This window comes from Eumetopias jubatus, unplaced genomic scaffold (assembly GCF_037043125.1).
Source record: "Eumetopias jubatus isolate StellerSeaLion01/CBP00866 unplaced genomic scaffold, mEumJub1_p1.0 scaffold_17, whole genome shotgun sequence".
Lineage (NCBI taxonomy): Eukaryota > Metazoa > Chordata > Mammalia > Carnivora > Otariidae > Eumetopias > Eumetopias jubatus.
Genome location: NW_028274823.1, coordinates 20,473,557 through 20,617,735, shown reverse-complemented (window position 1 = coordinate 20,617,735; position 144,179 = coordinate 20,473,557). Strand labels below are relative to the sequence as shown.

The 144,179-nt window shown below is 40.4% G+C and overlaps 2 protein-coding genes and 1 pseudogene across 5 annotated transcripts; 2 read left to right on the top strand and 1 right to left on the bottom strand.

The window, feature by feature from the left end:
- Nucleotides 1-24,538: 24,538 nt before the first annotated feature.
- MXI1 (MAX interactor 1, dimerization protein) lies at nt 24,539-107,939 on the top strand. Of its 2 annotated transcripts, none has more exons than XM_028095623.2 (6): nt 24,539-25,000; nt 42,694-42,826; nt 69,897-69,926; nt 100,088-100,202; nt 100,813-100,984; nt 105,382-107,939. In XM_028095623.2, the coding sequence occupies exons 1-6, from the start codon at nt 24,739-24,741 to the stop codon at nt 105,543-105,545; spliced, it is 876 nt and encodes a 291-aa protein (XP_027951424.1). In that variant the 5' UTR covers nt 24,539-24,738; the 3' UTR covers nt 105,546-107,939. The 2 variants fall into 2 exon arrangements, with proteins under 2 accessions (XP_027951424.1, XP_027951425.1); XM_028095624.2 differs by lacking the exon at nt 24,539-25,000 and adding an exon at nt 41,251-41,423.
- Nucleotides 107,940-113,324: 5,385 nt separating this feature from the next.
- Nucleotides 113,325-125,488, bottom strand: SMNDC1 (survival motor neuron domain containing 1). Of its 3 annotated transcripts, none has more exons than XM_028095626.2 (6): nt 125,297-125,488; nt 123,951-124,070; nt 118,727-118,869; nt 117,517-117,678; nt 115,099-115,252; nt 113,325-114,619 (listed from the first exon to the last, which is right to left on the bottom strand). In XM_028095626.2, the coding sequence occupies exons 2-6, from the start codon at nt 124,068-124,070 to the stop codon at nt 114,482-114,484; spliced, it is 717 nt and encodes a 238-aa protein (XP_027951427.1). In that variant the 5' UTR covers nt 125,297-125,488; the 3' UTR covers nt 113,325-114,481. The 3 variants fall into 3 exon arrangements, with proteins under 3 accessions (XP_027951427.1, XP_027951428.1, XP_087876216.1); XM_028095627.2 differs by lacking the exon at nt 125,297-125,488 and adding an exon at nt 124,220-124,303; XM_088020090.1 differs by lacking the exons at nt 123,951-124,070; nt 125,297-125,488 and adding an exon at nt 121,040-121,232.
- A 358-nt stretch (nt 125,489-125,846) lies between these two features.
- On the top strand, nt 125,847-133,710 carry LOC148162143 (TIM double twin CX3C motif protein pseudogene; annotated as a pseudogene).
- Nucleotides 133,711-144,179: the final 10,469 nt, after the last annotated feature.

The window sequence follows — 144,179 nt, the reverse complement described above, 5'->3', positions numbered from 1 at the left end:
GGGCTCTGGGCTCTGGGCTGGGGAGGAACTCTGCATCACACAGAGGGCCCGGCCCTACTTTCATAGATGGGGAACCTGAGGGGAAATGACTCACTGGGATTAGAGCCAAATGGATCCTAGGGGACAATCACCCCTCATACTTCAGAGTTGGACAGGGCTGTGTCCAAATCACGCTGTATGATGCTGGATATACGGCCAATCTTTCTGAGATACACGGTCATCCATATAAAAGAATACCTCCTTTTGCAAGGTTGTTGTGAGGATGAAATTACTATTTACCGTGGCTGGTCTGTGGTAAGTCATCAACTAATCATCCTGCGAGCCCCACCCTCCCCATACCCCCACACAGACTTATTAGTCATTCCCTTCTCTGCCCGGTTCCCACAATACTTGTGTTTCTCCCTCTTGGGGCAATTTTCATTATTTTATTATAATAATTTATTTAGGTCCGTCTCTTCGTCTCTAACTGTGAGCACCTTTAGAGTTAGATCAGAGAGGGTCAAACCCCCGTTCCATTTCTGTTCCCCTCCCAGCCTGAGTCCCCAGACTCACACACACGAGTGCCCACGTACGCATACCCCCAATCCATTCTTAACCAGATGGCAGATATCATACATCATTGGCCAATGATGACAGAGACAGCATCAGTAAAGTTGGGTACAAAGTCCTTGGCTTTCTGATCTTGGCCTCTCCCCTGGGGGAAGGGGCCCTGCCCCCTCTTCCTCAGCATTCTGTGCTCTTCTGTTCATCCCCCTGCCTCTTGTTTCCCCACTAAAATATGAAAATGACCCACAAAGCTTTAAGGAGGCAAACAGAGTGGTAAGGGCTGGGTTAGGATTTGAAGTTTTAAACAAATTGAAATGGTTTAGCCGAGTGCTTCTCAAAGTATAGTCCCAGGACCACATGCATTAGCGTCACCTGACAGGCTTGCTGGCAAATAGTTTGTGGTCTGAATCAGAATCAGGTGGTGGGGACCTGGAATCTGTACATTTATGCATCCAAACAAAGTACATCTCAGACTGAAATTTGAGAACGGATGGATTGAGTCTCAGGCTGCACATTTTGGGGGACTAACCACAGGCTAGAGAAAGAATTTAGAGGAGATAGAGGCACTGACCTCCCTTTAGCCCCCAGAAACAGCCTGCACCGAACATCCTGATAATAAAACTTGGCTTCTTTGAAGCAAATGGGATGCCCAGTTCACCTTTGTTCTTCCTCATCATTATGTCATGTTTGCTGTTTATATTTAAAAACAAAACAGAACAAAAACTTGAACGCAGATTGAGGACTAGCCTTCCACATGATGAGTGAGCAGCTGAGTTACTGATGTGATTTGAAAGGCACCAAGGAGACCTCCCTACACTCCAAAACTCTCCCCCAGCATGCTGGCCGTGTGTCTGAAACTCCATCATAGGAACTGCTAGTGTTCTTTGAGTATGGCTTTGTGTTTTGGGGTCCCCAGAAATGTCCATAGGCGTGCCATCTCAGCAGTGACCCATCATTAGGCTACTCATAATGACGTCCACAACTTTTCCTAACCCCCCCGCCCCCGTGGTGCTCATTTTCTTCTCATCTACACTTGGTGTTTTGCATAGTGTTCTGAAAGCCAGATGACGTGTCTCTCTCATGCCGCTTTCTGGATCTTTCACTGTATGTTAAGCTAACATGACCAAAAAATTGCCATCATGCCCATTTACCTTAAGACAACCATTTTTATTCCGTAATGTTTCTCTACAGTCATTATCACTGTGCACGTAAGACCTTACACAGATGTCACCAAGGCCTGGAAGCTCTTTCTGCATTCCTTGTTTACCTGATATTATTTCCTATGCATTTCTTCATGGATCCGCTTAAACTTCACTATTATCCTTCTTAATTGTGAAGTAATATCTCATCAATTTGATAAAGCAAAGTTTGCTTAACCAATCCTCCTTTGTTGGGCATTTGGGCAATTTCCAGATTTTGATCACTCTGAATCACACTGTTACAAATATCTTTATGCAGATGGCTTTTTAACTTTTGACCCATTTCCTGGAGATGGCTTCCCCAGAAGGGCATTTCCCAGGACCCATTTGGATTTTGAGCTCCTAGAAGTCAAGAACTGCATTTACTATTTCACTGACATTTTGTATCCCCTATGCCTACCTCTCAACCCCTCATCTCACCCAGACAGAAATTTGTCCATTGGGAGGACATGTGCTTGCTGTCTGACTTTGCAGGGAAGAAGAAAGTAGCCCTGTCTTTCCTATTGTCCTTCCTGAAAGGAGTTGAAGATCTTTTTTTTTTTTAAGATTCATTTATTTTAGAGAGAGAGAGTGTGCGCACACAAGTGGAGGGAGGGGCAGAGGGAGAGGGAGAGAGATCCTGAGGCCGACTCCCTGCTGAGCACAGAGCCCAATACTGGGCTTGATCCCAGGACCCTGAGATCATGACCTGAGCTGAAATCAAGAGCCGGACGCTTAACTGACTGAGCCACCCACGTACCCCAAGAAAGGAGTTGATGATCTTTATTCAAGAAATACATGAATCCTTGAAGGACTCAACTGCTGGGACACATTGTCCCATGGTGGTTGGGGAGGGCCCTCCCAGCAATTGCAGAAGGAAGGACCCTCAGCGCACTAGGCTGACTGCCTACATGTCAGCCTCAGAGTTTAACTTGGTCCTTTTCTTTCCTAGCAGTAAATGATGAGGACAAGGAAAGATTCTTCACCCCAGAAAAAAGACTCCTGGACTGAAAGATCCCAAGACCTCTGTGCCGAGCGAAGGTGAGGTCGGAGTTATTTCCAGGAGATCAGGAGTATTTCATTTTAAGCTATATGCATTCAATAAACAGATGATCAGAGATTAATTTCCCATTTAGTGGGACTCCACATAGGTTGTGAGTGATGTAACAACTGATATATTGGGTGCAGCATGAGCCCTTGGAGTCCCAGCCCCACCACTCACCAGTTGTGTATCAAAGGGCAAACCACTGACCTTAACAATTTCCTTAGAAGCTGTGCAATGGGAACAATGCTGGTCCTCAGGGGTTCCACAGAGTCAATGTGAGAGTCAACAATGTATGCATGAAAGGGCTTCACAAACACTAAGCAAATGGCATGGATTTCTACTGTTTATTGGTATTTGGATTACCATATCATTGGCTAATTGGAGAACATTTCCCTTGCACTTTTGAATGCGGCTATGACCTGTATCTTTGCTTTAGAGCACCAGGTAACTGAGCTTAACAGCTCAACCTAATCAAGAGAAGTATGATTTCAGTCATCATGTATTGAATGTTACTTTATGTGCAAGACACCGAGCTTCCTCTGGAAAGGGGAGAGTCTGGGTACCAGACTGTTCCCCATCCATTACCTTATTTAATCCATACTACAATCTTGTATAAAGTAGGTATTATTCCCATGTAATGGAACAGAAATGACTTGCAACAGGTCCTGTCTCTGTACATGCCAGGGTTGAGATTTGAACTTTGTCCGTCTCTCTCCAGGGCCTATCCTCTTGCCCTAATACCTTGCTCTCCACCTGTCCCTAGAGTCTTCCTTTGGTGTAGATAAGTAATAGATCAAGGCATATAGACACTGAGTACTAGAGGAAGGAGAAAGTACAATAAAAGCTTGCCATGTGCATCGGCTAGTTATTGCTGTATAACAAACCACCTCAAAATTTAGTGGCTTAAAATAATAAGCATGTATTAAGCTCTCGAGTCTGTGGGTTGGCTAAGTGGTTCTTCTGGTCTGCGATGGCCTCACTCATGCTCCTGTGGTTAGTTGTGGGTTGCCTGGGGGTTGACTCATTGATCGTGGCTGGGCTTTCTCACATGTCCAGGGCTTCAGCTGGGACAATAGGGCTAAGTCAGCTCTGCTTCGTTTAGCCTCTCATCCAAGAGGCTGGCCTGGGCCTGTTCTCATGATAGAGGCAGGGTTCCAACAGAACAGAAGTAACACTACTTGGGGCATGGGCTCAACACTGGCCCACTATCACTTCTGCTGGCCAGAGAAAGAAATAAACGGGCTCTCTTTCCGGAGTAGAAGAGCAGGCTCTTATCCCTGATGGGGGCTCCTACAAAGCCACATCGCAAAGGACTAGATGCAGAGAGGACATTAATTGAGGCCATCCATGCAATAAAACCTAGAGTCCCATACTTCTGCCCTACATTAAGGTATCTAATCCTCATAACCCCTCTAGGAAATGGAAACTTCTAGCAGCCTTCCTTTACAGATGGGGGCATCGAGGTACAAATGAATTAAGTATATTTGCCCAAAATGGTACAACGGCTAAGTGACAGAGGCAAGATGAGAACCCAGAGCCCACTCTCTTAGCCATCCATGCCTCATAGTGAGATGCGTTTATAGCACAGTCCTCCCCGGGGGAGGGACAGAAAGCAAGGCCATCAAGGGAGACTGGACAGATTACACAGCCCTGAATACCTCATTGTGCAACTCCAGCAAGTGGTCAGGTTGGCCAACTTATGCGAGCACCCTCTCCTGAGAAGGTACTGAGGGAAGAGAGGTAAGCAGTCCTGGAGGATGGCTCAGTTCAGCCTGGAGCATCGACCCCCATATCACTGACAAGGTTTGTTTTGTTGCATTTAATTTTTTAGAAAGGTCCCCTGGCTGGGACTTCCCGTGTCTGGCTCAGTCTGCGAGCTGTTTGTCTGGGAAGAGCCGGGAAGCCCTTGGACCTCTGAGACCCAGCCTGACACGTCAGCTCAGCATTGTCACAAAAATAGCCCTTCTCAGGGAAGGCAGGTACTTCCTCTGGCTGTGTTTCCCCCCCCACCTCCTGCCCCAGACCCCGCCTGGCCTTCAGAAAGAAAAGGGACAAGAAGCAACTGCACAAAGATTGGGACTGGCTGCGAGGGGGCTTTATGGGGACTCAGCAGTAACAAAGGGAGGAAATGAATATGCAGTATTAGTAATTACACTGTACACATCCCAATTTGTATTTCAATATGTCATTTCCATAATAAAACTGCCAAAGCAGTAACTAATGACACGGACTCATGTCAGGAGCTGGCAGAGGAAGGGGGGACAGGGGCTTTCTTTTCCCTAATAACAAAATTGCCTTCAGTGAGAGACTCTTTCATGGCAGCCTGGCTGTTTCTGAGGTAGGTGTATTCCCAGAAATGAAGCTGGAGCCCAAGCCTTCTCTGGAAAAGGAGTCAAGATCGACTGGCCTAACTGTTGGGAGCTCCCAGAGTTCTATAACTCCCCAGAGCTGTATCCCAGGGAAGGGAGGCAGCCTGCAGGGCCCCCAGACCAGATAAGAACACACTGAGATGGGCTTTGGGCCTTGGAAAGCCCGTAAGCTGAAAGTATGAGCTTGCAACAGCCTTGTGAATCTGACTGTTGGGTCCAAGCCTCCCCAACCTGTTCCGTTGCTGAAAACCCTATGTTGTTGCACATGCTGTCTCTTCCGCTAGAAGCACCCTTTTCCCTTTGCCCACCTGCTTGTTTACACTCAGCATGTGGTCGCCTCCCTAAAAAGCCAGCCCTGACCACCCGTCCTCAGCGTCAAATTCCTCTTCTGGAGAGATCTGCTCTCTACAGATTCCGATGACATCTGCAGCACTTACCACAATACATGGCAATTGTCACTGGTCTTCGCCTCTGCCCCATGGGACTGCGGCACGACCTTCTCCGCCTCCCCTGATGGCCAGGTGAGACTTACCTGGTTGGCCCAAAGCTCATTTCCCCACTTATAGATGGAATAGAGTGTGATATTCAGGAAAAAGAACAGAATAAGTGTCTGGGCATGAAAAAGTAATAGTGCCCATAATTGTATGGTGCTTTCCCAATTATAGGGCTCTTTGTGGACACTTGCAACTGATTCTCTCACAACAACACTGTGAAGTAAGCAGGCAGGTATTATAATTATTCTTGTTTCACAGACAGGAAGCCGCGACTACAAGAATAAGGGATCCATCCAAGGTCACAAATGTGTGTGTGTGTGTGTGTGTGTGTGTGTGTGTGTGTGTGTGTGTGTAGCTGAGACCTGAGCTTGGGTCTTCAGTTACGATTCCAGAGCCCTTCCCACCAATCTGAAGTGTGTCAGAGGTGGTTTCATAAAGTAACCTGGTCCTCAGGCCCTGATGGCCTGGAGCCATAGGCCTTCAGTTAGCTTTAGCTCGTATGTTTTTGAAGAAACCAAGACAAAAAGATTTGAAATAATATACGCAGGAAGAACTTGCCTTTTCTGGAACCTGACATTGGGAGAAAGTTCTTTAGAAATACCATCTACTGAATTTGTTATCTTAGAGCCAGAAGTTTCGGGCAGAATAAAAGAAAACAATGGAGGTTCTCTAGCTGAGAAACTCCTCAAACACAAGTTTTTTAAGTTAAAGACTTCATAATCTTAGTTCAATCTTTAATTCTCCAAGATCTCCCTGATGTTCATCCATTGTCTCGTCCCCTCAGCCAAAAATCACACTGAAGCCCTTTGTTTTATTATAAAAGATAAAATCAACCAATAAGCAAATAAGAAACATCTTCCCTCAGCTCCACCTTCCTTTTCTGTTCTGCACTAGACTTCTAGAAAGGTCTTTCTCTAGGTCTCCACATCTCTCAAGTCCACTTGTCTGCTCCATCTGCAAAACCACCTGCTTCATTTGAACGCCCTCTTCTCCATCCTGGACCACTGTATCAGCCTCCTTAGGCTCTCCTGACATAGGCCTGCCCTCCCTGATGCTCACAAGATGAGCGTCCCTTAGGCAGAATAAAGCTACATCCTAAAATGCCTGCTCCCTAATCCCTGGGAACTGTGAACAAATTACTTCTACATCTACTTTGCAGTTGTGATAAAGCTAAGGCTCCTGAGATAGGGAGATTAATCTGGATTATCCAAGGTGGGCCCAATATAACCTCAAGGGTCCTTATAAATGAAAAAGGGAGGCAAGAGAGAAAGAGGTGGATTTGAAGACAGTACTCTGCTCTCTTTGAAGATGGAGAAAAGGGGCTACAGATAGAAGGAGAGATGCAGGCAGCCTCTAGAAGCTGGAAGAAGCAAGGGAAAGGAGCTTGTCCTAAAGCCCCCAGAAAGAACACAGTCCTCTGGGCACCTCGATTTTAGCCTCGTAAGATCATTTCTCACTGCCAGATCTAGAAGATAATAAATTTGGGTTGTTTTAAGCCACTAAGTTTGTAGTAATTTGTTCTAACTGTGCTAGGAAACTGATACAAGGCCTTTCATCGTTTTCCCCTGACTTACCTGGCCAGCCGCCTCTCCTGGTGACTCCCCTTCCTGCACCACCAGCCTCTCAGCCCTCAGCCACTCAGACTCCCTTCAAGTACATTATTCTCTTTCACGGCTCTGTGCCTTTGCAAGGGCTGTTCCCTCGGACTCAGATGCTCTTCCCCATTTGGCTGCCTGTGAACTCCTCCTGGTCCTCCAAGACCGATCTCGATGTGTAGCTAATTTGGGCTGATCTAGCTGTCCCAGCCGCTAGGCATCTGTCTCCCTTTATTTGAGCCCTTAAGGTAGATTCTATGCATTTTTGTCCATTTGGTTTAGTGATGAATCCTTTACGCCTAGAGTAGGCACTCAATAAATATATGTTGAATGGCTGTGTCTTTCTCCCCTAATCGAATGGAGGATCCTGGCGCCTAAACTTTTCCTTCTTTGTATCTCAAGCCTCAAGCACAATGCCTAGCACCTGGTAACTCCTCAGCAATATTCTTGATTGATTAATAGCAGTAAACCATGGTTTGAGACTCGATCGCTCTAAAGTCTCATCTGGTTTCAGCAAAGTAGAACTGAGACTTCTGCCCTACTTTCTGGAAAAGTTGTCATCCTCCGCACCAGGGCAGGACACAGAGCTGCTTGCAGAGCATCCCATCACCTGTTCCAACTGACGGTGCCCTGACCACGTGTCCCTGGCTTTCCCCCACGCTACCTCACAGTTTCTGCAGAACAGCCCTGTGTGCCACTGCCATTGTCCCCTACTCTGTCTAGAAGGCAACGAGGAAGTCAGCCCTAGAGGCCGGCATGCAATCCACGTCTCCCTGTGCCAAAGCCATGATTCTTTCCACCCGATCTTACGGCTTGTGGGATGACCAGCACTCCCATGCACCTAGTTCTCTCTCTCCCTCAGAGCTTTGCCCCCTGCAAACTTACATGGAGATAGGAAAGGGAGGGAAGAAGATGGTGAGGAGCCGAATTCAAGCCACAGACTGCATTCACAGATACGCTTGTGCGTGCACAGAATATATCCAGAAGGATACACAGGAACTCCGGGGGCTGCGTGGTGGTTGTCCAGGAGTGAGAAAGAGATACCCTTTGTTTATTGGGTCGCTGTGTATTGAGCATTGTTTAAGGTACGGGGGGTACACCAGTGGACAGAACAGGCACAATATATACCCCTTTGTACTGTTTGGCATTTTCTAGGATATTTATTTTTTAAATTTTTTATTAGATTTTATTTATCCATTTGTCAGAGAGAGAGAGCACAAGCGGGGGGAGGAGGAGAGGGAGAGGGAGAAGCAGGCTCCCCGCTGAGCAAGGAGCCCGATGCCGGGCTCGATTCTAGGACCCCGGGATCATGACCTGAGCCGAAGGCAGATGCCCAAGTGAGTGAGCCACCCAGGCGCCCCTGTTTGAGATTTTCTGTGTATATATTCTCCTTCAAAATAAAAACAAAACCATTTTAGGGCAGCTGAGTGGCTCAGTCGGTTGAGCGTCCAAACTCTTGATTTCAGCTCAGGTCATGATCTCAGGGTTGTGAGATCAAGCCCAGGGTTGGGCATGGAGCCTGCTTAAGATTCCCTCTCTCCCTCTGCCCCTCCCCGCTCTAAACTTTTTTTTAAAAAACCATTTTAATAAATAGAGAAAGGGAGGGGCACCTGGTGGCTCAGGTTGTTTAGGCGTCTGACTCTTGATTTTGGTTCAGGTCAGATCTCGCTTGCGGTCCTGAGATCGAGCCCCCCGTCAGGCTCCTGCACTGGGCATGAGGCCTGCTTGGGATTCTCTCCCTCATTCTGCCCTTCCCCCACTCTTTCTTTCTCTCTCTCTCAAAAAATAATTAAAAAATAAATAAATGGGGGGAAATCACACTCATACTATTGACTACTATTAACTTATTCAAAAGAATACCAAGATATATTTTTGTGTGAAAAAAGGTCACAATTTATACTATATTATCTTTTGTGCATAAAAAAGTATACATCTACAAAATTCCATATGTTTGTGTTTGCGAAGATGAATGCAAGTATCTGAAGAAAAATCTGGAAGGATTGTGGTGAGTGATCTGAGGGGGCGTGATAGGGTGAATGAGAATTGTACTTTTTACACGACTTATTTCTGTATCATTTCCAAAGTGTTTATGTGTAAAAATATATAATTTTTGGCTTAAGAAAGGACCCCAAGCCCCTGAGGCCATAGCTGGTCTCAGAACACGGATCCTGGTGCAAGTCAGGTTCTAGCAGCCCGTGAAGCCTGCTGCAACTCCAGGTTTGAACTGGCCATCCCAAAGCAAGTCAGGGCTGAAAAGCGCTCCCTCCTCTTTTCTGGAAATAAAGAAAGGCTGCTGCTGGCTTTGCAAACCGATAATGCTGTACCTGAAGATAAGACCAGAGCCCTCCGGAAGCCTGGAGGGGGTGGGAGGACCCGGGGCTCTGCCACAAGCCACATTGTTGACACGTCACCCAGGCCCCTCCTCCAGGAAACAACAATGAAAAGATATTGGCAACTTTGACATGGAGGAAATTGCTTTCTTCTGTAGGAAAGAAGAGTTCTGTTTTGAGGACAAAAAGCCACTTGCCCTGACAAAATGCTTAATTAGGAGATAAGCCAGAGAGCAGTGGGAGGGGTGTCCTTTGCCAGGGGTCCTGGGGAGCGAGTACACAGCCGCTGTCCTGGCGTCCTCCCACTGTCTCTGCGGAGCAGGGCTTTGCAGGCCGCTGGAGAAGCCATGTGTGAGGATCACGGTCAAGGTTCTCCTGGCCCCGGGACAAGCCCTCCAATCTGTTTCAGGACCTCGGTTTACTCATCTGTAAAGTAGTGACTGACGTGCCCACTTAACCAGGAGCGTAGAGGATCCGGCGAGACCGCATTTCAAGTTCTCAGCGCGGCACCAGACACCTCGTGTATCTCCTCAAGTGGCCTGTGGTTCATGCCACTGTGATTATGATACAGGCAGTTCCACGCAATGGCTAGAATGTGGGCTCCAGGCTCATGAGGTTGTGAGGTCAGACCCCCTACGTCAGATTCCCATGTCCCTCACTTACCGGCTGCGAACTCGGGCGATCGCTTGACCTCTATGTGCCTTAGTTTACTTATCAGTAAAATGGGGGTAAGGCTAGTACTTACCTCATAGAATTGTTGCCAAGATGAAGTGAGCTAATACCTGTTCAGCAGTCTGTGCCTGGCCCAAGGTGGTCAGCACTTGGCACACAGTAGGGGCTATTAACAAGACAATGGTAATAAACACAAGGTAATGTGTCCTGAGAGCACAAGATCCTCTTTCTGACCAGACATTCTCTTGTCCAATCCTGTGAGGTTGGAAGAGACATGGAATGGGACATCCCTTCTTCCTGTCGCCCAGCTGGACGAAACAGAGAGAGAGAGGAGGTTTTACTCCACATCCCCAGCTGCCCTGCTGAAGAGCGAGACCCAGCTCCCCCACCCCCCACCCCCGTTTCCCTGGTTTCAGGATCAACACTTTCTCCATACGGGGCTCTGAGGTGGCCCAGCCAGAGAGGCCGTGACGGGGAATGTGAGTAGGCACCCCCGAGAGTGAGGACGGCAAGTTTGGGGCCTCCTGAAGGAACTTGACACTGGAGATGACCTAGAATCAGGAGCTGTCACTCTGAAGTTGGTGAAATTGGATGTCTGAGAAGGGACGATATACATGCATCTGTGCTGGTGGGTGGTCACTCAGGAGACTCGGGCTTGGATGTTTTTAATGGAATCACTCCTTCCCAGCAGAGGGGGGAGAGGGGTGCTCCTGGCAAACCACCTTCCAGAGTGGTGAGCAGTAGTTGGGCGCGCCCCCCGCAAGACACCTCCTCGGATCTTTGCCTGCTGCAGATGTTACAGAGGCGTGGTTCATTATAGAGGCCGCAGCACCCACACCACCCTCCTCAGACCCCCACATCCGAAGTGCAGGTGGCCACCACGGGAAGGGTCCAAACATGGGTCCTCAGCCTGAACTCCTTTTGCTTCAGTTAAGAGCTAGTGAGGAATTGGGTGGCAGCCCCTTGAGAATTCGAATGGCACCTGAATGATGGGGACGCAGCATGTGTGTCGGGGAGAGGGGGCAGGACATTTTCATAATTTGGAAGCAAATTAACTGCAGGACAATTTGACAAAAACTTTTTATAACCTTAAAAATGTGCAAACGTATACCCAGCTATTCCCTTCCAGGAACGTATCCTAAGGAAATAATTAAGAACTTGGCGCAAAGATTTTTGCTACAGGATGTTTATTGTAACATTGTTTACAGCAGCAAAAAATATTTGGAAACAATTTAAATGTCTACCATTGGGAGCCTGGTTAAATAAATTATGGTACAGTCATACAATAGAATATTGTGCAGCCATTAAAATATTGTAAGAGCATATTTATTGACCTGGAAAGATGTTCATGATTCATTATTGAGTGAAAAAAAAAGAGGTCACAAAACAGCCTTACAGAATGACCTCATTTTTGGTTAAAAAATACATATAAATATAAATATATAAAAATATATTCATGCATATAGTGCAGCTAGGGAGAACACTTTTTTAGGGAAGACTGCTGGAGGTACATGTAATACAGGGCCTTATACACAATGTTTCTTGATTATGGTAACAAAGCTTTTCATTTAACCCGTTTTGACTTTACCCTGGAGGGGAAGGTGGTACAAATTAAGGGCCCGAAGTGGGGAAAGTAGGTGTGTTTGTGCGTATTTATCAAGCAAAATGTCGTCAGTAGGAGCTGGGACCTGGGTCATTTTTACTACCTTATTTGTTTCTTCCCTGTATTTCTGTGATGATTATTCACTTATTTAAAAAAATTGTAAGTTACTAAAAAAAAAAGACTAAAGGAAATCCAAGCTAGATGGCTGAAAGACCAGGAGAGATAAGAGGGAGGGGTGGGGGGTAGAGAGAACAGCAAGGCAAACTCCAGTGGCTTCAGAATCAGCTCCACACTCTCAGGGACAATGGCTGTGATCTTAGCCGGGACACATGCCACCAATCACCAGGCCCTGGTTTCTGTAGTCATGTCTCCTTAGGCAATCCTGTGGACACATGCTAGATTTCACTTCTGTGCAGACACTGCTGTGTGCAGGCAAGCTCTCCTAGGACACACGAAACAGAACACCAACCCAAGGAACAGGATAAGGTTCAGAAAAGAGAGCTCCTGCCTGGTAACATCTTGCAAATACACATGTGTTTATGTATCCATAGAGTAAATCTTTTTTCTCCCCCGGCTTTATTGAGATATAATTGATATATAACATTGTATAAATTTAAGGCATACAATGTGATGGTTTGATATACATATCTCTTGTGAAATGATTACCAGAATAAGGTTAGTTAACACACCATCACCTTACAAAGTTACCTTTGTGTGTGTATTTTACTTCTAAGATCTACTCTTTCAGCAACTTTCAAGTACACAACAGAGTATGGTTAACTAAAGTCACTGTGCTCTATATTAGATCCCCAGAACTTATCCACCTTCTAACTGGAAACTTGTATAATTAGACCCCCTTCACCCATCTCCCCCACCACCCAACACCCACTCGGGCAACCACCAATCTACTCTTGGTTTCTAAGTGTTCAGTTTTTGTTGTTGTTTACATTCCACATATACGTGAGATAATAGGGTATTTGTCTTTCTCTGTCTCACTGATTTCACTTGGCATAATACCCTCACGTTAACTTTCATCCGTGTTGGCAGTTTCATCCACAGATGGCAAGAATTCCTTTTTTATGGCTAAATACTATTCCATATTATATGTGTGTGTGTGTGTGTGTGTGTGTGTGTGTGTGTATACCATGCTTTCTTGATCCATTCATCTGTGGATGAACACTTAGCGTGTTTCCATATCTTGGCTATTGTAAATAATGCTGCAATGAACATGGAGGTACAGATATCTCCTTGAGATAGTAATTTCATTTCCTTCAGTTATGTACCCAGAAGTGAGATTGCTGGATCATATGGTAGTTCTAGTTTTAATTACTTGAGGAAACTTCATACTGTTTTCTCTAGCGGCTGCATCAATTTCTATTCCCACCAACAGGGCACAACCTTTCCTCTCGGGCACTTCCCTTTTCTCCACATCCTCACCAGCACTTGTTTTCTTGTGTTGTTGATTTTAGGCTTCCTAGCAGGTGTGAGGTGATATCTCACTGTGGTTCGGGTTTGCATTTCCCTGATGGTGAGTGATGTTGAGCACCTTTTCATGTACCTGCTGGCCATTTGTATATCTTCTTTGGAAAAGAAAGATATGGAAATGGAAAGAAAGAAATGGAAAATCCTTTGTGCATTTTTAATTGGATCATTTGGGAGGGTTGCTATTAATTTGTATGAGTTCCTCATATATTTTGGATATTAACCCCCTAACAGATACATGATTTGCAAATATTTTCTCCCATTCCATGGGTTGCCTTCTCGTTTCATTGATATTTTCTTTTCCTTTGTGGTGCAGAAGCTTTTTAGTTTGACGAATTCTACTTGTTTACTGCTGCTTTTGTTGCTTGTACCTTTGGTGTTCCCGGCTCCATATTCTGCCTTCTCTGACATCACTCTGGCAGGGTATTGAGGGAGCCTTTTTACAGCCTGGCTGGGTTAACTGTCAATTCTCCCCATTTGGCCTTTCCTTGTGCTGGTGTTTTACTGTGGTGACCGGCCTCACCATAACCGAGTGGTTATTATCTAAAAGTTTTATATCATGCCAGGCTGCCCCTTTCCTGGTCCTTTTGTTTGGCCTTTTTCTGTATGCACTTGGTGCTTCCAGGTTGCTGGCTTCTTCAGCTCCAAGATAGAGGTAAATAAGGCAAAAATAAAATCCAGAGAGCTCACCAAGGTGTTGTTCCTTGAATCCTGAGATCGCTAGCCATTCTGCCTTTCTCTCTCCGCCTCTAAGAGTCTTTTTTTTTTAAATTTTATTTATTTATTTGAGAGAGAGTGAGAGAGGAAGAGAGAGCAGAGAGGGAGAGGGAGAAGCAGACTCCCCGCTGAGGAGAGAGCCCGATGCGGGACTCGACCCCAGGACCCTGAGATCATGACCCGAGCTGAAGGCAGATGCTTAACTGACTGAGTTATGCAAGACACTCTAAGAGTTTTCCTATGTTTGTCTTCTATATAATGTTCAAGGTTCTTTGTTGTGTTAGTAGAAAGAATAGAGAAAAGTGTGTCTACCCCATCTTCCTAGAAGTGGAAGTTCTTTCTCCCCTGTTTTTACTTATACCTCTTAACCAATGCAAAACCCTACTGAAATTTTGGTATCATGCTAACTTTTGGCATAACTCACCAACACTTTTAGGTGATCAAAGTTCTCTGCTTATTTTTTTCCATGAGATTTTTAAAAAAATATTTTATTTATTTATTTGACAGAGAGAGAGCACAAATGGGGGGAAGGTGGGTAGGGAAAGGAAGAAGCAGGCTCCCCGCTGAGCAAGGAGCCAGAAGTGGGGCTCCATCCCAGGGCCCTGGGATCATACCTTGAGCCAAAGGCAGACACTTAACCAACTGGGCTGCCCAGGCGCCCCTCCGTGAGGTATTTTGAGCCCATCTTTTCAGAAAGATAATCAGACCTAAAATTATATAAGGATCCTCTCTAGGTAAATCTGTTATCACAGTAAAATTAACCCCATCAAAGGATGTTAAATCTTGATAGTTCAAAGGGAGTGGGGAGTGGAGATAGTTTTACACCCAGGATGGCACCCCTAAAAACACCAACATGACTAGCTGTTGGGTCTTGCTTTACCGTGCAAAAGCTCTGGTGGCTGATGATGTCCCCCCAAATTAATTATCTGCAACCCCCTCCCCCAACCTTTTGGGTTTGATTTCCCAGAGGTATTGAGCAAATTCCCATTTTGCTTCCTTCTTCACAGCAAGTCACCAAAACCAAATTAGGAACGAATCTCTGAATATTATTAATAAAGGAGGAGTTTCCTTTGAACTAGAGTCTTTTTAACTGTGTTTCCCAGAGATTTCCTGTGTAGCTTCAAAAGGAGTTCATGACCACTTTGATTAGGACTTTATTTCAAGCCCTGATGGAAATAGGCATGCTCTCAGAATATCCAGCAACACGATGTTAGCCAGTTATGTTCCCTTGTAAAAAAGCAGTACAGCCCCTCCTTGGGATCCACACTAATAAAATGATTTTCTTCATTGGAGGTGAGAGTCAGCTCTTTCTCCAGCTCCCAGCCCTGTGGCAGGAAAACTTCTGAAAGCCAAGCAAGATTTTTCTGTTGTTACCTGGTTTGCTCTTTGCTCCATCCTGATACTGAACACGCATGGACAAAATGCTGTCTGTTGCAACTAGATTCTTTTATCGCACTATTATTTCAGTCATTTAGGGGTTCGGAGAAAGACGGGGGGCGGTATGGCTATTGGAGACAGATGGCCAATGCAATTATCACTTGAAAAACAGGTTTGTCCTTCAAAAATGACAACAGCAGTGGACTCTCAATGGCAGGTGAAATTTGGAAAAGGATTAGGAAAGGATTACCTTAGAGAAAAAGAACAGGTGTACCCAGGGTATTCCAGTTTGGGGGTGCGGGCCTTCAGCTTTTGAATGATGCCCTCAGAAGAGCCCCTTCACATTTCAATTCCATTTGCACCCAGGGACTATGGCAAAGGTCAGTGTTGGTTACCTGAAAGAAGGACCCAAGAGAGAGAGTGAAGGTAAAATTTCCCTCCATTCTTTGAAGGGAAAACATAACTTAAAGGGGAGGGTATGTTGTACTTTTTAGCAAAATAGAAGTATATCTGTACCTGAAGAGAAGCAGGAAACACACAAGTCTCAATCTCCACCCTACATGAACCCTGATGTTCTACTTTAGAACCCTGGGAATAGATAGAAAAGGAATCTTAATTCTCTGGGGAGACTGTCTATGGAACCAAGGCCAGAATTTGGACAGGGAGCTGATCACAGAGTATTATGACTAGAAGTGACGACCTGCCCTATATCCACTTTGTAGGTGAAGAAACTTAGCCTGGAGAAGTGCAATGACCTGCCAAAGATCATGACCAGTTAGTGACAAAGTCACAACTGGAATTTAGCCCTTTCCTTTATGCTATGAGTAATCCTATCTTACAAGGCTTGGTCAAGAGCTCAAAGACAGAAAGGTGAGAACAAGGGGTTCTGAGCCCATGTTCTGTCCGGGAAAGGGACTCCTCGGGGGAGCTCCGGGTTATACTGCTGCTGCCCCCTGCCCCATATTATCACTTTTTGCTGCAGAGGGCATCTGGGAAAGACAGCAGCAATGAAATCATAATGACAGCTACTTATTGAATGCTTCATCCATGCTAGGCACATCGCTAAGCTCTCTGGGGGCATCATCCCACAGGATTCTCGCAATCACCTTGTGAGCTAAGTAAAATCATCATTCCCATCTTGTAGATGAAAAACTGAGGTTCAGAGAGGTTATATAACTTGCCCAAGCTTATATACCTAAATAAATGTGAGAAAGAGAATTGGAACCCATTTCTGCCTGGCTCCAAACCCAAGCTTTTAACTCCTGTGTTGTATCGCTTCTCAAAGCAGACTGCACGCTGAGCTCTCCAAGTCACAGTAGAAATTTGGGTCCCTGATTAACTTAGATTCACAAAGGAAATGAAATCTGATTGGCACTAGCTTAGCTGTTTGGGGCTGCAGGGGGTAGAGGAAGATTGGTGCCTCTGGAGGGGGTCAAGCTCCCTGGAGATGGTGCTGAGCCCCTCCATGTGGCCATGAGGACGTGAAACTGACCGTACCATCCAGCTCTGCACTGACTGAGCCTGGCCTGGTTGCTGGGATGGAGCCCAGCAGAGCCTAGGAAGGCACAAACTTGGGTAGGTAAGGCTTGTTCCATGCTTGTTATATCTCCATCACTTCCTCCTGGAGGATAGCCCACCATGGGCCAAGGTCAATTTCCCCTCCATTGCCCTCCAAGATGTTAGGTGCCCTCTAGCAGTAATTCTCAAACATAGCTGCACATAAGCATCACCTAGAAGCTTTAAAAAATTTGTTTTAAAGATTTTATTTATTTATTTGTCAGAGAGAGAGAGAGAGCACAAGGAGGGGGAGCCAAAGGCAGAGAAGCAGGCTCCCTGCTGAACAAGGAGCCGGATGTGGGATTTGATCCCAGAACCCTGGGATCATGACCTAAGCCAAAGGCAGCCACTTAACTGACTGAGCCACCTAGGTGTCCCCACCTAGAAGCTTTTTAAAATTAGTGGTATCTGAACCCCATTTCCAGAGATTCTAATTTAATTGCACTTAATCTCCTCGATCAAAGTTGCCAGATAAAATACAGGATGATCTTTTAAATTTGAATTTCAGAAGAACAACAAATACTTTTTAGCCTAGGTATGTCCCAAATATCGCAAGGGTCATACTTACACTAAAACATCGCTCCTTGTTTATCTGAAATTCAAATTTAACTGGGCATCTTGTGTTTGTGTTTGATAAATCTGGCAGTCCTATCCCTAGGTTGTTCTAATGCACAGGCACAGGCTGAGAACCTCTGTCCTATGGGACCAACAATACTTCCAAATGGACTACATGTTGCTCCCAGCTTCACAACCTTTGACTCAGGCCGCAAATACATGTGGTTTCTCAGCACCTCCTGTCTGTTCTCTAACTCAGCAGCGGAGTTAATTGTGTAAAAGGGAGGACAGACCATGAGAGGTTAGCCTGTGGGAGATTGGTTATGTCTGATAAATTACACCGATGGTACTTCCTACTCCCTGAGTGGGTCCTGTGTGCTGAGCTCTTAGTTGTCAATGTCCATTGCACAGTTTTCTGTGCATGGCATTTGTTAAGCACTGCTGGAGATGCCATGGAAGCTCTGGAAGAACTCACAGCCTGGGAAGGGAGAATCCAAGCATCCTTTACTGGAGAAATTTTCCGTATGTAATCAAATAAGGATTTGAAACAAGCACGCTTGTTATGCACATAAACCCAATTAGCAAGACCACATAAACTATTACCTGACAAACGTGCAGCTGGACAGAACTGAATGAAGGTAAGTGGGATAGAAACAGGAAGAAGGAATGTTTTGCTGTACCAGGTTGGAGATGAGGGAGTGCCCACCTCTGCCACGTGGAAGCTGTGCCCTCTGGGGCAAGGCGCCTATTTTTTCCTCTGTCTGCATTTCTTCATCTGGCAAATGGCAGTGAGAATAATCGCTCACGGAATGATTACAAAGACGAAATAAAAATGTGGTTGGAAACTAGGGCCTGGAATATCATGAGCATTTTATGAATAGTGGCTCTCGTACCTCCAGTATCTCTAAGATAGTGTGGGACCACATCCCATGTTTGTGTAACAAACTCAAAAGCATTCATGGCCAAAGGTTGTAAAATTAAAACTAATGCGATGAGAAAACATTTTCCTTAACATCAATTCAGTCTACGATTTGGTAGCGCCCAGTTCTTCCAGGATTTTGAAAAGTGACCAGGAAATGAAGAAAAATTTCCCAATTCTAACCTCTGCGCTAGGGATGTTCTACTCAACTCAACTTTAACAGTGATGCAATTAAGTATCAAAAGTCTAAGACAGATTCTTGCAACTGTATATCAACATGTTATTCTCCTGTGCTGGCCTGTCTGGGATGGGTGTTTTTAGGGTGTAGTTACATGGAAATAGCCTCTGATTACATTTCTGACTTTTCCAGGTAGGTTATAATTTTAGACAGTTGTTTTGACGTGACTCTTTGGAAGGCCACACATATCTGCGAGGTCTTCAGGACTCTGTGAAATAAGATGACATGAATTTTTTTTTCTGATACATTATGTAATATTCCTTACTACTGTGGAAACACGCAAAGGGTCAGTTGTGTGCAAATAAAAATTAATTTCCAACTTAAGCAAGAAGAGAGAAAGGGAAACAAGAACGCAAACCTTCCTCACTCTTGTTTTTGCTATTTCTATGATGCGTAAGAGGATGTCATAGTTCCTCTGGAGGAATCCCATATTCTGGCTCCAACTTAAGGTTTCCATTTCATTTTCTGAAAGACACAGGAGTAAAGAGGCCTGCTCTGGGTGCATATATGGGACTATCTATCTATCTCTCTGTATGCTTACAACTGGTCCTATGTCTTCTACGTATATACCTGGGTGAGAGATAACCGTGAGGGTGGGGGTTTTGGCTTTTTGCTCACTTTTGTGTTCCTATACCCAGAGTGAGCCTGACACATGGAAGACTATGTCTTCTGATGATATGAATTAATCCATATGTTGAGTATGTGCTCATGTATCCATTATTCCTGATAAATGTACCGCTTCATTGCTCATCGACCTTTTCACCCTTGAGAACTGAGCTCTGGATCAGCAAAGAGAGAGGGCAACTTGCAGGTCTCACACAGAAGAGATGGAACGAGGAGAAAGAGAAAATAGGCTAGGTGAGGACATTGATGCTGCAGGGCCCGAAGTTATATATATTATCCAGAGTTACCCAGTAGTGCAGTGGAAGAACTGGCCCAAAACTCTGGGTTTCTAACTCCCCCCCCCCCATATTTTTGTCATTGTTTTTGTTTTCCCTGAAAAATCTTTCAGGACTCTTTTTGCCTAATACTATGCTGACATGTGTACAACACTTTACAGTTTCCAAAGTTCCTTTATATACACCCCATCATCCAGGTAAACTTTGTTCTTCCCATTTGGTAGGTGAGAATCCCAAGGCTCTGAGAGGTCAAGTGACTTACACGAGTTCAGCCAGCTAATAATCAAGAGGAGGATCTTTTGCTGCCTGAATACTACCTTCTCCTTCCATCTCCTGATGGCTAACATTTCACCACTGGAACTTTATTCCTTTAGCTTAAAGCGTTGGCCATCTTTTAATTCCAAAATCCTCCAGGAATGGTCATATCTAAGCTAGTGTCAGTCACTGGTACCTTAATATACATGAATTTAGAATCTTTGCTGAATGCATTTTTTAAAATATGGAGATGTTAAAGAAAATAGGGGCCGGAAGGCCCGCCCCCCTGCGCCCCCACCCCCGGCTAGAAGAAACCCTACCATGAGAATATGTGGAGGGGAAGCTCCATACGATTCCCACTTTGGTCTCAGGCCATTGCTTTCATCATCTGGTGATTTCTGAAAAATTTCCATCAGAGGCATCTTATTACCAGATATGTAGAGCAGTAAGGACCGGGGAAAGAGTGACAGAGCCTCTGCACTTTTGGGGAAGGGAACCTCAACCATGTGACTCAATGGGTTTCTGGCTTCTGGACAGACAGCATTTTGATATTTAAACTTTAATGTGAGTGACTCAGGAATAGTTTTGCAGACAGTGTCAAATGCCTCCTCTTGCCATGCAGGAGCCAGGAAGCCAGGAAGGACCAGCACCAAGGGTCCAGCCAGGCAGGAAAAGGCATTCATGACTTTGACTCTCAGGGCCTAAGCCCCTGTTTTGTGCCATGCATGTGCTGTGCTAGGGTGCTGGGGGAGCAAGGCATGCTCCCTGCCCTTGATGAGCTCATAATCTAACGAACCCTATAAGTCCTGAGCTTTGCATAGGAGAAGCCCAGGAGATGCCTGAGACAGGAAGAACTGGCAGCCTTGGAGGTCCAGGAGAAGGGAGGGCAGAGTCCAGAGGAGCAGAGATAATGCCCCAGGAGCAGGTGACACCCAGGTGAGCTCCAGTGTAGGGTGGAGGCTATTTATCCTCTGTCCATGTCTACACCCGCTGGTGAATGTGCGGGTGGGGGTGGGGGCATGGGGAGTGGTTGGAGGAGGTCTGCTCAGCACTTTTAAAAGCTGTTCCAGGAGCCAGTGGGAGAGGCAGAGCCACACAGTTCTCCTTGTTCGTGCCATTCTGCTCGTGTCTTACCAGTCCCTAAACCTCTATTCCTGGGCTTTCCTTGAAGCCACTTCTCCCTCCTAGTAGGTGAAACCAAGATGAGGGCTCCCAAGGAAAGAAGAAGCCAATTCTTCAGCTCATTGCCCAACGAAAGGTGCTCAGGAAAAACTTGGCTAGGAAAGCTCTGGGGAATTAGGACTCAAGTGACAATGCAGGGGACAGAAGATCTCTTGATGGTGTTTATCAAGCCTGAGTACAAAGACCACAGGTCAAAGAGCAGGGAAGAACCTGACCTGGCCATGCTGGCAAGGTCCAAGGAAAAGCTAGATGTTATAGCAGGAAGGGCTAGGGAAGGGAGAAGGGGTAAGGAGGAAGAGCAGGGCTGAGGAGCCTAGGAGAGCCCAAATGGTCCAGGACAGCAAAGGGCATCCCATCTAAGTGCAGAATGGGGGGGTCTGAGGGCCACTCTCCTTGAGCCTCAGTAATTAACCAGTCTCTGTGTACCTGAAGACAGAATTAACAGGCAAAACAAACTCCTTTGATGTAAGCATGTAGAATGTCTGGGGAGAAAGAGGGACAAACACATGAGAGAGCAATCTTGCATTAATATGCAAACAAGTCTGATGGAAAAATATTACCAAAGGCAGAGAGACCAAACAAAGAAATAGAAGTTTGGGAAAACAGGCCCCTGAGTGAATGGGCCTCCAAGATATCTTGGGCCCCTGGAAACATCTTGTCTGGCCTCGCTGGGCACTGCAAAAAAATCACTACTTTTCTTTGAAGGAGTTCACATATTTTTCTCAGGCCAGCTGCCTTCTCATCTACTACCTGTTCTCTGCAAAAACTGCCAGCAAGTCTCCAAAGAGGCTTGTTTATTTATGGAGTCAAAGCCCCGGAGAAAGTAAGGTGCAAAAGGCTTGAGTACCTCCTCCTGGGAAGCAAAGCTAACGGGGAATGGAGCTGAGCTTGTAACCCAGCATCCTGGATGCCTGTCCTGTGATATAACCCCTGAAATGCCACTCTTTCTGTGGGGGCCAACTTTATTAGAGGAACTGATAATTGAGGGATGGTGTGGAAAGGGGGAGAGAGCAATAAGATGCTGACATGATTTAACACTTGATGGGCTCTGGAAAAGAAAAATAAGGAATGGGGCTTGGAGATTTAGCTTGGTGGCTTCATCGTTCCACATACATGTTACCAAAATGAATATACGTGACTACTATCTGTGGGCTAGAGTCTGGGGCACAATGGCACAGACTTAGTGAAACAAAAAGGCATTTCTCCTGCCTCCACTGAGTCTCTTGTGGTACTATTGTCTGATGCTAAGAACTCACATAATAACAAAAAACAATGCCCCTATGAAGGGGGGGAAATTGATTTGGCACCAGCAGTGGTGTTTTCCATGGGAATGACGGTGGGGGCTGTGGCTGACTGTGGGAATAGTGCAAATCAGCACTTTTTTGTAGATTTTCTTCAAGCCATTGTTTATTTTGGCTTTGGTCAGATCCGTGGCCCAGCTTGAAGATTCCCACTGGGCTTTCTGAAGCTCACAGACCTATGAGAGATGAAACAGGGATAAATAAATAATTACAAGACACCCTAACCCCTGCCCCAGCACTCATGTGTGGGGTGTGCCTATCTCAGTGAGTGTGTGTAGACATGCATGTTGGGCACTGCACTGCATATATACACATTTGGTGTGCCCACCAGGGTGAAAACTCAGGTTTTCTTCGGGCTTAGCTGGTTCATTGTCTCACTATCATCTTTCACTTAGGGCAAGGGAGATCGGGGCTATGTTACACAAGTGCTGGTTTTTGCAAGATAGCATTAGATAAAACTTGTTTGAAACTATACATTCCTAAAGTCCTTATACTTATAAACACTTTTAAACATGAGTCACTCAGGTTGTGGTCCCAGCAGGAAAAAAAGTCAGTAGTTGTTCTGATAATGGAAGGTAAACTTTTATTTTACAGCTCTTGGGAGCTTCTACTCTATCCTAGCTAAAGGATGCGGAGATCAACCATGCAAAATTTGTCACAGGACAGAAAATGGACAGACAGTATATGTAGTATGATTATATTATGGTCCCAAATGTGAATACATTGGCTTTAAAATGCCAGTTACCGATTGCTCCTGTCATATCAGCAGCAGGTTATTTCATTCTGAAAGTACACAAGACTTTCTTGAAGGTTCTGTGAGGGTACGTGTATTCTAAGTTTTACATAATGAATGTTTTACAAAGAAATGTACTTTCTCTCCTTTTTAAAAAAGTTTCCATTTCCAATAAGGGTCTTCCAGACAAACGTGTATGAAGCTGCTTCTGAGCAGGGTGGTGGGGTTGCTCAACTGCAGGGGGCGGTATTTAATGTGCTTCTGTGTAAATGGTTCCCCTGGAGGAAAATTCCAGTTGGCCTTGCAAGGTGACAATATTTAGATGGGTTTGTTGCAGAGATGTTTTCCAACAAAATGCAGAAGAGTCTTGTTTGCTTCAGCTTGCCATCCCCGCCCCCAACAACTTAGAAGCAATTAGGGGACCTAGGCTCTTATCTGGGTCTGGATTGAAAGAAAAAGATCTTACCATGGGCCAGGTAGTGTGCTAAGTGCAGATATGATTTAATCAGCACAAGAACCTTATCAGAGTTTCATGGATGGGGAAACAGGCCAAGAGTGGTTAGGGAACTTGCCCAAACTCACACAGCCTGTGTGCTTCAGAGCTGGATTTGAACCCTTCTCTGTGACACTCCCTAATGGTCTTCAGCTAGCCCTCTGACTCCCGCCATACCTCCCAAGCCTGGAAAGCATCCCTGTTTCTCGCAGATCCTGACTGGGTGATAGCAGCACAGTAAAAACAACAGTGTCAACTGGGGGTAGGAGTCTTCAGAGCCAAAAGGTGGAATTCAGCTGGGGTGGGGGTGTGGGTGGGGGTCCTGGCCTGCCATTTCGGCTGCTCTGTCAAATAAAGGGTGCCAGGTGTGGAAGCACCCTAGTGTGAGCTTTACACAGCTGGACCAAGGCTGGGAAGAGGAGTGTGGAGAGAGAGGCTTACATCTCCTCCCCCTTCCTGGAAAATAACTTTGCATTTGAAGGAAGAAAGAAAGAGTGAGTAAATCTGTATCTGGGATTTGGTGGCCTGGGGATTTCATTTGACCCCGTGAAGGCACATGCCTGTGCCTGTCTATGTGTAGGGGTGTGTGAATTGGGGGGAGGAAACTTCAGGTTACATGCGATGGGGTTTTCGGATTGGGTTTTTATTTAAAAGAAAAAAAGTCATAGCAGCTACCATTTAATAGGGACCCACTCACTATGTGCGAGGAATTGTGCTGGACCGTTCACGAGGTCTTAATTTTATGTGAAGAAAAAAATAGCTTACTAGTTTGTTTATATGCAGGTCCACTCAGAGGCATCGAGTATTTTTTCCATTAGTGTTGAAATGCAGTGCTCTACTCCGAGGTAAGATTTGGGGAGAGGCGGGGAAGGGTGCGGGGACGGGCAGAGGGCGGTCCCTGCCTCGCTTGTCTCCACCTTTTATTTTGACCGGTCCGATGGCGACAGGCTCGCACTAGGACCCAGGCGCCAGAGCGCCTCCGTCTGTCCTGTAGGTTCATTCAATCTCCCATACACACAGACCCACTGCGAGACCGACACACTCACATACACTCACACACACAACTGCACGCAGCGAGGCTCGGGAAGTCAAGTCGCCTCCTCGCGTCGGCGCCTCCTCCGCTCCAGCCAGCCGGGTCTCCTCTGGGGACCGGAGCTCGGCCGGGCAGCGCAGCCCCAAAAAAGGACGAGCTCAGCGGATGGGCAAACGCGGGCGGCCGCGCAAGGAGGCGCGCTGTGAGGGCGCGGGGCTGGCCCCCGCCGCGCCCCCGGCGGTGGCCGCGCCCCAGCCCCCGGCCCAGCCCGAGGAGCCCGCGGGGACCAAGCTCAGGTGCCCGTTCTCGGACATTTTCAACACCAGCGAGAACTCGATGGAGAAGCACATCAACACTTTTCTGCAGAACGTGCAGATTCTGCTCGAGGCCGCCAGCTACCTGGAGCAGATCGAGAAAGAAAACAAAAGTAAGTTTAGGGGCCCCGCTGCTCCTCGGCGCCCGGCTCTTTCTTTCTCAACCACTTGGGCGACCCCTGTCGCCTGCTCGGCCCGCGCCCCCCCTCCCCCCAACATACACATCTAGCCCTCGGCAGTAAAGCCGATGACACTGGAGAAAGGACACGCACGCACAAAGCTGCTAAAGATGTAACAAAGACGAGCGGGGGGCGGCGAGGGGGGGCTGTCGGTACGTCCGTCAGTCGGTCTCCCGGAGGCTGGGAGGACCGCCGGGTGGACAAGCGGGGGAGTGTTGTTTGCTGACAACTGAGCCCAGAGCTCATCTCTTCGAGGTCGCCTTTCTTCCTTCTCCCGCCCCCCCCCCCCCCCCCGCCCCAGCCTTCTCGGGCAGACAAGTGTTGTTTTTCTGTCGCTCGTTCCTGGGTGGGGTGGGGATTAGAAGCCGAAAGTTGGAAATCGTAGGCAGAGCTCAGCGGTTCAAGAAAAAAAACACACAAGAGACACACACGACAACAATAACAACAACAACCAAACAGCCCTCCGCGGCGTGGGCTTGGTCTGGCTGGCTCGGCTGGGCTTCTCCCTCCTGTCTACTGTGCTTTTTCCTCCCCTCGCGCAGCAAGGCTCCGGCCATCGCGTCCACGGATACAGTCCCCCAGCACCTCTGTTGCTCTGGGGTGCCGCCACCCCCCTCCCCCAAACAGGCCGGCTGGGCCAGGCAGCACCAGCAGCTCGCCCCGGACCCGCCGTCCTGCGCCCGTGAAACTTGGCGAGGGGGACACAGTTAAAAGGAAACTTTGGGATCTCGCAGGAAACAATAGTTGGGGAAGAAGGTGTGGGCTGTTGTGTGCGGTTTCTTTATTTTCCGGGAGACGACTTACGAGCGAGCGCGCCTGGCAAACGCCTGCCTTGTCGATTTCTGCCGTCCTTCTGCCCCCCCACCGCGCCCTCGCGGATTCAGGTGGAGAGCAATGTTTGGTGGTGGTGGTGGTGGTGGGGGTGCTGGGAGCCCCACCCCGGCCTGGCCTCCTTTTGTATTTGTTTGTTTCATTTTTGCCCCTGTCTGCTGGGTCCCCCAGTCCTCCCAGGCAGTCGACTCAGCGTCCTAACGGGGGCACGCGTGTGCGGCGTCTCCAGCATGGTCCTCACAAATAAGAGCTGCGAGAAGGGGGAAGGGGTCGAGGCAGATAAACCGATGTACTGGAGAAAACCAGACTGTTTAATCTGTCCGAACAAGTAGGAAGATCAATGAGACGGGGGGGGGGGGGGGGATGGTCCGATTGCAACGTGTCAGATCTTGCAACCTCCTCCCCCTGAAACACAACAACAGTCCTCAAACACAAAAACACCTTAGCTGACCAACACCCAGGCCTTCAGGGTGAAAGTAACCGTGTGTTGCCAGCGCCAGTTGTGCAGTGGCTGAAGGCAAAAACAAGGATTTGTGTTGGGAGGACGGTTGTGTATGTTCTTTTCTTTCTCTTCTCTCCTGTTTTCTCGGAGTGCCAGGGCTGCGAGAAAGGCGCATCGCTGGCTGTGTAGCCGGCTCAGTTTGCGATTATTCATGGGGGGGGGGGAGTGCATTCGTCAGGAGGGTAGTTTCTGAAAAGCCAGAGCTGGTGGGGAGCTGGGTGAAGACGTGGTTTTGTTTGGTGTGTTTGCTTTTGTTGGAGGGGGGAGGGGCGCGATTTCTTTAGCTACCCCTCACCCCTGTCCGGGGTTCTCCGGAGTCTGTCCCGTGGTGCCGACTCTGGCGGGGGGGTGCACCCAAAGAGGGCACCTTGGCAGTGTGTGGCAAACCTGGTCCCCCACCCCCGCCAAGCATGGTGTACTAAGGAGGTGGCTGGAGCTTCCACCGCGTCCCGCCCCCCCTTCGCACCCGCAGACAATCAGAGACCTCCGCCCCCGCCCCTGCCGCCTCCCCCGCGGCGTCCCCGGCCGCCCTGGCCGCCGCCACCTCCTAGTTTACCCCGTGCCGGGGCTCCGGCGTGGCCACCAGTCACGTAAGCAGAGGGCCGGGCGCGCCGGGCCGGGCTACCCCGCACGGGGCGGGCCAGCGGCAGCGGAGCGGGGCTCCTGTGGCGGAGGAAGCCAGGGGGCTTCCTCCCGGTCCCTCTCCCGAGTGACCGCACTGCAAGCCCCGCAGCCCCCGAGAGGGGTTCGGGAACCTCAGCGCCCCAGTCAAAGTCAACTTCGTGTGCGTAATGAGCCCCTCGGCCCTACTGACCCCCCCTCCGGCCGGCTCCCCGCGGGAGTATTTTTAGCTCTCTTGCCTCTATTTGCCGCCGCTGTTTGGCTCTGCATGACGTGATGCCAACGGCCCCCAGATTTCCCCGAGAGCGTGGGGCGCTGCGCCTTGCCCGGCTTGGCTGCGGGGACCCAGCTCCAGGCCCTCGCCTCCTCCCCAATAGCTCTCGCAGGCGAGGGTGACCTCCAGCAAACTACGGGCGACCATCGCCGGGCCCCCTATTATGCCCCTAGCAAACTGAAGCGGCCCACGGGGGCTGCTTTATTTTCCCCACTTTCGGCCCCCCCCCCCGCCTCCCGCCAGGTCTGGGTTTCCTGGTTCGGAAAACGGCGGGCCCTACATCTGCCTCATTTTACTGGGGGCGCTTCTTCGCGCTGGTGGCGCTCGCCGTTGTTTTCTGCTCGCTGCACACAATGCCCGCGCGTCACGGCGGTCCGCGTGTGCACAGCAATAACGCGAGTTGGGGGGCGGGTCGTGCGTGCGCCGGGCTCGGGCACTGCGGGTCGCTCCGCGCGCGCGGGGCTTGTTTTGCTTCAGAGCCCCGCTTTCCGAAACGCTTACATCATTCAGTCGTTGGGGGAGGGAGGGGGATCTGGGCGTTCCGATAGGACTACAGCATTTCTCAGGTCCCTGGTTTTTGGAAGGAAGCAGGGATCCTAGTTGTTTAATTATTATTATGATGGGAGGGGGCTCAAGCTTTGTTTGTTGGGCAAGTTTTTTTTTTTTTCTTTTTAGGTCACTACTGCAAAGGGCATTGCTGGCCAGCTCAGGTGCACAACCTCCCCGCCTTCATTTCAGCCAGTTCCCCTGTAATCACTTGATCTCAGTTTCTCCGCCTCCTCCTCCTCCCCCTCCCAGCTAGAGACACATGGTTTCCACATGGAGACAAACTTCTTTCCTCTGACTGGACTTGACCTAGCTGCGTTGTTCAGCCTATCGCCAGCGTCAGCTTTCTCTGACGTCACGCGTTGCTGAGGCCAGAGACTGGTGGGTGGGGCTAGGAGGCAAGCCAGGAAATCTCTGGGAGCTGTAGTGTGGCCAGCTGGTACAATCCCTTCTTAAAGGGACGCTCTTCTCCCCTGAGATGGGTGTCAGCCTTGATTCTCCATTTCGGGTTCTGTGAGACCTTTCCGGAATGCACCAGTAGACCTTGGTCACGAGTTCACACGTTTCGTTTTTACTGTTGTTTGCAAAGTACTTACTTGGCAGGAGCTTGCCTTATTTTCCATTGTTGCCAGAACTGCTTTTCATTGCCTCTTTGAGGTTTCCGTAGTAGGAGTGCTCACCAAGCTGTGGCCCCAGTGTTGAATTATTCCCAGTAGATATGGTGAGTCTCTTCGGGGAGAGGGTGTTCAAATTAAGTCACCCAGTATTGCAAGACAAGGATTCCCAAGGATATGCGGGTACCTTTTCCTGACGTTCCAACTGATGTGAATCCTTAAGGATCTCAAATTAAAGGTCTCCAGAGATATTAATCACGGAGACTAGGACCGGTTATCACAAAATCAGAAGTTATATGTAAATCACCTCTGGCATCATCTCCTATATCCATTTGGGGTCCAGTGAAGGGGTGGCAACTTAGGACCGACTGATAATTAGACAAATACTTACTTCCTGTTTTGGAAAAGGTTAAAACTGAAAGGGAAAAAGAACCAGACTCACAGAAAAGCTGTAGCGGGGCAAGTAGAAGCTACTCTTAACAGGTAACGTCCAGAGGATAGAAATGGGTTTCTCAGTGTCTGCAGAAGGTCGCTTTGGGGGCAATGCTTTTAAGAAGAGAAGAATGATTACATGGGAGTAGATGGCATGGATTGCTCTCTGGAGTGGATTATGTGGGTTTGAGGGTGAGGTGCTTTCTTAGGGGCATGGACAGGCCAAGGAGCAGCCTCTTCCTCCTGATGGAGGAAGCTGCTGCTTTGTGGTGTCATTTGGCCCCACCCCGCCTTCCTCTCTTAATCTGCTCTGCTCCTGTCCAGCAGGTCCACCAGCAAGCACGCTTTGCAGTCATGACTCCGTGCTTGACTCAGACTCTTCCCTCTATCTAGAAGGGCTTCATTCTCTTATTCCTCTGAGGTTATTTGTATCTTACTCACCCTTCAAGACCTAGGTCAGCTCCCACGTCCTCTAGGAAGCCTCATCTGGCTATTTCTTAATTCACGGTAGTTGAGATACTGAAAGTTTTATGGTTACCCAAAACAGGGCCCAGATTCCTCCTTTGCTGCTTACTGGCTTTGTGACTTTGGGTACAAGTTACCTAACCTCTCTGGGGTTCCATTTCTTTTTTGTAAATTGAGGATAACAGTAGAACCAGTCTTATATCATTGCTGAACAACTAAATGAGGTACTCCATTTAAACATTTAAAGTCCCTGGAATATAGTAGGTGCTCAATAAATAGTCTCTTCTCTGAGCTTTGATAATCGGTAACCATGCAATCTTCTACTTGCTTCCTGTGTATCAGCTTTATCCTCCCAGGGAGGTGATTAACATCCTAAGGGAAAAGATCACTTATAGCATTTCAGTATAGGCCACCATTGCATATAGCACACCACTGGGCATACAGAGACACTTGATATACATTCTTTGATTGGTTGGATTTATCATTTATTGGCTATGGCACAGTGATCAGGTTTGAAGACCAGGAGACACAGTAAAGACTTTCTGGGGACTCGGAGAAGAGTTGGAAATACTGATCTCTTCCAAGGAAAGAGGGTCTCCCATAATCAACACAGACTGCCCTTGGCCTATAAAGCAGGGGCAGCACAGAGATGATAGGTTAGGCCTAGAGAGTTGAAAGTGCCCACTGTCATCTGCTGTGACCTGGAAAATGAATCAGTTACTAGCAGGGGACTAGGGCAGCCTTGCTAAAATTGAGGGCTTTGATGGCAACTAATGTTCAAGCAGGTCACATTTCTACATAGCAGGCATCTTATGATTCATTCATTCATTCTGCAAACATGTACTGAACATCTACTATGTGCACTTGCTTTTCCCTGAAAACTCTGTGGGCTGATTTACGGTGGAGGTGGAGTGGGATATTTGGTTTTGGGGGCTTTGTGTAAAGAACATTCTTAAATCAGGTCTTTATTTTTTGCTGCATCCTAAATTATGTTTCTCAGATTCAGTTTTTTTTTTCCAGTTTTAAATATGATTTCTGCCCACTGGTAAATGCCAGAAGTAGACTTTGAGGATATTGTTGTGGCTTTCAGAATCCCAGAGCTCCCAGGGACCGGGCACCCTGCAGAGGGGACCCAAGGGACCCTTAGAATATTGGAGAAGTTGAATTGAGCCATTCCTGGTTTGGGGGGAAAAAGGAGGTCCCATCAGTTCCAAGGCAAAACAATAATAGTTGCTCATTGACCCTCCCCAGCTGATGGAAACACTCTCCCATTGACGTACCCAGAAATGGGGATTTTTATCCGAGGATGGCTGGGCAAGAGTTTGGAGGGAACACTGAGGGAAATGAAGAGGGTTGCATGTTGCATCAGCAACTAACTGCATTACATAATATCAGTACTGACTACCATTTTTGAGCACAGACTACATACCAAGTATGGGGCTAAGTGTGCATTATCTCCTCCAGTCTTCACAACAACCCCATGATGTGTGCAATTTTATTACCCCATTTTATGGAGGGGGTAACCAAGATGCAGGGATGTTGAGTAACTTGCCCAAAGGTCATATGGTTTAGTGAGCTGAGTTTCGAACCTAGGCCTCTGATTCCAGAATGAGCCTGCAGTCTTAACCATATATGCATGTACACATTTTCCAGCCAAGGAATGAAGTCCAGAGAGGTAAAATGACTTGCTCAAGGTCACCCAGCAACCCAAAGCAAAGCTGGTATTTGAAACACTCTGTTGATTGTTCAAGGTCTTCCTGTACACACCCTGCTTAGAAAAGGCTGAGAAGCAAGGCCGAGGACAGAAGAGCCAACTAGAGAGGTTTTTTTTCAGACTTGTTCAACTCTCCTGGCCCTAACTCAAGTTTAGGCTCCTAGGAAACACCACCCCCTCCTGCTGCCTTTCCCAAGTCTGTCCTCTGGGCATATCAGAGGACTTGGGCTGTTGCTATGGTACTGGGGCCAATAGCAGGTTCATCAAAAGCCGGGTCTTTTGCCTTTAAAAAAAAGCCCGGCCCTGCAGAAACGAATTGGCCACAAAGATTTGCATCAGTCATTGTGGCTTGTTCTGTTTTAGATCCCCCCTGCCTCCTTACCCCATCCCCTCCTCCCTACCACCACCCCTTTCTATAAATACAGTTGGATAAATATTGATTTAAACTGGGTTTCTGGAGGAGAAGCTCATGGCTGCCCTGGCCTGGTCTTCACTTAGATACCACCAGGATGCCAGGCCTGACACACCTAACCCCTGACAGCTCTGGCTTCCAAATGACCCGTTTGGGGAAGGTGAGTAGTGGTTTTGTGGCTTTTGAGTTAAAAGAGGGAGAGAGAGAGAAGGAGGAGAAAAAGGAGTAAAAAAGCAACAACCCAGCAAGAAATGGGAATCTTCTTGCAGAACGAAGAAAGCAATATTCAGCAGGCAGAAATCAGCGGGGGGCGGGGGGGGGGGCACGTATTAGAGTCTCGCCTTCTGAACCATTCTCTTGACTTTCCCATTCTTCCACTCCATTTTAGGTTTTGTTTTTAAAGGAGGCAGGTGGCAAGACAGAGTGTCAGGGCTAGAAGGAGCCGCAGAGGTCACAGAGCATCCATCACCTTCACTGTATAGATGGGGAGGCTGAGGCCCAGAAAGGGACAGTGGCTTGCCCAAGATGACACAGCAGAGGCAGAACCAGACTCTTCTGGGCCTCTCGCCTGGTGTGAGACTGGATTACAAGCAGAGCCCCAAATTGGGCTTTTGTTTTACAGGTCAGGTGCTTATAAAGTCAGCAATTCTCAAACCTGGTTTACTGATCCTAGGGTGTGTCCAGTTATTGCAAAGGTCATTGCAACATTCTCAATAGTCTTTCAAAATGAAGCTAATGTGAATTTCCCACTTAGAAAAAAAAAATATTTTCTTTTACACTGGGGCTGGGGGAGGTAGGAGGAACCCAAAGGCAGTGACAGTGACAGGATGGCTACCCAAGCCTTATCTGAGGAGGAGAAATACAAGTCTTCCCAGAGGGGCCTCCTCTGGGAGTGGTGGGGGGAGCTCTGGGCTCGCACTGGAGAGAGGCTTCAATTCCACAGGGACAGACACCTGCTCTCTGGCTCTTCTGCTACTAAGGGGAAGTAATTGTCTCTGATATCATTGTCCCTGAGTGGCCTGGCTGGAGGTGTCAAAGCTGTCAACAGCTGACTTGATCTCTCTGGCCAAAAATAATGGGAATTTGCCGCCATCCTCCAGAGCTTGAGACTTCTTTACTTCCTCATCTTGGCTGAGTTGTGTTAGGCCCCTTGCTTGTGAAACATTTTGAAAGTTCAGGTGACCCTTGCTTTGAGCAATAAATCTCCAGGAAATATATGTAAATAGGATCCTTTTCAAAAAAAATTTAGATTGGAGATTCTCTCTTTAAGAGGCCCTCGTGGCATATCCTTTTATAATCTGTGGAACTATGTTGCTTGTCAGGAATTCTCCCTAAATTTGTTCTGTGAATTTCTTCATTCATTCATTGGTTCATTCAAACCGATATGTAAGGAGCACATACTGCTGCTTTATGTCAGGCACTTTGCTAGTCCTGGAGCTACAGTCCCTGCCCTCATGCCCGGAGTGTTTATTCTAGTGCCAGGTTTTAGAAGTTCACTTGTCTTAACGTGAACCCCAACGATGTAGAATTGCATCTGACTTGGACTTGGTGTCTTTGGTTCTAGCCATCATTACAGATGGGACAAAAATTTATCTTAGGCTTCCTAAAGGAATAGTCCCTCTCCTCCCTGCACCTTCTGGGCTGGGTGAGCTACCCCCACCCTGTGTTTAAAATCTTTTATGTTTTGTGTTTGTCTTTGTAATTTTTACAGATCTGACTTTTTTTTTTTTCCTGCCTGAGCTTAGGAAACTAAGTACCCTTATAAGCAGCCTTGTAAATATACACATTCCACTCTCAGCTCTTTATAGATTGGGGCATTCTGTACTTGGAGGATTGTCCATACCAGTATTCCTACCAAGCCCACTCTCCCATACAACATGCCCTTGGCCACATACCTCTTATATCCAACTCCAGCATCTGCTAAGGAAATTTAAACACAGCAAAATTAGAAAGATAAACATAGTGTCCTGGGGGAGATTGGGAAATTCAAACTAAAGCCAATAAAAAGGGATTTGGATTGCCTACTATTTGAGATACTTTACTCTTGTGTCTTTATGGCCATTAGCAATAATACTTGAATAAAGATGATTTGGGACAATTTTAATACTGTTGTATTAAATACAGCAGTTGCATTTAATACTGTTGTATTAAAATGGAGGGCATGCCCAGGGCTGCTGTGCTTGTGGCCATAGGTGGCAGGTGGGAGCTTGGGCGTCCTCTGTTTTTCTTTCTGCAGGGGCCCAGAACTGCCTTATGGCATCCCTGTGTTAATCTCCCTCTTCCTCTACCACACCTGACCTCCCATGCCATCTTTCTTGACTCCTAAGACTCTGAATGCCTTGCATACAACTTTCTTTAATTCTTTTCACCAGCTGTAAAATTTAGCTCAATTCAACAGATAATGTCTAAAACCTGCCAGGAGCCAAGCCCTGTGCTTGGTGCTTTCAAAGTGCAGGCGGTATGGTCTCCAGTTCCAGCTCATATTCCAGTACAAATGATAGACAAATAGAGACCAATAAATAATTCTTGCCTGTCTCCTAGGAGTCTGATAAGCTGTCCCCAAGGGGACTGCTGACAAGTGCAATGTTGTCTCTGTTTTCCAAAGGCATAGCAATAATGGCCCCCTTTACTGAGCAGTTACTATGTACCAGCACAATGCTAAGTGCTCTGTATTAAATCCTCACAACCACACAATCGGAGGGTGCTAGAATTATCCTCATTCGTAAATGAGGAAAGCCTTAGCCTTAGCAAGGCTAAGTTCCCCAAGGCCACATGCTAACATAGAGTGGAGCTGAAACTCAAACCTAGGTTTTTCTTTCTTCTTATGAGAAGTTAGGCCTCAGGGGCAAGAGGAAAGGGCTGGAATCTGGAATGTTTGAAGTCCAAGCTGAGGGTCCCCTGGGGGATGCCTCCCTGGAGTGACTTCCTTCACTTCCCACTCATCCTAGGGCAGAGAGAAGGCAGCCCAAAGCTTCCAGGGCTCTTTGGCTATTGACACTAACGTCAGATGAGGGCCCTTTTTCTGAAGGACACTGGTCTAGGGTGTTGCTCCCTGCATGTGCAGTCAGTCCTACGTTGCCCAGCAGCCCCTGGGGAACTCACCCAACCAGTAGGGCTCCTGTGGCTCTGCACACTAGGATGTCAGGGCTGTGAATCCACACCCTACCAGGCTGTGCTAGGTTTCCTGAAGGCGTTCGAGATTGTGGGGCAGCTGGTCTGGCCCTGCTTGGAGCCAATGGCTTCTGCCAGAGAAGCCAGAGGGGAGAAGCACGTGTGAGCTGCAGAGATGAGCTGTAGACCCTGGCTGCCACCGTGATGGTGTGGGCCAGCTGGTTCCGGTCAAGCGGCGTAGGTCCATCCTCTTCTCCTCCTCAGTGGAGATCGAGGAAACGAGAGTGATCTTAAATATAACTGGGTTCATGTCACGTACTTGTTTCAAACCTTTCGATCCTTTCTTTCCTATCTCAGCCTTACTGTTGAGAGTGAGTGTGGTCCTAAGATGGGCAGCCTTGGCATCTGCTGGGAGCTTGTCAGAAAGGGGACTCTCAGGCCCCGCCCCAGACCTGCTGAATCTGAATCTGTATTTTATCACAATTTCCAGGTGGATTTGTGTGCTCATTAAAGTTTGAGAGGCCGGCCTGGACAGCCCCTGTGATTGCCCTGGTCCTCCTATCCACCCGAAGCCACCCCGCATTTATTATTTATCCTTTATGCCACCTATCACAATTTACTCTGATTTTGCTTGCTCGTCCTCAGTGTGTCAGGCTAGACTACAAGCACCCTGAGCCCCAGGTTCATTAAGTAGTTTCATTCATTTTTCTATCTTCAGCATCTAGCTTAGTGCTCAAGATGCTTAAGGAATATCTGTTGAATGAATGATGAGTTTTCTCTCTTTAACATTCTGACCTATTGTTTCTCAACAAGGGAGCTACCGGTGAGACAGTTCTTCTTGTGCAGATTAGTCCAGAATACTGCAGGATGTAACATTCTTGGTTCCTACTCACTAAATGACAGCAGAACCCCCCAGTCATTGTGACACTCAAGAAAGACACTCCTACTTATTTCCAAAGCCTCTCAGGGGTTGGCATTACCCCTGGTTGAGACCATTGCTCTAACCAGTTTTGTTTGGCTGATCTGATTAAACATACCTTGATGTATGCTGTGGGGTCCCAGAATTAGAAAATCTAAGTTTGAATCTGGTCATTTACCTATGTGACACTGGGCAAATCTCTTAACCTTTCTGGGCCTCATGTGTGAACCAGGGAATCTCAGAGGTGTGCTGAGGAGTCCATGAATTGACTGTATGATGAGCACCGTGTACATAGTTGGCTCTCATTATGTGGAACCTAGTACACAAATGGAGGCATATTGTTCTAAGCTCTCTGGGGAATCCCAGAATCCTAGAATCAGAATGCCGGGGCTGGAAGAGATGGAGAGATCAGGCTTGTCCTTGAGGAGCCAAGGAAGGGCCTGGTGTCTTTATTCTAAATGGTGCACCTGAGGCGGAGAACTCAGCCCCAAGGCAGCAGGCTGGGTGTGTGGCTTAATAGTGTACAGGGCCTGGCTGAGCCTAAGAGTGACCTCCACAAGTTTCTGCTGTCTGGAAGGGAGGGTTGATGCCAGTTGGTGGGGGCAGGGCAGCTCTAGCCAGGCTCCTGGCAGGGGAGGGAGGGTTACCCAGGGCTGTGGCAAGAATGTGGGGCATCCTCTTAGCAGCAGGGAAGGCCTCTGGCAATCTTTTTTTTTTTTTTTAAGGTTTTAAAATCAAGTTGCATCTACCTTTGAAAGAACAGATCATTGCATCCAAAACCTGATACATGCAACAAAAGATATACAGAGTATATTCTTGCTTTTGAATATAGATGCAAACATTCTGAGGAAAATATTAATTCATGAAATGAGCGATGTTTCAAAAGAATAACATACCATGGCTGAGTGGGCTATATGCCAAGGATGGCTGAAAGTCAAGAAATCTACCAGTATAAATGATTATAACCACAAATTAAAGGAGAATAATAAGGGACTAGAGCAACAAATGATGAAATGTCATTTGAAAAAAGTATTCAGGAGGCATTCCTGATGAAGGAAACCATTTCCATACAATAAAGATTATTTACCTGTGGTAGTCTTTTCATTAAACTGGTGTAATGAGGTTAGGCCCCCGGCTTGTCATCACCAGCAAGGGAGTTGATTCCAAGGCCACCCTTTCCTTAGAGAAGAATGAACCTTAAACAGAAAACAAAAGCAGTCTTTGGATCCCTTTGGAATGTAACCTGATATTTAAAGGATTGGGACTCCACGAATTTAAAAAATCAGTTTTTCTAATTTATTTATTTGTTTGTTTGTTTATTTATTTATAAGAACACCAATCAACCAGAAGAAGAATTATGGAAATGGGTAGAGAGCACAGGATGAGAGTCTGTGGGCCTGAATTCTAATCCTTGCTTCGGGGGTTTGATAGATAGCAGCTGTGTGGCCTTTCGGTCAGTTACCATACCTCTCTGGCTCTCAGTTTTCTCATCTGAAAAATGGAAAATGGGAGACTGGATTGAGGAATAAGCTTAATGATATAAACTTCTATGAGATTAACCATGAAATGTTATTTGGTGGGGGGCCGGGGGGGGGGCATTAACTTGGCATGTCCCTAGCAAAGTCCTTTTCCAAAATCCAGAACACCTTCTCAGTTGTACCCCCAAGTGGAATGGATGCTCCATGGGCAGCAAATGTCTTAGATGTGCATGTTAACTGAGTCCTGCAATGCAGATTTCTTCTTGGATCCAAGTTAATGCAAAAAAGAAGCGACAGGACATTCGAGAAATTAACACATCCATTATAATCCCCGGAATAGGCTGCTGTAATAAGGGCCATTTAATAAAATTGTAAGAAGCCCTTTTCTAAGGGAGAAGAGATAGGCCAGGATGGAAGTCAAGTGCAGCTGTTTGAGCCTCTGCCAGTGGCCTGATCTCACCAGAAAACTGAAGTTAAAAAACAACAAACTTCAGATTCAGCGATCTCAGACGAACACTGCCTCCCCCTGCCGTTTCCTCCCGCCTCCTCGCCCTTTCTCTCTCTGTCTCCCCCAGCTCGGGCACCTGGGTGCTCGGTGCTTTTCCGTGTGTTGGGGATGTCAGCCCGCAGCCCTGGCGACTGGAGCCTGGGGAGGCGGCAGCTACCTCTCGGGTTTAGCATTACGTCATCCTTTCTAGACCCAAATTTATCTCGGCTGCACGCAGACCCGCAGCTCTGAGCTGCCGCTGACTTGAGGAGAGCTTACGCATGAAGTTAGGCAAGGCTGACTCACTGGGCAGGAGGAAAGGTTTTCTGCTGCTCTTCACGTTTTGGGGGCCCTGAGGGCAGAGGTGGGAAGGAAGCTGCCCTTGTCATTTTGGGGTGGAGGATGGAAAGACGTATAACTGTGAAGGTTCTCATTTAGGAGCTCAGGACTCACCCTTCCTTCATCTTCAGCCTTCATTACTTGAAAACCCCCATCCTTAAAGATAATGGCAGAAAACAGTGCCCCTGTACAGCAAGCGTTTTGCACTTTCAGGGAAGTTCTCTTAAGCACCAGGTATTACCAATACAGTGACTTTGGCCTTGTAACTTAACCTCAGGGTCCCTTCCCCTCTCTCCATCTCTCCTGTCTGCAGAAAAGATGTAATACAAACCAGTCTCCTCCATTGTTCATGAATCTGCAATAAGTCGTTTGGAAATTTGCATCGAGTAAACTGTGACAGAAAGGACCCCTAAGAATGGAGAGCTTTGCCTGCTTGCTCCAGAGGGCAGCTCGTCCCCTTCTGGGCTGTCTTAGTTAGAGGCCTGGGGCATTCAGGAGGACTTTTTACCATCTTCAAATGAGGCTCCCCTGAGAGAGATACTTTAGGGAGAGGACAGAACCGGAGACTGCGGGTAAGATTCCAGTTTCTTTGGTCGGAAGACTTTGGAAGCCTTGCTTCTTCTCAGTTTCCCCATCTGCATTTATAGGGCAAACTTGATTCATTTGAGCAAAAGAAAGGCCACAGCTGCTTCTAGGTTCCTCCAGCCTGGGACTGGTGCTGAGGGATGGTTTGTGAAGCACATTCCTTTCCTGAGGCTAGAGCCCCAAGCTTTGTGCTACGAGAGGCCTTTGTGACCAATGTCAAAGCAAGAACTCTAGGAGTCGGCCAGAGCAGGGAAAAGGAAATGGCACCTTCAGTTGCTATTAGAAAAGACTGACTATTGCTGTACATAAATCTGCCCTTAACACTGCCTACTGCCCTCCATCACCATCAACTCTGCTATTCTTCAACATATGCAGGTGGCCTTTTTGGTGACTCTTGCCCTACTTTCCATTTCCTCCTCTCCCTCTTGGCCATGACTGTAAAAGAAGGGCTGGTTAATTCATCTGGAGGTCAACTGTGAAAGGTCAGGCACATGCACCGAGCATCCTGCTTTCTCTTAATAACTGCTAGGACTTATGATCTATGGATCTAAACCCCTGTGTATTTTCAGTTGGTACATTTTTTTTATTGCATGTCACATGGTTTATCTCCCATTGGGGAGACTTTTATTTGTCATGAATTTACCTCTTTTAAATTCCTGCAGTAACCCTTTAGCAATTTGGGATCTAAAGCAAGGCGTCTACAAGTGGTAGAAACTAACTTTGAACCTAATAATTTCTGCACTTAACTAACAGATCTTAGTGAATAGCTATTTTCTTTTAAATAATTCCATTCTTCCCTTTACCCAACATGTCCCTTGTCGAGAGTGGTTGTTACCAATACCTAATGGGAAAGCCCAGATCTGAAGTGACAACAGAAAAAATCAAGTCCCTATTTCAAAGTCTTTACAAGAGAAATAAACTCTCCTGTGAACAGCGTGGGAACACCTCTCATTTTGGGTCTCCCTGCATTTGATGGAACATCTATTTGGTTCTTAAATGTGGTGCCAAGTGTAATATTTAAAAGGGCTGGCATAATTTTGCAGCTTTTGACCTCATTGGAAATCTTGTTCACTTTGAAAAAAAAAAAAGAAGAGGAAGAGAGAGAGAGAGAGCATTAAAATGCAGCATGAATCTCATGACATTTTTGAGAGTAAGATTTTCATTCTGAGATGATATTTTCTGCAGTAGCCACTGGAATGACCACAGGGAAGGGGAAATTCTCCCCTCACCAAGAGCTTCCTGTTATTTTGGATGTCCACCAGCAGGTTAAAATAATCAGGGTGGGAAAAAGTTATGGCTGTTTATACAATTCCCAGCTTGCTCCTAGAGCATTCAACAGTTATGACCCTCTTGCCCTTCCTCTCCCTAGACCAATGGTTCTCAACTGGGAGTGATTTTTGTGCCCCAGCAGACATTTGGCAATGTTTGGAGACCTTTTTGGTTGGTAGTGTGCTACTGGCATCTAGTGGGTAGAGGCCAGGAATGCTGCTGAACATCCCACAAAGCACAAGTCTGCCCCCCCCACACACACACCAAAGCACAAGTCTGCCCCCTCCCCTCCTGAATTATTTGCCCGAAATGTCAGTAATGCAGAGGTTGAGAAACTCTGGTCTAGACTTTGAGGGCTTGTTAGATGGAGGACTTGGAATGAGAACGGAAGAGAGGGCAGCCATTGGCAATTCTTTAATGTGGTCCCTGCTCTCTTTAGCCCCTGCTTTCAGTTCCCTCTCTATGGAGGAGAACAAGAGAGGAAACAATCATCATAGCTTCCATTAACTGAGTGGCATGTACTAAGTGCTGGAATTTTTTCGTTTAATCTTCACAATAAGCCCTACTGACTATAGACTCCTTGAGAGTAGAGTCCATGTCTGTTTCTCTCATTACTGTACACATTATGTCTAGTACAGTGCCTGGCACATGGCAGGCCCTCAATGTTTGGATAAATGGAGTAACTGTATCTATTTTATACATGAGGAAAATGAGGTCTGAAGAGTCCAGACAGGTAGTGTAACTAGCAGAGTCAGGATTTAAAGTGAACCCTTTGGGACTTCAGCCCCAAATCACTTATCCACTGAATTATGTCCTTCACTGGCAACACCAGAGAGGATTTCTAGCCTCTAAAGTCACTAGCGAGGGGCTGGAGCAAAATAAGTTTTAAAAAAAAAAAACGCACGAAATACAGAACTACCTCTATGTGGAAACCAAGGTGGAAGAAGGGCCTCATGGAAACTTTCTGTGGTACGGATGGGATCATCCCCTGTTTCTGAACAGTGATCTTGGCTTTTCAAATGCTTGTGTGTGCGCCAGCCGAACAGTACGTTTTGCGATGGGGAAACTGAGGCATGGAAGTTACATGAAAAAGTGGTAGTAGATAGAGGACTAGAACATGGCACTTCAGATAATGAATGCTCCAGGTCCTGGGCACCCGCCGGAAGTCGCTGAGAAAAGAGCTTCCCGATAACTGGCTCAAATTCTTCCTTCCCAGAAGTAAAGCCCAGATAACTTCTTAGTCTTTATACCCTAAAGACCGAAGTCGAACGGGACTACATTTCCCAGCTGCCATTGCGGAATTCGGTAAAGCGCAGGCGCACTGAGGTGGTATGTGTACTACCACTCCCGGTGTACAGTGGGAGGGGGCGGGACTACATTTCCCAGGAGGCAGAGGAAGGGGCGGGACGGGGCGGGTCTCGGTGCTGCGCCCGCCCCTCCCCCGTGCTTGCGCGGAGAGGTAAACAAACCGCGCGCGGGCTTGCCGGCGGCGGCGGGCGCGGCGGGCGCGGCGGGCGCGGCGGGGGCGGCAAGGGGCGGCGGAGAGCGCGCCGAGCCGCGGCCGGGCTGGCCCGCCCGCCCGCCGCACATGTCCCGGGGCGGCGCCGGCCTGTAGCCGCCTGCGGCGCCTCCTGTCGGCCGGGGAAGGGAGCGCGGAGCGGCCCCGGTCGCCACCAGCGGTGCCCATGGAGAGGGTGCGGATGATCAACGTGCAGCGCCTGCTTGAGGCGGCCGAGTTTTTGGAGCGCCGAGACCGAGGTAACGGCTGGGCGCCCCCGCCTCCGCCACCACCCAAGCCCGCGCACTCCTCCGCGCGGGGAATGCGGTGCGATGTGTGAGGGGAGGGAGGGTGCGGGTGTGAGGAGCGGGGTACGTGCGTGAGCAGGGGAGGCAGGGCTCGTGCGTGAGGAGTGCGTGTGTAAAGAGGTGCGTGCATGAGGAGTGTGAGTGAGGAGCGCGTGTGTGAGGGAAGGGGTGTGTGAGGGGAGGGAGGGTGCGTGTGTGAGGAGCGGTGCGCTGGCGACAGGTGCGTGGGTGAGGAGGGATGCGGGGAGGCGGGGGTGCGTGTGAGGAGAGGTGCGTGGTAAGGGGGGGTGTGAGGAGGGGTGCGCGTGGGGAGGGGAGAGCGGGTGGGGAGGGGTGCGGGTGATGGTGGGCACCCGGAGCCTGCGAGGGGAGGGGTGCGGGAGGGGCCGCGCGGGCCTGTGTGTGCGGGGAGGACGAGGATCTGGGGGCAGAGGGGAGGTGGGCCAGAGCAGAGGGAGGGAGTGTGTTGCGGGTGGGCGCCAGCCCGAGGACTTGGGAGGGAAGAGGGAAGAAAGAACTGAAGGAAGGGGGTAGGCGGCGGCGCAGGTAGGGGTGGAGGAGGCGAGGCTGGCGGCCGAGGAAGGGAATGCCTGCCGAGGAGCCCGTGGGGAGGAGGGTGCACACCTGTGGGGAAGGGACCTCTGAGAAACTGAGGTGGGAGGAGACGGGACCCCATTTAGGGACCGAGACTAGAAGAGAGGTAAAGAGACTGGGGAGTGAAGAGTAGGAACTCTGGAAATTAAGGTGTCGGGGGGAACATGTCCTCCGAGATGAGGCGATTGAATGGTTTGAAATACGTGAAAATGGAACGCTTAGGGAGAGACCTAGAATGGAGAGAGTTAAAGGGGGATTTCGAGGCGGGTGAAATAATTAAGGTGGATGGGGGCTAGTCTTAGAAATCAGCGTGTTTCAGTCAAGAATTCTTGGAGAAAAGGATTTTGGAGAGGATGGAGAAATTACTTGGTTTAGAAGAAGTATCTGTACCCCTCTCAGGTGATGGGTTGGGTCTGTATATAATGTTACAGAATCGATGTCCTGGTAAGGAGAATTTTATCTTCCCAAGCAAAAAGTGGGAAAATATTACCTCCTTTTCTTCTGCTGTTTTCAGCAACATTTTACTGCAGGGACTTTAGATCTGTGGATCCATGGATTTGGGTACATTCCTGTTATCATGTTTCTCTCTCTCTCTCTCTTTTTTTTTTTTTTTTTGCTGTCTCTTTAGAGTGTGAACATGGCTATGCCTCCACGTTCCCCTCCATGCCGAGCCCCGGGCTGCAGCATTCAAAGCCCCCAAGGAGATTGAGCCGAGCACAGAAACACAGCAACGGGAGCAGCAACACCAGCACTGCCAACAGGTAGTAAGCTGGGAGGTTTAGAAAGGGCAGCTGGAGGGAGGGAGCACACACTCAGGCAAAAGTGCAAGCCCTACTCACCTCAGTTCTCTAATACCAAGTCTGGAGCAACACTGACTAGCCAAATGAGTTCCCTTACCACCATCCCCGGAGCTTTGGCCCTTTTAAAGTAATAAAGTCTAGATATCATAACCCGACTTTGTGTGGAAGGGAAGGAGTAGAATCCAAAAGACAACCAAAGAGTTCTTGCTGGGTTTATTAAGTGGGGAGATCTGTGACTGAGAGGGACAGTAAATTGAGACTTGACAGCATGTGTCCATGCATGCAGCCACATGCTAAAAGTAATCTTGGGCCAGCTTTAAACTTGGACAATCCAAGAAGAATTTTTAAAAACCAGAAATAGCTCAGGCAGTATATAAGGCAGAATCAAGGGTTCTGTTAAAGGAATAAAAGTATTTGATTAGAGTAGGAAGTTAGTGGGCAAGGTCTATTTGTTGTTTAAGGGTGAAAGGGAAGACCATGCTATGAAAGTTGTATCTCTTACTTGATAAGATTGAGTTGGTAAGGGAGCTTTTAAAGGAAAAACAACAACAACAACAACAGAGAAAGAAGATGCTTATTTTTCAGTCCAAAGAGATCCCTAGAAAATGCTTGTCTGGATGTACTCAGACACAGTTGACTTCCATTTTTTGAAAACTTTTGGTAGTGCCTGGCTGGGTCAGTGAATTCTAAGGATTCAGCTCATAGGAACTTTTCAAAAGGCCATCTTTAAATCAACAGATGCTGTTTTTTCCATTGACAAGAGGAATTAAGTGAGACCTTTTTTTCTGATCCCCAAAGCTTTGTCTAGAGAATGTAAGCATTTATTTTGGAGAAGCACAGAGCAATCTCTGGGTAACTAAGGTTGCCTGAAGAGTTTGGGGAACTCCAGACAGGTAGTTGGGTAGTCACTTGGGGAAGTAGACTGGGGAGAGAGCAGGAATAGGGGCTCTTACTAATAGATGCAGGAAATTTGAGGCTCCTACAGATAGTAATTAGAGCTCAAAAGTATGGATCTTCCCACTCTGCATTTTTGACATTGCTGAGGCAAAACTAGGATTCACCCTTCCCCCTTTGACTAATCTTTAAAGCTGTATGTTTCCTTTTTTGGCTTCTTCATTAGGACTATTCTGTGTTTGGTTTTTTTTTTTTAAAGATTTTATTTATTTATTTGACAGAGAGATCACAAGTAGGCAGACAGGCAGGCAGAGGGAGAGGGAGAAGCAGGTTCCCTGCTGAGCATGGAGCCCAATGCGGGGCTCGATCCCAGGACCCTGGGATCATGACCTGAGCTGAAGGCAGACACTTAACGACTGAGCCACCCAGGCACCCCTATTCTGTGTTTTTTAAACTTAACTTTTAAAATTATAAAAATAGTTAGCTATAAGCTTAATATGCTGTATTTATGTTTGTGTGTCAGTTGGTCTAGAGGGTTTTTTATGGTATGAGAGTTTTGGGATGAAAATATGTAATATGATATGCAGCATTATGAATTTTTTTGTTCTTCACAGTTTCTCTGGTTCAGTGTCAGCAACTAGGATCTATATTTCAAGAATTCAAATTCATGGGTTTTTCAATCCATGTGTAGATTAAAAAAGGTTTTTTTTGTTTTTGTTTTTTAATTTAGAGACATGCAAAGAGTATCACATAAGAAACCAGACCTGGGTTTTGTCATGCTACAAGTATTTACTGAGTCTTTCTTATTTTGTAGACATCACGTAAATGATCTTATTACATTTTTTCTTCGTCCCTCTTCTCATCTGTAAAATGAAGGGAAGGACTACATATTTACCAAGGTCCCTTTTTCCTCTGAAGTTCTATGACATTGATTTATTGACAGTTCTAGAGATCAGTTACAATATTAGTTATTCAGTATACCACTCCATCATTGCAGATGTGACATTGTTACTGACAATTCAAGGATTATGGATGCATAAATAAGATACACATTTCTAGATTTTACCAGTTATGTTACAGGTCTTTAGTAAATCTTTGTCATCTATTGACTTATACTTTGTTCAGCTTGGGGTTTTGACTAAGTGGTGTTTCTGTTTCATGGTAGTGTTCCTGTTAGGATTCTACTATTGTGTGTGGGACCACAGTGCTAATTACTGTATGTTTTAGCACAGCACATCAGAAAATCTGTAAAACTACAGGCATGCCATGTTCTTATAGTATCCATGGGAAAATAATTATGTATACATTGGACCACCCAAGACTAAGGAAGATAATTTTTCAGAGGAATATAAGTAGTAAGAAGGAAAGAAAAAGAGAGAGCAAGAAATAGATTTTAGAATATATTAAGGTCCACCCATGTGTGGGGTTTAGACTGGGGCCTATAGATGAGAACTAGTATGTTAAAGTCAAACACTAGAAATTATTTTTCCTTACCATTTGTTTAAAACTTCTGCTTCATGGAATAGAGGAGCCAAGGATCAATTTCCGATGCTGGGGTATGTGGGAAATGGGGTTGTTAGTACATTTGAAGGAGACCTTATGGACATCTGTTAACTTTAGGCCTATTACTGGATTTAGTAGAAATTTTATTATATTGGTTACATAAAGCAGAAAGAAGACTTGTAAAAATTTTCCATTTATTAGTCATCTGAAACAAGGAAAGGAATAGAGTTATGAGGATATCTGTCTTATTTTCCTGATCAAAAAGCTACTTGTGTGGAAGTTGCTGTTACTATTATGCATCTTGGATGTTGATATCTTGTTTGTCATAAGGTGATATTTGTTTCCCTGACATTGTAGCATCTTTCAAATATAATGTTGGTTGGCTTTTTCCCCCTGATATTATCAGGTATAATATGATCTCCCTGATATAACTCTTGAAATCTTATTTTCATATAAGTACAAAGGAGAGAAAAAAAATAAGTGATATAATGTGATATTACAAACATGTACCTTGAAAATCCCAGTAATTTTATCATTTGATGTCCTTCTAACTGACAATTCAGAAGTGGGACCTATAATATGTAATTATTTTTTAAATACATGGTTGACTTTACTGTAGTCTTGGTCATGACCTTCTGGCACATTTCCTAAAATCACCCTTCCTAAGATGCTACTGCTATTAGAAAACCTGGCTGCAATTGCTATCTGGCTCATTGAAGAGCATCACATAAGCTCAGATTCCCAGCTTTTTACTGTTTGGTCTCACAACTGAAAAATTTAAAGATCTGTCATCTTTAAAACTCTACTAATGCTACTCTACCTGGCTTCATTGTAACACTGATTTTTTCCTAAGTATCTCTTGAATCTGCCTTCTTTTCCCTTATCTTCATTACTTCCCTCCTAATGAGATACCATCTATCTCTCACCTGGAGAACGATTGTAACCTAACTGGTATCCATGTAACCACTCGTGCTCCATATACAATTCTGATGAATTATATTGGCTAGCTTTCTTTGAATTCCTTCAATACCCCATGTTTCCTCCTACTTCAAGGTCTTTGCACATATTCTGTTCTTTCCCCTTTTGCCAAGTTGTCTCTATCTAATAACACTCTTATTTCAACTCAATCATAACTTCTTCAGGGAAGCCGTTTCTCATGAGCCAAAGTAGATCAGGTGTTCACATGATGGCACTCCTACTTTTCCTCATGGTGGTGATTATAGTTTGTAGAAATACAGTTCTCTGATTGATAAATTCATGTCTCATTCATTGGACTAAAAACTCCATGAAGGCAGAAATTGAATCTCTTCTGCTTATGGATTTACCCCAGTATCTATCACAATGCCTTGTACATAGTAGGTGTTTCTTAAAAAATGGAAGGTTTTCAAACTCCAGGTAGACTGCCCTCTGTGAAACTGAATTTCTCTTTTGTGCTGAGTACCATATTAAAGTCTGGAAGGAGAAATGATACAACTCCTGCTTTGGCAAACTCTGATTACATTGTATTCTGGAGGATGTTAACGATAATATATTTGGAAAGGAAGATAATATGTAGTATTTGAAGAATAAAAATCTCCAACTTCTCTTAAATGTATATTATAGTATACTATAGTATAATATATAAGTGTATTATAGTAGACTATAGAATGTTGCAATTAATTTTAAAGAACACTCATTGTCATCCTGTCGTGAAAATAAAATCATAAATGTACCCGCAAGAACCATATGTCTGTCAAATATTGGCAATAAATGTTGGTATGAGCCTATGACACATAGTAATTGCATTGTTTTAAGCTGATGTAGAAAGTCATGGTAAGTACCAATTTATGTTTGATTTTTAAGTTGATGAAAAATTTATTCTATTTGGTATCCTTTGGATATTAAAGAATCTCACAAGACCAGCCACATTTCAATTCCACTTGTTAGGATTGAGGACATTAGAAAACAGAACAGCTTTCCTTTTGCTTATAAGGCTTTATTTTAATTTTTCTTTTTTTTTTTTAAGATTTTATTTATTCATTTGACAGAGAGAGACACAGCGAGAGAGGGAACACAAGCAGGGGGAGTGGGAGAGGGAGAAGCAGGCTTCCCGCCGAGCAGGGAGCCCGATGTGGGGCTTGATCCCAGGACCCTGGGATCACGACCTGAGCTGAAGGCAGATGCTCAACGACTGAGCCACCCAGGCGCCCTGTTTTAACTTTTCTTAAACTACAGAATTATGAAATGTTTTAGTCTTAAAGGGAATGATTGTATTGTTATATTTTCAGCTTTAAAGACTTTTTGGTTGTCTTCTTCATGGATTATTAGGTTTTTGGGGGAAGTAGTGGTGAATTTTTTTTTTTTTTTTACAGATTTTATTTATTTATTTGACAGAGAGAGAGAACAAGTAGGCAGAGAGGCAGGCAGAGGGAGAGGGAGAAGCAGGCTCCCTGCTCAGCAGGGAGCCTGATGGCAGGACTCAATCCCAGGACCCTGGGATCATGACCTGAGCCGAAGGCAGCCGCTTAACTGGCTGAGCCACCCAGGCGCCCCGGTGAATTCTTTTTTTAAGAAACTATCCTTTTACCAGTAGAAGTAATTTCAAATTTGTTATATTTTCTATTTTTATTCTTAAATATGTACCTCGTTGTTCACTGAATAGTTGAATGAAACCTTATTTTTATTGTGAAATTTCTTTTTACTATTCTATGCTTTTCAAATTTTCTATATCAAGAAATTGTTCCTGAGTCTCTATCGAATAGATAACTCAGAGTATCAGGACAAAAGTAGAGATTAGTAGCAGTTAAACTCTTTGTGATGTTAGTATTGTTCTTCAGTATTTTCCAAATGTTGAGTGATTAACACCTCCTGTGTGATATTTTCTGTGATATTCTGTCTTCCCCTAAAACTGAGTTTAAATGAAAAATTATCAAGAATTATTTATGTACCTCACTGTAAACAAACTCAGACTTTCCATTAAATGCTTCATTGAAGCATACGTTTGCTGTTGGAGTTTCTAAAGGACACATTCCCTTATGGAAGTATTGTTTCAAGGAGACTTGATGATCATGCCTTGTAAGTCAGTAGGATAGCTGCTTCTGTTCCTATTTGATTAGCGGCCTTTTTCCAGATATTGAATACATGGTGTGGAAGATCACAAATTATAAAAAGGGAATTCAAGATTTCATTCGGTATAGTTCTCTGCTTTATGAAGGTAAGATATTATCACTCATTTTATGATTAAAACTCATGTGGCTTAGAGATGGTAAGAGATAACTAACTATAGGTGGTGGTTGATTTAATATCAAGCTGGATTTTCAGCAGAATGTGCATCATTCTAACCAGATGAGACTGTTGACCCGAAGAAAGCTTTTTCTTCTAGATTTCTCCTTGCAAAGGAAACAGCATTGCATTCTTTTGGACATAGCATGATTCTTGTCACTTCTTAAGTGAAGACAGTTTTGAAGATACTAATCTAATCAAAGAGCTTTGATGGTATCGTTTGACAAAATGTATTTCCAGATCCCATTTTTGGTCAATAGTGCTGATGTAATATAAGCATGCATATTTTTTTGTTAGATTGTTTTTATTTTTCTTTTTGGCTTCCTACATTTTAAAATACTGGCAGCTTTCTCTCCCCTCTGCGTATGTATGTAGGTGTGTGTATGTGTGAGAGAGAGAGTGTATGTGTGTACAGCATCTTCATTACCATTTGATGAAGGAAACACATGTTGTCAAGTAAACATATAAATATATTATTTCAAACTATGATGAGTTTAATATAGGAAAAATAGATGATCCTGTGAGGAGTGTAATGGGGAGGACCTGATTAATTTTGATAGATAAAGGAAGGCATCTCAAAAGTTGAACCTCTTGCTTTATCTTATCTTGAACATTTTTTTCATGTTCATACACATCTGTTAAATCATATTAAATTATAGCATGATATTCTGTTTCATGTTTTACCATAATTTGTTAAGCCAGTCATCCATTGATGACATTTAAGTTATTTTTAGATTTTTTTTCATTCAAAACAGGGCTACTCTGAACATCTTTTTGCAGATAACCTTTGTACGTTTGTCCACCTAGATTCTTAGGATAAACATCAAGAATTAAAATTGTTGGGTCAAAGGGTAGGATCCGTCTTCAACAACAACAACAATAATAATAATAATAATAATAATAATAATAGTAACCCTCTGCGTTTAACATACTACTTGTCTGTAAAGCCCTTTAATGTATATTATTACCTCATTTGAATTTCAGAACAGTTCTGTGAGGTAAAATGAAAATATTTTCCTTATTTTTTTTTGATGAGGAAACTGGACTGGCATGCAAGGTAACTTGCACAGGTAGAACCAGGAGATAAGACAAATCCCTGGGATTTGTTTCTCTGGGATCAGCAAACAGCCCTTCGTAATAATTTACTTAAAAAGTAAGACTTAGTGACTGTAACCTGAAATTTATGTGTTAGCACTCTCCTTTTCTGCTCTGCCAAATGTCTGAAACGTGTGGTTTGCATCTACTGCTTTAATACTTTCCCACCATTGCTTTTCAACTTTTGCAATTTGCTTCCTCAATTTGCTTCCTTTTTCACTAGTTATTGATACTGCTTTCTTAAAGGTAATTAGTAACCAAATTTACCGAACTTATACTATGTACATAGAACATGCTTCTCTACCATAGAGGAGCTTATGGTGTATTTGGAAAAATATGTGTGTAATGAAATGGTAAATTAAACAAGTCAGTAAGATGTTATAAACGTGGCTATATTTGTCAGATGACAGTATACAGATTAAATTATTTAAATTCACAGAAGAGATTACAATAGGTTATTGTAGAAATGTTATAGATTCACAGTATATACTTATTCATTAACTTTGACATACATTGAAGGAGATATAGGGATTCCATAACTTAGTATAAGTGAAATTCCTTATGTTTTATTTAAGTAATTTCTTATAAGAGAATATATTTGGTTTGGTAGATAATTTTGTTATTAATGTTACTACATACATTTCAGGGGAAAAGTGTTGTGGGTTTTCTTTTTATTTAGTTTTATGACATTGGATAAAAAGGTTTCGGTGTGGTATTTATTTCATTACATTTCTTTATTATGGGAAATATTTTTGATAGTCTTTTGAAAACACTATGTAAACACCATTTGTGGAGGCCACATGATGAGAGCTTTGAAGCCATTTGAAATGGGCATTTTTAAATTATAGAAGAATATAATTTTATTTTATTTATTTTTAAAGATTTTATTTATTTATTTATTTATTTATTTATTTATTTATTTATTTATTTATTCATGAGAGACAGAGGCAGAGGAAGAAGCGGGCTCCCCACGGAGCAGGGAGCCCGGTGCAGGACTCAATCCTAGGACCCTGGGATCATGACCTGAGTGGAAGGCAGACGCTTAACGACTGAGTCACCCAGACGCCCAAAGAACGTAATTTTAGTATCAGTCAATGTATTTTGATAAAGCAACTGATTTTCCTTTATTCTTATTTTGATTAATTAGGGACAATTCGGATTCTCTTTGAGGAACTGTAAAGAACCTTTGTTTTTATGTAATAAGAGACTAGAGGGTAAGATGTAGTAAGTTTGTCTTGGTATTAGAGGAAATGTAAATTTTGAGGTTTTTAATTTTGATTACCATAATTTTGTGTGGGAGTATATATCTTCAATATGAATAACAGGAAAAAAAGTGATCTTCAGATTTCACAAAAACTCTGGATGAGATATTATTGTTAATCCTGAATCTGCTAGGATTGGTTTCTGTAGTCTTTTTTGGTAACAGTCAATGCACAGAAGTTATAATTTAAAATTTAGACTTCTAGCCTGGCTCTAAAACCATTTGGTGTTCTTAATATTATCATTTTAACATGTTATTCAGTCATTTGTCCTCTGGAAGGCTTGTTACTTTCTTGGAAATAGTACTATAAGCCAAAAAGAAGTATTTGAATCTCATTTTTCTATAGAACCATTGTTTATTAGGGAGGTTCCTAAAAGCTCAAATTCTAATATTTTTATGGAATTTAGCACAAATATCATACTTAATCCATTTAAAGAAACAAAACAATATATAAAATTTATATGGTATATGTATGTATACAAGGTATATATATACACAATGTATACAATTTATTATATATTATATATAATATAGGTATTATATATACATAAAAATATATATTTAAGTATATAATATATACTTATAAAATATATATTATTATTAAAATTTACTATTGTATATATATACAATGTATATATATACAATGTATAAAATTTAAACATTTTTAAGTATGTATAAATAATTAAATAGAATTACATGGTGGTAATCTAACAATGTAGGGTTAAAATGCCATAGTGTATGTTATATAGTTGTAATAAGTCATGCCTTATTTCTTTATTTCTTTATTCATTGGCAAAAAGTGGATGATGGAATGTGAACTATAAGAAGACAGGAACTTTGTAATTTTAGAGTATTTGTGTTCCTAGTGTAGGTACTCATTAAATACTGAATGAATGGCTGAATACTTTGAGCATGATCATGTACATCTGAAGGTACTTTTTAATGAAATGTTGACCATATTTTTTAGAAGACATTTATTTATTTAAGATTTTATTTATTTGACAGAGAGAGACACAGCGAGAGGGAACACAAGCAGGGGGCATGGGAGAGGGAGAAGCAGGCTTCCCGCGGAGCAGGGAGCCTGATGCGGGGCTCGATTCCAGGACCCTGGGATCCTGACCTGAACCGAAGGCAGACGCTTAATGACTGAGCCACCCAGGCGCCCCTTGAGAAGACTTTTAGAGAGACTTAGGCACAATTGATTGCTTTGTATGAAGTTGATCTAGGGGTGTTTAATATCATTATTCTCATTGTCAGTTTATTTGTGGCAGGTATACTTATTGGAGACAAAGTTATGTTTGTGTTTTTAAAATTGAAGTTGAAGCCCCTGTTATTAGAATAGCCGAGTAACGTGTTTCTTTTATTCTTTAAACAAACATTTAAGTATTGGTAGGAATTTAATATTCACTTATTAAGTACCAGGATGTGTTTCATTTTGGTAAATAGCTTGGGTGTTAATGGTAGAGTGTGGCAAGCATGAGGTCCTGTCCTGTGGGATGAAGGCCCCCTATTCCACATGTTCACAGGAACACTTGAATGTGGATGGTCATAGCATTATTCATGACCACCAAAAGCTGGAAACAAAATATCCGTAAGCTGCTGAATGAGTGGACAAGCAAAATGTAGTATGTTCATGCAGTGGAATACTCTCCAGCAATAAAAATAAACAAACCACTCATACATATAACAAAGTGGATGAACAACAAACACATTAAATAAGGTCAGATACATAACAGTACATATTGTATAATTCCATTATGTGAAATTTATTTTAAAAAAGGCAAAACTGGGGCGCCTGGGTGGCTCAGTCGGTTAAGCGGCTGCCTTCGGCTCAGGTCATAATCCCAGGGTCCTGGGATCGAGCCCCGCATTGGGCTCCCTGCTCAGCGGGGAGCCTGCTTCTCCCTCTCCCTCTGCCTGCCTCTCTGCCTACTTGTTCTCTCTGTATCTCTCTGCCAAATAATTAAATAAATAAATAAGTAAGTAAATAAATAAAATATTTAAAAAATAAATAAATAAGTAAGGCAAAACTATAGAAATTAGCAGATCAATGGTAAGTGAGGGATGGGAATGGAGATTAACTACGAATGGGCATGCAGGAACGTTTGGGGTGATAGAAGTGTCCCCAAATTGGATTGTGGTAAAGGTTATGCAACTGTGTAAATTTACTGAAGCTCATTAAACTATACCCTTAAAATGGGTGAATTTTTTAGTATGTAAATTATTCTTTTTTAAAGATTTTATTTATTTGACAGACACACAATGAGAGCAGGAACACAAGCAGGGGGAGTGGGAGAGGGAGAAGCAGGCTTCCCGTGGAACAGGGAGCCTGATGTGGGGCTCACATCCCAGGACCCTGGGATCATGACCTGAGCTGAAGGCAGACGCTTAACCGACTGAGCCACCTAGGCGCCCCTTTAGTATGTAAATTTTACCTCAGTAAAACTGTTAAAAAAATTGTCTTTTGCTGTTTATTGCAGTAAAATAAGAAGAGTCTGAACATGTGACAGGTGCTAAAAAGAACTAAAGGTGGAATGAATGAATATTAAACAATTAGGCCTTCAAAACTTGAAATAAACCAGTAAGGGGTTAGGAGTAGGGAGTGTAGCTGGTTGGAAAAAGGTACCTCCTCCATTCTCCTGCAGCTGCCACAACAAGGAGATTCAGCTATCCTCCCAGCCTCTCGTCCCTTACTTCCTTTGAGAATCACTTTTCTGTGTGATGTACTTGCCTTACACAGTAAGATTCTTTGAAATAGATCTTCTGCTTCTAGTACTATAGGGAAGAATGGAATATATTAACAATAAAACTTGGGATCAACTTCAGAAAAATGGGATTTATATTTATTATAATTAATGCTGTTAATTATGGTACTGTTCTTTTCCCTCCAAAGTATCTATTGAATGTTTATTTTATGCCTGACTCTATCCTAAAATATTAGATTACAATTTGGAAGTCAAGAGATTTAGGAAATCACTGATATTTTCTGCATTTTCAAAGGTTTTTAGAATATTGCTCTGTGTTATCATATATTATGTGTTATCACACAGTGAATGTCCTGTTTTAACTTTTGGAAGTATGCTGAAGAACAATAATTTTAATTTTCAAAATTCTCTGTAGTTTTTAATATTGCTCTCTCATCTAAAAAGTGATGATTTCATGAATAATGTGTAACTTTAGTATGTGTTAGATGCTTCTTAATTTCTGGCACTACTAAGAATAGAAAGTGAAGTAGTTATCTTTTATTTTAAATTCATAACATTTAAAAAAGAAGTAATAGATGTATATAGTTGTAAGAGTCCGCTAATACTAAATGGCTTATAAAGAATAACATTCATCTACCTCGTCTCTCCTCTTCCAGTTTCTACTTCCTAGAGGCTACCACTTTCAGTAATTTAACAGTTCATCAGCTGTTTGCTTTCTTCTTTTTTTTTTTTTTAATTTTTACTTATTTAAGTAATCTCTACACCCAACATGGGGCTTGACCTCATGACCTTAAGATCAAGAGTCACATGCTTTTCTGACTGAGCCAGCCAGGCACCCATGCTTTCATATTTCCAAATAAGAAGCTTATTCTGGGGGACACTGGGTGGCTCAGTCGATAAGCATCTGCCTCTGGCTCAGGTCGATCCCTGCATCGGGCTCCTTGCTCTGTGGGAGGCCTGCTTCCCCCCCCCACGCCCCCTGCTTGTGTTCCCTCTCTTGCTGTGTCTCTCTCTGTCAAATAAATAAATAAAATCTTAAAAAATAAAAAAAAGCTTATTCTGGGAGCCCTTGGGTGGCTCAGTTGGTTAAGCGTCTGACTCTTAATTTCCACTCAGGTCACGATCTCAGGGTCATGAGATCAAGCCCTGTGTCAGGCTCTGTGCTCAGCATGGAGTCTGCCTGAGATTCTCCCTCTGCCCTTCCCCCGTTCTCTCTCTCTCTCCAAATAAATAAAATCTTTAAAAAATTTTTTAAAAATAAGAAGCTTATGCTATTTATTGTCTGTTGATTTCCTGTTATGGAAGATGAAGACTTGAATGTGTATACTCTTGACTAACAGCAGATTAATCATATGCTGGAAATGAAAAAATTTTTAAGGTACACATAAATACAGGTATTTCCCAAAGGAATGAGGTTTTTAAATAATGTATTTTCTAGTACTTTGTATTATTAGTCTCCCACAATAAGGAATTAATATTTTATTCTCATTTTTGAGTATTTTGTGGTACATTAGATTATTGCCTCGATTTCTGGATGAGTCTTATTACTTTTTAAAAAAATAAGCTTTATTTGGATATAATTTCCATACAATAAAATTCCCCAATTTTTAGTGTATGAGTCAATGACTTGACATACATATACAGTCATGCAACCTCCGGCAAAATTATGATATAGAACATGTTTATCACCTCAAAACATTGCTTCATGCCTCTTTACAGTCAGTTTCCTATCTCCGCCTCTTGGCCCTCGCAACTTCTCGTCTGTTTTGTATCACTGCAGTTTTGCCATTTCTAGAGTTTCATATAAGTAGAATCATGTATATACTCTTTTTGCATCAAACTCCTTTCACTTAGCGTAGTGTGTTTTTGAGATTCATGTTTTTCTACATTTCAGTAGTTCAGTTTTTTATATTGCTGAGTAATCCATTGTATGGATCCATCACAATTTGTTTATCCATTCACCAGTTGATAGACATTTAGGTTGCATATAGTTTTTAGCTATTACAAGTAAAGATGCCATTACTTTCATGGGCAGGTCTTTTGTGTTTTCATATGTTTTAGATAAATACCTAGGAGTGGAATTGCTAAGCAATATAGCAAATATATTTATAAAGAAATTGTCAAACCATTCCCCAAAGTGTCTGTACCATTTTACATTCTGACTAGCAGTGTAGGAGACTTCCATAGCTCCACAACCTGGATAGCAGTTGGTATTGTCAGTCTTTTAAATTTTAGCCATTCTAGTGGGTATGTCATGATACCTTGTGGTTTAGATTGCATTTTCCTTATAACTAATGATCTTGAACATCTTTTTATGGGCTTGTTTGCTATTGATATATCTTCCTTGGTGAAGTATCTAATTACGTTTTTTGACTTTTTTCTTTTGAGTTTTTTTTTTGTTGTTGAGCTGTAAAGAGTTCTTTGTAGAGTCTAGGAGCACCTGGATGGCTTAGTCACTAAGCATCGGATTCTTGGTTTCATTTCAGGTCATGTCAAGGTCTTGGTTTCAGCTGAGGTCATCTCAAGGGGCTCGATCTGCACAGAGTCTGCTAGGAGTCTGCTTGAGATTCCCTCTCCCTTTGCTCCCCCCCCCCCATAAATAAATAAATAAAATCTAAAAAAAGAGACTGTTATCCAAAATATACAAAGACTTTAAAAAAGAGTTCTTTGTAAATTCTGGTTACAAGTTCTTTATTACATATTTATTTTGCAAATGTTTTCTCCTACTTAGTGGTTTGCCCTTATCATTTTCCTAACAGTGTCTTTTGAAGAACCAAAGTTGCATATTTTGATGAAGTTCAGTTTATAATGTTTGTGTTTTATTATTCATGCTTCTAATGTCCTAAAAAAATCTTTGCATAATCCAAAATCATGAAAAATTTTCTCTTTTCTCCTAGCAGTCTTACAGTTTTAGGTTTCATATTTAGATCTAAGTTTCATTTAGAGTTAATTTTTGTAGAAGGTATGAGGCAAAGGCTAAAGTTCATTTTTTGGAAAATATACTTTTTTTTTTTGGAAAGATTCTACTTTCTCCATTGAACTACCTTAGGATCTTTGTAAAAAATCAGTTGACCACATATGTGTGAATCTGTGATTGGTCCATTGATCAGAATATTTATTTTTGTTCCAAAACCACAGTGTCTTCATTACTGTAGGTTTTTGGGGTTTTTTTAAAAGATTTTATTTTTTATTTATTTATTTGACAGAGACACAGCGAGAGAGGGAACAGAAGCAGGGGGTGTGGGAGAGGGAGAAGCAGGCTTCCCGCCAAGCAGGGAGCTTGATGTGGGGCTCAGTCCCAGGATCCTGGGATCATGACCTGAGCCAAAGGCAGACGCTTAACGACTGAGCCACCCAGGTGCTCCCATTACTGTAGGTATTTAAGATTTTATTTATTTATTTAAGAAAGAATGAGAGAGAGCATGCACGAGTTGGGGGGAGGGGCAGAGAGAGAGGAAGAAGCAGACTCCCTGCTGAGTAGGGAGCCTGATGCCAGCTCAATCCTAGGACCCGGAGACCATGACCTGAGCTCAAGATAGACACCTAACCAACTGAGCCACCCAGGCACCCTACTGTAGTTTTTTTTTTTTTTTTTTAGTAAGTCATGAAATCAGGTGTGTAAGTCTTCCAGTGTTGTTCTTCTTTTTCAGAAGTTCCTTTGACTATTCTAGGTCTTCTGCAATTTAATATACATTATAGAATCTGCTCGTCAATTCCTACAATAAAACCTATTAGAATTTTGATTGGGATTGCATTGAATCTCTAGATCAATTTAGAGAGGCCTCACACATCTGAACAATACTGAATTTTCTGATTTATGAACATGGTATGTCTCTTCATTTACTCAATTATTTATTTATTTGAGAGAGAGAGAGAGAGAGCATGAGAGGGGGGAGGGTCAGAGGGAGAAGCAGACTCCCTGCTCAGCTGGGACCCTGATGCGGGACTCGATCCTGGGACTCCAGGGTCATGACCTGAGCTGAACGCAGTTGCTTAACCAACTGAGCCACCCAGGTGCCCTACTCAGTTATTTAGATGTTTTCATAGTTCAGCAATATTTTATAGTTTTTCAGAATGTGAGTGATGTACATACTTTGTTAAATTTACCCTTAGGTATTTATTAATCTTTGATGCTATTGTAAATAGCAATTGAATTTGGTATATTAGTTCTAATAATTTGTATATTCCTTAGGATTTTCTAAATAGATAATAAATGATATTGTTTGCAGTACAGAGATTTTTACTTCTTCCTTTCCATTCTGTATGATGTTTCTTTTTTCTGCTTAGGAACAAGGCTCCCCCTTGTTCCTAATCTTGAGAAAACTTGCATTCTTTCACTGTTGAGTATGATAGCTGTACTTTTTGTAGATGCCTTTTCACAGTTTCAGGAAATTCCTTTCTTTCCTAATTTACTGAGTTGGGTTTTTTTTTTATCATGAATAGATGTTGAATTTTGTTAAATGCTTTTCCTGCATTTATTGAGATTATATTTTATTTTTCAAATTATTCTGTTAATGTGGTGAGCTACATTGATTGGTATTTTTGTTGAATCTTAAATCAATCTTGCATTTCTGGAATAAACGTTTGGTCGTGGTGTATTTTGTGATACTGACACCAACCACCCATAGTTAGCACAGTGTCCACAAGTTTAAGGGTGCAGTTCTCAACTACAAATGCTGGCTGTACTAACTGGCTACAAATTTGTGGGTCCTTAAAATCCCCGCAGGTTTGGTAATTCACTAGAACTACGCACAGAACTCAGGAAAGCACTATACTTATGACTACAAATTTTATTATAAATAATATAAATCAGGACCAGCCGGGCACCTGGGTGGCTCAGTTGGTTAAGCGACTGCCTTCGGCTCAGGTCGTGATCCTGGAGTCCCTGGATCGAGTCCCGCATTGGGCTCCCTGCTCAGTAGGGGGTCTGCTTCTCCCTCTGACCCTCCCCCCTCTCATGTGCTCTCTCTCTCTCTCTCACTCTCAAATAAATAAATAAAATCTTTAAAAAAAATAATAAATCAGGACCAGCCAAATGAAGAGAAATATAGGGCAAGGTCTGGGAGAGTTGGGAACATGGACCTTCTGTGTCCTTTCCCTGTGGAATCAAGATGCTTTACCTTCCCGACACATTGATGTATTTACCAACTAGGAAGCTCACCTGAGCCTCAGATTCCAGAGTTTTCATTTCAAAATCATTGTCATGATTGAATGAATCACTGACCACATGATTGAACTCAATCTCTAGTGACCGTTCTCTCCCTGGAGGTTAGGAAGTCAGGTGATACCAGTGGCTCGAAGCCCCAACCCTCTAAACACACAGTTCGTCTTTCTGTTGTGATCAGCCCTCAGTTTGAATCATCTCTTTAGCATAAACTCAGGTGTGGTCCAGGGCCCACCTTGAATAATGTAGACACTCCTATAACTTTGGAAATAACAAAGGTTTCACGAAGTTGGGATAAAGACCAGACAAATTTTAGTTATAAAACTCATTCTTTCTTTCTATTTGCTGTTGGCTTCAATTTGCTAATAATTCGTTAAGAATTCTTGTGTCATGAAGGATAGTAATCTGTTTTTTTATTTTGTTTTGTTTTTTCCCAATGTAATTTCTTTGGTTTCACTACCAGGATAATACTGGCCTCAAAATGAGTTGGGAAATGTTCCCTCTTCCTTTATTTTTTGAAAGATTTTATGTAGGATTGGTATTATTTATTCCTTAAATGCTTAATAACACTTGCCAATGAAAATTCTGGGCCTGGAGTTTTCTTGTGGGAAGGTTTTTGATTATGGATTCAATTTCTTTAATAGATGCACGAGTATTCAGGGTTTCTAATTCTTGAGTCAGTTTTGATAATTTGTATTCTTTCAAGAAATTTGTCCATTTCATCTAAGTTGTTTGAATTTGACATAAAGTTGTTCATAATATTCTCTTATCGTCCTTGTAATATCTGTAGGATCTAGGGACGCCTGGGTGGCTCAGTTGGTTAAGCGACTGCCTTCGGCTCAGGTCATGATCCTGGAGTCCCGGGATCGAGTCCCACATCGGGCTCACTGCTTGGCAGGGAGTCTGCTTCTCCCTCTGACCCTCTTCCGTCTCGTGCTCTCTGTCTCTCATTCTCTCTCTCTCAAATAAATAAATACAGTCTTAAAAAAATATATCTGTAAGATCTATAGGGATGTGCACTTTTTCATCCTGATAGGATTTTTTTGTATTAGTAATTTCTTTTTTTCTTCGTCAGTCTTAGAAATGTATCAATTTTACTGACTTTTAGAGTTAACTTTTGGTTTTATTGATAGTCTCTATTGTTTCCTATTTCTTATTTTGTTCATTCCTCTTCTTGGCTTTATTATTTCTTTCCTCTACTTCAGAGTTTCTCAGCCTCTGCACTATTGACAATTTTGGCCAGATAATTCTGTTTTGAGCATCATAGGATGTTTAGCAGCATCCTTTACCTCTCCTCACAAAATGCCAGTAGATTCCTAGTTGTAATAGCAGAAAATGTCTCCAGACATTGCCAAATATCTGCTGATGAGCAAAATAGCCCACAGTTGAGAACCATTGCTTAACTTCTTTCAGTTTAGTTAACTTCTTTTTCTGACTTCTAAAAGTGATCTCAGATCGTTGATTTTAGACTCTACCCCCAACATAAGGATTTAAAGCTAAACATTTCTCTTGAAGCACTGCTTTAGCTGCATTGAACAAATTTTGATATGTTGCATTTTCTTTATCATCCTTCTGAAGATATTTTCTGATTTCTTTGTGAAATTGTTCTTTAACCTGTGACTTCTTATTTCCTTCCTCTATTTCTTTGGGTCTAATTTGCTCTTCTTTTTGTTCTTTTTTCACCTTAAGAATTAAGGTGAAAGTTAGACCATTGATTTTGAACCTTTCTTTTTTTTTTCTAATAGGAGAATTTAAAGCTAAATATTACTGTATGAGCATTGCTTTAGCTACATCCAACAAATTTTGATGTGTTGTGTTTTTATTATCATTCAGAATATTTTCTAATTTCTCTGCATTTTGTTTTTTGATTTGTGGCTTATCTTCCAAATATTGCTGTTTTTCTAGATATCTTAATTATTTTTGATTTCTAATTTAATTCCATTGTGCTTAGAGAACTTACTCTATAATTTTAGTAGTTATAAACTTATTGAAAATTATGCTTTACAAAGTGTATAACTTGCATGTTTATGTAGTGAGCCAAAAGATTTATCAGAGGCTTAAATTAGATTGGTATATTTGAAATAAGAATGTTTTTTTAGGGCACCTGGGTGGCTCAGTTGGTTAAGCAACTGCCTTCGGCTCAGATCATGATCCTGGAGTCCTGGGATCGAGTCCCGCATCGGGCTCCCTGCTCAGCGGGGAGTCTGCTTCTCCCTCTGACCCTCTTCCCTCTCATGCTCTCTCTCATTCTCTCTCTCTCAAATAAATAAATAAAATCTTTAAAAAAAAAGAATTGTTTTTTTACTGAATTCAGTTCATATGTAATTAAAATTTTTTCCCCTGTTTATTGAAAATGTACATACAGGGGCACCTGGGTGGCTCAGTTGTTAAGCATCTGCCTTCGGCTTGGCTCAGGTCATGATCCCAGGGTTCCGGGATGGAGCTCCACATTAGGCTCCCTGCTCCACGGGAAGCCTGCTTCTCCCTCTCCCACTCCCCCTGCTTGTGTTCCCTCTCTTGCTGTGTCTCTCTCTGTCGAATAAATAAAATCTTTTATAAAAAAGGAAATGTACATACAGAAAAATACAAATTCTAAGTGTACAGCTTGATGAATTTTCACAAAGGTGAAGAAATAAAATATTACAGACTCTTTTTTTTTAAAGATTTTATTTATTTATTCGTTTGAGAGAGCAAGAATGAGAGAGAGAGCACATGAGAGGGGGGAGGGTCAGAGGGAGAAACAGACCCCCCGCTGAGCAGGGAGCCTGATGCGGGACTCGATTCCGGGGCTCCAGGATCATGACCTGAGCCGAAGGCAGTCGCTTAACCAACTGAGCCACCCAGGTGCCCCAAAATATTACGGACTCTTAGAAACCCTTCCCTTTGACTCTTTCCAGTCACTGTCACCCCCTCCCTGAGGTAACCACTATTCCAACTTTTGATACTGTAAATTAATTTTGCCAGTTTTGAACTTTGTATGAATGGAGTTATGCTGTGTGTATTTTTGTGTATCTGCCTTTTTTCATTCAGTATTATGTTAAAATTATGAAGATTCATCCATGTTATTGAATAATAGTTCATTTTCAGTGCTCTGTAGTATTACATTGTATGAGTATTTCACAGTTTATTCATTCATTCCATTATCAATGGACATTTGTTTCCAGTTTTTGGCTAGTATGAAAAGAAAGATTATTCTTTTGTATGTCCTTTGATGAACATACATTAGTTTGATACATACCTACGAGTGGAGATGCTGAGTCCTAAGGATTGTATATATTCAGCTTCGATATATAAGTTTTAAGGGAAATTTTATTGATTGTAGTTATTATGCATCCTTTTTAGACACTTGCTTTTTCTGTGGCTTTAGTTATTGTGGTGGTTATGTTTTTGTCATTGTTAAGGAAGAAGCAATATGTTTCTTTTAAGGCAGTTTTCCTAAAAGCCTGCAATATTCAAGGTTTACTATTTTTAATGGTTTTTAAAATGTACTTTTGATAGAAACAAATATACAAAATTACTGTTTTGAGGTAATTACTTTAATAAGGTATGAAGCTGAGCCTGGGTGGCTCAGTTGGTTAAGTGCCTGTCTTCAGCTCGGGTTATGATCTCGGGGTCCTGGGATCAAGCCTCCTATTGGGCTCCCTCCTCAGCAGTGAGTCTGCTTCTCCCTCTCTCTCTGCCCCTACCCCCCACATATGCTTGTACATGCACTCTCTCTTTCTCTCTCTCAAATAAATAAATAAAATCTTTAGAAAAAAATAAGTCATGAAGATGAAAAGTATGACAGGGAATATAGTCAGTAAAATTGTAATAATATTGTTTGGTGACTACACTTATTGAGTGAGCACTGAGTAAGGTATAGAATTGTTGAATTATTATGTTGTATATCTGAAACTAATATAACACTATGTTAATTATACTTCAATAAAAATTAATTTAAAAAAGAATTACTTTATTGTCAGCATGATCTTCTATTAACAGTGTTTTTCAAACTTTATTGAACACTGTATTATACCACTAGCAGCAAAAAATTCTCTATTCTTTTTTTTAAAGATTTTATTTATTTATTTCAGAGAGAGAATGAGAGATAGAAAGCATGAGAGGGAAGAGGGCCAGAGGGAGAAGCAGACTCCCTGCTGAGCAGGAAGCCCGATGTGGGACTCGATCCCAGGACTCCAGGATCATGACCTGAGCCGAAGGCAGTCGCTTAACCAACTGAGCCATCCAGGCGCCCAAAAAATTCTCTATTCTTGTCAGCCCCCTTCAGCAATATACTTCAGAGGTCCCTGCTCTAATGTGGCTGAAGTTTTCTGTTTTTCTTGCCCTTTGAGTATATATAGAGGAAATACAAACTTTAGGATACAATTGGAAGATACTTGTTTAGCTTCAGAGAATGTGTTATTTTCATTGTGTGGAGGGCAACATTTATTTTACAAAGCAAGTGAAACAAAAATGTTAACAGATTTGGGTTTTGCTCATTAATTCAACAAAGAGAGAGAGGTCTTTTCTTTTGCTGGAAGAGAATATTAATTCTGGGAATGGGGGCTTTTATTTTTCTTCCACGGTGGCACTACTCTTGAGCCAAACTGTACTATTTTGTTCAGTTTCAATTCTATGCTTCATTTCATTGACTGCCACCAAACTACACCCTAAAGAATTAGAAGTTTATGTATTAGAGCTGTGTTGTGGTCCGTGAAAAGTCACAGATCTGGTTGAGATAATGATTTCCATTCAAATAGTGAACTCATCAGCGTGTCTCTCTTAAAGGAATATTATTTGTAGAGAAAGATTACCTATGATTCAGTGATAAAATGATAGAAATGTCTTTTTTCTGTCCTTAGAAGTTGTTAAGCATTCAGAGTAAGGGTGTCTGAAAGGCGTACAATTCATTAGTGTTTGCTTTCAGAGGGGCATTTTATTTGGAGAAGAAAAGTGGGCTAACCCAGTGGATTATTAGAACTTCTCAACCTTACAGAGAACCAACTTACCATAATTGAATACAGCAATGGTATATTACTGGAAGGGTTTGGTTGGACACATAGTCTCAGAGAAGCAAAGAGGTTGTTTCCGAGTGTGCTAGTACGTGATACTCATTTATTGCCAGCACTATTTGGATCATTATTTTCTTTGTGTCTCTATAATTAGTCATCTTTCTCTCTGTCATACCCTAAACCTTGTACTGTTTTCACAGCTGACTAAATGACCAAAACACTTAAGTTTTCTTTCAGTTTCTTTTTTCATCATTATGGTGGTTTGTTTATTTCCAGGCTAATTTCAACTATTATTGAGAATTTATCAATTTATTGACCCATGTAGTATACTTGATTGTTTTAGGTAGTGTATTTTTAGTTTTGTTAAAAATAATAAGAGTAGGGGTGCCTGGGTGGCTCAGTCGTTAAGCATCTGCCTTCGCCTCAGGTCATGATCCCAGGATCCTGGGATCGAACCCTGCATCGGGCTCCTTGCTCCACGGGAAGCCTGCTTCTCCCTCTCCCACTCCCCCTGCTTGTGTTCCTGCTCTTGCTCTCTCTCTCTGTCAAATAAATAAATATCTTTAAAAAAAGAATAAAAAAAATAATGAGTAGTTGCAGTAGCTAACATTTACTGAATATTTTATGTGTTAGATGCTTTTACATATTTTTCTCTAATTCTTACAGTAATCCAGCCAAGCCACATGTTATTATTCCAGTTTTACAAATGAGGAAACTGTTAATCAGAGAGGTTAAATAATTTGTTTAAAGTTACACAGCTAGGAGCGCCTGGGTGTCTCAGTCGTTGGGTGTCTGCCTTTGGCTCGGGTCATGATCCCAGGGTCCTGGGATCAAGCCCCGCATCGGCTCCTTGCTCCTTGGGAAGCCTGTTTCTCCCTCTCCCACTCCCCCTGCTAGTTTCCCCTCTCTCGCTGTGTCTCTCTCTGTCAATAAGTAAAAAAAATCTTTAAAAAAAATAAATAAAGTTACACAGCTAATGTGAGGGATAGAGTTAATAGACTTAGGACTTTTTTCCTTTAACACCACAAATCTTTATGACCTATATATTGTTGTTCTCTGGTTTTGCTTTGGACTTCACAGCTCTGCTTATTTTATTTTATTTCTTTTTCTTCCAAGTTTTTATCTAAATTTCAGTTAGTTAACATACAGTGTAAGTTTCAGGTGTAGGATTTAATGATTCATTACTTACATCTAACACCCCAAGTGCTCATCACAAGTACCCTTCTTAATACCCATCACCCATTTAACTCATCACCCTGCCCACCTACCCTCCAGCAACCCTCAGTTTGTTCTCTATAGTTAAGAGTCTGTTTTATGGTTTGTCTCTCTCTCTCTCCCCTCCCCCATGTTCATCTGTTTTCTTTTTTTTTTTTAATATTTTATTTATTTATTTGACAGAGAGAGAAAGACATCGAGAGAGGGAACACAAGCAGGGGCAGAGAGAGAGGGAGAAGCAGGCTTCCTGCCGAGCAGGGAGCCCGATGCGGGGCTCGATCCCAGGACCCTGGGATCATGACCTGAGCCGAAGGCAGATGCTTAACGACTGAGCCACCCAGGCGCCCCAATCTGTTTTGTTTCTTAAATTCCACATCTAAGAGTGAAATTATGTGGTATCTGCTTTTCTTTGACGGACTTATTTTTTTTAGCATAATACTCTCTATGTCCATTCACGTCATTGCAAATGGAAAGATTTCAATCTTTTTTTTATTGCTGAGTAACATTCCATTGTATACATATACCACAACTTCTTTATCCATTCATCAGTCGATGGACATTTGGGCTCTTTCCATAATTTGGCTATTGTTGATAATGCTGCTATAAACATCAGGGTGCATGTGCCCCTTGGAATCAGTATTTTGGTTTTTTTTTTTTTTAAAGATTTTATTTATTTATTTGAGAGAGAATGAGAGAGAGCATGAGAGGGAAGAGGGTCAGAGGGAGAAGCAGACTCCCCGCTGAGCAGGGAGCCCGATGCGGGACTCGATCCCGGGACTCCAGGATCATGACCTGAGCCGAAGGCAGTCGCTTAACCAACTGAGCCACCCAGGCGCCCAGGAATCAGTATTTTTGTATCCTTTGGGTAAATACCCAATAGTGCAATTGCTGGATCATAGGATAGTTCTGTTTTGAACTTTTTGAGGAACCTCCATACTGTTTTCCAGAGTGGCTGCACCAGCTTGCATTCCCACCAACAATGTAAGAGGGTTCCCCTTTCTCTGTATCCTTGCCAAGATCTTTTGTTTCATGTGCTATTAATTTTAGCCATTCTGACTGGTGTGAGGTGATATCTCATTGTAGTTTTGATTTGTATTTCCCTGATGATGAGTGATGTTGCATGTCTTTTCATGTGTCTGCTGGCCATCTATATGTCTTCTTTAAAAAATGTTCATGTCTTCTGCCCATTTTTTTAACTAGATTGTTTTTTGGGTATTGAATTTTAGAAGTTCTTTATATATTTTGGATACTAACCTTTATCAGGTATGTCATTTGCAAGTATCGTTTCTCATTCCAAAGGTTAACTTTTAGTTTTGTTGATTGTTTCCTTTGCTGTGCAGAAGCTTTTATCTTGATGAAGTCCCAGTAGTTTATTTTTGCTTTTGTTTCCCTTGCTTTGGGAGACATAAGTTGTTACGGCTGATGTCAAAGAGGTTACTGCCTGTGTTCTCTTGTAGGATTTTGATGGTTTCTTGTCTCATATTTAGGTCTTTCCTCCATTTTGAATTTATTTTTGTGCATGGTGTAAGAAAATGATCCAGTTTCATTCTTTTGCATGTTGCTGTCCAGTTTTCCCAACACAATTTGTGGTAAGGTCTGTCTTTTTTCCATTGGATATTCTTTCCTGCTTTGTTGGAAAATTAGTTGACCATAGAGTTTTGGGCCAGCTATGCTTTTTTACTTATGCTCCCTTCCACTTGGTATGTCCTCCCCCAGGTCCAGCCTCTACTAGTAGCAAATTGTCATCATTTAAGATCCATACCAAATGCTACCTTTTCTAAAATTTACCCCGAAAACCACATTTGGAAGTAAATTCTGCCTACTTTAAACTCCCACAATGCTTTGTACCTTTCTAAATATATTTATTTTGCCTTGAATTATAATTATTTCTATACATGTCTTAAATTTACCAACTAGAGACCGTCTTTGATTCCTTGTAGCCTAAGACAGTCTTAAAGAAACAAAGTATATGTTAACTTAAGATTACAGGCAAAAAAGCCATCAAAATAGAAATACTACTGATGAACTTTTTAAAAATTAGAAGATTGGGGCGCCTGGGTGGCTCGATCGTTAAGCGTCTGCCTTCAGCTTAGGTCATGATCCCAGGGTCCTGGGATCGAGCCCCGTATCAGGCTCCCTGCTCCTGTGGGAGGCCTGCTTCTCCCTCTCCCACTCCCCCTGCTTGTGTTCCCTCTCTCACTCTGTCTCTGTCAAATAAATAAATAAAATCTTAAAAAAAAAATTGGAAGATCATGGCAATATGGTAAAGATTAGTACATACATGATCATTTTTGTTTGTGGTATTTGGAAATGTTAAATGTTACTAGTGGTATAACTAGATATGACATGTATTTCTTGGTTTGGTGGAGAAAAGTTTATAATCTTGGCTATCATTTTATATTTTTTTAGAAAGAAGATAAAAGTCAGAGAGGTGGGAAGAACTGCTGTTTTAATTTTGTTCACAGCAGTGGGTCAGATTATGTTCTTTTGGTGCTAGCTTTGACAGTAGGCTTAATACAATATTGGAATTCAACAGTCCCTTATCTTTGAGTATATATATTCTTTTGCAGTTATGGCCATATGTGGGATTTCCAAACTGTTTAGGATAAGTTTATGGTAAATAGTCTACCTCCCTCTAAATATAGATTATTTCCCTTTATTACTTACTTTATATTCCATTGTTTTTGTTTTACTCGTTCTAAGTTTTCTTCAGATAAAGGCAGTTAAACCAAAACTTACTACGAGGGGGTGGGGAATTTCATTATTGAATGCCCAAATTTTGAACAATGTTTTTTGTTTTAAATCTCTTTAAGATATGTCCTTTTCCTCTTCTGATTTGCTGATTTACTTTGACAAACAAGAACTTAAAACTTTGGTTTTATTTGGTTGTAATTTATTTATTGGGTTTTGAGCTCTTGAGTCTCTGTTAAACTAAAAGTTCTATGTTTCTGTGATTTCTTTCACCTGAATTATACATATCCTTCCTGTTAATTTGGCTGAACTCTTGAAGCATCTTAAGATTTTTTTTTTTTTTTTACCTCTTGAGGGAGAAATCCTTTTGTTAAGATAATCTCTTGAAAATGAACGTTAGACTTTTTCATCCTGTGTCACTTGGACCTTATAAAACTGTTAAGAAAGCAAAAAGTGCACAAGATACAGTAACTCAAAGAAGACTTTTGGCTTTTGAACTAAAAAACAGTGGGTAGGGGCGCCTGGGTGGCTCAGATGGTTGGGCGTTGCCTTCGGCTCAGGTCATGATCCCAGGGTCCTGGGATCAAGTCCCGCATCGGGCTCCCTGCTCCTTTTCCTGCTCCCCCTGCTTGTGCTCTCTCACTCTCTCTGTCAAATAAATAAATAAAATCTTAAAAAAAAAGTGAGTAAAATTTTTACAAATTATGAGACTGACAAAAACACTCCTATTGTTAAAGTTTAGAAATGTGATTGTTAAATATCCACTAGAATAATAAATCAGATTAATCAGTAATGTGATATTCTGAAAACATTTGATATTAACCAGCATATATTAAATGATTAAAGTTTTAGATCTGGTGACAGGAACTTAAATTCTTTTATAAAATTCCTGTTATTGTTAATGCTAAATTTTTATAAAAGTAATACATGTTCATTTAAGAGAACTCATATAACATAATTCTAATAATAGCTAACTTTAGAGTTTGTTATATTTTGCTGTTCAGTATAAACCTGTTTATTCCTCATAACAATCACATGAGGCACGTACTATTACTTTTCCTATTTTATAAATGAGGAAACTGAGCAGAGAGAAATGAAGGCACTTTAGGCCACACACTCTTTGAACCCAGCACTCTGGCCTTATCGTCTGTGCCCTTAACTACCAGGTAGTTAAGAATTTGGGTTTTGGGGGTGCTTGGGTGGCTCAGTTGGTTAAGTGTCTGACTTTGGCTCGGGTCATGGTCCCAGGGTCCTGGGATTAAGCCCCACATCAGGCTCCCTGCTCCGTGGTGAATCTGCTTATTTACTCTCTCTCTTCTTCTGCCCCTTCCCCTGCTCATGCTTTCTCTGTCTCTCAGATAAATAAATAAAACTTAAAAAAAAAAAAAAAGAATTTGGGTTTTGGAGTAAGAAAGACCTGGGCTTAAATCATAGTTGCTACTTCTACTCTGGGGACAAGAGCCTATTTCCACCTCTCTGAGGTTCAGTATTCTTACTTATAAAACAAGGGTCATTTGGGGGATAAAATGAAATAATATATGTTAACTGCTTAGCACACTGTTTAGCAGACACTACACTTGTTCAGTAGATGATAAGTATTATAACAAATACTGATAAGCAAAATGAAAAAAAGTCACAAAAAGAAAATAACCATTGTTAGCATTTTGAGGTATATCCCCCCAGTCTTTTAAAGGTGTGTTTCTTGATTTTATTAATGTATCTTCTTTTATTTATATTATTTTCTTCTTTGTATAACTTTGTTTATGTTTTACACAAAGGTTAGGAAAGCTTGAATTTGTATCACTTAGCAGTAAGGCAAGCCTGTCAGCTTCTGTGCTAGCCAAAACTTTTTTCTCCCTATGTTTAGGAGTTACTAAATGGAGGTAGAAGAAGACATAGAAGTACATTTTTCTTTTTAAACAAAAATGGGGTAATGTTTGAATTAAAAATCTACAAATAAACAAAATGTAGGAAACTAAAAGTAGGCAAGAGAACATGTGCTAGTATTAATTTTATTAAGATAACAGTGAAACACCAGTGTCAGAAGTTAGTTCTTAACTGAAGACACCATATCCAGATGAATAGTTCTAATGAATGTAGACTATTTCTTCTTGATGAGTGAGGTTATACAAGTCTGACTATATATTGTGTTGTTAAAGAAATTCACTGGGTGTGGTAGAGCAGTAACTAATCCCCCTTTCCATAGCCTTAGCAACAAGTGGCTAAATGGTCTTTTTTGTTTTCCTTTTAGGTCTACACACAATGAGCTGGAAAAGAATCGGTGAGTCAGTGATGAGTGCAGCTTTCATTTATGTTAAAAAGCAAACTCAGTGTTTTACCTGTGAAAATAATGTAATAGTACTTGTGTAGTTATAATTTTATTTTAAATGTATAGGATATCATGATTCTGATACATATGTATTCCAAAAAATGACCTAAGTAGTAGGTTTATACTGTCTAAACTGGAGGACATCAATAAATTTTTAAATTCATTTGAATTTTGAGTTTATGGTATAGCTGCCTTTATGTTTCTGAAAACAGGTTAATTGTGATAGGCTCATGACTTAAATATGGTCATGCTATAGGTAGACAGAATAAAGGTTTCTGTGTAGTGTAACTAATAAGTATTATGACAAATTGTAGGTCATTGAATTTCTCTTTCTTTGCAGTTTATTCATTCATTTGTTCATTTATCCATGCATTCAACAAATCTTTATCAAGCATGAAGTATATGTCAATGCCAGGCAAGCATACTGCTTTAGATAAGAAATACAAGAATGTGTGAGATAATTTTTGTCCTTAAGGAGCTTACAGCTTCCTGGGGGAGACAGACAGGTAATTAAAATCCTATATAGTGTGGTAAGTATGGTAATGGAGAAGCAGAAGGTGCTGAAAGATCGCTTTGGAAAGTCATCTGCTTTTCTTTTGAGGGAGTCTTGGAAGGCTCTGCAGAGGATGGTGAGTGAGTACTGTGTATTGAGGAAACTGCAAGAGGTTCTATACGAGTACTATAAAAGATTGTAGCAAGATGCAAGCCAGGCCAGATATTGACAACTATGCTGAAGAGTTTGGGCTTCTTCTGAGAACAGTAGGAAGCAGTTGAATGATTTTTAAGATGGGTTGTCATGTGATCAGACTTGTGCTTTGGAAAATCATTTTGGCCCTAATATGGAGAATTTGTTGATTGGGAGAAGGGATTTCAGAGACAAGAACACTCTCGGAAGCTATCGGAAGCTTCTAACATAAGGGGTGGTGGTAGCCATTGGAGGTCGAAGCAGGCAGAGTAAAGAGACTAGGGAATAGAATCAGTAGAAGCTGGTGTTTAGTTGGCTGTGAAAGGTTAAGTTTTTAGATGGTATTACCATTTACCAAGAAAAGGAACGCAAGAAGAGGACAAGTTTGGGAGAGAAGATGAGGATTGTATGAGTAAAATATTCTCTTTTTGATACAGAGATTAGATTAATAAACAAACTGGAATAATCTGCACCAGCCATTTTTGACAAATAAGATTTCCATGACCTTCAATTTTTTGTCCTTTTTTTAATAGAAGGGACTTTACAGATTGACTAACCTAACTACCTCATTGCAGATGAATTTAAATGTCAAATCCTCTTCAGTAGGCTTAGCATAGTCCTCCAGGCTGACATAGTGGCTTTTACTACTTTGTTTGAACAATGTTCTCTTCATATCTCTTGTAGAACTTAATCAGGTAGTATTGTAATTATCTGTTCATATGTCTCTTTCTGCTGAATGACTATGACTGCCTCAAAGGCAGAGATTCTGTTTTTTTTGTTTTGTAACCTCAGTACCTAGCATTTGATGCATTTATAGTTGATAGTGGCTTTTAATATTGAGTGAAGCCAATATTAAAACTGGAGCAAAGTTCAGTGGTCTAGTAAAAAACTGCTTTGCGGCAAAGCAGTTTGGCAAACCTTCCATTTTAAAGAATCTCTTCTCTGCCTTGTATTTCTGGTATATTAAAGGAAGTATCTGGCTAGTTTAAACATGGCAAAAACACCAAGAAATGACAGCTCTGAGGATTCTAAAATTAAAGCCTTATATTGTATTTTAAATTAGAGCATAGAGTATATTTTGGGCCACATGTTTTAAATACTGGCAAACATGTGGCTTTCATAATTATTTCACCCACCTAAATGTAGTCCTTGGGAGACCCTCACTGGAAACCTGGCAAAAACCTTTAACACTGAAGTGACTCTTTAGTCAACTATTTGGAATGGAGCTTTTTAAATCTTTGAGTAAATTTTGTTTATATGCATTCCATATACCAATTCTGATAACTTTATCACCCATATTATTACTTTGATAAGTCCTAAAGTTGTTTAATTTAGTATCTGTGGCACAGGTGTAACGTGTAGCTTTTGATTGCCTGGACGTTATATGAATTCCAGTGTCTCCAGTGAAGGCTTTTTGTTTCCATTTTATTTACTTAGGTCTAAGACTCTCTCTCTCTCTTTTTTTCTAAAGATTTTATTTATTTATTTAATTTTTTTTAAAGATTTTTTTTGAGATTTTATTTATTTATTTGACAGAGAGAGAATGAGAGAGAGAGAGCATGAGAGGGAAGAGGGTCAGAGGGAGAAGCAGACTCCCTGCCGAGCAGGGAGCCCGATGTGGGACTCGATCCTGGGACTCCAGGATCATGACCCGAGCCGAAGGCAGTCGCTTAACCAGCTGAGCCACCCAGGCGCCCCAAGATTTTATTTATTTGAGAGAGAGACAGAGACAAAAAGAGTGAGCAGGGAGAGAGGGAGAAGCAGACCCCTGCTTCCCATGTGGGGCTCGATCTCAGGACCCTGGGATCAGTACCTGAGCCAAAGGCAAACACTTAACCGACTAAGCCACACAGGTGCCCCAGGTCTAAGACACTCTGGCTGATTTCATACCCTACTTCACTTAAGACATGATTCCCTCATCCTCTTCTGTCTTCTTCCTCCCTCCTTTTCTTTCTCCCTTCCTCTCTTTCTTGAGTCTTAATTGAAAGGTAATATAGAATTAACCTTTCCAGGATGCATTTTTTTTTTTAATTTTTATTTATTTATTTATTTATTTATTCGACACACAGAGAGAGATAGCGAGAGAGAGAGAGAGCACAAGCAGGGGGAGCGGCAGGCAGAGGGAGAAACAGGCTTCCTGCATGAGCAGGGAGCCCAATGTGGGGCTCGATCCCAGCACCCTGGGATCATGACCTGAGCTGAAGGCAGCGGTTTAACCAACTGAGCCACCCAGGCGCCGCAGGATGCATTTGTTTTTAAAAGGGGTAGTTATCAATATAAATAAATCTCAAATTTAGTGGAATGTGTCAAAGGGTGAGTGCCAAAGGAAGAATCCAGCTTAATAACCTGCACTCCACTTCTGAAAAGTTAGAGGCTGTGATCTAGCAAAAAACAAAAATACTGGTAAACACAGGATGATTTATTTATTTATTTTATTAAAGATTTTATTTATTTATTTTGACAGAGACAGCAAGAGGGAGCACAAGCAGGGGGAGCGGGAGAGGGAGAAGCAGGCTTCCCGCCGAGCAGGGAGCCCGAGGCGGGGCTCCATCCCAGGACCCTGGGATCATGACCTGAGCTGAAGACAGATGCTTAATGACTGAGCCACCCAGGCGCCCCAACACAGGATAATTTAAAGGGAGGGAGGTGTTTTAGCCAAATAGCAAGAAGGCAGCACAGGAATATTTTTTAAATTTAAGTTTACATTAAGTTTACATTTTTAAGCCCCTTACCTGTTCTATTTAATGGTTCTTCCCCTCCAAAGGCAACATTTTTATTTGATGTCTTATTAAAGAAAAAAGATAACCTATGTTTGCCTTTTATTTGCTTTTGAGTGTGAATTTACATGAGGAAAGTAATTCACTATCAAAAGGGTAATTTGATTTTGTCTTCATTCTGAGAAGATATTCCTGAAGTAATTCATATTTTTGAGATTTTGCACTTTACATATGACATATTTATGTCAGGAGTTATTTTTTTTAACTTGGTTTAATATCTTGCATACAAAGCTGCTCTGAGTTAGTGTTTTTTATGGGGCAAAGCAGTGAGAATTAATGTAGATGGTTTTAAATTGTTAGTGAATAACAGAGGAATTCCAAATTAAGGCTATCCCAAAGCCCTGTGATTGTTGAAGCTCTCGGTCTGGCCTTGAGGAGATAGTAGCCAGCAAATGTTGAGGTTCATACTCCCAGATCTCAAAGGAAAGCTTCATGGTGGAGATTTGGAGTCTGGCAGGCCAACTGTAGTTTGGCTTACAATTACCCCAGTGTGGCAGATAGGCTAGTAGGGAGCTTAGGGTAGTTTCAGGACTGATAAAGGAATTCAGGTTTTCTTGGATAAGTCCTAGGGGCTTATTTCTGCCTAAAACCTTGATGGTTACACTGAGTCTACTCTAGATGGTTCAGGGCATTTATTTGTTACTTGTATATTCACCTTGTCCCCCTAGACCCATAATAGCTTATAACTGGCTCTGGAGGTGGAAGTAAAAGAGAAGCAGAGTACCTTTAGATGTTCTGCATTCCTCAGGAATCTGTATGTATCATTTCATGGTGAAATTAATGAGCCTTTGAGATTTAAGATTTAAGAATTTCATGTTATCCATTGGCTTATCTTATCCCTTGCGTCCTTACCGGAGGAAAAAACCATTCAGTACAGATATTAGATCACTTCATTGCTTTTTCATTTTCTTAATTGAAATTACTGATGATGTTTTTGAAAGAGTCAACAACTTTAACAGGACTTTAATGGTCAAGAACCTTAGTGCTGATGGCAAGAGAGGCCATTCAGCCCTAATAGCTGTCATTCCTTTGAAACAAAAGGCTTACCCTTATTGCAATTTTGGCAAAGCTAGCTGGGCCAAATGAGGATACTGGCGGAGCAGAAGTGCCTGAGTATTTGGGATAAAAGAGAAGCAGTTCCAGTGAATGGTAATAGGTGTCCTCCATATAGAGACTTTCTCATATTTCTGAGGGAAAGATGAAAATGACATTTATACAGTACTTACTGTATTCCCCCACTATGCAAGACTATTGTGTAATCCTATAAGGTAGGAAGGAGAAAATCTAGGCCAAAGTGTTATTGAAAACTAGCCATTTTGACCATCATTAGCTACAATTTGAAACAAGGTGATGGGAACACAAAAACAGTCCTAACCATGGTTCTGTCTAATCATAAATATGATAGCTCTATGTAATATCAGTCTTTCTCTCCAGTAATAATAAATACTTTGTTTGGCATTGTGGTAGATAAAATGATGTATGAGATACTGACTTTATCCTATCCTTGAGGTTAAGGTCGTTATAGTTTGGTAATTATGGGTTTCATCTTTTAGTACCAGGATCTAGTTAAGTTACCAGTGAATGTCTAGAAAGGTGTACTAATAGTGTTTTTCAAGTTGAAGGTTGAAACCCACTAGTAGTCTATGCAATCATTTTAGTGAGTCATTTTGAAAAAGAAATTGAAAAAACTAGAAAATACCAAAGTGTATTGGTTGAAGTAAAGTTAAATGTATAATTATGAAATTTGTACATACTGGGTTATGATATAAAATACTATGGTCATAGTCAAAAAGCCACTGCTCTGAATAGTGAAGGAGAATGAATGTATGCTGAGATATGAAGAAGAGATAGAATTTGAATCTATGGAAAAAATAAGGGAAGAGGTCAGTGTGATTAGAGCCATGGAAGCCATGGAAGTGATATCACTGTGTTCAGGAAAGAGTGAGTAGACCATATTGAGTGGAAGAGTAGAGTCTATCAAATTAACAATGGGAAATGAGGCCAGAAAAGTGTTTTGGGATTAGATTGTGCAATGTTATTGAATGTTAAGGAATTTGGATTTTCTTTTGTTGGTAGTAGTAAGTTTTTGAGGCTTTTGAAGCAAAGAGATAGGTATGACCGAAGCATTTATAAAGAAAAAAAAATACAGTCTAGGTATAGAAGCAGGGAGACTAGTGTGGATGCTTTTGAAGTAGCTCATGTAGTAGTAGGCTGTAGGAACCAGCACTCAGGTGATGGACTTGGGAACAGAAAGGAGGAAAGAGAGGTTAAGAAACACCATAAAGAAAGAACATTATTTTTAGTTAACTGCCAGCATTCATTTTTCCCTCAATTTCATTCTTCACATAGCAGCAAGAGTGATCCTCTTAAAGGACATACCAGATCATGGCATTTCTACCTACAGTCCTCCACAGCTTCCCATTGCAATTAGGTAAAATCTATGACGTACAAAGTTCTACCACTCTATCCCTTGTCTCTTATGATCCAGCTGACACTGCTTGCTTTTCCTCAAACACACCATGTTAATTTTCATCCTTAAGGCTTTTGTGTTTCTTCCTTCTGCTTGGAAAACCCTTGCTCTACTAGCTCTTCATTATTATTTAGTTGTCAGGTCATCTCTTTAGAGAACAGTAATCATTCCCCAGTCACTCTCTATCCCATTGTCACCTTAACATTTATCTGTGTGTGAATTATTTATGTTTGATTTACTGGACTACTTTCATAGAATGTAAGTTTCAGGAAGGCAGGGACTTTATTTACCCTTCACACATAGCAGTCATTCAGTAAATATTTATTGAATGAAAAAATGATTATATGTGCTATTGAGTATATCCGTAATCAACAGTATATGTGCTTGAATTTTAATGGCTTAAGTGAAAAATGACAACTATATAAAATACTCTAGAGTTCATGACAGGTATATTATTATTTAAAATAATTTCATGGGATGTATATGGAAAACTTAATGAATTCTTTTTTTTTAGTTTTTTTAAATTTTTTTATTGTTATGTTAATCACCATATATTACATCATTAGTTTTTGGTGCAGTGTTCCATGATTTATTGTTTGAAACTTAATAAATTCTTAAAACATAAATTATATGAAAAAAACGGGTGTCTACCATGAGGGACTTTATCTTGCTTGTAAGAAGAGAATCAATAACTAATTGATTCTTTCAGTTCATTAGGATATTATATAGTGCACTAAGACAAAGACAGGTAGTTTTGTAAAGAGGAATAGTTTACCTGGTGGAGTTCATGCTCCACTTGTGAGGTTGTTCTTTCTTTCTCATTCTGTGTGTTGAAAATGGCAAACATTTTTACAAGGTAAAGATTTATATTTACTTGGAGACTAAAATATCATAAATAATTTCAACTTTTTTGTGTTAGAATTTTTGATTTATTAGTTACATTTATCCCAATGGTTTGGACATGATAAAGAATACAGAATTCTTCCTGGACTATTTATATATCCAATCCCCATTTGACATGGCTAGTTTGACAGAGTGATTGTTTTGATCTACCTTATCCTAGAACAAAACAGAATACTAAATCTTTGTGACCATGGGTTAGGGAGTGGTTTCTTAGTATATTACTTGATTATTTAGGATTCCTTGGAAGGAGGAGCATATAATAACTGGTTTTGGGTACTTGTATGACATTTGTTTAAAAAGAACATGCACTTTTATATATAGTGTGTACATTTTAGAAAAAATTTACATTTGTTAGGAGGAAAAGAAATTATAAGATTGGTTTGGCAGAACTTTCACTGACACTTTTACATCAACTAATAGTACCTAAGGATATTTGCTTGCATTAAAGACAAGTTATGGGGTTAGGGAAACTAAACTTTTATTGTAGGTTAGAAATATATGACTGTAGGGCGCCTGGGTGGCTCAGTTGGTTAAGCAACTGCCTTCGGCTCAGGTCATGATCCTGGAGTCCCGGGATCGAGTCCCGCATCAGGCTCCCTGCTCAGCAGGGAGTCTGCTTCTCCCTCTGACCCTCTTCCCTCTCGTGCTCTCTCTCTCTCAAATAAATAAATAAAATCTTTAAAAATATATATATATATGACTGTAGCTGGATCAGAAGTCCACAGTTGGGATTGGGTGCAGTAATTTTGGGAATTTTAGTCAAAAATTCTTCTTAGCCTTGGTTTATTACTAAGGTATAAATCTCAGTATGAAAATACCTTATAGTAAATCTCAATATGAAAATACCTTATAGTAACTTCCTTAGCCTTGTAAAGGACATTTATGAAAACCCACAGCTAACATCATACTTAGTGGTAAAAGACTAAATGCTCTCCCCTAAGATCAGGAATAAGACAAGGATGTCTGCTCTTTTGGCTTCTACTCAACATTGTTCTGGAGGTTCTAGCCAGAGCAGTTAGGCAAGAGAAAGAAATAAAAAGCATCAATAAATAAAAATAAATAAAAAGCATCAAGATTGGAAAGCAAGTAATAAAACGATTTTTATTTGTGGATATCATAATTGAATGTATAGAAAATTCTTAGGAATCCACATATACAAAAAAAAAACTATTAGAACTCATAACCAAATTTAACAGAGTTGCAGGGTTCAGGATTGACACACAAAAAACAATTGTGTCTCTATATACCTGTCTGAAAATGAATTTATGAAAACAGTTCCATTTACAATGACATCCAAAAGAATAAAATACCTAGGAATAAATTTAACCAAGGAGGAAAAAGATTTGTATACTGAAAACTATTACTTAACATTGTTAAAGTGGCAATACTGCCTGTAATAATAGATCTACAGATTCAGTGCAAACCCTGTCAAAATCCCAGCTTCCTTTGTAGCAGGAATTGACAACTGATTTTAAAGTTCATATGGAAATGCAAGGTACCCAGAATAATCAAAACAATCTTGAAAAGAATAAAATTGGAAGACTCATACTCCCTAATTTCAAAACTTACTACCAAGCTTCATAATCAAGACAGTGTGGTATTGGCCAAAGAATAGACTTACAGATCAATGGAATGAAGTCCAGAGGTAATAACTCACATTTGTGGTGTGCCAAAGACAATTTTTTGACAAGGATGCCAAGACAGTTGAGTGTCTTTTCAGCAAATGGTAGCTGATACACTGGATATCTACATGCAAAATAATGAAGTTGGATTCCTACCTCACACCATATGTAAAAATTAACTTAAATGAATCATAAACCTGAATTTAAGCGCTAAAACTATAAAATTCCTAGAACATGAGAGTAAATCTTTGTGACTGTGCTCTAGGCAGTGATTTCTTGCATGTGACACAAAGTACAAGCAACAAAAGAAAAAACAGATACATTGAACTTAATCAAAATTAAAAACATTTGTGCTTCCAAGGTTACCATCAAGAAAGTGAAGACAAATCACAGGATTGGAGAAAATACTTGTAAAGCATATATCCAGTAAGAAACCTGTATCCAGAATATAGAAAAAAACTCTTAAAACTAAGCAATAAAAAGACAACCCAATGTAAAAATGGGCAAAGGATTTGTTTGTTTTTTTTTTAAAGTTTTTTGTTTATTTATTCATGAGAGTCAGAGAGAGAGGCAGAGGCAGAGGGAGAAGCAGGCTCCCCGCCTAGCAGGGAGCCAGATGTGGAACTCGATCCCAGGACCCTGGGATCATGACCTGAGCCGAAGGCAGATGCTTAACCATCTGAGCCACCCAGGCACCCCATGGGCAAAGGATTTGAATACCTATTTCTCCAAAGAAAATATACAAATGGCCAATAAGCACATGATAAGATGTTCAACATTGGTGGTCTTTAGGGAAATGCAAATCAAATCAGATCAGTCACCACTGATTGGTAGAAAGGTCCAAAAGAGTTGACTGACATCATAGTTTGGAACTTAAAAGTAGTGATGTCATTATCTTCTGATGGCACTACACAAATGACTCAACACTTTGTAATTACTTAAGACATGTAATTAATCACAGATAAGTTTCCAATATATTATATGGTGCTACTACCTAATATGGTTTGGGTACTTGATAATAAGTTAAGTTTGAGCTCTGTCACATATAGGAAGGGTATATTTAAAGGTCTTTAAGAACCTCTAACAATGAAATCCAACAAAATTAAGACCATATATTGAAAGGATGTACTAATTGTATAAGTTTCATTTGGGGTGTAATAAAATACAACTCAATTATGTTTTGGGGGCCTTAAACAACAAATTTTAAAAGTACAGTTGTAGAGGGAAGGAGAAATAGCATTGTCCAGAGACCAGGAAATAGCTGCTGATCTAGTTTTCTGATGAGGCAAATAAAATGATGGCTACTTTCCTTTTTAGTCTAAAGATGGAAAACTGACACCCTTAGTTTTGATTTATGTAAAAGTCCTGAAGAAGATAATTTTATTCTTTGTACTTTTTTAGATAGTAGGAGTCCAGTTACAGTACTGAGTTATTGAGAGTAACTGTAGGACACTAAAAAAGTAGTTATGCATTGGAAAGTAAGGGATACTTATTTAATAGAGTTTTTCTATTTATGAAGCTGTAGAACCAGATAAATGTGGATGCTAACATTATCAAACAGTATGCAGAGTACCCATCATTATTTGCCATGGAGACATGTAATTGATGCATTTATTTTTGTATGCAAGAAAATGAATATTTTAACCATACTTTTATAGGGATAGGAATGCTGAAAACTGCAGATAAACTAAAAATAGCTGTCAGAGTGCAGAGATAGGCACCTGTTAGAGTTAGAATTAAATGTTATATGAGATAGAAATGAAGTAATTGGTGGGTTTTGGAGATAAAATTTATGGTTAATAAAGGAAGCATGGCCAAGATAAAATTACACATCTAAAATGCAGCCTGTGCAATGAAGTCATTGCATTAGTATCTAGATAGATTCATGGTTCCTATATTGACCTTTGTCAGAAATAGCTCATTAAGGTTAAGCTTTCTACTCCCTGACCCAGGCTGCAAGGTGATAGAGGCTGACTCAGACAAGGATTACATGCTAGAAACCAATGTTCTTAGAACTTAAGCTGTACAGTTCCTAAACGTTGAAATCACTTCTACAACTGATAACGTGGGAAGAGATGAGATCATTAGGTCTTAAAAATAACCCAGAAAAATTATAACTTGAAACTCTAAAATTATGTCTAGAAATAAACAGACTTTAAATAATTGACATAGTGAATATTATTTACCATGGTGAAGGTGTAGTACCTTTTTATCCAAGTGCAGCTGTAACTTAAGAGAACACTTCCTCTCAAACCATGAATTTGTATTTTTACAAAAGGGAATAGTTTGATTGATAGGCTTTCCTGATATATTTTAGATGATAAAGTATACAAAAATTTATTTTATATGCATCTTTGAGGAATACGTGTGATCCATAAAACTGGCTGTACCTTTTATACTGATGCTCGTAATAATTAGCAGCAGAATTCTACTAGACTTTAAGGCCATATGCTCTTTTGCTAAATTCCTTTGCTGCATATAGTAATTAGTACAATATAAGTGCTCTGATAAATATTGGTTTAATAATAATAACTGCAATTCAAGTACTTTTTCTTAAAGCATCTTCTTCATTTAAAGAAATTTCTATTTTGGTAGAAATTTTGGCAATTAGAGCATCCCAAGAAGTACATCAGTAAGAAATCTTTTTATTATGTGAGAGATTTCTTATCTTGCATTTCTTTATCTTTTAAAATTTAGATTCATTTGATACATTTTAGCTGTTGCAGAGAAGAGAATATTTTGTATTTGCTTATATTTTTCTATTTATTCTAGTGAATAATGCCAATTGCAAGTCCCATAGGTGTTACTAGCAGAAAAACTACAAGTCTAAAGAAAAATTCAGTAATGAGAATAAAATTTTCTAATATGGTTACTTGCTAACCAGTTCTTGAAGGACAGATTTGCTTAGAAAATAATTAACAGCCCTGGGATAAACACATGACATGTTTCTTATATTTTCTAGCTCAAGAAAAGTTGAAACTTAATGAACTCATATGACTTCCTTGTTTTGTTGTTATCTTAGGTAAAGCTAATAGAGAAAGGTAGATTTTAATACCAAACATGGTTTAAGAGCTAAGTTGTTGAAAAGGATACCTGGAATCCAACACAGATGACTTCTTTGTGGATTTGTAATCTGTTGATGTGAGAGTTGTACCAGAAGTCAGAAAATAACGATTTTCCTTTCATCTCTACTACTGGTAGGCTGTGGTTGTTATATAAATTATTTGATTTCTCTGGGTCTTGCTTTCCTTGACAGTAAAAAGGAAGAGACCTAGATTTCTGAATTCCCTTCTTATGAAAAGTTTTAGAGTTTTGTAAATTTTAAGTTCAGCAATCATAGGCATATTAGAGATTTTATTATTCTGTTGTCTGCAAAGCATTTTCCCGATATAATGTATGTATGTATGCATGCAACAGACCCCACCCCCACACACGTGCGTGTGCACATGCACACATACACACACAACGAAAGAACAGCTGGAAAAATGAGCTTAGAACTGACCTCGTTCAAACTTTGGGGTTTTGTAAAATATCTAAAGATTATTGTAACATATGGTGCTATAGCTGCAGTGATAAAAGCCCGTTTTGTAAGTACTTATTTTGTAATGATAAATAGTAAATAGCCCTATAAAACTAGTAGAATTTACCCTGGGAAGCATATGTGTCTGTGTGTATATAAATAATATAAATACATTCCTCAGAGCTGTATACATATACACACCCAGAAAGATAGGTATGAATTCTGAAATGTAAATACTATTGAATATTTAGGACCTTGTTCCTTTTGGAAAATTGCTTACCATTGACTTCTAAGGAAATGTAAAAAGTTAATCTTTAAACATTATTGTGCTAAGTCTTGGTCACGTTTTTGTTTTTGTTTTTGTATTCTCTTAGTAGTTTATATGTGCTCAGGCTCCAGAAATCCTGTTTTATGATTATGACTGTATCGTATTGCTGTATCAAATCAGTCATTTTAACAGGCCCCTGTGATCACTAAATGAGGGCTGCCACACCAAGGAGGAAAAAGCACATAGCCGTTAAACAGAACTTTAAGGAAGGATGGCTTAGCTTATTTAAAACATTTTGTCTATAAGCAATCTGTAGAGAAAGTAGCTGTAGGTCAATTTATTGGTATCTTTTTTCCTTACCATTTGAAGAATCAAAGTAGCTTTTCAGTAATGTTCTCACTGCTTTGATGGTCTGCCAAACCCTTATTTGGAGACATCTTAACTGTCCGTCTCCCTCTCCTCACCCTGCTTAGAGTTGCTAAGCCTTGCTGGAAGTCAGAGTTGTGCTCAGTCCACTAGAAATTTATGCTTTCTTTAACTGTAACCTCCTTATGTATCAGCCATTCTCACTTCTTATTATCTCCTTCCAGCATTTATCAACAGTGACTATTCAACCATTTTTTTTTTTTTTTTAATGGCCCCAGCAGAATCTGAGGCAAAAGCACAAGCTAGGAGTCATCAAAATCACATTCTAGTTTATGGGTAAGGCTTCAGTTTCTATAAAATTAGGTGTAGAATTAAATGATCCTTAAGATCTGTTCTAGTCCAAAAAAATTCTGAGATTTCAGGTGCCCAATCCCACTTTTTACTCTCAGTTCTAGTTTTTGAACCAGGAGTTAGGACCCATATCTCCTCACTCCTAGTCCAAAGACATTTCCAGTATATTATTGTGACTCCTCCTTTGCTGAAACTATGGACACCTGGTTCAAACTTCATCTCTGTTTTGTACCATTATTACTTTTGGCTCAAATTCCTTGACTCTCCCCACCCCCACTTCCCTTTTGAACACCTAATGCACACACGAACAAGATGCATGAACAAGAGTAACAAAGTTTTTACAATAACCAAAAATAAGTAACCTGAGTTTCTAGCAATAGGGGAGTGGCTAAATAAATAATATATTCATAACTTGCAGCAGGTAAAAAGAATGATATAGACCTCTATGTGTGTATATGGAGAGATTTCCAGGCATATTAAGCTAAAAAAGCAAATTGAAAAATAGTATTTCCAGTATGATCTCATTATGTTAAAAAAGTAACATGGTCCTATATGTAAATACATTGGAAAATTTCTGGAAAGATACATGTCAACTTGATATACTTGTTACCTCTGGAGAAGAGAGTGAGAGTCAAGGAGAAACTATTGTGTTGATTTTATTGTTAGAGTTTTTGTAGTAAAAATGTGTATTGTGAACTTAAAGATTATTAAAAAGGCAATACGTATAATTGTCTAATATATTTCCATAGATAACAAAGCTGGAAGGGGCCTTAGAAAATCATTTAGTCTGATATCCATATTTTATGGATAAGGAAACCGGAGTCCATCTCTACCAAGTTGATTAATGACAAAGTCAATATGAGAACCTGGATTTTCTGATTCCCAAACTGGAACTTTTTCACAATGCCTTCTAAGTACAGCTAAAATACACATTTTTCATGAAATCTTTCCTGATGATCTGAAGTGATATCCTCTCTAAATTCCTATCTGTATCACTTATATGAATTTTAACCTACATGACCTTATACTATAATGTCCTCCCTTTCTAGATCATTTATATCCCTCCCGTGAGGGGAGGAACTTTAACTTGCTCATTTTTGTATTTGACACAGCATCTTGTGTATAACAGGTGCTCAGTGAATTAATAGTTAATATTTTTGTTTGATTTTTATGGCAGACTATGCACCTTGTGTTAGATTAAGAGAAAAAAGTTAAATGTCAAACCAAATAAATGGCTGTGGGGGGGGGTTTTGTTTTTGCTGTTTTGTTTTGTGAAGCCTGCCACTTCAAGATAGAAAGTATTTTAGGAAGGCACATAGTGAGATATTTGCTACCCTGCAAATATCTTCCCTTTCCAAAGAAAATAGTTTGTTCTCCACTAGTGCTTCAGAGAGAACAGTTTGTCCCCATAGGATATTCTAGGTAATATGACCCACTTAGGAAATATGCGGTGATTGTGCTTCATAATGGGACCTCTGCTAAAGTTGTACCATGGGAGGAATGCCTCTTGAGTGTGATGGTTTTACAGATGAAAGTACATTTTTCTCTGTATTTCAATTGGTACAGCAGACCAAGAAACTCAATTGCGACTTAAAGTTTTACTATAAATAGCATATAAGCTGTGACAGATCTTTTTTTGTTGTTGTGAAAATATTTCCTCAAAATGTTTGGAGTTGATACAAGTGTCTTGCCCTTGATGTATTGTCACCCTGTTCTGTCTAAATAGCTCTATAAATTGATATTAGCATCTCACTAAATTTCAGCTTGTTTTTTGAGATATAGAGTCTTCTCTATGATTTTTATATGTAGTTGTGTTAATTCTGTTTTGCTTTCGGTTTTTTGGTAACTTGGTTTATTCTGATAGCTATTTAATTTGACATTAAAATCGTGCAGAATTTTTAAAGCAGGTTCTTTCATGGAAGTTCCCATTGTCAGCTAGGACATTGTGCTTGGGCAGAGCCTTAGGAAGACTTCCTCTTTTTTGGAATGCTAATATCTCTCTTAGTTTAGAATTAATAGCTCTAGGAAAACCTCATAGAATGCTGACAATTTCCATAAATGCTTCTAGCCAGAGATTGTTATTGAAATGACCAATTGATGCTCATAGGTTTTCATCTAGAGTCATTCTTACTGTGTCAGAATTTAAAAATCTGTGTGTGGGGGCGCCTGGGTGGCTCAGTTGTTAAGCGTCTGCCTTTGGCTCAGGTCATGATCCCAGGGTCCTCTGATCGAGCCCCGCGTCGGGCTCCCTGCTCCGCGGGAAGCCTGCTTCTCCCTCTCCCACTCCCCCTGCTTGTGTTCCCTCTCTCACTGTCTGTATCTCTATCAAATAAATAAATAAAATCTTTAAAAAAAAATCTGTGTGTGTGTGTGAAAGCAATTATGAGTTTGGCTCACTTGAAAACTATGAAGTAATTACAATAGAAAAGAATTTATTAAATAGGAAGTGATCTGTAACTAGTAAATTTCAAATGTGGTGTATTGAAACTTGTTCTTGCTTTGTTGAGCATTTTATTAGAAATTTTAAAAATAAAAAAATAAAAATTTTTAAATTATGTTTAGCACATTTTGATCTACTGTGCTTGGAAGGAAAGATTTTAGTGCTTAGTTTTTCACTGTTCTTGAGATCATAGAATTTTTTTAACTTTCATACAGATAAAGATTTGTAGATTACTCATAGTAAAGTTAATAGGCCTTGACTGTCATTTTCTAAATTTTTAATTGGCCTTAGAATTTGCTATAAGAAAATTCCTTTTATTTTAAAATTGTAGTCAGCAGTGCTTAGTTTAGTAATATTTGAATGGAATAGGAAAAAATGGGGTTTTGTTTTTAATTCCTAGTATAATTAACAGTGTTATATTAGTTTCAGGTGTACAATATAATGATTCAACGATTCTATCCATTACTCAGTGCTCATCATGACAAGTGTACTCTTAACCCTTCACCTATTTCACTCATTCCCCCCCACCACCAGTTTCTCGTGTATATTTAAACATCTGTTTTGAAAAAATGGATTTTTTTTTTAAGATTTTATTTATTTATTTGACAGAGAGAGACACAGCGAGAGAGGGAACACAAGCAGGGGGAGTGGGAGACGGGAGAAGCAGGCTTCCCGCCCAAGCAGGGAGCCTGATGCGGGGCTCGATCCCAGGACCCTGGGATCACGACCTGAGCTGAAGGCAGACGCTTAACGACTGAGCCACCCAGGCGCCCCGAAAAAATGGATTTTTAAATGTAAGCTTGAGGGCATTTTCTGGTTGGTGCTTTAATTTAAAGTTAATTTTTTTCAGGTGGTAGTTCTTTATGGAGAAACATTTTTGGAAATGATATACTTCTATCTGTGATTTCTTATTTTAGGCGTAGCAAAGCTAGAGCTCAAACATATGTTTGAAATTGGCAGCTTTAATTTGAAAAATGCCCCTACCTTTCTTGGCAAACGAAGGTTAATTAGAGGTGTTCCAACCTTTTTGATAGAGCTTTGAGTACTTTAGTAGAGAGGGGTTGGATGCTAGTATAATAGGTCCAACAGGCAGAGGTTAGGAATAAATAATTGTTAAGAATTATCCATCTTTTAGATTCAGTTTTACTGTTTCCACTAAAGTACAATTTGACCTCCCTCTCCCACCTCCTCCACCCTTTGCACATTTACTAGAGATAACTAAGAAATATGTTGAAAGTTAAAGTTTGGTTTAGGATTTGTTTCAAACTTCCTTGATCTTGAAAAATTTAGGATTTGTTTTGAACATCAATCTAAGATGACGAGTATCAGTCTAAGATGACTTATAAATTATAGTCAGATATCCATGCTAATTTCTCCTAACAGTCTTATATACCATTAATCCCAAGATCATGTTTTCTAATTCAGAATCTTTGGTGGAAATGGGAGTTCATTTGAAGTTACTTGGTCCTACCACTGACAAAGGACTTCTAAAGATAATTACAAACAACTGACATGCACTTACTAGGTATTGACAGTGTGCTGGGTACTAGGGATAGGATGAAAGGAGAAGTCCTAGACTCTGCTTTTGAGGATTTATAGTCTAGGTAGAAGACAAAATATATGATTACAAAGCCCCTATAGGCAGTATATAATTAAGTGTTAAGTTGTGTATGTCCCAGATGGGAGTTGAATTAAACTCTTAGCAGCAGGTTATCATAGGCCAAAGCTAGCATAAACAGCTTAGTTATGAGTGATTATTCCTGTGACTTGCATGCTGCTCTCTAGGAGTTTGCCAAAATTGGTTTTATCACATTTTCAATGTTTGAAAGGGCTTTCAGAAGAAATGCTGCATCTGAGGCTTTTTTGCTCTTTTAATCATTAAAATATAGTTTGTCACTTATTCTGAAGTGAAATTGAACTTCCAGCTATTAAGCATGGATAAGATAGATATGGGCCTGGGACTATATTTAAAGACTGTGATAAAGCCTTCTTTTTTTTTAATTTTATTTTATTATGTTATGTTAATCACCATACATTACATCATTAGTTTTTGATGTAGTGTTCCATGATTCATTGTTTGTGCATAACACCCAGTGCTCCATTCAATATGTGCCCTCTTTAATACCCATCACCAGGCTAACCCATCCCCCCACCCCCCTCCCCTCTAGAATCCTCAGTTTGTTTCTCAGAGTCCATAGTCTCTCATGGTTTGTCTCCCCCTCCGATTTCCCTCCCTTCATTTTACCCTTCCTACTTTTTTTTTTTTTAACATATAATGTATTATTTGTTTCAGGGGTACAGGTCTGTGATTCAACAGTCTTACACAATTCACAGCGCTCACCATAGCACATACCCTCCCCAGTGTCTGTCACCCAGCCACCCCATCCCTCCCACCCCCACCTCCTTCTTCATCTGTAGTTGCTTTCTTGGTATGTCTCTAATGGCAGCTAAAACACAGTGTTGTTTTTAGTGGTTGTTTTTCTTACGGAGGGGTATCTACTATGGTTCTCTCTCTTTTGTAGTGGCAATGTTGGTGAATACCCAAGTGTCTTGTGAAAAGACTCTTTCATAAAGTCTTTTCACAAGAAAACTTAACTGGGACAGTTCAATCTGCTATAGCTTTGAGTAAATAAGGAAAACAAAAGCCCATTTCCTTAGCTCTCCATAATCTCTTATATGTCATTTTGTTTTGAAATACTGTTGAAGATGTTAATTTTATTATAGTAAGCCTTGTATAAAGTCTTAGTAACTTTTGTGATCATGTTTTCCCCTTGTAACTTATATTTCTTCTGAGTACTTCTCAATTTATCCTTTAATAGAGAACCCCAAATAGGATGTTTCTGTAGGAAAATTGTGCTTTTGTAAACTTTTCTCTAGTATATCAACCTTAGATTACTGAGTTTTAAAAATTTCAACATACAGGGTGCCTGGGTGGCTCAGTCGTTAAGTGTCTGCCTTCGGCTCAGGTCATGGTCCCAGGGTCCTGGGATCGAGTCCCACATCGGGCTCCCTGCTCAGCGGGAGGCCTGCTTCTCCCTCCCCCACTCCCCCTGCTTGTGTTCCCTCTCTCGCTGTGTCTCTCTCTGTCAAATAAATGAATAAAATCTTTAAAAAAAATAAAAATTTCAACATACTGCCTATCTCTTAAGTTTGCCTAAAAACTGATATAGGAGGTTGACATGGATTTTGTGCCAGTACAAAAAGTCTGTTTTTCATAGCATGCTTTATTTTCTAATACTTTTATCCCAAAGTAATTAGAGCAGTGTTAACCCTTTAAACTAATATAAAATTAAATGAGAAAATTTGGGTTTTCTAATTTGGAAATGCAATAGCTAAATTAGAATAAGGAAGAAATCTAGAAATTAAGAAAGCGTACACTAAGATTTATTTCACCAAAAACATGATGACTAGAATTAGGAAGTATAGTCCCTTGAAGCTTAAGAGAGGGATTTTTGGATTTAAAAAATAAAATGGACAGTCCTGTTTTACACAGGGAAATCCTCATAGGGATTTATTACCCTAATAAAAAATGGAAATGAAATCGAACCACTTTAGATCAGTTCTTTATTTTTTTTTCAAAGATTTTATTTATTCATTTGAGATGCAGAGAAAGAGAGAGAGAGCGAGCATGAGCAGGGGGAGAAGGAGAAGCAGGCTCCCCACTGAGCCAGGAGCATGATGTGGGGCTCCATCCCAGGACCCTGGGATCATGACCCCAGCCGAAGGCAGACGCTTAACCATCTGAACCACCCAGGCGCCTCTATAAAACATTGCTCCTGGGCTTTAGTAAGAAGATGTTGGGGGTATGTTTGTATTATGTTATATATTATATATATATATATTTTTTTTTTTATTTGAGGGCATTTTTCTGGTCATATGTATATATGACTATATATATGTAGGCATGGAGGACAACCATCATAGTTTTCCTGAGCCATCTGTTGGTATTACTGACAAAAATGTACTCTTTGGTATTTGGATCATTGGTATGACCAATTACGACATTTTTCTCTAGGGTTGTAATGTCTGTATGGTTTTTCTATCTTGATTCACTTTATTCCAGTCTGATTCACAATTATTCCTTTACAGAACAGCTTGTATTTGGCATAGCTGTAAAAAAAAAAAAAAAAAAAAAAAAATCCAGTCTTTTCTAAATAAGGTTCTTTTTCAATTGGAAATTTTGTCTTTGTAGTTAAAACATTTGTAAACATAACACAATTTAGATAGAGCTGAATGACTTTGCAAGACTGCTATTTTTGTATTGCAGGAGGCTTTTCCTAAAGAGCAATTTGGTGATACTGGGCTCCTAGAACTCCCTTGAAAGCAGTTCGAATTTACTGCTGTATGTATTGGGTCAGATGGAGGAGGAAACATGCATCTACTGGCTTGCAATGTTCAGGAAATATTGGTGTGTTTAGAAGAAAATACTGAATATGTTTTGGGTGTTATTTTTCATCACTTCAAAGGCTCTTTCATATATCTTTTGTCTCCTGAGATTAGAGACGTTGGTGATCCTAGAGATATTTCAGGACTTTCATCCTGTTACATCGCTAATATCTGAAAGGAAATACAGCCAAGTTGGGCAAACTTATCCTCCAAATTCTACCACCTTCTTTAGCTGGAGCAACAGTTTTTGTGTTCTCATTGGAATATACTTAAGTGAGCCATACAATCTGCTCTGCAGAAAAGCCTAGATTTTGATTGGCAGTGGTAAGAAACTGGAGCCTCAACCTGGCTTTTTCTCCTTCTCAGATTCATAGAACAGTATAGATTTGTTCTGGAGTCAAGGTGTAATGGTACTCATGCAGCAGTCCTTGGACAGAAAGCTGTATTGGTATTGAGTTAAGGCTGGAATCATATAAAATAAATATTAGATCTCTGATTCTTCTCTCATTTAATTTTTTCCTGGGTTTATCCAGAGGAGAGTCAAACTAAGATTTAGACAGAGATAGAAACAAGTCATAAGTTTGAACCCAGTTTTTTTTTTTACTGATAAAAGTTTATCTTTTAGAAGACTCTTATAATTGTTTTTACTCTGTTGAATACCTTTTCCTTTTCAGAAGGGTCTTAAAAAGTAAAGTTCATATTCTACCTGCCTAAAAATGCTCAATGCCTTAATACAACACTGAAAAAAATTTCTCTTTTATCAGAAGAGAACATGCCCAGGATTGGAGCCAGGTGTTATGCAAAGCTGCCTCCAAAAGTAACTTTCAAAAAACTACACTTCATTTGGACTCTTTGTGGTCAGAAAAAAATGTGATACAGTATAATGAAAGAGAAAGATCAGAAGGGTTATGTAACTTTGAAAAATAAAGATAAACCAAAACATTAATTCTCTGTCATTGTCAGGACTGTGGCATGTTTAAAATTATATGAGTCTTATTTTTTTAGAGATTCTCAATTCCCAGTAAATACCTCAGGATTATTAGTTTTTAAAAATTACACATTGGTCAATAATTGCTCTTTGTTACCCTTTTCCTGCCCCAAATTTTACTCCCCCAAAACAAAAAGCAAACAACCCTGCATTTCAGTTTCAGGGAAATTTTTCTAAAATGGGACTCTAAAAATAATCCCTGGCTAACTTGACTGAATTGGCAGTTGTCCAGCAATGCCAAACCATTTGCCCTCTGCCAGTAGTAAGCATGGTCCCCACTTTTAATCATTTAGCTCCCTATTTCAGGTTACTCATATTCAGTACAAACTGTGGATATTCATCTTCCAGAGATGTGTTAATTCTTAGGCCAGAGTGTTTTTTTTCCATTTAATAAAATGTGTCTTTCCTCCTAAGTGAGTATACCCCCTTAAAATGAACTATTATACGAATCACATCTTATTAGTGGGGCCATGTTTAAAAGCATTATGCTATTTTCATTTTATACTTCTAAATGAACATTTACGTTCCAAAGTGTTCTTCAAGTGTGTTGTTTGTGCTGTTGTAGGATCATCATTTTATTAAAGATGAGTAACAATATTTCTTCATTTCCCTCTACGATCCTGGACTGTAATTTGATGTAATAAAAGAGTTGCACTGGGCTGTGGGTAAGAGTGGGGCTGTGAGTATTAGACTCACACTTTTATGGAAGAATAGACTAATGCATTTGTGCATTTTGTGTATAAAACTAGGGCAGTGTCTTACAGAACGTTATCACTGTGTCTCAGATCTGACTTGCCAGCACGTAGGAAGTTTGTTTTGGTTTCAGAATGTACTTTACCCCATGGTGGCTGGCAGGGTACAATACTATTGACATCACTGTGTTTCAAATAGAAAATTAACAAGTAGCTACTGTTGTGATTGCGGATTGCCTTCCCAGTCCCTCTGGGAGAATGCTTTTTCTTTGGACAGCAACACTTCTCAGCCCCTTGGTACCATTAAATCAGCCCATGGGGGCTGCCAGAATAGAGATGAACACCAACAAAAAGATGAAGAATAGGAAAACTCTTACTAATGCAAAAATCTTTAATCAGTTTCCAAATTGATGTGAAAGATAAATAATTGTTAAAAATTCCTCTCCCACCCACAGCTAAGTTTTGACAGTAGGCCAGGTTCAGAGCCTGATCTCTCCAGAGAGGAGTATCCTTTCCCTCCACCCAAACCCCTGGAGAGTTGCCAAAGGAAAATAAGCTATTTTGTATTTAGAACAAATTGCCACTGTTTTCTCCAGTGATGTAGCCCTATTTCCCAGACTTTGAAACTTGGAATACAGAAAGTTCTTGTGTGACCAAAGAAGAAATATGGTGAATGAATGATCAAGTTTTTTTTTTTTTTTTTAAACCAAGTACTCATAAACAGATGAGAGGGGATGAGATATATGCAGGGAAGCTAAATTTAGCATAGAATGGACATCAAGTGAACAATTTCTGTTAAATCACTTTGGAAGTTGGGTTCCTTGTGGGGGTTTTCAGTGAAGAACATATGCCTCTGGAACCATATTTTAATTTTTTTTTTCAAATGTCAAGTTTTCCTTAGAGATGAATGCAGGACAGTTCAAAGAATTGTTCATGTGTTCTGCGCTACAGTCTTCAACTGATCAGCCATCGTGTGATCTTTAAAACTGGGCAGATACTAAAAACTGTTGATTTAATTTTTTCTCTCTCGTGTTGTAGAGTATTTCTTTTTAGACTTTCCTCTCTCATACCTGGGTTTTCTTAGATGTGTCTTTTCTATTTTTTTCTTAGTAATTGTCTTCCTGCCATTATACTTGTTATTATTATTATTTCTTGAACAACAGCTGGAACAGAGGCCAAAGTTAATTCGGTGAAATTTTCTACTTGCTAGGATGCTTATTCATAAGGTTAGAAAGTTGAAATTGGTGACCAAAAAATTATCTGTGAATTTCATTTGACATTATTGTCTTAGTCCTCCATCACCGTAAACACTTTGATAAATCAGTCTAATGGCTGTAATTCTCAGTCCTCTGCTTCACTGTTAAAAGAGATGTAGATCCTAATCAAGAGTGAGGTTGGAGATTGTCAGTTACTCTACATGGTGCCAGTCATCTTTGGTGGTAACCGCAGCTGCACACACAAATTCCCAGTGTATAGTTCTGGCATCCATAAGCAGTTCTTTCATGAATGTCGGCCTGCCATCTGAATATACTGCTTGGAGGCCCCAGTACTGTTACCTCAACTCCTCTCTCCAGAGAGGAGTATCCTTTAGAGTTAGAGAGTCCCAGAAATATCCAGTAGAAATTGTTACATCCCTCCTCCCCACTGTGTGTCAGTTATTCTGTTTGTTATTGGAAAAACCGAGATGGCTAAAAATATGGATTCAGTCTTATCTAGAAAGTAACTAAAATACAGAGTGATTAGTGTGAAAATCAAGTATTAATTTTCTGAGGAAGGGATATAGCAATGAAGGCATCATAGAAGAAATAGTAGTTTGGCTGTGGGCTGATAAATGAGTTAGATGCTCACTCAGTAGACAGTGGAAAGGAGGACATTCCAGCTAGAGAAATGGGTAAATATAAAAGCATATTTGGTTTGTGGAAGAGGTTTGCAAGGGTATGGGTAATGGGAAGTGAGGCAAGAAAGGTAGGCAGAAGGCCAAATTACAGCATCTTGAAACATAAAAATCACTACTGGCATCTTTTAAAATTTTTACCACATCTAGTTCAGTGACCTGGAGCAGCTCATTGTTTACTGGTGATCATTGCTGTTGACTGAATGGCACTTCATCCTCTTCATATCTCTGAGATGTAAAGACTAAATAAAATTTCAGCCTACATGGAATCTGTGGAGTTTGAGACAGAATATTATCATTTTTTGTCATTAATTTATTGACTACTCACTTCTCTCACCGTCTCTTCTCCCCGACTCCACTTTCTGTCCCTCTCTAAACCTTTGAAAATCATAATCCCAGTTATGATTCAGAAGTGATGTTCTGAATTCTAAAGCTCTATAGTGATCTGTAGTAATTTGCTCTAGTAGTTTGAACATAGATTCCTGGGGGTCTTGGGATGTGGTGTAAAATAATGCAAGATTTATTTGAAGGTTTTTTTTTGGCCTTAAAAGTACACTTTGCGGGGCGCCTGAGTGGCTCAGTCATTAAGCAACTGCCTTTGGCTCAGGTCATGATCCCAGGGTCCTGGGATCAAGCCCTGCATGGGGCTCCCTGCTCCGTGGGAAGCCTGCTTCTCCCTCTCCCCCTCCCCCTGCTTGTGTTCCCTCTCTCGCTGTGTCTCTCTCTGTCAAATAAATAAAATCTTTTTTAAAAAAAGTACACTTTGTATTATTTGTGCTTATTCTCATATAAAATATTGTTTTCTTTCAAATCTTTGAGGAAAAGTATGACTTCTGGACGGCATACTACTGTATATTTAACCATCTGGCTGTAAATACTCTCTGGCTTTCCACCCTAAGAACTACTTAGATTTTATTGAGAGAGTGATTTTAAAAAGTCTTCCAAGAGTGAGTAATGTTTATCTCAACTTTAACTGATTTTGTTTAATTGTATATCGATAAGCCTTTCAGTGCTAAGGTGGACAATGTGACTATAGAATAATTCATATTATTATAATATTACATGGTGTATATAATTTATATAATTCACCGCTTCATTATAACACTTGCTGATATTTCTCTCTGGTTATTTTACAAGATATCAATTGAATTAAAAGGAATATAATGAAAGCAACTTTTTTTTTTTTTTAAATGAGAAGGGAGTCCTAGCTATTCTCCTGTGTTTTTGTTTTGTTGTCCTCAAGCCCCGTGACACCACAGTCAGCTCTGATGCTAGGGAAATGCCATTTACCACCATTTACCAAGTTACTGCCTGACAGTTAATAGCTTACTTATTTTTTGTGAAGCAGATAATATGTAAGTTGTAAGTGAAACATGTATTTAGCACATGCTATTTTACGGGAATAAATAATAAGTTTTCTTATTTCACAAACAGAATAAGCTGAACAGAATATCATCATATTTGTTTTCATAAATAAGACAGATCCACGAATAGCATGATGTACTTGATATCTGGATTCATTTTGAATGTCCTTTTTCATAAAAAAAAAAGAGATAGGCATTTTTTTTTGTGTATCTTTAGAGATTTTCAGAAGATTCTCAACACAGTATATATTAGAGAAACATTGAAATAAGAATGTGTCAGATAAGCAGCTAATTGCTGATTGCTGTCATGTGCAGAAGTGTTGTGTAGGGAGTTGGGAAACCTGGCCACAAGCCACTGCAGCTTTGAAGAGTGTGCCTCAAGGGAGGACTCTCAGCCCATCGCGTAACATTCAGCCGAGAGGAAAGTAAAGTACTGTCCCTATCCCTTGACTTGTTTTCCATTTTGATTTAGTTACTTGGCAAAGTCTTGGTATCCCGTAGTGGAGGAATGAAAGACAAGCGAGTTCCAATGAAGGACCGTGCCTCCAAGGGCATCAGCCAATGGATGGTTTGTGAGGCCAGGCAGGTGTTAAATTTCATATTGTTGTTGGGCAGAGGGATTCGAGTTTCAAGAGACGACTTGAAAAACATCATCCTATGGTACTTGCAATTTTTTTCTGAAAGGGAATTCTTTCCTCTCTCCTCCCTCAACACGGTATGCTGTTGTGGTTAATATACCTACGCTTTAAAATATCACAGCTACTAGGAGGGGCCATTTTATAGCAAAATCATTTCCCCTCATGTTCTGTGATATTTCAGTTTGGCAGTAGAGTTTACAAGGTTTGAAATCAAAGCAGCGTTGGTTCCTTCAGGGAAAAAGGATCCCAATCTACCAAAATAAAAGCCAAACAGACTCTTAATTGTTCCTTTTTCCACAAGGGGCTTGCCCTTTTTGAAGGTGTGGGTTAGTTTGATAGAACTTTCTCTCCAACAAGGTTAGTCACTGGAAATTGCCTCTTCCCCTGGGTAAAACCCACTTTTAAATCTATTTTAAAACAGACCTCAAAGTGTCTTTGAAAATAAAAGTGCTTTGGCATTCTCCATTCTCTTGCCCCCTCCTTCTCAGCCAGGAGATTCCAGTTTTCTCACAGGGCACCCCTACTGCAGTGTCTAATCCTCATGCTAAATTAGGAAAGATTTACATTTTACAGTTTTTACTGAGCTCTCCATGTGTTGTGAAAAGTTAAATAAATGCTAACAAGGGGGCTGAATTTTTTTCTCGTTTTCCATCAAGGCTAGTTGCATAAATTTTATAATCTCAGGTTTTTCTATTGGTTGTTAGTCTGGTGTTCATCGAAACATTCAGAACATCAGCCTTAACTTTCCCCAACCTTTTTTTTTTTAATTTTAAAGATTTACTTATTTATTTTAGAGAGCACCGGTGAGCACGAGCAGGGGGAGGGGCAGAGGGAGAGAGAGAATCTCCAGCAGAGCCTGACACGGGGCTCGATCTCACAACCCTGAGATTATGACCTGAGCGAAATCAAGAGTTGGATGCTCAACTGAGCCCCCAGGCACCCTTCTCACCCCCAACCTTCTTAACCTGCTTTGACTAAAGGTTCAGGACTATGCCATTCATGAATCCTTGTTCTCTATGTCAACTCTTCTACTCCTTGGAGATTTGAAAAATATCACCTTATGCTACTTGCAAATTTTTTCTCAGTGCGTAAGGATTTTCAAATCAAACCAAGGTTGGCTTTTTTTTTTTTTTCCCTCTTGTCCTCTTTTCTTCCTCCAGTGTCTTATGGTCCATGATTTGGCAACGCCATACTGGAGGCTCCTGAGCCACCAGTCACATGAGAATGAAGGCAAGAAAAGAAAGGACCAGATGGCATCAAAAGATATGTCTTTCTAGGTCGTTGGTGGTTAAGCTTGCAATCTGGTTTACCAGCAGGGAGACTATGGGGGAAAGGATGGAGGGCAGCACAGCACATTGTAAGGGAAGAAGAATTCTGCCATACAGTGTGTTTCAGTAATCTGCTGGGGAGAAAAGTTACACATCAAGGTGAGTGAGTTTTCTGATTAGACTTCCCAGTTTACAGTCACAGGGTATCACATTGCTCTTGGAAGGGTGAATTTACCTAAAACTGGCATAATAAGCACGTGTGGAAAACTGTGTGCAGTATTTGGATGGCAGCTTTGAAAAGTGTGGCTCCCACTTGGTCAGTTTCTGTCCTTCAACTGCCATTAACCTTTTGTTACTCTATTCTCCAAATGTCTGATTGTCTTACAAGTATAAAAACTGGAGGAAATGACATTTGGCTCTCACAGAGAGACCTTTCCCCACAGGAGAGCAGAGGACATCATTTACCATTCATTCTTCATACTCCTACCTATTTTAGAGGATTGTATGTATAAAACATGCAAAATGGCATCCCTGGTCTTTGTGAGACATGATAACTCAGGGTATGTTTTCTTAAGCTGTAACTTGGAGCACATTTATAATTACTTGACTTGAAGAAATGTTCAATAGTGGCTAATAAAAAATATTTTAGAGGGTAGTCTGCCTTTGCCGTTCATCTGGCCATCTTACATGGTGACTCCCTTGGCCCGGGCAGATTCTGATTTGTCAGTGCTTTTGCAGACCACCAGACTGCTGAACTTGGCTGATATTTCCATACAAAATTCCAGCTTCGTTGTTTTCCCCTGAAAGAAAAAAGTAACTTGATTTCAATATATGAACTTGAGTCCTATACTCTTTTAATTACCTTGAAAAGCCTTGCTTTTTCATAGACAAATTCAGTATCCCTCAAGTCCAAAGTCAAGTTTCAGCTTCTCTTATAAGTCTGCTTTCTCCAGTTACAATCTCCCCTTTTATTCAGATTCTGTTGCCCTGGATTTCTGTATGACTCATTTCATTATGAACAAAATGAAACCAAACAATATGTTTCATTCTGTAGTCTAGATTATAAACTCTTAAAGTTCACGTTTCTTTTTTGACTTCTACCACTCAAGCAAGTGTGTGGAATATTGCTGAATACACAAAGTCATGTAGTAAATATATATCTCAATAAGAAGAAGAAAGAGAAAAAAACATAGACATTTTAATATTATGTTAGTTGATTGCTACCTAGATTTTAATGTGACTTAGATCTCACAAAACAAAAAGTGACCCAGCCATTTTTTCCTTGATGTAAAACTCCCGTAAGGAGTCATTCTGAAGTTCCTTAAACTCAATGTAAAAGATATTTCCTGTATATGCACTGAATTTCTGGGGTTAAGAAAATAAAATTGACAAATTATTCTTGTGGCAACATGTTAACTTTGTTAGTTGCTCTATTAACTTTTTTAGATGACTGAATTCAGAGCCCCCTTGGGAGCCTCTAGTTATTAGCAAAACCACCACCAATCTTTCTCTCCATCCTCCAGTCGTATATGAGTGCAGTTGTGAGGCATATCCTATAATTCTAATGAAGAGTTTAAAGGTACTTTTTACTATGGATTTTTTTGTTTTGTTTTTTGTTGTTTTAGTCTGCTCAGCAAAAGCACTCAGTGATCATGTGAGTCCTCACTTAAGAGGTTTTCCAGTTAAAAATGAGAATTTTACTAAAGGTTCTATGATTTGGGGTAGCATAGCAGGAGAGCAGAATGACTTTAAAATTGTTAAATCTCATTAAGGGGAATTCATTGATATACCTTTAATTTAGGGGAAAATTTAAAATTCCCTTATCTACAGCAGATATGTCAGATTTCAGCCTGGAGCCAACTATTAGATTTGAGTTACTGAATTCAGTAAAGAGATTTGGAATGGAAATACTAATGGACCCCTAACTATAGCTGGGGTAGTGGGTATTGGAAGAATCTTGACAGTTCATTACCACACCTCTGACCTCACTACCCTTAATCATCCTTGCTTGTCAGTGACATAATTGGTTGCTTATTGTCTTCTCCTGCCCCGCTTTCAAATTGCTAGCATTTGAGAATTTCACTTATTATTTCTTGTGTATTAAGACCAAGAAAGCACAGTTTGGTGGGTGAACTATAAGCCATTTTGGCCCTCTTTGAGAGGATGATGTGTTTTGTTCCTGGTGCAATTGAGACAGTTGCTAAATGGTCAAATTATAACTCTTTAGGGAATAAGGATAACCTGTGAACACGTTTGTGGATTTTCTTTTCAGATATACTGTTTATTAATTGCTGAATTATGTTATGCTTATGAAGCACAGAACCAAAGATGTGGACCAGCATTGTTTTAGTGTACAATTATGTACCCAGAACTCTCATCATGGTGATCATAGTACCTTTAGGATACAGGGAAGGTAAATCCATGAGACTCTGTGCTGAAGTTGCCCATAGGATGGGTGGATTAAAGAATGCAATAATTTTTGTAAAGAATTTTGTCAGGGTGCCTGAGTGGCTCAGTTGGTTAAGCACCTGCCTTCGGCTCAGGTCATGATCCCAAGGTCCTGGGATGAAGCCCCATGTTGGACTTCCTGCTCAGCGGAGAGCCTGCTTCTCTCTCCCTCTGCCCTCCCCTGATTGTGCTCTCTCATTCTCTCAAATAAATAAATAAAAATCTTGAAAAAAAAATTTTACCTAGCTTTTTCCCCATGTGTAGAAAATTGGGGGTATGATAATGAGAGAGAGAGGAGAGGGGCAGAAATAAAAATTTAAAACTAATTGGCTGGTACACTGAGATATTAGGAAACAGGTGTTTATGGGTTGTTGTTTCAATGGCTGAAGTTGACCACAGAGCCATATATTTTGCCTAACCCTGTTCTAGCTGATCACACAGTTTTGCTGTTGCTAATGTGCTGAATCATATGAAGTTGCCATTTTTATAAGTGAGAATTGTATATCAGGAATTTTCTGTGGTTCATCCTAGTACATAACAACATGTGACACTGCAGGATGGCTACAGTTGTAGAGAGAGGTGTGTGTAAAAGATGGGAGGGGAGAAATGGAAATTCATGAGCAATTTATACCCCGTGGGGTACTCCAGCTGGAAACTGCTGCTCTAGCCTGTGGTTCTAGGCGTTCAAAATCAGATACAATTAATTGCCCTAGTATGCTTTCCTACTTCCACATTAATACAGTTGGAGACAGTTTAAGGGGGTGGCTTAAAAATTAAATAAACTCTGACAGAGATTACCACTGGGGATAATAATCTGAGGTGACCGAGTCTGTAGAGTACAACAGAAATGGCGGAGACTGAAAACCAGCAGGCATGCCTGTACTTGCACATCCTTTGAAACTGAAGAATTAGGGGTGTAACACGGATAGAGACTAAATAATCTGTGAATTAATATTTGTCTTAAAATGGGTTTTAGGATGTTTCTAGTGGAATATTCAGGCTGTGCTGATTTCATTTTTGTTGTCTTTTGTAGACGAGCTCATCTGCGCCTGTGTTTAGAACGCTTGAAAGTTCTGATTCCACTAGGACCAGACTGTACCAGGCACACAACACTTGGTTTGCTTAACAAAGCCAAAGCACACATCAAGGTGAGAATTTCTTTCATATTTGTACATGATTGTCTCAGCCCTTGTTTCATTATAAGCAGTGCTTCCTATTCATAAACATCAGCTAGCTCACTGTGTCCTCCTTAATAACTGACCTCAAGAGGAATCTTTCTGAAAACTTATCAGCTAACCTGATGGGAGCAACGTAACCTGATTAAATTGTTTTGACAGCATGGTCATTTGAGGAGCTGGGAATACTAGGAATTCAACAATTGCTCTGCTGACCGGCAGAAGGAACGCAGTTGTGCCCTCTGGTGGAGATGACTTTATTTGGCTGTGTCCCTCAGTATTTTTCCATCGAACTACAGTGCAGAATAAGTTTCTCTTTCATGGAGATAACTTTACAGACTTTGAGAATTTCATACTGTTCTAGTAATGTAGCATTCATTACGCACACACACACACAAAAGAAAGAACTATTTTGGTGTTTAAAAATATGTATTTATGTATGTTTTTATATACACACACACACATATACTTGTATATTCATTCATATTTTCTCTACCAAAGAAGAAATCTTTTAAGTTGTTAGGTAAAAATGAATTTTGTTGTTTGTACTGGACTGTACACAAGTATCATTTTATCATTTTAGAAACTTGAAGAAGCTGAGAGGAAGAGCCAGCACCAGCTAGAGAACTTGGAACGAGAACAGAGATTTTTAAAGCGGCGACTGGAACAGCTGCAGGGTCCTCAGGAGATGGAACGAATACGAATGGACAGCATCGGGTCAACTATTTCTTCAGATCGTTCTGATTCAGAGCGAGGTAAGCGGTTTGCTTCTTCCCTAATGAAATACTAAGCATCCCTGTATCTAAATAGAGGCAGGGTAAATTGGAAAGCACTGTATTTGCTTTCTTCTCTTTAGCCAATACTGCACCATTCTGGATTTTGTGCAGTCACAACATTGTCTAGCAATGCCTGAATGAACTATAAAACTTTTTTTCCTTATTATGTAGTTATATATTTTTAACTTTCTACTTTGAAACAATTTTTTTTAAGATTTTATTTGAGAGAGAGAGACAAAGATAGCGACAGAGAACGTGAGCTGTGAGAAGGAGAAGCAGACTCCCCGCTGAGCAGGGAGCCCGACGCGAGGCTCTCTCCCAGGACCCTGGGATCGTGACCATGAGCCGACGGCAGACGCATAAACCGACTAAGCCACCCAGGCGCCCCTCTACTTTGAAACAATTTTAAACTTACAGAGAAGTTGTGTCTTCTGTAGAAAATTGTAGAGTTCTCATATACTCTTCACCCAGGTTTCCCTACTGTTAACATCTTTTGTAGACATAATACAATCACTGCAACCAGAAAATTAACATTCATGTTATATTATTAATCTATAGACCTTACTCAAATTTCACCAGTTTTCCCACTAATGTCCTTTGTCGGATCTAGGATCCAATGCAGGATCCAACATTGCATTAGATAGTTCTTCCATCTCTATGACCGTGACACTTTTGAAGAGTATTGGCCAGTCATTTTATAGTGTCTGATGTTTTCTCATTAAGTTGATGTTATACATTTAGGGGGAAGAAATATCACAGAGTGATTTGTGCCCTTCTCAATTCATTATATTAGGAAGATACATGATGTTGATATGTTTTATAATTGGTGATGTTAATTTTTATGTCTGTATTTTAAAGTACCACACCCTTCATTTCTCTTTCCATCCGTCCCAGAACATTTGTCTTTGGCAGAATGAAAGACCAAGAATCAACCAAAAATTTTGTTTGAATTTTACTGATCTGTTCATCTAAAGTTCCCACCACATCAGGCCTCCCAACACAATAGAAGATCCCAGAGGTGAACTCTCATGATTTTAAGCTTTATATTAGGGAAAATAGAGCTCACGAGATCTTGAGGATTCTAAAACAAAAAAGGAATTGTTTGTAAAATTTGTTTTGACTTTTTTATTATGGAAATTTTCAAACATACACAAAAGTAGAATAGAATATTGAATTCTCATGTACCCATCATCCAGTTTGAACAGCTGACAACATTCTGCCATTCTTTCATTGATTCTCCACCCCCTCATCCTCACTGTTTTTTCTGGAATGTTTTAAGTCAAATCCCAGATAACATTGTTATTTTGTCCCTAAATACTTCAGTATGTATCTTTAATAAATGGGACTTAAAAAATAATCATAATGCTATTATATCCCACAAAATTAATAAAGTCAGATAATCTTATTTAATGTCGAATACCATCAATTTCTGATAGATTTTCTCAAAGACGGCATTTTACCATTGGTGTGTTTGAAGTAGAATCCAAACCAAGTCCATATTGCATTTGTTCATGCCTTTTATGATACTTTTCATCTATAATAGTTCTCACTTCCACATTTTTTTCTCCCCAGTGCCATTTATTTGTTGTAGAAACAGAATCATTTTGGGGCACTTGGGTGGCACAGTCGGTTGAGCATCTGACCCTTGGTTTCAACTCAGATAGTGATCTTGGGGTAGTGAGATCGAGTCCCCCATGTCAGGCTCTGTGCAGAGTCTGCTTGGGATTCTCTCTCCCTCTGTCTCTCCCCCCACTGTCCACTCTCTCTCATATAAATAAATAAATCTTAAAGAAATAAAAAGGAACGGAGTCCTTTTTCTTATAGAACTTCCCATGTTCTAGATTTGGCTGATAGAATCCGCATGGCATCATTTAACATACTCTTCTGTCCCTATTTCCTGTAAACTGGTTGGTGGATCTAGTGGCTTGATTAAATTCAGGTTCTTTTTTTGAGGCTGGAATACTTCAGAGGTGGTGCTGATACATTTATGCAAATCTCAACCTTTCACTTAATAGTTTTAGCAATCATTAATGATGGTCCCCATTATTATTTTATTAGGTATTACAAATAGTATTTTCTAATTCTGACATTCTTTTCACATTTATTAACTTTTTTAAATAACATTTCCTCATCAACTTTTTTGGTTACCCTGAAATCAAGTCCATATAGGGAAGATGGGATAAAATGCTTTAAAAAAATTTTTTTTTTGTCAATTTTCTGAATTAATGAATCGGTCGGTGTCTTAGCAACCTCCAGAGGTAACAGGGTTTTTTTGTTTTGCTATTTGGTTTTGATTATCTTATGAACTCCTAGGTTTTCTTTTTTTTTCTTTTTTAAAGATTTTATTTATTTGACAGAGAGAGACACAGCGAGAGAGGGAACACAAGCAGGGGGAGTGGGAGAGGGAGAAGCAGGCTTCCCGCCGAGCAGGGAGCCCGATGCGGGGCTCGATCCCAGGACCCTGGGATCATGACCTGAGCCGAAGGCAGATGCTTAACGACTGAGCCACCCAGGCGCCCCAGGTTTTCATGTTTTGAATGTGTTCCAATCCATTGTAGTCTTTTTATTCTAATACTCAAATTTCCCATATTCCATAGAAACATTTCAAATTGATTTTTGATCCCTTTTAACACAACCCTAAGAGTCCTTGGGTTTGTTGCTGTTGTTTTGCTGTTTAAGTTTGTTTTTATGTGGCAGTTTGAGAGAACAGAAGTTTAACCAGAGGCAGCAGCAGGAACCTCAGGGACATGCTACATTTATGAATGACAGTGAGGTATAGAAGGAATGACCCCAAATTAAGAGGCAAACCTTGATCCTAGTCTTTCTTCTACTGGTTACTGGCTGTGTGACTTTGTCAGGTCTGCAGGCTTTAGCTGCCCTTCCTGCTGTTAACTCCTCCTTGTACTCACCCCACCTCCAAATTTGAGAAAGAGTGTGTCTTCATCATTATAGTTCCCATTTTTTTAGTAGTCCCCATGTGCTACTACCTCTTTCCCAGTATTACAAGGGACTTTTAGGAATATCTCTAGTTCACTGGGCTAGCACAGTCTCTCATTTTACTTTGTTATGATTGAGCAGAGCAAGCTCTGCTGGATAGGGTGTTTTGATTCCATTTTCCAGTTGTAGGTTGGATGAGTATTCTGTGATACCAGGAAACACCAAATAGCCTGTGAAGCATTATGGATGTAAAACAAATAGTTATGAATTCATAGGATTGTTTGTACAGCTTGTTTGGACAGATGCCTGCATTTTAGAAACAGATTTCTAAACCTTTTTGAAGCAACAAGCCCTTTTGAAAATTATACTCTTTGAAATAACTTACTCTGTCGTCTTGGGCTCAGCAAGAATTCACTTTTCCTAAAAGCAATTGTGATCAGTATGAACCCTTAGAGTCAGTGCCAAATATGAAACATCAGACTTTGAGCTTAAAAGAATTGAAGGATCTTGAGTTTGTTCTAGCTGTTATGGGACAGAACAGTTTTTCAACTGCCTTTTGGTTTTTAAAATGTGTATTTTATGTAGTATTGGTGATTGTATATGTAGTATTTAACAAACTGTTGGTAGCTGGTCATATGTGTTTAGGGATTTTTAAAAAAAATCATGTTTGATTTTGAAGTAAAGTTAAATACCATTACTGAAATGCCTTTACTGTAATCTTTGCTATTGATCTCACTATAACTCAGAGGCTTTTAAGGCTCACACCCTCATTTCAAGCTATATTTGATGCAAGAAAATTAAATCAAATTGAAGACAAATCCCTCAGAGTTCACTCTATAATGACTGGCTTAGTTCAGTTACTGAATAGTCAAAGGTCTTTATAATGAATCCTAGAAGTCTGTAGAACTGTCTGTAGAATGAGACTGCCAAAGGCAAGAATAAATGGGTAAATTTTCTATACTTGATCTTAGCCAAAAGGCCGAGAAGTGATAATGGATAAATTTTCTAGTTCACCTATACTAAGTTGATGCTTTTTCCCCTTTTTAAGGCAACTCTGATTAATAAACAACACTGAGAATTAGTTTCTAGTTTAATGCAAGACAGATGTTGTTAAACCACTTGGGGTTGGGATCTTTTAATATTAAGCATTAATTCCCAAATAGGCTGAGTGCTTTTGGTGGGAGGTCCAGACGGACTGGCGTCAATGGCTTTAGTAAACTTGCTGATTGAGACCACCACTGGATACCAGACATTCCCCTTTGCAAAATATATCCCTGTATCTCTTCACCTTCAGTTACTTCTGTTATCCAGAGATCACTGATAATAAGCTTGTATAATTATTTTACACTACAAAAAATAATCACTTTTTCTTATGCCCTTTTCTCATTAGTTTTTGAAAGTGCAGATTACTAATGTTCTTCCTTTTTTCTCTTTGGCAGAGGAGATTGAAGTGGATGTTGAAAGCACAGAGTTCTCCCATGGAGAAGTGGACAATATCAGTACCACCAGCATCAGTGACATTGATGACCACAGCAGCCTGCAGAGTATTGGGAGTGACGAGGGTTACTCCAGTGCCAGTGTCAAACTTTCGTTCACTTCCTAGAACCCAGCATGACATAACAGTGCAGGGCAAAATATTCACTGGGCCAAGTCAATCCAAACAATCTCTTAAATTGGGTTCATGATGCAGTCTCTTTAAAACTAAACAAAGCTATACTTGAACAAAAGGGTCAAAAGACCTCTATTTAAGCAATTACTTAGCAAAAAGTGGGGCCGAGCCTCCCCAGCAGAACAAATACTCATAATATTCATATTTGAAAATCACAGTTTCTAATGGCAGCAGAAAACTTGGAGAAATTTTCTTGATTTAGTTGATTTGAAAGAGGACATTGGAGATTGTCCTCTTTTTCTTCTGCAGTTTGCTCGTAATACAATGAGTAGACACAATTTAAGGATGGGGTTATGAACCCTTCCTGAGTTTTATGGTCCTAAAAACAAAATCAAACCTATAGTAATGGGAAGACAGGATAATCAGGCGTTAACTTGGATAGCCGAACAGCTATCAAAACTCAGCCTGGGACAGCTTCTCATGAAGCCTGTGGATGATCAATTCTTGAAAAAAAAAAAAAAAAAAAAGGCAAGCTCATTTCATGCTCTGCAAAAGGAGAGACTCCCATGAAGCCTTTTGAAAGGGATCATCATGCAGCTCAGCTTTCTGTTGGATTCCATGCTAAGCAAGCTAACCGTATCCTGCATTGTTAGCAGTAGGGCACCCGACCGCCAGCTCGACAGTCAGCTGCCCCAGGCCCTTGGGCTGCACGGGGCAGTCTGTGTCTAATAGCCTCTACCACACAGGGCCTAGGAATTCGGATTGAGGGGCCAGAAGGAAAAAGCTCTCCATGCCTCTGTGTCTGCGTGGGCCAGAAGAATTGTGCACGCAGATTAGCAGGCCAAGGTCTGAGCCACGGCAGCATTTTTATTTCAGATTTTGATAACTGTTTGTATGTGTTGAAAACCAAAATGACATCTTTTTAAAGCTTGTCCATAAAAAAACATAGATGTCTTTTATAGTGGAAAAACACATGGGAAAAAAAATCATCTATTTTGATGCAGCATTTGATAATGATAAAACACCTCACACCTCACTCTTTATAGTGCACAAAATGATTGAGGTCTGGGCTAGGTAGAAAAAAGGTCAATGCTGTTTTTATTTTCTTTTAGAATCATTACCTTTTACCAGCTTTTAACCATCTGATACCTATAGTAGACACACTATAATACTTAACGTAGTTAAGTTCAGCACTTGTCTCATTGTGAAGATCTGCGTCCATTCTCCTACAGGCAGTCTCTCTCCTTCCTCACAGCCCCACTGTGCAGGTGCTATTGTTGCTCTTATACCTATTTCCAGAAATGTTTTAAGTGAAATTTCTTTTCTAGCCTGCACTTTGACGTCACGTGTTCCCTTTGTCTTTCAAAATCCAAGATGTTCTCTACTCCCCACCCCCAACCCCCTTTACCCCAGGAAGCCTTCTTGGACCCCTTACCCCTGGCTCTTTGGACTTTGTATACTTTGAATAATTTAACTACCCTTAATTACTTAAAAAAAAAAGCTTTATGATTTTCATAACTTATTGCTGATTTTAATGGGTTGTTAATTTCAGTCCTGTAGTTTTATTTTGTTTAGATAGGGCTGGCCAAGGAAAAAGAAAATAAAGACAACCATATTTAGCAGTGCAGTTGAGTTGTGTGTAATGTTAGACTATCCTTTGTAAGTAGCACTTTAACAGCTTTCACTGCTTCTGTGTATGAAGTGTACCATCTTGGTCATACACAAGGCCTCAGCATATACTTACTTGTTTTTGTGCTCTTCCTGTGCCTCCAAAAATATTTTATCCTTGATTGTGCTATGTTTGAGTGGAAGAAATTCTTTGAAGTAGATGTGTGAAAAACTGCATGCCTTTAGAAGCTCATTATTAGAACTTGCTACTTCAGGTGCTGGGGACTTAATGAAAAACATGATAAATTCATTTCTCTAGCCCAGGTAAATTATTTCTGGTTTCACTTATAATTACTCCTGGCTGGGTCAAAATGTTGCTCTATGTATTTGCTTACTTTTGACTTTCCCAAGGGAGACAGTTTAAAGACTCTGCTAACTACCATGGAAAGTAAGTGGAAGCCAAGGATTAAACTTCCATTTTGTTATTCCCATGGCATTCACTTGCATCACTTGCCTAGGGCTGAAATTTTGGACTTCATTCAGAACTTGAGGTGCTGCCATTTTGTTGTTTATGTACAGGTTGGTGGGCTGGGAAGCCTTTGTCACAAATCTATAGTACCTATTTCAACTGCCCTCTAAATTATTCCTTCCCTGGGTTTGTTTTCCTTGTGGGAGGGGAGTGGATTGTATGATGAGTAAGAAGTATTAATTTTTTAAAAGACAAATCGACTTTGAAGATATAAAAGTTAATTGCAAGAAATAAAAATTGTGAATGAAGAATACCCGAGTGCTTTTTGTACCACCCTTCTCTATGAAGGAAAAAATAAGAATGAACATCCACACCTTGAGAAGCAACAATCTCCTAAATGTTTGATACACTACTTCAGTAGTCCAGAATTAATGGCAATTTGAATCATTGCCATTTCCTGTTCTATAAACAAACAGATGCCTTCTTGACTGATAACTCCACGTAACCTAACTGCAGATGGTTTAACGTACCCGATAATCTTAACTGCTTCAAGTAGGACACACAGCCATTTATTATCTGTTCGTCATAACTTTTTAGGGTATCCCTTTGGCTACAACGATCCATTTAAATTTAAAATGTCTGGAAGTTCCTGTTTAGTCCCCACCCACTAACCTGAGTTAAGGTACCCTTTTTGTAAGATGCCTGAGTAATATATTAATAGATGGGGGTAAATCTTCAGTGCATATTACCAAAGAAGATTCTGAAGGAGTCAGACTGGTTTCTGATTAGAATAGGTATGAGAACTCTGGTAGAAATGCCTTTTCTAATCCCCATGACAGTGACAGCTTTTAGCATTATGAAAGGATTTTAAAAGGCAGTGAAGATTATTGAGGCAAAATTTCCTAACGTAAGGCCACATTGCCTCCTGGGTCATTTCTCACGAGATAAGTGTTTAACCTCTTGGGGAAGGTTCTTTGGTAAGTTTTCTTCCACTTAAAGAAGCAGTAGCTGCCTTTCTTCTCTTTCTTTTATTATCCTTCCACCTCAAAAATTCCATACTCCCTACCAACAATAGCATAATGTGGGAAGAACAGGGTGTTTTGGGTCACACTTAAATCCCAGTTCTAATATTTGCTAAGGACTCTGGGCAAGTTAATTTCTTCATGGAGCCTGTTTCCTCCTGAAAAGTTGTTAGAGATACTACCTCTATCTTGATAGGTTTTAAGGATTAAAATATAAATCCCCACACATACTCAATCTAGGAGTTTGTAGCACCAAAAGAAAATAAGAGGTTTGTACTTCTCCTTTCTCTGACGAATGCAATCTTCTAATTTCTTTATCCTTAATCTTGAATTTTAGTTATTCTGACTCTGGGACTTGCAGAAAAAGACTATTTCTAATAAAATGGTTCATTTTCACAGAATTCCATGACAGGTTATACTTTGTAAGAAGTCAATTTTGATGTCCTATAGATTTTTTTAAATAAAGACTTTGTAAGATTGATGTATCAGCGGTTTTAGTGATTACCTGGTCTTTCTAAAAAAAAGACTAACCTGAGCTTGAATCTGTTAAACACTAGTAGTAACCACTGCATAATGCCCTAGTTAATATTTAGTGCTGGCCTTGCCAAGAAAAAAAATCTTGGCCCATGTACTAGATCTAATAGGAAACTGGTTTTCTTGTGGAATACATCTGATTCTTCCAAATAGTAAGTGTAGTTCAGAATACATGTACTGGCTGACCACCTCACTTCTTGGTTCTGTTTTACCTTGATATACTGTCATAAATTATTAGGGGAAATGGCTTAGATGAAGCTCTTTTAAAGTACTGCCAACTAACTTCTTATAATTTTGAAATTTTTTCCATTTCCTCAAGCTCTTAGTTCTTTGTCATAGAGGAATGCTTGAAGTCTTTATTGGTAGGGCAGTAACTGGGATATTTATCTCAGATTTTCACATCAGGGCACCAAACAGCATTATAGAGACATAAAGCCATAAGATAGCTCTAAAATGCATATTAAAAATACAAATTTCAGAAGCTAGTTGCTTCTAAACTAGCAGTTTTATCACACTCTGAAAGCTATGTCAACTAAACCTGACAGTGCTTTTGGAGGGAAAAACCTGGCAAAAGAACCAAAGGGATACTTACTCCTTCCTGCATACTTCTGAGCAATGAACAACTGGACAATTACCATCTATTAAAGACTAGCCTAGCTGCAGGTCTCAGGCTTCAACTCTATAGTTTTCCCAGGATATAGAGTCAAGTGTCTTCCAAGCCTGAATTCTTTGTTTCTCTGGTCAGAAATGCACGCATCTTGCTAAAGTGAGTACAGGGCTTGAAAGGGGAAAAAACAAAAGCACATCAGTTTTCACCAAGAAAGGCAAAATCATGAGCCACCAAAATAATAAACATGACTTTGGGCCTCAAGCTGAGAAAGTAGCTCTTCAAACAAAAAGCAACATTTTCTCTTAATGCATGTAACTACGGCTTCTTTAGCTGTGATTTTAAGAAAGTAACCAGGAAAACAAATTACAATTTTAGTAATTTCAGTAACTTAAATCTGTACTGGTTTCATAAAAGTGAACTGGTGAAGTGCCTGGTGTAAGTAAAATGTCCGTTTTTATTTCCTGGGAACTGAAAGATGACTCTATCCAAAATTTGGTATTTTTAGCTAGTTAGCTGTCAACTACCACAAACCCAATAGTATTCTCAGATCTGCTTTACCCCACTCAAGGCCACAAAAGAACCACATTTACATATACATAAGCTGAAAGGCAGAAAAGGCAATCAAAGAACCTCACAGAACTCTTAACACCTTCATCTTATATTTTACTTTCTGTTGGCTGGGCCAAGACAAATTCTTAGAATGCCAGTATTAGTCTCTGCACCTTTTAAGGTATTTAAAAACATATCTATACATAAAAAATCATAGTATAAGGGGATTCAATTACTTGTGTTTCTGTTTGTTTAAACTATGGTATTACCTGCTCTATTGCCTATGTTCTTCCTCTCCACTGTAGTAAAAATTCAGTTTAACGTGCAACTCTAAAACCCTAGATACAAAGAATGTTTACATTTACTGTTGAAGAGGTAAACTACCATTTATACTAACTGGTTGCTTCATAGTATAATACAAGTAACACAATTCAGCAGATATTTATTGAACTCTCAAGATTTTAACAAATATAGAACCTTACTGGTTTTAAGATTTTTTTTTCTTCTTTCATCTTTCAGTTAATGTCCAAGTTGAGGCAAAAAGTCAAACCAGAACTCCAAAAATATTTTTTGGCTAAATTTGCAGAAGTGACATTTTTCACCTTTTGTTAATTACAACCTACAGACACAATTTATAAAACTATGATTTTCATTTGTTACCAGATGGTTTTCTCTTGCTATTTTTTTCTTAACATTTGAGAGAGTGAGAAAGCACATGCACAGGAGTGGGGGAAGAGGGGAGGGGCAGAGGGAAAGGGAAAAATCTCGAGCAGACTCGAGCTGAGTGTGGAGCCCCACACAAGGCTCCATCTCACCACCGAGGTCATGACCTGAGCCAAAATCCAGTCGAACGCTTAACCCACTGAGCCACCCAGGCGCCTCTACCCTTGCTATTTTAAAGGCAGATACACTCAGCATTAAAGCTGCATTGTAATGGAAAACACCCAAATACATATATACTATGACAAAGCATATTAAAATAATGAGTTATGACAGATGCATTTCATTTTGGTCTGATGCCTAATCTTAATAATTGGGCTGAGGAAATTGCCCATTAGTAATTTTTCCTTCATTTCAAAAATCAAACTGTTTTTACATTTAATGTAAACATGGTTCTAGGCCAGGGATGCACATCAGAATCACCTGTGGTGTTTGTCAAAAACAGACATACTTTGGCCTAAATAGGTCTGGAATAGGATCTAGATCCAGAAATCCCGTTTTTAATTTTAAGCAAGCATTAGGGTAACTTTATTATAACCTGTACTCCCTTCCCACCAGAGACATGCCCTAAAATATTCTAATATAAAAATTTTAACTTCTACTGGCATGTAGTTAATATATAACTTTGGTAATTTGACAGCAGTTCAGTAATACATTTATAATTAGGGACTTCGAATTATACGCAATGGGCATTGTTATCCATTATAATGTGAATTGTCATTGTTAAGGTTAGGGAAAAAAAGATAGTCACCATTACCACTTGCACAGTAAATAGCAAACACTTGTAGTGTTTACCATGTCAGGTATTCTAAGCAATTTACACATATTAACTCACTCATCCTTACAACCTAATGAAACTGGTATTTTCATTCTACAGCTGAGAAAGCTAAGACAAGTTATGCACACAGGTAAAAATGAGGGGCCAGGATTCTAAAGCAGTCTGGCTCCTGAGTCCTTGGCTCTTCCAGTATGGCCTTTCTACATGTTAACTAAAAAAGCATTTATTGTCTGTGATACTAAAATCTAATTATTTGGGGGGTATCAGGACTCTTCTTTCCTTGATATGGTCAGTAACAAAGTCAAATGGCAAATTTTGAGAAGATCCATGCAACCACAGCTACTTGGGGGCTGTACATGACTCACATCATGAACTCATTCTGAGTTTGAGCTTCAAGACTCCCTTCTTGATGGGGAACAGAGTGTTACATATATAACAAAGTGTCATATTTGGTTTTAGAGTACTGAACTTAGCCACCCTCACTTGTAAAATATCACTGGCTATCGTGCTTCTCACAAAAGCATCACACTAGGAGACAGGTGCTCCCATCCCCCCAGGGATCCTGTTAGTTTAGTCCAGAAACATGATCATTATCTTGACACTAGGACTTTTCAAAGCGCCACATCTAGGTCTTTTGACACAGGGACTCCTAATCTCATACAATTTTTTAATGTTTTATATAGTATGGTCACCCTTATTCCTTCTCTCTCTCCTGCAAAGCCCCTCCAGGAAAATTAATGTGCAGAAAGGAAGCCCTTGGGTCAAAGGAGATACAAGTTTCAACATTAAGTCCTGCCTATACAAGTAACAGGTAAATTACTACTCCAACAAACATACCCAGGTAATCTCACCAAAACCCATTCTGTGTGGTCACACCATTGTACCAAATTTCTTTCCAAGTGCTTTTGAATTTAAAGGGTTCCCTTGCAACCCTTAAAAGATACCATTATTAATTCTTAAGAGATTTGTTACACTGGTAACAAGAACAGTATGTTTTTAGGAGTTCTTCAGGCTAAGCAGTCCTATTCTGCTGTAATTTGTGCCTTGTATTTAAAAAAGACTTCACCTTTCATTCTGTCCTACATGTTCTACCCTGTGGCCATAAATTATAGGAAGGAAAACTGATCCTCCTGGGTTGGGAGAGAGGTGAAGGGGCAAGATAAAGAATTCTAATTCTCATCACGGTCCTAAGTTTCAATTTGCCAAAATATTTAAAAGTCATTAAAATTTTTATTTTCTCCTTTTACCAAAATGTACAAACACCTCTATACACAGCACAAGCCCTTAAGATAAAAATAGTTTGTCCTTTAGGATTCAATTTCTTATGTCTAATGGAAGAAGTACATAAGGATTTATTGAAACCTTTATCACATACTCAATATTCTCTTCTGTGGAAATGATGAATGCAAGCAAGAAGACTGAAGCTTAATCACTGTATCAGTGCTGTCAGCTAGGACTTCACCACCCTTCTGGTAACACACCCTGGAGATTTTAAAAACACTTTATTTAATAAAAGTTAAACATACAAAAACTGAAATTAACACATACCCTAAAAATCACCATCTTCCATTAATAGGAAGACACTTTACTATGCATATATTTGGCTTAAACTCAACTCAGGATAACTGTGATGTTCACTTATACCAACAAATGCTGACAACTTGATCTAGTTAACAAAAATTACAAACTCAGCTACATGAACATAATATACAGGGAAATTATGGTCAGATTAATGCACAAGAAATACAATAAATTTTTAATGATGAAACATTCAGTACTCTTGTTCATTAATTTAGCCTTGGGGATTTTTTTGTTTTTTTACAAAAATAGTATCTACACTGTATACAGGGCTATACATCAGCTTTTTGTTTTCTTATATAAACATTACACATCCAAAAATGGTACCACTACCATAAGGGAAAAATCAACACAGGAAAAGAGCATACGTTAAAAAAAAAAAAAAAAAGAAAGAAAAAAACAACACAACAGAAAAAAACCCTTAGAAAAGGAAGTTGGTCCTAAACATGGTTTTTATATAAAATTAAAACTCGAAAAAATTTTAAGAGCTGGATCAATTTTAGAGATAGCCTAATAGGCTTAAGAAACAAATCATTGAAGGAAAACCCTCAAAACAAAGTTTGTCATTTTAAATTAATCAAATTAACCTATTTTTAGGCTTAATTAGCAACAGCTATGGGTTTAAGTTGAAAAAAAAAAAGATTTCTTTAGCAGGTTGGTATTTTGCCTTGATGTTCCAGTGAATTGCTACAATATGTGGCAAGTTCAGAGCATCTGAAAATTCCAAGTTAGGACTTTACAAAAAGTACACACCATCCATTAAGTAAGGGCCTGGTATTAGGAAGATCAACAATTCATCTAGTGCTGTATTTATGCAGCATCTATCTAGAAAAGTTGCTTTATTCAACAAACTTTGAGGAAATGTGTGGTAGTAGTAACGAAAAGTTAAATGAATAGCAGTTATCAAATGCAATTTCTTCAAGTTTCATTCTATTGAAGTCAAACAAGGACAACAATGGTATCTTCCTTACTCATCTAACAAATAATTTACCTTTAGAAAAATATAAGGATAAAAAGGTAAATGTAAAGCCCTGCAGAGATGAAATCCAACAGTTTTTCTGATTATTGAGGCATCAAATGCCTGACATTGTATTTAGAGGTATCTTGATATTGTGTCATAGGTTTATCAGCAATTCCACAAGTTCCTACTCCAACTTTTCCGGTTACACTCTCAGGAGAAGCAAAAATACTCCTTTTCACCTAGTGGAAATGAAAGAGAAACCATTCTGATTAGTTTTTTGGGGAAAACATTTCCAAAATACACTTAAGTACAGTACACATCAAAGGAACTGGAGCTCTCTTTTAAATAAAATCTACCAGTGGATGCCCAGCATATAAAACATGTTAACAAAGCAGGTAGGGTTCATCACACTCCCTCTAAGTGGTATGTTAAGGTACCAAATAGTTTTTCAAATTTTAGTTTATAGAAGAGTAAACAATCTGATCTTTTGTAATTTCTGATATAAACTCTCTCATTCATAGTGTTTCTATTGCAGAGAGACAGTGACTAATGGAGATATTTTACAATAAGCCAAACAGAACATTAAAGAGGATTCTGAATTCAAGATCCAGTTATGTATTTTTTTAAACCTATGTACCTCCCTTTTGCATTTTAAGGTTATTTTAATGACAAATTACACTTTTCAAATTTACGAAGTACAATGAAAGGATTTACTAACCTGGCCTTTTTTGTTTTTAGAATAGGCTCTGTTGTTGAACTGTTGCCATTTAACCTTCTGGTCCTCTCTTTCCTGCTCAAGTTCTTTTATTCTCTGTGCTTTTTTCAAAGCTTTCTTCTTTTTATATTCACGCTGTTGGGCAATCATTTCTTTTCTGTGTGGATATAACAGCTAAATGTCAACTCTTAAGATTTAATAGATGATTTCCTTAGAGATACTTAGCAGTACAAAAAGCAAACAAAAATATCTGTAATAAACTTACACATTACATGAATAGAAGCACTAACACCAACAATGCCAATCACCCAGTACTACTAAGAGATGTTATTTGAAATACACAGCATCCCTGGAAGCTTTCATACCATATCTGTAATCTATTACCTATTCAAATCAAATACATTTTTTTTTTAAGATTTTATTTTACAGAGAGCGAGCGAGTGTGTGCAAGTGCAGGGAGGAGCAGAGGGAGAAGCAAACTCTGTGCTAGGTGCACAGAGCCTGACGTGGGGCTTGATCCCAGGACCCTAAGATCATGACCTGAGCCGAAATCAAGACTCATTTGCTCAACTGACTGAGCCACCCAGGCACTCCTCAAATCAAATATTTAAACTATGACTTTCTGATGTTTACATTGCTTTTGCCAGGTGCATTTTAGAAATGAGTTTTAACATTAATAGCTTTCTAAACCTTTACCCATTTCTAAATGGACAGTTAGCAAGGTTAATGTGCTGCATTTAGAAAAGAGATGCAATGCAGATAAAACTATTTCACCTAGACAGGAAGAGCACAGCATACAAGGGGATCATAGCTTAAAATTCTTAAAAACAAAAACTGGAGTTTTTAAAAAAACACTCCTCTATATAGGATCAGAGCCTAAAGCTTTCTCAATAATTTCTGCTCAGTTAACATACTGACTTTATCACCAAAAGGATGAAGAAAGAGGTCTTTAAAAAAGAGGCAATACAATCTAGATGCTTCTGTATCATATAATCACCACTATGAAGCTAAGTGTAGCTTTTTTACACTGATGTCAAAGACTAAAAAAAAAAAAGAGATGTTACATTGTTCTACAATCTGATTTTCTCATTGGGATACTCAGGTGATATAATTTTTCCAAATTCAAATATATTTATGTAGCAACTTAAGTTTTAAAAACTCATGACAAATCCGAAAAAGAGAAAACTGTGGCAAATATGTGTAAGTTAAACCAAAATAGTGTTCATTCTACCTCTTAAATACCATTCAAACCATACACTTCTCTCCTCCTACTGCTGCTCCCTGGGTTCAGACCACATTATCTCACACCTGGATCACATCAGTAGCTGCCTTCCCTCTGCTGTTAGTGATTATTTGAAAGTTCAACTGTGATCACATATCTCCTCTATTTGAAATCCATCAGTGGTGGTCAAGCTCTTTGTGATCTGGCCTTGACCTCTCTAACCTCCTCTCTTATCAAACCACCCACCTTTAAAAGCCCCAAATTTTTACCACAGGAATTTGTTTCTGTTACCTCTATGTTCCAACCCTGTTTTCTTTTTTAAAGTTTTTAAAAAGTTTTTAAAAACGTTTACTGAACTCTTACTACATGTCAAGAACTGTGCTACACACTTATAAATGCTAACATTTAATCCTTACAACCCTACAATGTAGGTACTATCAACCCTGTTTTACAAATAAGGAAAGAAGTTAAGCAGTTTGCCCAATGTCATACCTTCAAGTTCATTCATTACCTGGCTAACTCCTTTTCAGATCTCAGTTAAAATTTTTTTTTTATTAAAGATTTATTTGGCAGAGAGAAAAAGTGCATGCACACACAAGCAGGGGGAACAGCAGAGGGAGAAGGAGAAGCAGGCTTCCCGGTGGACAGGGAGCCCGATTCAGGGCTCGATCCCAGGACCCTGAGGATCATGACCTGAGCGGAAGGCAGTCACTTAACTGAATGAACCACCCAGGCACCCCCACATCTCAGTTTAGATGTCATCTTCTCAAAGACATTTGCCCTGATGACTAAAGCGCAGTTTAGGTATCTTTTCTTTGTTCCCTTAAAGTACCCATTATGTTCCTTTCATAACTTCTATACTTAACTATTAAAGTTCTCCTTTAATTTTGTGTTTTGTTCTCTAGACTATAAACTCAATCAGGACAAGGCCCAAGCTGGTTGTCTTCACTGTGGTGGAAACCCAGCACCTGACTTAGTGAGAGGTACACAGTATCCTCTTAATAAATATACTGAATACCTAAGTGGGCCTAGGCATACACATACAGACAAGGTTGACCCTATATTGCTAATCTTCAAAATAATGGTAAAGAGTATTATAACCTTTTTACCTTAATCTAGCCTGCACTGATTCTGTGGACTACCTCAACTACCAAAATGGGGAAGATTACACTTAAACTACTAAAGTCAAAATCACTTACTTTGACATGGGTTTGTTGCCACTGTCCTCCTTTGCCTTCCTTCCTTCTTCTACAGGCTTGAGGTTCAACAGTGGGGTCACTTCAGCATTGCCGTAGCCAGCAAAGGTGATTGCAGCAGTGCCATTTTCTTCATCTATCTCCTCGATCTCCGCTTCATAACACCTGTAAAGATATCATGACTGTAAGCAGGTGAGTAAAGGTTTAGTACTCAGCCTATAAGACTTACACTGCAGTGCTTCAACTATTACATGTGTCTCAAATGGAACTTCTGTCATCAGTTGGCTCTTTAGTAAAGGTAATAACAAAAGAGTGGTTGGAGTTAGCCATCTACTATCAAAAAAGGGGTCCTAATCAAAATATTGTCAGGAAAGTCTCTTATACATCTATTAAATGTGCTTTAGTCAGTCTCTTTGAGAAAAGATTTTTTTGTGTGTGTGTTTTTTTTTAAAGATTTTATTTATTTATTTGACAGAGATACAGACAGCGAGAGAGGGAACACAAGCAGGGGGAGTGGGAGAGGGAGAAGCAGGCTTCCCGCAGAGCAGGGGAGCCCAATGCGGGGCTCAATCCCAGGACCCTGGGATCATGACCTGAGCCGAAGACAGACGCTTAACAACTGAGCCACCCAGGTGCCCCAAAAAGGTATTTTTTATAGGAATAATTTCAGTGTATGTGTTTTACCCAAGTCTAAAATAGCCAACCATTCACTCAATTTTCAATTTGAGGAAAAAATTTAAGATTATTTAAGCTATCCATTCATTTTCCTCTGCTTTGATTTTTCTCTCCTCTAGGATCCAAGACCTTCAACTGCCCCAAAATGTTATCTAAAGCTAAAAACTGGGGCACCTGGGTGGCTCAGCCGGTTAAGTGTCTGCCTTCGGCTCAGGTCATGATCCCAGGGTCCTGGGATCGAGCCCCGCATTGGGCTCCCTGCTCCGCGGGAAGCCTGCTTCTCCCTCTCCCACTCCCCCTGCTTGTGTTCCCTCTCTCGCTGTATCTCTGTCAAATAAATAAATAAAATCTTAAAATTTTTTAAAAAAAGCTAAAAACTAAACTGCATTAGTGGTAACCTCCCAATAATCGAATTGGCTCTACAAATCATATTGGCCACATAGAAAGATTAAAATAGGGTAGTTCAAACTGAATAAAAACTTCTTACCATTGTATTTTATTATTTCATGTTATAGTTAGAGTTTTTTTCTACACTTACTGTCCATCTTCACTCCAGATTGCCATACACTTGTCTCCTACTTTCCATGAATGACTGGGCTGAGTAGAAGCAAAACTGTCTGAACTTGCAAGAGTTTCTGAAGGTTGAGTTGACAGAAGGTCTTTGGTTAGTTCTATAACTTCCTAAAAAGAAAAAACAAAAACCATAACATTACTTTTATAATTCGCTTATCCCCTACTTTCAACAGGTTTTCAGGTTTTGATGACGATAGCTCTCACACCATATACCATTTATTAAGTACACTACACATACTTATTTGTAGTTCATAACAATACTATGATGTAGGTACTATGATTCTCCTCACATAGAAACTAAGATACAGTATTTTATAGAGTGGTGGAACTGGTATTTAAACCCGACAGTTGCCTTTCAATTTATTAACCTCAAATACTAACAAAAAAGGGTAGACTTGAGCTTATATCATGCATTATTTCTTTTTTCAAGTAAGCTCTACACCCAATGTGGGGCCTGAACTCCCGGCTCTGATATCAGGCATCACCTGCTCTACTGACTGAGCCAGCAAGGCGCCCCTACCATGCATTATTTCTAAGTGCCTATTTTAGCTACATAGATCTAGTATGAGAAATAGTCAATTATAAAGGACTAAACTAGGTTCAAGATCACTTTTATCTTATATCTTGTCACATATATTTCATGCACCTGGACTGTAAAGTTTTACAGGCCATTACTTGGCAGAAGTATGAACTCTCTAGCCAAAATGTTCTTCTCCACCCGTCAAAAAATACAAACCAAAACAAAACCCAAACCTCTTGAAGCAGCCTTATTAGTAATAAAAATGTTCCTGCTCATACATGCTTCTACTAAAATACTACAGGCACATATAAAAAGCCAGTAGTCTTCCCATTCATTTATTATAAAACTTACCCCATCCAGGTAAGCAAATTACCAGGTTAGATTTAATATATTCTAAAAAGCAGGGATGCCTGGGTGGCTCAGTCGGTTAAGTGGCTGCCTTCGGCTTGGGTCATGATTCCAGGGTCCTGGGATCAAGTCCCACATCGGGCTCCCTGCTCAGCGGGGAGCCTGCTTCTCCCTCTCCCTCTGCCTGCCGCTCCCCCCTGCTTGTGTTCTCTATCACTGTGTCAAATAAATAAGTAAAATCTTAAAAAATAATAAATAAAATATCTAAAAAGCACATCAGCACAGCTTCATTTAAAAGGAAAAAATAAAATAAATGTAACACACAGGAAGGCAATACCTTCCTGTGTGGCAAGTATTTTTTCTCTATCAGGTTTATACTGGCTTCATTCAAGGGTATTTGGTAGGGTTGGTTAAAAAACTTAATAGTACGAATTGATAGATTGTGCTACCTATCTGCTATATTTTTACTCTGATGAAGACCTATGTAATGCATCACCTTATCTATTTTAAAAACTTGCATACCTGCCCCCACTGTTGCATATAAAATACCTTAAAACATCACACTGTGTTTTGGGAGAAAACGTAGCAAAGTTAAACTTTATACTAGTTCCTTATGGCTCCCGTTGAAATTTTATAATAGTAGTTCTGGTTCAGTAGCCAAGAAATTATATATTACCTTTCACCTAAAGATTCTAGATCTTCATGGCTATTTCTGAAAAACTAATATGTGAGCCCTCCAAAAAAAAAAAAAGGAATATTAAGCCCTTGGGAGAAAGGCCAGTTTTGTGAATCAAAAAACTAGACTAACTCAGATTTGAGTTAAAAATTCAGTAGTGTCTTTAATGAGATTTTATTAGGTGCCAAAGAGCCATTTAAATACCCTTTAATTAAACAATCCTTTGCAAATAAAGCATAGAACTTCTGCATAAATAGATCATGTACTATTACAAAGAAGGAGAGAATTATCCAGGCTTGTTTTTAATCAACCACTATTAGGGCCAAGAATATAATCCAGTAAGCCTGACTCAAGAGCCAATACAATACCTATCATTAAATAATTTCATTTAACTAAAGCACAAACATGATTTCTATATTTGTAGGTCTCAGATTTAGAACTCTACCTCTCTAAGCATAGAGCATCTTACCATTTTATTTTCATAAAGAAATACATTTTCAACAAAAGGTCCTGAAAAGCTGTGCATGTTACAATTTTCAGAGCCCTGCACTAAAGTGACACTTTAAAAAAAATCAAAAGCATTTATCCCTAGTTGTCCTTTCATTTTGCCATGTTTCACATACCCCTCCCAACAAACTATGAAGACCCTTCTCAATGTTTTCTTTACATGTGCACACGGACCAAAGTATTAGAGAAACTATTTTATGTATGAGGGGGTTCTTAAAGGTACATACCATTAATTACTTTTCCTCCCCCAAGTCTGAGTTCTGAAACTGCTCCTTCATTGACAGATGGGCAGCAGTTACAGTAATCGGCAATTCCAGGAAGCATCAGATGTTGTGATCTACATATCAGCAGGTCAAAGGGTGCACTCAAGCACTCTGCTTACTGAAGGAAGGCGTTTCGGGGATGCAGAGAGCCACTGTAATATATGAGACAAGTGACTTGACCCCTGCCTCCTTTAGAACCAGTTTATTCAGCAAAACAGCCTAATAAATTGACTATTTTTGTGATTATCACAGACTGCCTGGGGAGCTAGTCAGGTAGCTAGCCTAGATCTTACTATACCCACTTTTTTAAGTGAAAAGAGGCAATTAGGACTTCAGTAGATTAATGTGCTGCCTGCTGAGTAACTTTATTCTATGTGAAAGACAGTACATAAAAAAGATAAACATGGAAGCCTTACTGGCAAAATGAAGTCGCTGAAAAAAATGCAGAAAAGCATTTTGTCATAAATGAAAGGGCAAACAAATTCATAACCAGGGTAAAGACATTCCACTAAAGGAACACAAAACAAAGGAGGCCACAAACTCAGTCATTAGTCTGAACAAATTTTCAGCAAATATAAAAGGCAGAATTAAATATCAAAGGCATGAGGTATATATATATCCCAGAAACAGAGAAGAGATAAAAAGGAAAACTATTTTTTAAAAATCCATGATAAAACAAGATGTAACTGTAATCAATGGAGACAACAATTACTAGGTGGAAGCCGACACCCAAACACTTTTCAAATCTTTATCTAATCTTCAATGATGTCTTCTATCTTTGGGTAGTTTTCAGTTCAAAACAAACCTATATCTAGCAAACTGAAATGAAAAATTTGTTTTCATGACAAAGAGGATCAAGGTCAGGTCAGGATCCTGACCGTGATCAAGACTGGTCAGGAAAAACATTCTGCATTACTACTATCTGAAGTTTTAGAACTTAAGCTTCTAAATCTGTGCTATCCAATATGGTAGTCACAAGTGGCTACTTAAAAAAAATTAAAAATTCAGTTCTTCAGCTACCCTAGCCATTATTTCAAATATTCAGTAGTCCCTAGTAGCTACAGTACGACACAGCAGATATAAAACACTTTCATCATGACACAAAGTTCTACTGGACAGTGCTGTTCTAAATGGTTACAGAAAAGAGGATACTTACAGATAAATGACCCCCAGGTCATTATTAACTGAACACTAAGTTAAGCCATTTATGCGCTTATTACAATACCTACCACAACAGTCTCTCTCCCTACAATACTTCCACTATAGATCATATCATAGTAAGGCAATTCTGCCTAGACTCTTGACAGTTTATTCTAGAAATATTAAAAAAAACAAAAAACAAAAAAACCCTCACAATAATGTTGAGTTTCAACCTTCACTCCCAACTTCCCCTCTACCAGTTCCACACATAAGCTTCTTCCAACTGCCCAGGAAGCAATATACATAATACCAACAATGTTTTATTTTCTTCAAAGAAAAAAAAGGACTGCTTTTAAGCTGGTAAAAGAAGATGCATGCCAGAATCTTTCTTTGAGGTAAACAGAAAGTTGGCCTGGGAGTGGGAGAAATTGCTCCCCAAACATCTTTTTAGTATTGACTAGCACTCTCAAATTCACTGGCCTTTTACATACTGAAGAGGGGTCCCATTTTCTGTTTTTAAAAATTACATACTATTGCAACTTCAGGCAAGTTTATCCTAATTCCATAATTTGAACCTGAAAATATTCAACTAATTTTAATTATGCCCAGATAAACTCTTTCCAAGTCCTTGTATCTGGACCCCATTTCAAATAAGTTTCATTTATTTGCAGTTCTAATATCCCTAAAATATTAATTTTAATGGGCAAGAGGATGATAAGGGCGGGGGAAGGATTTAGATACGATAAAGATGACTCTAGTTTTGTACTAAATCAGTAAAGACCATCAAATCCCAAAACACCTTTTAAAACTTTCAAAAAAATCAGGCTCAAAATTTTAAGTTCTCAAATTTATTAAAATGAAGTGATATATATGTACATATATACAGTATTTTTACTAATCAACCTCATGTTCTGAGAAACAACAGATGTTTACTATAATGGTTTTATGCTTGTCTTGAAACCCCAGTGCAGGTTTTAAAAAGGCAAGCTTCACACCCACTGAACTTTCCCATGACAGACGAAACAAATTAAGATCTCCTTTCCACATCCATTCAATTTAACTTCAACAATTGTTAAGAACTACAACGGAAAATCTAGCCTTAAATTCAAACATTATGTAACACTTATGCAGAAAACAAGTATCTCTTTACATATCTTTATAATGTGTTTTTCAATACAAGGTGTTTACCTGCTAGCTTTGAAACACACACACACTCATTTTCAAAGAATCTTGTGACATTAAAAAGAATCTTAATAAGGTTGCATTTTTCTCATTGTTTTTATCACTTATAAAATGCTTCCACATTTGTTTTTTTTTAAATACCAGCATAGTTAACTTTTTTAATTCCATGTATTTTTCTCCTTTTAGTTACCTCTCAAACTAAATTTCCTTTGCCAGATCTTTAAAAATAAAAGCCCTTTCCACTGTAAAGTTGTATGTACCTATTCTCTAGAAGGTTTGACAGAGACTTCTAAATTCAACTCTTATTTTTAAAAATTGTATGAACAGACAAGATTTACATAAGAACAATATTTTACTCATTTTGATGTACAGAGGAAGCAACCCTACTTCTGTGAGCCATGTACATGTGCATATACACATGTATACACAAGGGAGGATAGTGGAAGAAACACTCCCCTCCAAATGGCGCTTGGATCCTAAGCAATAAATCATTTGAAAAACAAAGAAATACTTTCTCTAAACAATGTAACTAATAGTGTCCTCTTATACTTACTTGTAAATCTTTCTTTAATTTTAGCAAATCTTCATTTTCTCCGTTTCCAGACAATGCAGCTTCAACTTGCTGGAGTTGAGCTTTGTAGCTTGCCAGCTGCTTTGCTAGATCCTCTGACATCTGGGGAAAATAAAAAAGGTAAGACCATGAAAACTGAAAGAAAAACACCATAAAAAATAATTTCCCTGTCTGCCTGACTTAATCCTTACCAGTTTTGCTCCCAACTCCTTAATATAATTCATTGCTGCAGCTTAATTTAATACCATTACCTTTACTCTTAGTTCTGAGAAAAGCTGTGATTCAAATCCAAGCTTCAAGGGAATGAATTCCGCAGATTATAAACTTGTTTTGTTTCTGTGTGGAATTTATCGGACAAGAGCTAAGACAAAAGGAAAAAGGAGAATTTCTAATTTTCTTTAAACTCCTGTAACAGGGAAGAGACTGTATTTGGCTCAATTAACAGGGTTGTTACATCTTCGCCGGGTGGGGGGCACTAAACTGTTGGAAGAGTCGAGAATTAAGAAAAAAAATACTTTTAAGCACTAAAGAACACTTCCAAAACAAAATATAAATGGCTTTTGGAAATAACTACATAAATATACTCTCTACGTGAGCTACTAATTAGTAAGGGTGTTCAGAACCTCTTCTCCAGAGCAAAAATGTTTCACCCGGCCACTTAAATATTGCCGATGCAGCGTCTTCATTAAGGAAAACGGCACAAAGCCTACCCCATTTAGGCATTGTAAGGAGCGTGCCTTTCACCCAATCTGGCTCATTCTCCTCCGGAAAATAAGATACAAGAATCCTTTCTCGATTTATAAAGCAAACACGCGGGGTTTCCGAGGACCCTTCTCTGTCTTACAATTCCCGTCCAACCACAGCCTGGAATTTGGAAAGGCTCCAAAGGGGCTAGAGCAAGCCAGGCACCCAACACCTCAAAGCCCGCCACAACTGGTCGATTATTTCAGACCTCGAAATTCAAACACAAGCTCCAAGGAAACGGAAAATACAAACGAAGAGGACCCCAGCAGTGCCGGAGCCTCACACCCCCAAACGCGCTCCGCAGGGAACTGCTGAGAGCTTCCTCAAGAGGCCTCTCCATCCCTACCCCACCCGACCGGTTTCCTGGGTTAGCCCCGGTCGTCGCCACCGCACGGAGGTCCTAGCCCCGTCCGGGGCTGCTCAGGACCCAACTCTGGGTGGCAGAGGAGACCGGGCCCCTAAGACTCTTGCCGGCGCCCAGGCCTCTCCAACGCGGCCCGCTCCTCGGCCTCAGGCCTCCGCTTCAACCAGGGAGAGGCCGAGGCCCGGCGAGGCCCTGCTCTCTCCCTCACCGGTTTCGTTACCTTGTGTGGGGCTGGGGGCAGGGCGGCAGGAAGGGGTCGGGGCAAATGAGCACAGTGGTGGCGGCGGCGACAGTGGCAGCAGCAGCAGCAGGAAGAATCTCCGCGGCAACAACAAGGCGACTCGGTCCGAAACGGGAGAACTTGGTCAGCGATGTGGGGGAGGGGAAGAAAGCCGGGCAGAAGAAGGAGGAAAAGACAGAAGAGGTTCGAGTCTCGCGAGAGGTTAAAAGCCTCGCGAGACGCCGCCCTACCCACGTGATTCCCAGCTTTCTCTGGGCCGCCCAGCCTTACTCGTGTTAGGTACGCGGAGTGGGCGGAGCTTCATAGAAAGGAAATGACGTAGCTAGGTGGCGCCAGATGCCGGATGTAGGTTTGACTTGTTCCAATTTCTGCAGCGAGTGAAGGGTCTTTGACTTCCTTAGGAATGAGTGATGTTGGGCTCTTCCTTAAGTTCCCCAGGGAGTAATCGCGTGTGCCTTAGACTAGCGGTGCTAGGAGGTGGGAGGAACGGAGTTTAATGCAGCGTGCATCATAGTGGTTCGTTCGCAAAATGTGGTCCACGCAACCCCTGCATTACCATCGCCTGGTAATTTATTACCAGTGCCAAATTCTCAGCACCCACTCCAGACCTTCTGAATCCGAAACTCAAGGTGGCTCAGCAGCCTGTTTTAACAAGCGCTTCAGGTGATAACCAATTATCGGCTCAAGTTTTAGAGCCATCGCTTTATATAATAAAAGCGTTAGTAGCAATAAAAAGCTAATTGTGGCAGAACCTGTTGAAGAGAAGGTTGATTTACTTAAAACCTATTTTGTTAGAACCTGCTTGGTTTTGATAAAGTAAATTATATAGGTTAATCTCGCCTGAGAGGGAACAATCTCCAAGTTATTGACTTAAATGATAAGCAGAGTGATGTGAATACTTCCGTTTACGTTTAGAAAGAAATGTATGTTTGTAATAATATATACTCTATATATACATAAACCTATCGAGAGATTTGGACTAGAAGCCAAATGTTTTCACTGATTATATTTTTCATTGTTTACCCTTTCTAAATTTTTTTCCATACGTGTATCATTTTTTCCAGTTAAAAATATAAAATCCGGGGCGCCTGGGTGGCTCAGTCCTTAAGCGTCTGCCTTCGGCTCAGGTCATGATCCCAGGGTCCTGGAATCGAGCCCGCATCGGGCTCCCTGCTCCGTGGGAAGCCTGCTTCTCCCTCTCCCACTCCCGCTGCTTGTGTTCCCTCTCTCGCTGTGTCTCTCTCTGTCAAATAAGTAAATAATAATAATATATATATATAAAATCCTGTGACACAAAGAGGCTATATGAATGCCAGGAAAGAACCTTCTCTGGGGGTTTGGGGTCTGTTGCAGGACCCTTAAGGCCCTCCTCTCAGATGGGCTCTTTTGGACTGTGACATCTTGCTCTAGTTCCTTTTTGCTTTTTTGAAGGGGCCTTCCCTTTTCTTCTCTACATACACAGACATATACTTCTCATTGAGTCAGATAACCTACAGAGATGGAAACTAGGTTTGTGATAATTGGGGTGGCAATTTGGAAGAACTGAAATGTAGAGGGCAGCAGTGTGTAGCTAGAATTAAGAGGAAAGACCAGAAAGGATGTATTTCCTTAACATAATAGAAATTTGTTTAAAATATAGTGTAGTTTAAAAAACTGCACTTATTCTAATTGTCTATGAAGAACTAATGCCAGGAGGACCTTCCTTGAATATAAAATAAACTTTGCAGTTGTGTGAAAATCTTTGAATTAAGAGAACTCTTTGTTTTATTTATTTAAGTAATCTCTACACCCAGTGTGGGGCTGAACTCAATGACCCTGAGATCAAGAATTGCATGCTCTTCTGACTGAGCACCCCTTATATAGGAGAACTCTTAATGAACCACCTCCAGATCAGAAAATAGGAAAATATTTATTATAAGCTCATGTATGGATTTCTGTATCATCCTGATAGCTTTTGTTTTCAGGATTGCTTTTAAACTCTCACTCCTCTGTACAACATAGGTTATATTTGATGGGGGAAAAAGCAATATAGTTTTAATTTTAATTCTCATAAAGAAATAACAGTTGTGTATACCAGGTGCCATTCTAAGCACTTTACATGTACTCATTTAATTTTTACAGTGGTTCAATAGCTTTTAGAGACAAAATTGGAGCAAGTATAAACTTTGACCAAGAGTGATACTTCAAATAAATGTTCAGACTTACCACCTCCATTGAAGTGTGAAAATCTACTCTCAGTGTCTAATTTTTCTTAAAACATTCTCATTCAAGTTTGATCATGCTTATTCTTCAAAAAGAGCAGTATCTTAAAACCTCTAGTTCTTTAAACCTGGTATTTATTTTATTGAAACCTAGTAGGTAAAATAACATTTGAAGACTCCAAACTGTCATTAGAATATACAGCCATTTCCTTTCATTACTGAAGAAAATTAAAATATAGCAGCTGCCTTTGGAAATGTGCCAGCCCACTGCAGAGCACAAGAGTATGTGACAAACTATTGGTTAAATGACAGATTGCATTCTTTTTTTTTAAAGATTTTATTTATTTATTTAAGAGAGAGAATGTGAGGGGAGGCGGTGGGAAGAGCAAAGGGAGAGGGACAAGCAGACTCCACTGAGTGTAGAGCCAGACTCGGGGATTGATCTCAAGGCACTGACCTGAGCCGAAATCAAGAGTCAGGTGCTCAACTGATTGAGCCATCCAGGTGCTCCATGAGATTTCATTCTTTAGTTTAGCTTTTAGTACCTCTCTTCCTGACTAAAAGTAGCACCAGATTTGCCCACATTTTTTGCAATCTTGATAAATGCCTAAGATGATGAATTAGAGATGTGTACATAGTCATAATAACTGCTTGTGCCTTTGCCCTCTTCAGTCATAATAGGTGTTTTGAATGTTTGCATGGAGAGTTGCTGCAGGCTACTGGCTTTTTGTACTTATTGAGTGTTTTTGCACACAGTGCATTGAAAATATACCCTGAGGTGATTCTTAGGTGCCATCATTCATTTAAAGGTGATAGAAAAACACCCTTAAATGGATGCTGACCAGTGCAGGTGCTCATCAGTCATAGCAATTCTGGTTTGTTCACTTACAGTTGCACTGCCTTGCTTATCTTAGGATGTGCATTTTCAGCTATTCCTGTGTTTTACATGTACCACTAAAGAACTGAAAACATGCCACCAAAAAGAGAAAACAGGATTCCTTCAGTTTGAAAAAGATTAAACCTAAGGCTTTACAAGGATCAGAAATGGCAGTCATTCAAAATTCTTTAGACATATTTGAAAATGGTGTTTAATAATAGTCTTACATATGTTCTTAGTGGGATATACTCTGAGGGCAAAAAGACCAAAAACAAAAACTCAGATGTCACAGATTTATTCTAATAGTACTATTGGCAATGCAATTTTGAAACTTTGTATGTGTACTATAAAGTAAATAATATATGTTAGCAATCTAAGAGAAAAGAAATGACAAATATAAAATAAAAGAAGGTTTGGGGGGAAGTCCTCTGACGTTAAATTTGAATTAGAGCTGTTTTTGTATATATTTCTTAGAAGTATATATATAATTTCTCCCAATGGTGGGTGCCCATATCTTGATACCTAGATCCCTTTCTCCACAAAAGAAACAGCAAGTGGAGAAGTGGTTGTTTTCAGGTCTCAGGCCCAGAAAACACAAAAGTACAAAGGTGAGCCTAGAACACCTTGCCAGAAAGCCAGGAAGTACCCCAAAACTAATAGGATCAAGTCAAAAGCTCACAGAATCAAGTTCAATTCCTCTGGCCAAAAGTGAGTCAAGTTGGGCTAAACAGAATAATGACTGTGATAGATGATCAAAGCACTGAATGCATTTTTAAAGTTCCTAAGTCTAGAATGATACTCAGAATCAAGGGTAAGGGAAGGGTTTTTTTTTTCCTTTGTAGGAAAATGCCAGCTAGTACCTACAGATAGAATAATACAATTGGAAAAATCTGTGCGGTCCCCAATAATTGAGGCAAAGATCATCAACGGACACTAGAACCTATCTTGTAAAAGGAAGTAGGGAAAAGGGGATGTGTGCAGCGTCACAGTATCACCCCACAGATTACTTAATTATAAAGTAATTAACCTAGTGATCACACTTAACACCACTAATGGTGAACAACCTGACTTTATAGGCCTTTTGATTTGATGCAACATGAAGTAACAGCATCACCAATGAAAGAACTCTGCCAAAATTGCTTAACCTGAATATAATCAAGCCTTTTGACCCAAATTTCTGCCTACAGGAAATATAGAGGAACAGATAAAATGACCCTGAGGGAAGAATCTGATCCAAAATATGAGACATTCTATAAGAAAATGCCTAAATTCTTCAAAAGGTCGGTGTTGTTAAAAAGAGTTGGGGAGGGATGCTTGGGTGGCTCAGTTGGTTAAGCTTCCGACTCGATTTTGGCACAGGTCATGATCTGAGGGTTGTGAGATTGAGTCCCATGTCAGGCTCCACGCTGAGCTGGGATCCTGCTTAAGATTCTCTCTCTTCCCCTCTCTCTCTGCCCCTCCCCACCTCAAAAAAGATAAAAAAAGGTGGGGGACTTCTAGATTAAAAGACAAAAGACCAAAAGACATAACAATAAGTGCAATGGGTAAATCTTGATTGGGTCTTGGTTTGAAAAAGCTATAAAAGAAATTTTGAGGATACTTTGGAAAATTTGAATATGGACTGGGTATTAGATGGTATTGTATTATTGTTAACTTTATTGAGTGTGAAATTTACTTAGGTTGTGAAATTTACTTATGTTACTTAGAAGAATGACCTGCTCAGGTATTTAGGGATGAAGTGCCATACATCTGTAATTTATCTTTAAATGGTTCAGCCAAAAAAATTGTATGAAATTCATGTGGGTGTGTGTATGTATATGTATACATATGTGTATATATATATGTCCATGTGTGTATATACACACACAGTAGTCTCCCCTCATCCACATTGGAGGGGGGAACATATGTTACAAAACCCCCAGTGGATGCCCGAAACCACAAATAGTAGTACCAAACCCTATATATACTTTTTTTTCCTGTACATAAAATACCTTTAATAAAGTTTAATTTATAAATTGGGCACAGTAAGAGATTAACAATAATAAATAATAAAATAGAACAACTATAACAATATACCATAATAGGGGCACTTGGGTGGCTCAGTTGGGTAAGCATCTGACTCTTGGTTTCGGCTCAGGTCATATCAAGGTCATGAGATTGAGCCCACGTCAGGCTCCGTGCTCAACTCAGCATGGAGTTTGCTTGAGGTTCTTTACCTCTCCCTCTTCTCCCCCTCCCCCTCTGCCCTACCCCTTCCCACTTGCACACGCTCTCTCCCAAATAAATAAATAAAGTCTTTAAACAACAAACAATATACGATAATGAAAGTTATCTGACTGTGGTCTCTCTCAAAATATCTTCTTGTACTGCACTCACCCTTCTTGTGAGGATGTGAGATGATAAAATACCTATGTGATGAGATGAAGTGAGGTGAAAGACATGGTATTGTGACATAGTGTTAGGCTTCTGTTGACCTTCTGACTATACCTCAGAAGAGGATCATGTGCTTGTTGACTGCAGTTGACCACAGGTAACTGAAACCATGGAGAGTGAAACTGCAGATAAAGGGGAACTATTGTGTGTGTGTATATATATGTATATGTATATGTGTTTAAATGTATGTGTGTATATACATATATACGTGTATAAATATGTGTGTGTGTGTGTGTGTGTGTATGAAGAGAAAGAATTAAAATATGGCAAGATGTTAGCAGTCATCCCAGATGATATATGTGTTCATTGTACTAATCTTTCAGCTTTTCTGTGTGTTTCAAATTTTTCAAAATAAAGAGATGGAGAAAAGTATTTGTAAACTAGCTAGAATAGTTTTAGGTGGTTGTGTGTGTGTGTGTGTGTGTGTGTGTGTGTGTGTGTGTGGTGTATGTTTGGGAAATGGTGGGGGAAAGCAGCAGATAGATAATTGAGAGGATCTCTAGGAGCTAGCAGTAGTTTAACAAGCTTAGAAGTAATGAGAGATTATAAAAGCATATGTGATTGTCAGAAACAAAAGGCCGTAGAAAGCTGGATGGGTCAAGGTCTAGCAGGAAGATGTGGGCAGTGGAGCTGAAGCAGTCACAGGAGCTCTTTGAAGGCCAGGAAGAAAAGCATGAGAATGAATTACTTTGACTTCCCCACAGGCAGGAGAGGGTCCAATGGGCCTTGCCCTCTGATGTGGTGACAGGAGCTTTTTTCATTTTTTTAGCCCTATTTGGCTTTCTCATATAAAAGTCTCCCGTGGTAGTCTGAAGATGGTCTTAAACTTGGAGTTAATTGGATTCATCTGCATCATAGCCCCTGAAAATACCTTCTTTATCTGAGTGTTTCCTACCCCGATGTTCTCATTGACTATTTATCTTAGAAAAAGCTTCGTTATTGCAGAAACAGCCTGGAATCTCTCTTTTTTTTTTTTAAATTTGAGAGAGACAGAGCATGCATGAGCAGGGGGTAGGGGCAGAGGGGGGCTGAGGGAGAAAAAGCAGACTCCCTGCTGAGCAGGGAGCCCCACATGGTGTTCAATCCCAGGACCCTGAGATCATTACCTAAAGGCAGACACTTAACCAACTGAGCCACCCGGGAGCCCCCACCCTTTTTCTTTTTTTAAGAATACTTCACCAAACAACCTGGATGGCTGGTTATTTGTACCCAAATGTAAATAGGAAAAAGGAGACAGTTAACACGACTTCTTTCCAGAAGTCAAAATAAGCCTGTTTGCCCCATGAAAACTGTGGCCCATAGTTTGATATGGTCACATTTAGCTATTTTATTGACATAGTTAGTGTCAGCAGTTGAAAAAAAAGCACTATTCAGTTATTCAATGGAGGCTTCAATGCTCAAAGAACCCATTAGGTGGCAGTGGGGACACACAGGCATCAGTCCGATTACTGCAGGAGTCCGTCATCTCCCCCCGCAGTGATTGAGCCTTAGGGAAGTAACCTTGTCAAGCAGCTTTTCATCGGAGGAGATAGGCAAAACAAACAACCAGGAAAAAAAAAATTATGGTTTATAGTATCTAACAGACGAAGAACTGCTAGTCACCTGGACTCAACTCCTGTTCTTGGTTTTAGTATATATGTTTATATTTGTTCTTGCTATGATTCTTTCATAGTTTGGCTATTATTCTTGCTACGATTCTTTCAGTAAAATAACTTTATATCCAAAGTCCTTTAGGTCACTTGTGTGCTGTTTACAACATCTCTGTTGTCAGTTTTAGAACATAAGCTAGAAGGTAAGTAGGGAGTATGGCTCATTTTGTTCAAGACCCAGTATATTTAATAGATACTTTTATAGTGACACTCTTCATTCTGTGTATTTAGTGCTCATGGAAGGCTTTTTGTGGTCCTGGTAGGTGCCATTGGTTGGGGTTCCTGGGAAAAGGACTCCGATTTCCATGAAGAAGTTTATTGGGTAGTGCCCTTGGGAATATCACCTGTAAGAATGACAGGAGCAGGGCTGGGCAGAGGGAGAAGCAGCTGCCACACAGCTGTAGCCAAGTCTTTAGCTATTCCTAGAGGAGCTCTGGAGCTGAATGGCCTTTTAAAGATCCTCTACCCCTTACGTGAAGGGGGCCAGGACTTTATACCCACCCAACCCCAAATGATCAGCCAATAGATATGGGCTGCCCCTGTGAAGGGGGCTGAAAATAATTCAGCTGAAAACTGTCAGCCACCAACACGCCCTAGTTCTGGGTGAATGAGCACCCGAGTCCTGAAAGGGGAATCTGGGCAGTGCACCACAGCATCCACAGTAGGGAACAAGGCATACTTTCTTTGTATCACCCCTATTTTTAGGCACCTCTAATGCCTGTCTTGCAGAAGCTGTATTAGAAACTGTGAAACGGGGGCCTGAGCCCCGGAGTCCATGTGGGCACTGGTGTGGAGGAGGGTATAGTGCAGAATCGCCCTAACAGAGCTGCAGCAGCTCCCGGTGCAGGGGGCAGTAGACTCCATGGTGAAGAGTCTGGAGAGAGAGAACATCCGGAAGATGCAGGGCCTCATGTTCTGCAGCAGTGCCAGCTATTGTGAGGACAACCAAGTGTCCATGCAGCAGGGGCACCAATGCATTGGGCGCTGCCATGCACCTCTGGGTCAAGCCCAGTTGGAGAAGTTCCAGGACCACTTGGCCCAGTGCACCATGCATTGCGATGACAAAGCCAAAGATTCAATAGAGGCAGGAAGTAAAGAGCTTCAGGTGAAGTGGCAGCTGGAGACTTGTGTGTGGATGACCACATGTACCTCATCCCAACCATGACCAAGAAGATGAAGAAGTCTCTTATCCATTGGGGAATAGAAGTCTTTGCAATTGGCCATCAGGGTTGAGAGCAGGAATCTATTTAAAAAGAGATTGGGAGTGTTGGTCGTTTAAGTGATGTTCCTGAAGAAATTAAGGATGGTATCAAGTTTGAGGCATGTGCCACTTCCCTCTGGATATGGGTTCCTTTGTTTCAACCCTAGAAAGTGAAATGGAAAAAACTGGTGCTAAAATTTGGGTCAGAGATAGCACAGGAGAGTTTTTGATAGCTTAAGTTTCACATGCTTGTCCTGGCACGAGAGATCTCCCTTGTACCAAGCCAGAACCCTCCAAGGTACCAGATTCTTCTCAGTACACAGGTATGAACAGGCTGGCAGCTTCTTCTAACCTGCCTGTGATCTGGTGGAGTGTGAGCAGAGGTGTTTCTGTCTGTTGCCAACCTCCTGTTTACCAGAAGGATCACCAAATCATTTTCCATAAGCCGTAAAACAAAATCTATGAGGTCACTAATTTAGAAGGGAAAAAAAGTTTTCTGGCTCTTTGTTTTGCTTGGTTTTGTTTTATATACAAGGACATGAGGTTGTTATAACGTGTGGAGTTGGGAGAGGTAGTTTGGATGAGAACTTTGGAACAATTCCTTGTAGGTATGTGTTTCGGGCCCTCAAGATGTGGATATATATTTCTTGAAATACACATTACATCTTTCAGCTAAGAGACCCTGCAAAAACATGAGAGGTGACGTTATACTGGGTGTGGGAAGCAGCCCTTTCCTCTCACTGGCTGCCGTGATGGGCCCTGAGGCTCTCTGCAGCAGAGCTACAGGACAAAAATCTTGGAGTAGTAACACTCTCCCTTGAAGGGAAAGGGGGTTTTGATTGCACTGTATACCAGTATCCAGGAAATGAACGTTGAAGGAGGAACTTCTTAATTAAGAGAGTTATTAAGTACTAGATTTAGAAAAACCTGGTTTTTATAGACAGAATGGAATGAAAGCCTGAACTCAGTATTATTTAGCCTCCTGAAATAACAGAGCCCTATTGAGGCAATCCCTTCGCAATAGGAAGGTCAAAGGAGGAAAAGTAAGCAACTTGGGTAAGCTGTGATTCCTTTAAAGCAAAAGGGGGACATCCCCCACCCCCATTACCAAATACCACTTTTGCCTAGGGCCTTTGCAACAAGCAGCATTCGGGCCCCAGCTCTAACACCTTATCATTTTGATAAGGACCTCATTGTTTTACCAACTTATTTCAAGTGATAATATAGTCTGTGGTTGGTGTTTCAAGGCTGTGATATACTTCCCTAGTGGTTCAGTTTTAAAAAATAAGGCTTAGTTTTTCCTCAAAAAAAAGAAAGAAACCATGAGAAAGAAAGAAACCAATGTCACCTTCTCATTTTGTTTTCCTCACATTGAAAGCTAATGGAAAAAATGCCTTGGCACTTGCTGCAGATGATATCATGTTTGTTTTAAATTGATTTCTGATTGTGTGTGTGTGTGTAGAGAGAGATTAATATATAGATGCTATTATATATATTATGCTGTAGGAGAGCTTGCTTATGCATAAGCATCTCAGATACACAGATTAGGCATTTCTTCTGTTGAAGAATTTCCCAAAATTTTTTGGCACAATTGATGATTATTTACTCCAGCACATCAAAAGCCATTAAGCATGAATTTTATAAACAGAAAAACCATTAGTGTAAATTTTATTTTTTAAAAAAGGAATAAATTAATTTTTTCCTGAAAATAGACTCTTCCTAGGTAGAAAATTATTATTATAAAAAAGCTTTTAAAATTTTAAAATTTTTTATTTTTTGCCTGACTTCATCTTCTGTATTCTGCTGTATTCTGTGACACTGATGCTCTTCCTAAATTTTTTTTTCCAATTTCAGCTAAAAGAATTACTTTCTCCCCCTTATAGTCATTTGACTAATTCTTCCCCCAGATGTGTTTTGGATGTATCCCTTCGTCTCCACTCTAGTGCTGCAGACCAAGCTGCCATCATTGTCTCTCCTAGCCTGATGCAGTAGCATAAGAATGGGGCTTCTTCCCTAAGATTCATCTCCCACACTTGGCTGCCAGATTGGTTTTCTGGAAACACCAGTCCAAGCATGCCCAGACCTACCTGTAAGATCCCAACTTGTTAGCCCACCCTACAAGGCCATTGGTGATATGGTCACAGCCTGCTTCTCATCCTCAACACTGACCACACAGTGGTATCCATATACAAACCTGCCCTGCCCTTTCATGCCTTACTGCTTTGCTGCTAGGGTGTGTTCCACGTCACGTGCTTTCCCTCACTTCCCTGTCTGGAAGAATACCTTTAAAGACCCAGTTCTGAAAGGGCATTGGTGACTGCTCACCAGCTTTCACTAGCAGAGCTTCTTGCCTCCCTCTTCTGCTCCCTTAGTATTTTCACATCTAGGAAGAGCACCCTAGACTAGTGGTTTAGAACAAAGCTCCTGTAGGCGTCCTATCCAAGGGGCCAGGTGTACCTGGCACTGGTGGAATTCCATCTCCTTGAGAACATGGAGGAAGCAAACTTTCGACAGCAATGAACATTGTTTTTGATTTTGGAGAATATTCTAAGGATTTCTTGTAATTAGTGTTATGATATTTCTCTGACACGGGCACAAGATAACTAGTTTCTTCATAAGGCTATTACTATAATAAGATAAAAGGAGTTAACGTTTTGAAGCATTTTCTGGCTGGAGAGAACTTTTGATTGATCCTAAATAACGATGTGTCTGCAGGCAGTTGAAGGTGATTTCTACATTCGTGTTTGCTGATAAGGATATAGATAGGAAAAACAGGACTGTAATAGCTTGATTATGAGAAATTTGATCAATGTACATCTGGTTTCTTTTTTTCAGTGTTACGTATTAGCTGCCTAATTTGATGCTTTCTCCACAAGCAGAGGGAATTAGAACTAGTTAACCTGACAGTTAATGGATGAACAAAACCAAGGTAACTGAAACAAGAAAGTGACTAGACATACGTGGCCATTTGTCTTATGGTTTAGGAAGAGAAAAATATTGAACATGGAGCCCTTGTTTATTGACTCTCTTTTGCTATAACTCGTAAAGTGCCCTGGGTCAAGTCACTTTACCTTTTTCTGTCCCAACTGAAAAAAAAAAAAAATGAGGATAACATATCTCTGCCTGTAGCCTCATAAGACAGACAACTAGATGTGAATATAATAAGTGCATCTAACAGTTTGTGAACCCAGTTTAAATGGTCTTGGGCCTCTTTTGGTTGTAACTGAATTTCTATTTTGTCTTACTTGACTTTTCCTTTGCTTCACTCTCAGACCTCATTTTATGATCAAAAGAAGACATGTCAGTGTGCTTTGAGTGGCAGGTGGAGCATCTTGGATCTGGGAACTCTAGTTCTAGTATGCATTCGGCCTCTCACTAGCTGGGAGACCTTAACTTGGGTTGGCCTCCGTTTCCTTATCTATGTTTCATTTGTGATTCTTAGGTTTATTTATTTATTTATTTATTTATTTTAAGATTTTATTTATTTATTTGAGAGAGAGAGAATGAGAGATAGCACGAGAGGGAAGAGGGTCAGAGGGAGAAGCAGACTCCCTGCTGAGCAGGGAGCCCGATGTGGGACTCGATCCCGGGACTCCAGGATCATGACCTGAGCCGAAGGCAGTCGCTTAACCAACTGAGCCACCCAGGCGCCCGATTCTTAGGTTTATAGCAGGTCAAGAAAGTTGACATATGGTCTTCCCTGATTAATCCAGTCCATAATTAACTCAATCCTACCTCCATCTCTCCTTCCTCTGAATTTCTAAGGAAGTATATCAGGGTTACAGTCTAACCTGTATTAGTCCTCTGATGGTAAGCTCTAGTAAAGCAAGGTTCTATGTATGAAATTCTGTTTCACCACCCCCCACCCTACCCCAGCCAACTCCTAGATCTAGGCATTTGTTGTGGACTCAATTAACACATGTCAGCTACAGGAGGAACCTCAGGGACTCCACATTTATCTCTTCAAAGTTGACTTCTCCTTTTGCTTTACAGAAAAAAGAAAGATCACTTGGCAAGAATTTCCTTTGATAACTTCCCCCTCTAGCAGACACACCTAAAAATTATTTGTATTGATTCATCCTTGAAAAGATTGAAAAAAATATGACTATATTAAAATGTAAATCATGTATACAACCAAAAGCATCATTAAAAAATTAAAAACAAGCCACAAAGCACAAGAAGATATTTGCATTAAAGAATCAATAACCAGAATTCAAAAAACACCCTATATATCGTTAAGAAAAGTGAAAATAATGAGAAGGAAAGGAAAGGATATGAACAAACAATTTACAAAACAGAGAACCCCAAATGGCCAATAAACATGAGATATACTCAAACTTACGCATAATCAGGAATATGTCAATAAAAACTATAACCCATTAAATGGGAGAAAACTTAAAATTCTGAAAAAAAAAAAAAAACAACCAGAAAATGGTAACACTCATGCATGGCTGATGGCAGTACATGTTGCTATATCCATGGGGAGAGCAAGTTGGCACCATCAAGTAAAAAGAAAGTGGGCACCCCTCACAGACCAGCAATTCCACTTTGAGAGAAGCTCTCGATATGTAATAAGGAGACATAAAATTTATTGCAGCTTTGGTTTTAAAAACAGAAACCTTAAAAACAGTAACATATATGTCCACCAACAGAGAAATGGAGAAAAAAAATGTGGGACATTTAGTCAGTGGATGAATAAATATTCATGAAATTAATGAAAGCAAACTAGAGGTACATGTATCAACATGGATAACTCTCAACATGGGTAAATATTCAGCAAAAATAAATTACAGAGTAATATGTATAGTAGGAGACCACTAATACGAATTTTAAAGTCATGCACATCGTTTATGGGAACACATGTATAGTAAAAGTGTAAGACCATGCATGGGAATGAAAACAACCAAATTCAGGATGGTGATTGTATCTGGGGAAGAAGAAGGGGCATCAGGACCACAGAGTAGTATGCAAGAGGCTTTCCACTATACCTGTAATATTTAATATATAAAGTTTAATATGTATATTTATTTAAAAATATGTAAGTTCCATACAAGGCCTCCTTTGTAAACCTTACAAAAGGTACACAACACCTCAGAGGCATGGCTTGGATACTACATTAATAAAAGCTGCTGACACAGCCCCATGTCAGGGCTTATAACTTGGAGAGCAGAATGGCCCCCTCAGTCAGTGGTCCTCAGACGAGACGTAACCTATATAACCATATGTACGAGCCTGACTCTGTACATCAGACAAACAAACCCATCTTCTACTCCTTCCTATCATCTCAGAGTCCAAGGGTGAGATCTTCCTCCTGCCTAAGGCAAACCCCTCCAGCTGAGCTGAGCTTATTTCTCCTCGACTTTCCTCTATCATTAACCCCTCATTCCTGAAGCTTCAGCCTTGCTTGCCTACTTGCCCTTTCTCCCAGCCTTTCACCCTATGTTTCTATTTACTGCTACTCCATCCCACTGTGGTCTGATTTTCTCTTCCACCACATCACTGAAGTAGCTGTCATCCATAAAGTCATCAGTGCCCTCTCTCAAAGACAGAGAGCCACTCTGCAGTTCTTGCCTCATTTGATCTCCACAATGTTTGGCACCTTCCTTGGAAACTCCTCTTTTGGTTTCTGGGATCTTATTCTCTCTTGAGGTTCCTTCCCTTGCCTGCTAGTCTGTTTTATAGGCCCTTGTTCTATCACCCAGCTTGTGAATACTAGTGTTCCTTCCTTACCCGTGCTTCTTCTCGCTCTCTTCTAGTTAAGTAGCTTCAACATTCACTTAACAAATATTTATTGAACGCCTACTCCATGCTAGGCTCTTTTCTCAGTGCTAGGGATTTGGCAGTGATAAGCCCTTACCCTTATGGAGCTTACACTCCAGTGAGGGGAGACTGATAACAACAGTTTAAAAAATAGATCTATAATATTTACATGTGGTAAGTTCCATGGAGAAAAATAAAGGAAAGGAAGGGGATACATAGTGCCAAAGGAAGGGGCAGGTTGTATTCATTATATAGCAAATGGTCAGGGAAGCCTCATTTAAAAATTGACTTTGCAGTTGACCTGAAGGGAGTAAGAATTGTGAACCATGTGCATATTTGGTGGAATTGCAAATGCAAAGACTCTGGAGTGAGAGTGTTCCAGTTTGGGACATGTTGAGTTTGAAAGGCCTATTATACATTTAGGTGGAAATGCCAGCAAGAAGATAGATAGATAGATAGATAGATAGATAGATAGATAGATAGATAGATAGATAGATGAATGATAGATAGATAGATGTCCTCTAGATATAAGCTCCATTAGAACAAGAGCCTATAAAATAGACCAAGGTCCCACAAGCCAAAGGGAAGAAATCCAAGAGAGAATAATGTCATGGAAGCCACAAGAGGAGTTTCCATAAGGAAGGTGTCAAATATTGCCAAGATTGAGGTGAGGACTGCAGAGTAGCTCTCTTTAAGACTTAGAGGGCCTTGGTGACTTTTTGATGATAGTCTTTTCATATATACATATGATATTTATATGTATCATATATACACAGTAAAGTAGATTTGGGGAGGAACAGGTTTGCTAGAGGTGAAGAGAGAATCAAGAGTAGTTTAATTTGGATAAGGTCAAGTGATAGTGTCTATTAGAGATCAACATAGAGATATACAATAGGTACTTGAATTTATTCAAGAAATACTTATTGGGTACTTGGAATTCCATGTCTGTTAATAGCAGAGTAGTTTATATTGGATTAACCCTTTTGCAAATAATAATTATAAACTCTAGAGGAAAAAAATTACCTAAAGGTATTAAAGAGAAACCAAACTAGAAACGAGAGAAGAGCTGACACTTAGAAGAGAATGGCACTAGATGAGTTTCCTCTTTGTTTTTTTTTTTTTTTAATGGCTTTCTGCCTAAGGGCAAGCACCAGTCAGCGTCGTGCTGGGGCATTTAGAGTGTGGATAGAAACTCACAGTTTTGGGGTGCCTGGGTGGCTCAGTGGTTAAGCTCTGCCTTTGGCTCAGTTCATGATCCCAGGGTCCTGGGATCAAGCCCTGCATCATATCAGGCTCCCTGCTCTGCGGGAAGCCTGCTTCTCCCTCTCCCACTCCCCCTGCTTATGTTCCCTCTCTCACTGTGTCTCTCTCTGTTAAATAAATAAATAAGATCTTAAAAAAAAAAGAAACCCACAGTTTTGATGAATTTATTTGAGGAATTAGCAGACAGAGTTTGAGGTTATCGCAATTGGAAAATGGTAGTGCTGGTGGGGTATCCTAGAAATGAGAGAATCGCAGAGGAGAGTTTCCAGAATCTGTGCATTAAGTTTTCCCAGTCTCTGGCTGATCTCTGAACTATAACACATGTAGGGCAGACTTCAATCAGCCCAACTAATGATAAAAGAACTGAATGGAAATTTCAACCCTTACCCACTACAAAGGAGAAAATTTAGTAACCAAGTTAACTCCTCAGTAAAAAAAAAGATTCAAAGCTTAACATTACAAAAACCATAGTCTCTACAATGTACCATTTACAATGTGCAAGCACAATCCAAAATTACCAGACAATCAAAAAAGCAGAAAAATGTGACCCATAATCAAGAGAAAAGACAATAGATGGAAATTGATCCTAAGATGATGCAGAAATCAGAATTAGGACACAATTATTTTAAACTAGCTATTGTAACTGTTCAATGACACAAACAAAAATATGCTCATAATGAACAAACAAGAAACTGCAGCAGAGGGAAAGAAACTGTAAAAAAGGAAATAAACAAATTCTAGAAGTAAAAAATTTAATATCTGGAATTAAAAATTCACTTAATAAACTTACCAGATGATTGGAGATATTGCATGGAAAAGGCAGTGAGCCTAAAAGTAGATCAATAGAAATGATCAAAACTGAAGGCAAGAAAACAGTTGAAGAAAAATTAAGAGCACCTCAATGACTTGAGTCAACATCAAAAGTTCTAACATAGGTGTAACTATAAGCCCCAAAGAAGATGAGAGAGAAACTAGTTCAGAATTTTTCTTTTTAGAAAATAGTGGCTAAAATTTTTCTAAATTTGGCAAGAAGACTTGAAATTACAGATTCAAAATGCTTAGTAAATCCAGGCAGAATAAGTAAATTAAAAATAAAATTGAATTAAAATGAAAATAAATAAAATAAATAAACCAAACCTAGACATTTTATACTCAAACTGCTAAGAATGAAAGGTCCTTAAAAATATTTATGGAGCACCTACTGTGTGCCAGGCAGTTTTGAGCAGTGGAATAAATAATACACAAGACAGTTGTAGTTCCTCTACTCACAGCCAACACAAACGTCATTCTCTAAGATACACTTTTTTATTGAGAAAACAGGTTTTTTTTTAAAGATTTTATTTATTTATTTGAGAAAGAAAGAGATGGCAAGAGAGAGCACAAGTGGGGAGGAGAGGGAGAAGCAGGCTCTCCAATGAGCAGGAAGCCTGACGCAGGGCTTTGACCCCAGGACCCTGGGATCATGACCTGAGCCAAAGGCAGATGCTTAACCAACTGAGCCACCCAGGCGTCCCAAGAAAACATGTTTTTAAATATCATCTGATCATGGGGCACCTGGCTGGCTCAGTCGGTTGAGTGTCCAACTCTTGGTTTTGGCTCAGGTCATGATCTCATGGGTTGTGGAATCAAGCCCAGTGCTGGGCTCTGTGCTCAGTAGGGAGTCTGCCTGTGGAGTCTCTCCCTCTGCCCCTCCCCCCACTCATGTGCTCACTCTCTCTTTCTCTAAGATAAATGAATAAATCTTTAAAAATAAATAAATAAATAAATATCAACTGATCATTACCTGGGTGACCCATAGATCATACACATGTCCAAAATGGAATTTATCTTTCCTCCAAAGTTACTCCTTTCCTTATATTTCCTTTTTCAAGAAGTGATACCACCTGCCACATTCTCCCATAAGAGAGAAGACTGGAGTCCTACTAGACTCATCCTTTCTTTTCTTTACCTCAATGAGACATAGATTCCGGCTATTACGCCATTACATAGCTCAAACCTCTTTCCCCCATCACAGCTGCTGTCTTAGTTCAATCCTTTGTCATTTATGGCCTGGAAGCCTCCTAAGATGTCATCTGTTCTTTCTTCTTTTAGCTGCCAGAATTGTTATTTTAAGTCCCAATTCTTATCATGTCACTTTCCAATATAAAATCTTCCAGTGGTTTTCCATCCCTTTGGAAATAAACTTTCTTCACCTCAGCATGACCTACAAGGTCCTTTAAGATCTGGGTCCTGCTGAAATCTCCAGCCTTAGTCATATCAAATCATTTGCAGTTCCCTGAATGAACCATGGTATCACACCTCTGTGGCTTTGCAAATGTTGATCTTTTGTGTGTGGTGTGGGAGAGGTTTTTCTTCTCTCATTTCTCTGGCTAATCTGTACTCATCCTTCAACCCCCACCTCAAAGATCACCTCCTCTTGTAAACCTTCCCTTACTCCTTTTCCCAGCAGAATTGGATGTTCCCATGCTCCTCCAATTTTTTTAAGTTTTTATTTATTTATTTATTTGAGAGAGAGAGAGAAAGAGAGAGAGCATGAGCAAGTGGGGGAGGGGCAGAGGGAGAGGGAGAGAATCTTAAGCTGACTCCATGCTGAGCATAGATCCTGATGCAGGCTCAATCTCATGACCCTGAAATCATGACCCAAGCCCAAACCAAGAGTTGGATGCTTAACCGACCGACTGAGCCACCCAGGCACCCCATCCATGCTCTTCCTTTTTGATGTCATGGCATCCTGTGCTTATTTACCTCCGTTATAGTTGGCGTTCCACTATACTCTCACCATTGATTTTCCTATAGGATCAGGTCTTATTCATCTGTAGGTCTCCAGAACATGGCATGTAGTAGATACTTGATGTTTGTTGAATGAGTGAATGCCTGAGTAAAACAGAGTTTGAATTGATTATCTATATGGAGGCTATCCATTTTTTAGCCACTAAGATCTTCTTTGCCATGATAAACTTTCCCAAGATAAAAATATCCACGTGAAAAAAAGCAGAAAAGAACTTGGGGCAAAAGCCCAAGGAGAGGGACTTTGTACACATGCTTAGGTAAGGAGACTTGAGGGTACTGAAGCATACTGGGCTCAACGATGACTTGAGCTAAATGATTCACCTCCTTAGGTGACCACCTTCTTGTATGATCATTAGCACATGGGTAGACCAGCTGGCTTAAATTGGGCGAGCAGTCTTTTTCAGTGAAATTATTTTTGTACTCTTTTCAACTATAGACTACCCTTATTTGCTTTTTATACCACTTGTGCAATAGTGCTCATGCCCACCATCCATATTCCTGGGGCCTTTGCTTCTAAGCTAGATTTAGGAGGCTCTTTTATGAGCCTATTTCATAGACTCAGAAATGGGTCTAAGCAACTCATTTGCCAAAACAAGGCCTAAATTTCTCCAAAATATCTTTCATTTGCAATCATTTTCAGCTTATCAGCATTATTGACTTCAGATCCACCATGATGGGAAATGATTCT

Bases quoted from the DNA above. Each gene is read 5' to 3' on its own strand.
- MXI1 (XM_028095623.2), top strand. From the start codon at position 24,739: ATGGGCAAACGCGGGCGGCCGCGCAAGGAGGCGCGCTGTGAGGGCGCG. The intron at 69,927-100,087 runs GTGAGTCAGTGA...TGTCTTTTGTAG, and splicing joins AATGAGCTGGAAAAGAATCG to ACGAGCTCATCTGCGCCTGT. The intron at 100,203-100,812 runs GTGAGAATTTCT...TTATCATTTTAG, and splicing joins AAGCCAAAGCACACATCAAG to AAACTTGAAGAAGCTGAGAG.
- SMNDC1 (XM_028095626.2), bottom strand. From the start codon at position 124,070: ATGTCAGAGGATCTAGCAAAGCAGCTGGCAAGCTACAAAGCTCAACTC. The intron at 118,870-123,950 runs GTAAGTATAAGA...TTTTCTTTTTAG, and splicing joins AATTAAAGAAAGATTTACAA to GAAGTTATAGAACTAACCAA. The intron at 115,253-117,516 runs GTAAGTGATTTT...ATATCCACACAG, and splicing joins GGCAACAAACCCATGTCAAA to AAAAGAAATGATTGCCCAAC.